This window comes from Myripristis murdjan, chromosome 12 (genome assembly GCF_902150065.1).
Source record: "Myripristis murdjan chromosome 12, fMyrMur1.1, whole genome shotgun sequence".
NCBI lineage: Eukaryota > Metazoa > Chordata > Actinopteri > Holocentriformes > Holocentridae > Myripristis > Myripristis murdjan.
Genome location: NC_043991.1, coordinates 27,477,081 through 27,621,259, shown reverse-complemented (window position 1 = coordinate 27,621,259; position 144,179 = coordinate 27,477,081). Strand labels below are relative to the sequence as shown.

Below are 144,179 nucleotides of genomic sequence, written 5' to 3'. Positions count from 1 at the left end.
ATAACAAATTTCAGTGTAGATGCAGCCCGGGGAAAGGAAAGCTTGCCATAACCATTAATCTCATGTCGTGCCAAATATTCTGGATGTTTTGCAGCGACAACCAAGCCAACCGCTTTCTTCTCTTATTGACACCGTGACTAACCTAATACTTCAGCAGAGCTGTTCGTGAGGTGAAGTTACTGTGAGACAGTGCATCTGTTACCTGAGTCACAAACCACAAGTCATCACAACGATACCCCGTCTGGATTCCAAGCCACAGAGTGTGTCTAAATGCATTTTTTTTTTTTATTTAATTAAAGATATTTTTTTAGAGAAAACAATTATCAAAGACTCACTTCCACTGACACAAGCCATTTAGCCTATTTAGTTTTGCTCTGTTTGCCTCATTACGTATTAGTTTTTGTAATCAAACTCTGGCTTGGTCCCTAATTCACATGACATAACCAATTACTGTACGGCTTAATTATGAAATTCCGCTGAATAAGCAAATGCTGGCTGGGTGTCTAATTTTTTTTTTTTTTTTTTAAGCAGCCTTTCCATTCCGCCTCTTACGCATTTTATCACCTAATAAAGTAAAAATAGAATACTTCTGACTGCCGTGGAGTTTCTGGTAAAACTACAAATCATTCTATTTCTCCTACCAGGAGAAAAATGCTTACAGTCAGTAATTCTACTGCCCAGGCTGTGGCTAGGCTGGGACTGGGGAAGGGGGACTGGGGTTGGAAAGGATGAGTCATACATTGCTTTCCATGCTCAATGATTATAATACCCCATTACAGAGAAACGTTCTGTTTCCCAGTTGAAGTGAATGCTCTTTCTTTGAGGCCTGACCAGAGATACTCTTCACCTTGCCATAGACCACATGCTGCAAAACCAGGGGCAAGAGTGAGAGTTACAGCATAAAATACCACATCTGTGGCCAAATCCAAGTTTTACATCACGGATGCATTCGTGCTGAAACTTCACCGCCTCCATTTTGTTCCCGTTTGTCTGGAAGTGAGCAAGGAACACACCATCCCACTCGCCTTGTAATTTGGGATTTAAATGATGTGGCTCGTATTTGTCCACTTCTTTTTCAACAGCAGACACTCGTCATAGCAACACAACAGTGTTCATATTCATGTACCTTTAGGGGAAGGTCCAACTGGCGTTGAGTCTAGCACACTGTGTCTTGAGCACAGAGCATCACATGTTAAAATCACCTTCACTGTATGACCCGTAATTTGTCTGGAGAGGAAAAAAACATTTTACTGTCCAGAGCATGGCAAGAAAATGCACTCTGTGTCTGAAACAAAGGCCCTCCTTAACTCTGACACAGGGTCAAAGCCCTGCCCTGCATATTTTTTTTTTTATCACTCATCTTGTTATCGGGCATTGGAGCTGATTTACAGAGTCCTTTCCACAATGCCTGCATTTACAGGCTCAAGTGGCACATGCAATTGCAGGGTCACTGCCTCTCTCCACAGTCCAGCTAGCTTAGATTCCTTCCTCGGCACCATGGCGATGGCCACACACAAGAAACCACTTTTTCACACCACTTATCTGATGGGTTTGAACCAAATTTCAGGATTCCCACTTTAAAGGAATAATTCACCGCTCGAGAGATGGACATTTCATACAACCAGGCTGTCTATGTGGCGGCAGGGCACATAGATTTTTGAAATCGGTGCTACATAATCAGAGAAAACAAAGAAAAGGGCTGCAGTATTTCCTTTGGCTCAAAAGGTTGGAAAACCTACAATAAGTAGAGTGCACTGTAGGAGATAGCATGGCCAGGTAACAAAGTGGAGCAGTGAATGTGCTAAGCTGGTCTTGAATGGGCCACTTAAAAAAGTGTGTTGTGTGTTTTCACACTGGAATGTTGCCGTGTTTGTAACAAAACACTGTCGCTATTGCAATGATCCGTTTCAATCTGCTGACAAAAAGTACAATCTGTAGTTCGGCAAAAGTCCACCAGATGACATCCAGCGGACTTTTGTCGGCCAATGAACAGGGAGCTCTGGGTGCAGGCAACATGGAGGGGAGGTGGACATTGTCCCTTTGCATATACTACTGACACTGTAGTGATGAAAAGCTGGTTGAAAATTGGTATTCCTTTATGGTGTGCAAGAAATAACCCTCTGAGAAAATATGGCTTCAGCTACACGCCTATATGCCCTTGGTGATGGGAGCAGAGTGACAGCCATCTCTCTTCTTTCAAGAGCTACATTATTGCTTTGTTGCTTGATTCTAATGCAGAGTCCTGCCCAGCGTCTGCCTCTCAGTCTGTACTAGCCAAGTCAGTCTGAGAAGTTGAGATTATTCCCAGAACTTGGAAGGCAGCCCTATGCTCAGAGAACATGGCTACAGCGTATTATTCCTGCCTTTTTACTCGATCACATCCACAGGTACAACATTAACATTAGACGCATGATTTTCTATCCTTTACTGTATGTATTCTACAACTCCAGCGGGATTTTTAATTGGCTTCCTGAGGAGCTTTTTAATTTGTGACAGAGGGCAAAATGTGGTATTGATCTATTTAAATATCATTTGAAGACGAGCTGCTTAGATATAAAGGGACCTGTAAATGAGAAACAGCTGTGGCCCAGCTGTATTCGACCTTTAACCCTGTCATAAAGTCGGTCCTCTTACACAAAAAGAACCATTTATGACCCTGGATGTGTATATGTGCAAACCTGTCTGAAATGCAAGGCATTACAATAACTTTTACAAAGCCAGCCTATGGGGGCATGGCTGAAAAGAGCTTTTTTCTCTGAAACTAGCATAGAATGGTGTATTTTTCTTTTGAAAAATGCAACAGTATTTTTTTCTTTTTTTTTTCATAGGTTCTTGTTCCACCAGGAATGGGATGAAAACATCTGGAACACATTTTTTCTGCCTTTTTTGGAGGGCTAAGCAGACAGCACAATGGAACTTATCGAATCCAGATGTGAATGAGTATAGTGAAACAGCAAGGGCCTTTTTCTTAGTCCCTCTTTTTAAAGAACACAAGGATAAAAACAAAAATCAATTCATAAAAATAACATGAATCGTGATTCATTAACAAAATTTCCTGATTCTTTACCGTATCTGTTGGTCCTTCAAGCATTGTAACTTTTTTTTTTTTTTTAACCATCAGTGGCTTTGGCCAAAATCCATCCTTGTTTTCATTTGCACAAGGTATTCAAAGAATGTTATTTCAGTATTTTTGATGAATAGAGCAGTTTAATAAGTAAGTTTTAGTCCTAGGGGAATGTTTCCTATTGACGTAGACCATCCAAAAACCTTTTTCCTAATTAATGATAACAAACCAGCACATAAAAAGGCAACACAGAATTTTGAAGTTCTGTGAAAAGGCTCCATTGACTGTAGAAGAAATGAAGTAGAAAAAAAAAGTCCTGAGTTCAAACACAAGGGAAAACATCTGAAGGAGCACTGAGCTGGTCCACACTAGGTATGTTAGTCATGTTCGACAACAGAGCACAAACCAGGGCCTTGCACAAAGAGGTCAGGGAAGTTATGTGCTCTTGTTGCTCTCTGGAAACCTGTGTGCCGCAAACTGGAAGACAAAAGTGACCCTCATTACCCCAATTCTCGCATTCAATTCTAATTCCTAATCAGCACTTTAACTAAGAATAAACTTCTCTGCACTGTGCTGCCACACTGTCCAATGTGAAACTCTGCAAAGACTTCACTCATACAAAGCCACACAGGCAAACCTGGCCAAAAAAAATTAAAAAAAAAAAAAAAAAATTCCCATGGTGCAGTTTTTTGCTCTCCCTGACCTCAACAAGCCAGAGGAGAGTTTAGTGAAGCAAGGAGCAGAGAGGGTTCAATGACTTTGATCCTGCAGCAAGAATTCCTTTCTTCAGGCAATGAAACTGTAAACCTGACAGCAGTGGCAATCTGAAAGTCGTGACCTTCACCCTTTGAACTCTGACCCCTCCTCCCATTCCTCACATCTAAGTCTCACTGGCTTTCTGTTGTTACCACCTTTCACCCATGTTAAAGGCAGGACACCCTCATTAATCCAAAAGGAAGATAACCAACGCTGAATAACAGAGTGGTGGGTTCTTCACTCTCTAATTAAGCTTGCCTTATCTTCAATATGCTGATCCTAATTAACCTCGAGTTGTTGTTCCTATGAAACATCGTGGTGATGTACAGACAACTGCACCGTTTCGTTCTAAAGTGCTACCCACTCATTTTCAAGAGAAAAAGCTGCCACCTTCAAGGCATGTTTTAATATTTCAGCATACACAAATGATGGCATCTTAGTGGCGTAATTGCTTTTCCACGATGACTGCTGCTTTGTGCAAACTGTGCAAATCCTTGTGCAATTAAAACATGTTTGTACTGCAGTAAACTGAGCATTTTCTAAACTCGTCGTGGAGACTGTTTACAGGCGAGGGAACTGAGATGTAGGCCTTGATCGCAAACATGTCTGCAAAAGAGGCATGTAAGAGCCATTAAATGATTGAAGGCAAAGGGCAAACAAATATTTAGGTCTTTGCTTTGACATCTTCAGTTCAAAGAAGGTGGAAAAAACATTCTTAGTGGTCTCCATTTCCATGAAATTACTGGGCAAACACCACATGATTCAAGAGCATATTCTTTGTTTATGAAGCTTTTATTCAACAAAATCTTAAGAGGTCTCTGAATATACAAAGTAAAGTAAATAGGTAACTACACCTGTTACCTGCAGGCCTACTGTTGTGTCAGCAGCACAATATGGTCCATAATATGCATGATAATCTTTTCATGTTTTTTCTCATGGTATATTTTTTAGTTCAGTTAAGAAACTAATTAAATGAATGCACCAGTAAAGTAAGAGCTAGAGGTCTGACTTGTTCTGTTGGTCCAGATTAGTCATGATGCTGTATGTAAGCAGGCCTCTGAGAGCCTTGAGATGAGTGTGCATGGTGGTGCGCTGTGGCCCTGGGGCCAAAAGGTCATCTGGTTTGGGTCAAGATGAATCTTTACTGCTGACAAACTGGCTAATTATATCTTATCACCACAAAATCTAATAGTTTGCTTGTCCTGAAGAAGTAGATCTTTCAGAAATTGTGTGAATATTTAAACCTTTTAAAATTTGACTTCTAAAATAGAAATCTGTCTCACTTCATAGTTGACTACTACTGTGGGAAAGGATTAATGACAGTATGTAAACATTAAAATCTGAAGTTTTAAAGTGTAAAAGTTGACAAAAAAAAAAAAAAAGTGTGTTAGCTGACATACAAACAAAAGCTGTGCTATGCAGGAAGCATGTTGCTAACATTTAAGTTGTGTTGTATTCTTATGCCGCATGTGTCTGGTGTCAGGTTTCAGGAAGTGCAGCCGTATCCTAGTGGATCAGTTACAAGACTTGGGTTGCTTTCTGTTGGTTTATAGAGCTGATTACATCCAGCGCGCAGCATCCAATTCAATCCCATGTTCTCACTAAAACTCCAGTCCAACTATTTTATCACCAGAAACAACCCAGATCTGGATCCAATCCCTGTGCGGTGACCTAAGCTGCATTCAATTAATAATCAAGGGTTTATACAACATGCAAATACACAATTACTTCACGTTTGGGATAGTACAGCCAATATGAGTCAGACAAACCACTTTGAAATTGTCTCTGATTTTTGCATACTATCTCATGAATCGTAAATCAGATTTGGGATTGAAATGAACATTTGGCCCAGGCAGACACCTCGGCTATCGCATATTCATCCAAATCTACGTTCCCATTCAATTCAAACCCTTTCGAACTGACCACAAAGGTATGCAGGCCGAGCAGGACCATCTGTTTACCTCCACAGCCTGTGACAGGGTATCCCAGCAAACAGCAGACCACCTACCATGCAAGGCATTCTCAAGGTGCTAATAATACATGCAGGCCAGACCCAAGCCGCACTACCTCAGCACTGTGTCTGCCCCCCCACCACCACCTCCCTCTTAAAGCCTCTATCTCTCCAAAGGACACAACAAACATGTAAAACAGCCGGGTGGAGTTTAAAGACAAAGAGGCACACAGAGAGAGAAAAAAAAACCCTTAAGTTTTTGATGATATTATCACATTATAATGCCAAAGTTTCAAACGGATATTTGAAACACATTCACTTCTGAGGGAGACTTCTGAGAAGCTTTGGGAAATGCAGATAAAGCTCTGTGGCTCTTTCAGCCTCAACACTGTGCATTGGGAACACTCTGACTTCTGATTCTCTTCAGCGGCTCCACCCTACCACTTCAGACGAGCTACATCCACGCCCTCTTATGAAACTCATGCTCATCCTTCTCATATACATACATACATATAAGATATAACTTTATTAATCCCAAATGGAGTTGGCATGCCAAAGACTGCTCGGTAATTACACTAAGTTAAACAAACAGGCCTAACATAACTCCTTTTTAAGGTGGTAAAGTAACTGCAAAAACCAGAGGCACCTTGATAAAACAATTTTAAAAATAGCATAGTAGTATTAAAAGTATTAAAAGCAATCAAAGCAGTTGCTCTGGATTCCCAGTGCCGGGACTCCACAACTTTGCTGTAGTGTTTTCTTTTTTTTCAGTCCTCTGTGTAATGGCTGTGTAGTGTAATGTACTGGCTTGGCCTCTTAAGTAATTGCACTTATCCGGGTAAAATATTGCACATCCTAAAGGCAAGGAGATATTGACACTGCACATGAATCACACATGAAAGAAACATGCATACAGGTGACTGGATCATGCGGCAGTGTGTGTGACATATCAATAAATAAATAAATAAATAAATAAGAAAGTATATATACCACACATACTGTTACATGATACCATCATCTGTGTGCACTTTTCGTTCATGTGTGAATCATGTGCCTTACAACATGTGCAAAGGCTAAAACAATGAACTAAGTCCCAAATTCAAAGTCCTGCAGTCGTTTTCATGTTATTATTGTGAATAACAGGCCTATCTGAGGATGTGAGCAAATATGCAGCCTGGCAAGCACAACATCCCTAACTGATGTTATATGCTGTCAGTTTAAGGACATTACCTGACATATGCTCTCAGTTAAACGCTGTCAGCCCTGCTCTCATGTAGGACTATGTCACCTAGGATTAGCCTTTTAGCCTGCATTGTGTTTGGTCCAGCATCTGCAATGCAAAATGGCTCACATTGCTCATAATCATCACATGAGCAGCACAAATTACCACTAGTTTCAACAGTGCAAACCTATGCCACCTCTTCCAGATTAATAAAGCTGACAGAATAAACTGCCAGAGCCAAGACATTAAGACTTAGATTGCATCTCCAAAGAAAGTAGGACCACCAGAGATTTAGTCTCTTCTGACATTTTTGAAGTTCCACAGTTTCGGTGGCTACACTGTTGCATGAGGCAGCTGAAAACCCTGAAGGCACCGCTGAGGGCACCGAGATGCGTCCAGGAGGAGGGGTGGACATCCCAGCAAAACAATACCGCAGCACAAAAGTTTGCAGCGTGCTCCAAGTGCGCTCGGCTGCACCAAAACCGCGTCCACAAAAGTCGGGATCTCAACTGCACCTTACCTGAACTTGCTTGTGATGTGACGAAAAGCAGAATCACCGCTATAGTGATTTGGGCGTCCCTTATCCTCCGTTTTACTTTCCATCTTATATGGGTATCCATGACCGCCAGAGACGTCCACGGAAAAAGTGGATTAACTTTTCAACTGAGGACAACTAATTAGACTCGCACCAACTTCTGATCAGGACAGAACTGAGAGCCAAAAAAAAAAAAAAAAAAAAAAAAGTCCCAGAGAGAAAGAGAGAGAGAGAGAGAGAGAAAGGGGGGTAGGGGGGTATCTTTATTTCTCAAGCAGCCATAAGTGTTTTTTAGTGTGGCTTCCTCCAGCTAGTTGACGGATGGGACGCCCTCTCTCCCGCACTCGTCTGCTCCTCTCTGCAGCTCCTCTCAACTATCCTGCGCCGCTGAGCCTCCGATCAGAAGTGTTCCCCCCTCTTCCAGTCGTCACGTAGAGCCCCTAGAAGTCCAATGGGGCAAGGAAAAAAACTCTTTCCCCCTGGCTGTCACTCACTCCGCGGACAGGAGGGCCAGGCAAATCAGCGCAGTCGATCTAATCCAGCCGGCCCTGTCATTGGCCGGGGGAGGGAGGAAAAGTTAAGGGAAAGTTTCACGCCTACCTCAGCTGCGGTCCAAGTTTTTTCCTCCCTCTAATACAAAATCCACTATTACTGAAAGAGAGTGCCAAAGCGGGAAAAGCAAACTTGTTATGAAGCAAATAGCATTGGTGTATAATTCCTGTAACATTTTAACACTTTAGGAGGCCATGAAATACACAATTGCAATAACACAATCCAGCCCAAGCACATTGTACACTGCTGTAGCCTTTATTTTGTGCACAGGGTGTTGCTGGATTTACTCCTGCAAAGGCCCAGACACAATGAGGCCTGCAGGCCTGTTATTAAAAGATAAGAGCATCCTGACACCTCTGATACATCAAATAATCCACTGGTCCAGCTTTTGTCTGGGAAGGGTGCACATTAACAAAATAATAACCATTAACGGCAAACATTAAATAACAGCCGCGGGGCATTTTGATCAACAGGGAGGGCCGCCTGATTCACAAAGCAAAGAGGAAAGTTAGGCAGACAGCTTCAAAGAATATCTTTTGTTATTTTATGAACAATCATCAGCTTGTATGAATGAATCATAGGCCAGGGCCTTCCAGCTTGGGGCCCACACTCTCTTTGTTTTGGCATGCCATGGCATTTTTGACAAGCTCATGTTTATTCTCCTCTTATTTTGAAAGCACTGTAAAATCCTAACCATAATGACTATGAAATGTACATTTTGTGCAGCTAAAAAGCAGATAATCTGAGTAGATGCTCTTAAGCTTATTAAATTTCATACATATTATCTAGAAATATTGATTTTCTCTCAAACATAATATATTTTAATGTTATGTCATTTCAAATAACATCAGCATTTTTTTTGGCCCACAACCATCCATCCTGATTAATTTTTTGCCCTTCATAGGGAGGGATTTTGGCATCTCTGATGTAGGCTATTCCTGAATTTAACATTCAGGTTTTGTTTTACAGATTCAAATCAGTCTCAATGAGTGATACCAAATATTATAATAATAATATGAGAATTATCTGGCTGACTTTCTGATCCTGCTTTGTGAAACGCTCTCTACTTCTGTCACTGGTTACGTTGATCAGGTGGCTTTATTATCCAGTTGCCCTGCTGTCATTGAGTGGATGGTTATTCATCCACGCAGACATTCGTCTAAAAAAACAATTTTAGCCTACAAAATGGCCTTCATCGCATTTCTGTGTTTTTGATTTGCTTAGCTGCTCAGTAGTCACAATGGTTGAAAGCAGCACAGAAGTGACTTGATCATGGAAATTAATTGCAATAGCTTGTTAAAGAGTGATTGTAATGTCCTAATTTGTTTCTGGTCACGCTGCACTTCAGACCCCTAGCTTCACCGCTGCTGGCAGTCTCCCCATAACGGCCAAAAATGAGCCTGCCTTTTGTAAGCTGTCATGTGGCCAGACCAGTGGGGGGCAGTCTTCCATTAAGTCCCCTGTAAAAGTTTGTTTAATACACAGTAAACAGAAAGCACAGTGGGGAGAAGGGGGACAGGGATCTCACCAGAAGCCAGAGCTGACACTTTGTCACATTTCGTAAGATATTAGAAGGCAAGAGAGAGGATGCTCACAGTATCACACTGAAACTGATAGAGAGACAAAGCCACACAATGTCAGTCACCTAAGATGTGCAAGTATTGTCTTAATTTGCACAACTGATAATAGCTGCCAACAAAAAATAACTTCACTTCTTTCCTGACTTGCACAAACTGTTATGAACACAGATCATGGAGGATAAAGACTGCTCACTCACAGCAAGAATTTGATTCTTACTTAATGGCTGGCATCTGGATCAAAGACTGTCTGTATCTGTGTCAAAAAGGGCCTTACATAACATCCAACCAGGCAGGGCTGGGAGGAGGGCTTCCTTCACTAGCAGATGAGCATATTCAGATGCAAACAAAGATATACACATATATTTTCAGCCAGTTCCCATCAGCGTACACACACAAAATAACTGTATGAACATATGAAAGAACCCTGGGGGTGCCATTAAGGCTTGGTCTTTGTCAGAGCAGCTTGGCTTTGATTTTGGCCTGGACCCTTTGCTGAATGTCATCCCCTCTCTCTCTGCCCGCTCTCTCCTGTATATCTATACTGCATCTGGCTGATAACACAGACATACCCCAAAATAATCTACCGAGAAATTAAAAAAAAAAACAAAAAAACAAAAAACAATCCCTACACACACACACACACACACACACAAACAAACACAAACACACAAATACATATCAAATGGCAGTGGAACAAGGGACATGTCCAAGCTGAATAAAAATAAACATCAACCTTTTCCTTTTTAGCCTTCCGCTCCCCGTCAGTGTCTTACCTCAACTCATCTGTGGCTCCGCATGCCTTCACTCTCCTGGTTAAAAGACTGCAAAGCATCTCACACACTCTGTGCCAAGCCTTAGATTCAGTGGTATCAAATGAATAACTTGTTCTCATTTGAGGAGAACTTGTTCACACCAAGAGCACACAAGCCTTTCCAAACGGCCTCAACATCTTACCATCAAGGCAAATTACGGCCTGAGCCCTGCATTTAAGGCAGCTTTACATTTACACCACGCTATTCTCAGGGTTGTGTAACTACTCCTGTTTAAGGCTTTCACTTGTGCCTTTAATATATCGTCTAACCAAAAACCTAATGATTGATCTCCATAAGTATATTGCCATATACAGAGGAGCACTTTGCCACCGCAGCTATGCTTCAAATGAGGACTTGCTGACAGAATAGGTCTCTCACCAGAGAAGCCCCTGTCAGACAAAAAGATGGGACATAGTCTGGAGCAGAGAGGGAAACTGTGATTTAGTGTCTCAGTGTTTCTTCTCAAAGCTCAAGCCCTCTCTTGAGTCGGCCTGATTTTCTTATTTTTCCCACCCGCTTTTACTTGGTGTCAGGCTGGGTAAGCAAGCCAGAGACAACCAAAGTCAATCCATCATTCTTATGGCTTTGCTTTATAAAGACAACACTTAGTGATGATGGAATACTTAGTGAGGCCAGAGTGGAGATACTCCAAGCCAATTAGATCAATGTGGTCACACCAGAGCAATTAATATGTTCGGAGTACAAAGATTGATGTAATCATGTAGGACTCAATAACTGACTTGTTTAAAGCTGGAATCTGGGATTTTCTTCCAGTAACACTTATTTTATTCATGTGGATCATGAAATTAGGTTGCACAATACTGAGTGGCGTTGTCACCATTGTTACAGATGGTTGCTAGACTGCCACTGAAATTAGCACAAGCATCAGCTGGGTAGCCCATACATTAGTTGGCAGAGTAGGCTGCCCAAAGAGATTATGCTGAAAATAACTTTGTTCCACAATGACTGATACTTTGCTAGTACTTTTGATATTATTGTATAATATCATTAAAAAGTTAGTGAGGCAAATATCTTTACTGACAAAGTTTCAAGCCCTTAAGGATTTTTGTGTGTTCAAAAATAAACAGTGCTACATATTCCATGATATAGTTCAAAGTCACCCAAAGTATGTAATATAAAATGTAACATAACAGATGTAACATAACATAACATAACATAACATAACATAACACAACATAACTTAACAGACGTAACATAGCATAACATAACGAAGCATAAAATGAACGTAACACAAAAAATGTAACATAACAAATGTAATATAACAACATAATAAAACATAACAAACATAACAATGTAACAAAGCATAATGTAATGTAATGTAACATAACGTAACACAAAAACATAAAATAACATAATGAACAAGTCATAACGTAACATAGCAAATGTAGCATAACAACATAATAAATCATAACAAATATAACATAGCATAACATAACATTACAAAATGTAACTTAATGTAACATAACAATTCATAACGTAACTTACTGTAACATATCACAAAAAAATTAACATAACAAATGTAACATAACATAATAACACACAACAAATATGACATATCACAACATAACATAACAAAATATAACTAATTATAATATAACAAAGCATTCCATAACATAATGTAACACACCACAAAAAAGTAACATAACAAATGTAACATAACAATAATAAATCATAGCAAACATAACATAACATAACAAGTGTAACAAAACATAACATAACATAACAAGTGTAACAAACCATAACATAAGAAAACAAACATAACATAACAAACATAACTTAACAAAACAAATATAACAAAACATAACATAACAAAACAAACATAACTTAACAAATGTAACAGTATCATTTTTTTCAACTGTTAATTGTCATTTTCATAATGACTGTTAAATATTTTTGTGTAATATATTCTGTTGTGTCCTGCATCTTGCCAACCACACAAAGGATGGGTCAATAACAAAAAAAAAAAAAAAAAAAAAAAAAAAAACCTGATATACACAAGGTTGTAATTTCACAGTAGCATCATGAAATGTATTTATTTATTTATTTATTGTCATCTTTATATGCAAGACTGCCATGAAGCACACAGGAACATCTGTACATCTTCCTCACGGTTTCTGAAAACCTTGGCATTTACAGTAATTTGTCAAGAAGTCATAAACTTTGTACAAGCTAAATTACATGTATTTAAGTCTGCCTTTTAGAGCTCCTCAATCATCTCCCAAACACCCAATCATTTTTCCCAGACCCTATGTCAAAACATTCCTAAGCAGCCGTGTGATGCAGGTGAATTACAGAATGGAACTGATGCTGTGGTTTCACTTTAATGATAGATCCTTAAAAAGCCAGAATGGGGAATTCAAATACAGCGCAGTGAAAGACCAGATAAATTGTGGATCCTGGCATGGACTAGTTTCTGGCAGTTCCAAAGACAGATTAGATTTTTACACAATGTAGGATGTTGTAGTGCAGATCACAAATCTTGGAGAGACAAAAGGAGTGTGAGCTTGAAATACACCTAAAGCCTGTGTGTGCACGTGTTTGTGTGTGTGTGTGTGTGTGTGTGTGGGTGGGTTGTGCTCTTTGTTTTGTGCACTTTCTGGCAGAGAGAAAGTCCTGGATAAAGAAGGCACATGCAGTGACAACTGAGGGGGAAACCCAAGAGCTGACTTTCTCTTTAAGAGAAATAAATAAATAAATAAAAAAGCATGAAAATATGACTCAGATCCCAGTTTAATACTTTCAAATCACATCACTGGATAATTAATTTAGACTACCATCTGAAGGACAAATGCGCATTGTCTCCAGATCAAAAATGGCAGATGTGTTTTGAGTTGCAAGATTTCATTTTCTACCAGATTGCTCATGTTTATCTGTAAAACCCGTTGGAAATGCTGTTAACAATCTTTGTTTTGGTATCACTGATTATAACTTTGATGGAATCAATTTAACTTTTTAGGAGCAATGAACCCGTCGCCTCCTGAGGCAGATGCACGTTGGTGTTGCTATGCATTGTTAAAGCCTGTTTGGCACGACACACTGTGGCAGGACACCATATTTTCCATTCCTCAATATGTGACTCTACTCTGTGCCAGATTTTTTTTTTTATGGCAAAGCACCATAAGCTGTGCTGTGAGGAAACTTCTGAGCGTGAAGGACTTGACTGCTAAGTCTAGAGAGAAGGAAAAATCTGAGAGCACTTATACTGTTGGGAGGATGACAAAACGGTGTCTGTCATCAGAGGAGAAAATCACAGTGGTGTTTAACGACTCAGCCTCACCTGTTTGCTCATGCTCCCGGCTACAGCTCATCTCTCCTTCGACATGTTGTATTGGAAAGACTGGCAAACACGGATTTTTTTTAAGATTCTGAGAAGCAGGCCAAACTGATTGATGCCAGTTATGAATCAATCAGTGAGCATTAAGTAAACTGAATATGAAAAGACAGCCATGCATGTGTGGCCTTGCACATCGCACATAAATATGCCAAAGAGCACAAAGCAGGTAGGATCAGAGGGCATTATCATATGCTCTGCAGTGAACTTTTGCTCAGAGCTTTACCCCACATGATACAAAAGGTTACTTCTATCAGTTTCATTCTCACAGAAGGTTGGGGTCCACAGGACTTTTGGAACGTACCTCATGGGGCATTGTGTTCCCCATGATTTTTACATTTGGTATCTTTTTCTGATGTTTAAGAGCACTGTGTCTGATCCAGCTCGTGCTGTTTAAGAAATGCAGGGCATCTGCTTTGCTTCTGTGAATTCATTGATGTTATCATCACCCATCATAACCATATGTCAATGTTAATGCTGTGTCTATTGCACATTTTTCATTTTAATGCTTGGCTTGACATCTCATTAAAATTTCCTGTGCTTCTGGCAGAGAAGATTAACTCTTTAGACAGGAGTCCTGTAATTTCTCATTTAAGTAGCTGCCAATTCCTTTCTTTTTCTGACCCACACTAACATTGAGAGATATAGTATGCTCTTCAAAATTTTGTAATTTCAATAAAATACTCCCCGGACATATCCTTGTCAATATATTGAAGTCACTTCAATATATATTTTCCATCACACAGACTAAATATTGTACGTTTTTCTGTACAACAAATGTGTGCACCATACTTTATATTCAGTTTCACTTCATTTCATGATGAACAGGAGAAGTAAGAGAGTAGCTTTAACACTGCAGGAACTTTTGGACCTTTACTTGTTAGGAAAGGTGTGCATTTCTTTCCTTGCAGTGGACAGCTAGGATGTGGCTATGTGCTGGCAACTTGTATGTGTTAACACCTGGTTATGTTGAGGAGGAAACAGATGCAGGACTGATTTTGTAAGTTAGTCCTACAGTGTCTGTATGTAAAAAGATATAGATGCACAAAGCCTGTGATTGTTCGCCCATGCATGCAGCAATACTCACAGCTTCCATGACACTGTAGCATTTTCCACCCATATTAAGAGTTTCATCGGGAAATGTGGGAATGCTGCCCAGATTTCCCATCTGGAGTTGGGGTGTACGCATAATAATCGGTTAATATGCACATCCACGCAGAGCTGCTGAATATGCAGATGTCCTGGGGAATGTGTACAATAATCACCACTGAGTTGGTTAATTTACAATTTTACTAGGAAATCTGTATAATCATTTTTTTCCTATTGCACAAGACACCATGAGTAATTTGTAGATCAAATATGAGCGTAGGAATATAATAGCTACCATATTTGCAAGTTCCAAACTGAACCTCAAATTGTAGCAACAAAAATCTGATTTAAAAAAAAAAAAAACAGCAACGCCAAGTGAAAAACAAAGATTGTCCCTTAAAAAATATTTTGCCCGCTACAGTTCATTTCAATAGTAGAGCTTTGTTTTATAGTGAGCGACTGTATCACATGCTGTCTGTCTGTGCTCGGGTTCACACACAGTGCTCCTGTTTCAGTGTGTAAGCTATTTAATGAACAGCGAGACGTAACACCCCCTTCATTTAAATCTGTAGAGCACAGCAACATAAATAATAGTGCCAAAGTTGTCGCCTGCCGTCTACGGCATTAACTAACCATGTCTCCTTCCCCACCCCTGTGAGCCCAACTCCACCCTGTCGGCTGTTTGTAGTGGTGGCTGTAATTACGGAAGACACTTTGTGCTCATGTACTTTTACAAGGCTGATTCGTTATGTTCGCCACTCATTGTTGGAGGAGCCTGATCGTCTTTTTGATCGCAGAGTTTTAAGCTGAGAGAAGTGTAGTGACAATATATGTAAACAAGCTGCAACTCTGTGCACATGTAATTACAAATTTTTCAAGGGGCCTGAACTGGATCAAGCCTTATTAGAGGTGCAAAAGTCTGGCTTTTATTAGACAGACAGTACAATTTGAGCAGTTTAATATAGTGATCATATTATAGGCAAATTAGAGTCTAAAGTACTTTAAGGTTCTAGAAAAAACACTTTTGCGTGAGTCAGATAAATTTGCATTAATAAATGTCTGTGTGAATGTATATAAGATTTGTCATGTTGGCCCGTTCACCCATCGCTCCAACTCTTAACTTCAAAGCAACATGTCTTGAAATCTGGATAAACCCTCTCAGTTTTCCCATGACCTTTCCTCCAGTACCTCAGACCAAAATGTGAGATTTGCACGCGAGGCATCACTAAATCTACTCACCAGATTGCCATGATGTTTGGTTGTTTGGTGGTTGCAGGCATACTCCTCAAAAGAATATTCCTCTTGATTTTGATGACCCCTTTTCCTTTCCTCTAGCGCCACCCCTAGGCCAAAATGTCAAATTTGATATCTCAGAATCTACTGAGTGGATTACCAGAATATTTGGAAAGCACATCCATGCTACCGAGCGGATGAATCCTGTCAACTTTGATGATCTTTTGATATTTCCTCTAGTGCCACCCTCAGGCCAAAATGTACAAACCCCACTCTCTCACTAGTTGTGTTCCCCTGAAAAGGAAGCAAGCCAGCATGGCACCAGCGGCAGAGGGTCCACACTTGTTTTTGGTTTCTTTCTTTGTTTTCAGTACTGTGGAAACTGATTTCGACACATTGTTTTTAACTGATCTGTGGGCATGCATGAATCTTAATCAGTGTGCATGCTCCTGCAGTGACCTGCCTGATTTAAGGAGAATGGAATAAAAAGACAGAGCCAAGGAGACTCTGGTAGTTTCCAGGAGCTAGGCAAACCAAACATCCAGAAGTCATCTTCAGTGGTTCAGGACCGGCTGCCATTAGCTGTCTTTCCACTACCAACACAAGCTTGTGCATGCAGTTGCTACTGGTCTTGAGCACGCCTCAGTGGGACTATGTCAGGGCCAGTTTCCAGTTGCTAATGGCCCACTGAATAGCCATGGGCCACACAGGGCTAATAGTGGCCTTAGGTGCTGTCAGGGGTCATAGGCAGGGCCTACCTGGCTCTGGGGGACGGGTGCAGCTGATAAGTGGAATTGTCAGCGCAGCAGCTCATTTCTCATGACGTCCCTTTAATCACAGACGAATGAGGAATAAATGAAAAATGGGCAACAGCTGTCAGTATTGGTCAAACAAGGACATTGTTGCAAATGTTTTTTTCTCCGAGCTTAAAATAATATGAACTCTAACATGTCTTCATTTCATATGAAGCAAAACACTGAAGCTGCTCCAAAAGAAAATTACAATATATTTGTTAGAGCTCTTTGTTAGAGAAAATTATGGTTATTTGAGACAATGTTTGAAACTGCACCTCTGAGCTGAGCGCTGTCCTTAAATACTCCTGTGTTGCACCCAGCAGGAGTAAGAGCTATATGATACAAGTGCACTTTGACCCTGTAAGGCTGGATGATTTTTTTATCGTTTAGCGCTGCAGAAATTCTACATGACATCTACAGCCATGTTCACACACACAGTATATTATTTCTCAGCCCGGCAGCAGCCTGGAGGAGATCTTGTAGTTGGTCATGTGTGTCCCTCTGTGTGTCCCTCTGTGTGTGTATCTGTCCACAGACAATCTCGTGTACTACCGGGCCTATCAGAATAATATTTTTGTGCACAGTTATGACTGTATGATCAAGGATCTCTTGTGGTTGCAGTGATTCAAAACTTTTGAAAAACCAGCACCGGAGCACCTTCTCTTCCCCTTCACCTGGTAGGTGAAAAAAGGTGTGTTTTTATTGTCTATACGTTCATGTATCTGTCCAAAGCTATTCCTAATATTTTTGTGCACAGAACCAATATTTATGAGGATTATGAAATGGTAACATGCACTGCAAAAACTCAAAATCTTACCAAGATTATTTGTCTTATTTCAAGTCAAAAATGTCTTATTTCTAGTCAAAATATCTCATTACACTTAAAATAAGACATGATCACCTCAGAAGTAACTTGTTTTTAGACAATTGTCTCTTGTTTCAACTGAAAATTTGCTTGGAACAAGTGAAAATTTGCTTGTTTCATTGGCAAAATATGTTTCTTGTTTCTAGCTAATTTTCACTTATTTCAAGTGAATTTTCACTTTTTCCACTGGCAAATTTTGCCAATGAAACAAGCAAATTTTCACTTGTTTCAAGTGAATTTTTACTTGAAACAAGTGAAAATTGTCTAAAAACAAGTTACTTCTGAGGTGATCATGTCTTATTTTAAGTGTAATGAGATATTTGACTTGAAATAAGACATTTTTGACTTGAAATAAGACAAATAATCTTGGTAAGATTTTGCGTTTTTGCAGTGTGTAACCTCCATAGAGTCAACCAAGTCAGCAAACTTATCCTGCATCCACCATTATGCCATGGCAGCACATTACAGCTCCACTACTTCCATTTTAACTTTCACAATAAAAGCCCTAGACATATAAACTGCATAACTGCTTTCAAGAGGGAACTTAAATTCACTAAAACACTTCATTAGAAGGCTATTTGTTCTTTCAAATTTATTAACATTTTAGCTATATTTTCTTGTTATTATCTGACCTTGGTCTTTGTTTTTATTGTTTCTGATGGCATGTTGACAAAAATATCATACGCATCAGTGTTGATGGAAAAATAGGAACGAAAAGAAGGAAAAGTGCACACTGCACAGAAAGTTTGGCTGCTCCTTTGCTGCTAGATGCTTTGAAATGCACAGACAAGACGGACTCAGTATACACGTTTGCTTCAGTGCAGTGTGAACGCTGTCATCTCACAAGGTGATGCTGATGTGATGCTTGCAGTCTGGGGTGAGACTGCAGCTAATGTTGCATACTGCTGGGCCTATCAGAGTAATATTTTTGTGCACAGATATGACTGTGTGATGAAGGAGCTCTTGTGGTTGCACTGATTCAAAACCTTTGAAAAAACTGTTTTATAAAGCAATTGAGCGCTAACTCCTCAGTTGTTTTTTGCCTAAGTCCAAGCACTGGAGAAGGGGAGATACACCTGGCAGAGATTTGTACTCCACTGAGGCCACTGTTGTAGTTTTTCCGTTGAAACAAGCTCAGTCTTTCTGGAAAGCGGCCTGTGACTTCACCTGCTTTTTATATCAGCTGACCAATCATGACAAGAAGATTAGAACTCCATTTCTCTTACAGTGTGTCAACAATCTCACCAGCTGTGTTTTTTTCTTGGTTTGTTTGTTATTTTGTTTGTTACCTTACGCATTGTTTCATTTTCTTTCAGTGAAGCAGTTAGCAACATACTATTACAGGTCAACCTCAACCCTTCAGATCAAAAAAATTCAGACCAATTTTCATTCCTTTCCTCACAAAAATACCAAAAAAGGTTGGGCCTGGCAGCTCACTCACATTCTCAATTCAAACAATATCTGTGGCCTCCTCCAATCTTATTGTGAGATTATTGTGAGTAACCAGGTTATGGCAGGAAATCAGGTAATGTGTTTTGTAAATGACCTAAACAATGATGTTTGTTCAGTTAATGCTTTCTTGGTGTTATGTTGAATTTTATTCCATTTGGTTAAATGATAAGAGCATGTGCTTTTATTTTTGAAGGTGCTTTTATTTTGAAGTAAAAGACGTGTGAAGGTAAAAGTTCACAGTGCTTCTTCCAGACTGAGGCAAATGTCATGCTTTTGTTTACTTAGCATCAGGATGAAGAGGGACACAAAGTTTGTGTTGTCAGTTGTGTGTAACATGAGTCACATGATATGATTTTCCTCTGGAGAATTTTCAGAGTTTTGCACTGACTGCAGTATATTTGAATGTGGGACAAAGGTTTTAAAACTGCATTTCATGTGTAATATGCACATTTTTCTATAATTTATGTTGCATAGAGTGTGAATAAATATTTCAGGTTAAATATGTTGCCTTACATTATAGCAGTCTATTGGAGATTGACACTAAATTAGTCATTTTGTGATTTATTTGAATGTCAAAGTGATTTCATTTTAGATTTAAGCTTTAAAATACAATACAAAGGGTATTTGAATTGTGGTTGAATATTATTAGAATATTGTAAGGCTTACCTAGGGTAGCATTAAGGTAATAATATTTTAAATTAGTATAGCTTTGACGGCATGTTCACAGCAATGTTTTGGAGCAACAACGTCATAAATAAATATTTGTGAACCATCAGTTGGAGAGTAAGACCATCATTCAGCCGGGCATGCTACACGTTTATATATGTTACCTTTTATTGAAAACCCCATAAACATGCACTCCTCCAATAACCCCCAGTAGCCCTCAGTTTCTCTAGAAATCTTTCTGTCTTCTCTTAATTCCTTACCACAATTATGGAAGCCAGTGCTTACAGGGTATTTGAGAAATCAACTGTCCATATGTGATTATACCCAGATAGCAAAATGTGATTAAAACAATGTTGAAATGTGGTCAGGCAGAAATATTGAATCCAAGTCCGACATTAAAATTATACAGAAAATGTCCCCTCGGTTTTACATTGAATCAATGTTGGATTTTCAACCACAGCTGACAATGAATCAGTGTTGCTTCAACCATCATCTAAATGGCAATCTACATTCAAATTTTAGTTGATTATACATTGAAACAATGTTACTGAATCAATATGGATTCGACTATCATCTGATAGTAATCTACGTGTACATTTAGCTGATCAAAATGTAAATGGACTGCATTTCTATAGTGCTTTTCTAGTCTACTGAACACTCAAAGCGCTTTACAATGTTTACCTCACATTCACACACTGATGGCAGAGGCTGCCATGCAAGGCACCTAGCTCTCCATCAGGAGCAGTGAGGGATTCAGTATCTTGCTCAAGGACACTTCGACACACTCTGGAGGAGCCAGGGATCGAACCAGGAACCCTGCGGTTACCAGATGACCGCTCTACCTCCTAAGCCATGCTCACCCAGAGCCTTCTGTATCACCCAGAGCCAGCCCGCTGGCTGATGCCCCTCCAAGACTATTTACAATATAGACTCAACATTGATTCAATGTTGGCCATTCAATCATTAAATTCAACCATAATACAATGTTGATTCAACAATATCTTTTCAATCTTTCATCTTTTCAGTGGTTGATCCACCATTGATCTTTAACCCTAACCAAAAGTCAACCAAAAATCAACATTTTCGACCATAAATCAATGTTGATTCAACAACTTTTGCTATCTGGGATAATAACCCGATCACCAAAGTGCATGTAAAGGCGGTGTCAAAGCCACAAACAAATGCTCCGTATCAGTCTTCACTGTTTGATTTAAGCACAATGTTCAGTGCTATGAATGGCATTTTTACTGGGTCATTCAGAAAACCTTGCTGATGTGAGCACTGTATTCTTATCAGACCAACAGTTCCCAATTTGTTATTTATTTTTGTTTGGTGCCACTGTGCTTTTACATTATGCTATAATGTAATTGAGTCAGTTTTAGTGTTGGTTATATTATCCAGAATTAAAAACACTCTGCTTCACACATATGTAGATGATACAATACTTTACACAGAAGTGAAATGTTACACCACAAGACATCTAGATAAATATTAATCCTGTATTTTAGAAAATGCACAATGGATAGCAACTTCCCTGTCCTTATAATACTAATAAATCATAATAGAAATTGGGAGAGCCTCATACCTCTCCCAGTTTCAGTTCTTGCTAATGCTGATATTAATACTTTTAATACTAAGTACTTCAGCTCCTTCTACTACTACTTCCACTACCACTGGTACTACTTCAAAATGTATAATACAGTTGTTATTACAACAGCAATAATTCAACTACCACTACCGCTACCATATATTACTATATAAAATAATTACTGCCCATTATCAGGGGATACACTGTTTCAAGACCACCATCCAGACCTAACACCCATTTATCTGGCAGTTAGAGCAACCTAACTCCCACCTTATCAGCCATTTCTCTATTCCTGTTGTCAGAAATTAATTCTCTTTGGAGGACAACAGCTATTGCACACATACAGATAGTGAGAGAGAGAGAGAGAGAGAGAGAGAGAGAGAGAGAGAGAGGTACAATCCTCATTTCTTGGAGCTTGTTTTGATGAAACAGATCATTAAGGACATAAGCCGTTCGGTTGTCTGGACCAAGGTGAGTGCATGGAACAAGGACAGTTTGGAGGGGATGTGCATTTTCCATTGGCCTATTCTGTTCATATAAATATTATCCCCACTGCATAATACTTAGGCACATATGAAAAGGTTCAGCAGCTGCTCGCCAAAGAGCAATGCATCACTCTAAACCAGAAAAGCATGGTTGTGCACAAACACTCACACACACACTCACATTTTCTCACACACATTGATGAACGCAAACACACACAGTTCCACACGCACATACACACTTGACACGTTGTCATGAACTCTCCAGCTGCCACTTATCAACTGAGTGCAAATCCCCCGTTGGCAGGTGTCCTGAGGCCTGCCTGTTTGTGCTCTGGAGGAATACCTCACCCTGCAGACTCCACTGTAATCCTGGTGGAGAAAAGTTCAGTGTAGAAAGCTTGTTGTGACCCCATTCAGACTGAAATCAGTAGTGTATGACATCACTTTCCACTGAATCCTTTATGCCGTCCTCGTGTGTATACACAGCGCTTGACTTTGATACTGGATCACTCTGAGGTATCTGTGATCCCACCATCTTTTTGTCATAAGTTGTTGGATAAACTAATTAATTCTATGAGTGAAACAATTCCTAAAAAGGAGCTTGCTTTTATGTGAACTGAAAACAACCCTGACCAAGGCATTGCTTGTCCATTACTAATATACAAAAGACAGGAAAACAATCTATGTCATACCACTGTGTACTGTGGTTTGGCATTTTAGCATACATTTAAAATGTCATCAAATGACCCCAGTGACTCTGTCACCAGCTGAGAAGCAGCTTGGGCTGAACCCACCCCTGGCCCGACTGTACACTCAACACCGCAGGCGACTCATTCAAGAACACTGGACCTATGCAGCTCCATCCAACCTTGGGCTCACATGTGGCATGCAGGCTGTGTTCTTGGCTCGATTCAGTCCCATTGCTCTCTGCCCCACTCCCCTCTGTTATTTTTTTCCACTTGTAACAGAGCTGATGTCATAAATTAAACCTAATATACAAGCTATAATAATAAAGGGCCAGTAGGATATGCTAATCAGAGACTCTGTTGTGGGAGCAGAGTGTAACGGTGGAGATACAGGCCAGGCCAACTGAGGACGGGGTGGGTGGGGCTCAGTTTGCAGCCCCATGCCCACATTACATGTCTGAAGTGGTGGAGTTGAAACACCAGTGATGTCACTGGTTGTCCACAAATCTGGATCAGATCCCTCTAAACTGTAAATTCTGCCGATGTTATATCAGATTTTTCAATTGTTTGTTGTAGTTTTGATGATTTTGGATGTTATGAGAAATTCTCTTCCCAATGGCCTGCCATAAAACAGAGCAGAAGCACTTTAGGAGGCACTTATGAATACGTACTTGAAGTGGGACCGTTGGTAACACTTTACAATAACAATTAACGTTAGTTAATGCTGTAATAGTTAATTAACAGTTAGTTAATGATTATTATGGCATTTACTAATGTTTATAATATCTACAATAACCCTTAAATAACATACAAATTAATACCTTAGCATGAACAGCATGAGTACATGATTCTTAGACACATTAGTTAACGGTTAGTTAACTGTTATTTAATGTTTATTACCTGTTACTTAATGTTTACTACGGCATTATCTAACATTAATTGTTGTACTCTTATTGTAAAGTGTTAATGGACCGTTTATGCACTGCTATATTAAAAGCTATCTAAAATGTACCACACTGTAGCTTTTGTTACACTGTAAACCAGAGTTTAACTTTGCCATTTTGTCAGATGCTCTATATGTGGAGTAATGTGAGCTATTCAGGAAGCTGCTGAACACTGAGATAATGCTGAGTCAGGCAGCCTGTGGTCATCTTTTTCCCCTTAACTGGTAATGATGCCACTGGCTCTGTTACGTCTCTGACGATGTCTGACCGGTTTGAGGTTTGGATTATGACTCTGGAGATACAACCCACACACCCCTCTGAAAGCATCTGGGGGTGTTTCATCTCTTTTTTTCTCTTTTTTTCCCCCCTTTATTCCAGCTCCTGCCCTTCAGCTCTGTCATAAATCTTCACCCATGTGTATCACCATGGAGAGACGGTGTTTTAAAGCCCCCGAGAAACAAAAAAAAAACGTTACATATCCTGTTTGTGCATGTAGTTACCACTGTCAACTACAAACTTTGCTCCAGCATGTAGGACTCTCCACTTGAGATTCCCAAAAATATCAAGTTAACAGACATAAAGGGCTGGTAGACGCTAGCCACCTTCTTATCTTCATCCCATCCAAGGTCTGCCAGGCAGATGTTCCCTCACACACACACAGACACACACAGACAGACAGGCAGACAGACACACACACACACACAACCCCACCCTGTGTAATACGGTTATGTCCCGCTGCAGTTAATGGACCTTTCTCCTCTGAATTCCAGGAGCACCCGTCTCAGCCATTCAAACTATTTCCCTGTGGTGCTGTGAGCCCGGGGCATGGATCTTTCTCACCTCAGTCCGCGTCTCTCCCGCCGGCTCACCAAATGCATCGCTTATAGTATGCATGGATGAGCTCGTTAAAGAGCAGCGCTGTTAAGGAACAGCCAGGTGAGGCTCAAAGCAAGCATCCCTACTCCAGCCATTTGATGTCAAACCCAATTCCCCCTTCATCTCCTCCCTGCTTGCTGCAAAGCGCCGCATAGAAAGAGTCAGGGATTTGTGGGATCATGCATGTTTATACTTAATACAGATGCTATTTTTATTTGCTGTAAGTTCTGGCAGACGTGTGCATGCACTTACAGACCCACACACACACACACAATGAGCGCACACATATAGGCGTACTATTGTACTGTAATCCCCCTGTTCAGCTCTGTTTAATAAACTTTCCATCTGATGTGTTGCATCACAAACATCTCAGCGTGGCTTGGCAGGGCTCTTGTGGAAAATCTTAACATCGCGAGCCAGGCCAGAATGTTGATCGGCCTTGATAAACAAAATGTCTGGAAACTCAATGCACAGGGCGAATTCAACACACTCGATTTCTTTCTTCCTTTTTTTTATTTTCTTCCTCTTATTATTATCATTACTGCATATTTATGTTTTACGTAATTGGAGTTTTGATGTATTTGTCAACGCTGCCAACAACTACATTAAAATTTATTTAAATCATGACACAATTTGACATTCACAGATACACCGCACATCCATTAATGCCACTACTTGGATTTCGGCATTTCTATGGTTGCTACTTGCTTCTTCTCTCCATAAGATCATAAAAGCTGGCTGACTCTGTCACCATGTAATGGTCTACAGTTGAAATCCAGATGTTGACTGGTGAATGCATAGTTCGAAAAAAAAAAAAAAAAAAAGGGGGGAGGGAGGTGGGTCTCTTTCCATGTGGCAGTATGTGCGTGAGAGAGAGAGAGAGGGAGAGAACGGAAGAGAGGGAAAAAGGAAGAGAGAGGGGGCATTGTAAGGAGAGAAATTTGGGAAGATGGACGTCATACAGTTGGAAAAAAAAAAAACTATATAGCATAAAGTTGTTCTGGCATCTTTGTTGAAACACAGATGAGGACAGCTACCGGCTCAAGTATGCAGCCGACCACAGGGCATGGGAGAAGGCTAAGGTGGTCTCAAGCTGAAGAAAGCAGCAGGAATGTTACCGGGGGGGTAAAACACGTCAGAAATCCCAGTATGATGTGTTCCTTGTGGCTGATGAGACACACAAGCCTTAACATTAAGCCTATGCACTTTAATCTTGGGACTGGAATGACATTACTGTTGCACCTTACTGTTGTTTTATGTATTGCACTTTGTTTTTCATTATTATGTTTTATTGATTGTTTTTATTGTCCTCTTGTACGGTGACCTTGAGTGTCCTGAAAGGCGCCTTTAAATAAAATGTATTATTATTATTATTATTATTATACACACACGCACACACACTGTACTCCCACACCGCAAAACTTTGAATGAACAAATAAAAAAATGGTAGTGCTTGTCGAGATTTTGTGCAAAGCGAGGTTGCAGAGGATTGGCTAAAGCACCGAGCACTGGATGAACGAGGCTGAAACAGTGACGGGAACAGAATGGAGAGCGGGCCGCCCTGTCCACTTTCTGTGGTATTCACTGGAAGCGTCTGCACGCTGTCTGCTCAGTTTCTAACCCTGATTCAGGCCACTGCTCCCATTCAGCCCCGGTGCCTGGGGACTGGAACTACTGGGGAGGGAGGGAGAGAGGAAGAGGTGAAGGAGAGGGAGAGGGAGGGGGGACTTTCCCACCACTCGCTGGGACTCAGGCTCTTCATCTGCTGTGTGTGTGTGTGTGTGTATGTGCACATGTGATGCAATGAGAACCAGAACATATGATCCCCATTTTAAATTTTTCATTCTTCTTCTCTACCTTTCTCCCTCAATCTGACTTCTTTTATCTGGACCCAACATTTTTTTTTTTTCTTGTCCTTTTTCCTTTTTTTTTTTTTTTTTTTTTGGTTTGGTGTGTGTCAGATGTGTGAGTGCATATGTTAGGTAAACGGGGGGAACATATAAAAACAGTCAGCGTCGTCTGGAAACGATGCCGCAGCCCGGTGCGGTGTCAGAAGGAGGGTAGGGGCACACCGAAGGAAAGAATGAACTCAATCCACGTGGAAAGAGGGCATGGGGAAGAGAGAGAGAGAGAGGGAGTGAACGGTGAGTGGTGTGATGGGAAGAGCGTGTCTAGACTGTTCCTGGCCTGCCTGAGCCCCGCTCTTTGAAGTGTGTGTTAGCGATGCGTGCTACACTCTCAGGGCATGTGTGCTGGGCTCCGAGGAGGCTTACTCCAGATCTCTGTTTTTAGTCTCCGTGCCCGTCCCTCCGCGCTGACTCTGTCACCGCTTAGCCAGCCAGTCTTCTCCCCTTCCCTTCATATTCCTCACTGATCCCCCCCACCCACCCCCCTCCTTTCGTGTCCCCCTCTCCTCTCCCTCTCTCACGTTCCCTCTCTCCATTTTCCATCCCCTTTTCACCACTGGCCCCGACCACATTCCAAGCAGATGTTAAATGTGTGTGTGTGTGTGTGTGTGTGTGTAAGAGAATGAGAGAGGCAAACAGAGAGAGAAAGAAAGACCAGAGAGAGAGAGATTGTATTCTTCGTCAGACACAAAGTGAGGGGATTCATACCTGGATGCTCTGGTTTATTTTCTGTCTGATCTCACTTGAGGCTCAGCCAACTTCCCCCTCAAAGTGAAACATGAAAAGCAGCAGCGACTTCACCCAAAGCAAAAGATAACGGGGGGGAAAAGTGACTTTTCACCACTCAGCTTTTTTTTACTACACGGACATAGTATTGTGCTTAGACAAACGGACAGGATCTTTAACATCCCAGTAAACACTCGCCGGGGTGGAAACGCTTCAGCGACTCATATAAAGGATTGCTGTTTAAAGGGGGGATTTATAGAAAGGGTGAGGTAGCACTTTCCAGAATCTTCAGAAAATTACTAGGAGGGTGGGCGGATGGAAGAAGGGAGGAGGGGAGAGAGGGCAGAGAGGTTTGTCTTCCAAACTGGGAGCTGCTGGCAGTTATTAAGCTATACAGCCCGCTGCAAATGTACACCAAGAAACCTGGTAAAACCTTCCATGGCAGGCAGCGTACGGCTGTTTTCAGAAAAAAAAAAAAAAAAAAAAAAAAAGGGGGAACAAATAATGACTTAAGTAAGTGAATTAAACAAGATGAGTTTTCTGTGGTGGGTTTGATGTAGTTTGGCGTCTGGCCTGTGCAGCTTCACCATTCAGTCACATACTTGGGGGATGTGATATGATGTCAGAGCTCAGAGCACACTGGGGAGAAGGGCTTTTAAGGAGAGAAGGGGACTTGCGGCCAGATTAACTATTTACATTATTGTTTACTCAAATGTAAAATAAGTAAGAGATAAAAATGCAAATCAAAAAGGAATGTCACTCAGCGAAACACCAACTTCTCCCATACAACGGACAGACTGAACCTACAGTACAGCAAAGGGAATGAGATTGAAATATATGTATCTAGCATGTCATGGTTAAATCATCCAGCACACATTTCCACTTATTAATCTAAGTTACCTTGTCGGCCTTGCCTTGATCCTCCCATTGAAGAACTTAAAAACGCTTTGGTTTTTAACCGCAACACAGGCCGTGAGCCTCGGGCCGTTGTATTAGTCGCATTCTTCGGAGCCCCAAGTTGGCAGGCTGCGCACATATGCGGAGCGTGTGAGCACTTTGATCCTGGGTTCATAATGGCAGCGTGAGAGGCCGGAGAGAGAGGCGAGAAGCTCCTATGCAACAACACACATGTGCACATATACACACACCCTATACACACACCCTCGCTGACGAAGATAACAATGGAAATAAACCTGCGGGCTTTATTGTGTAATTTAATCCACGCCAGTGTGCAAATGTATGTCACTGTAACTGTCTTTAGGGGAAAAGAAAACTCATTAATGCTCCTCTAATATGACTGAATAGATAGATAGATAGATAGATAGATAGATAGATAGATAATAATTGAGGCTTATGCTGTTGAGGGAGGAAGCATTGTGGAGCCGGATGGGAGTTGGCACAAATGAATGCCTGAAGCGCTCCTTGGCACACCTCAGTGGAATGAGCTGGTGACTGAATGTGCTTAATTGCACTGACAGCAGGATATGAGGGCTGGAGGTTACTGACTGTGGTGCCACTTGGTTTTTGTTAACATCTTCTTCTCCAGCACTTCTTACAGCCAGTGCAGGCTCAGGCCAGTAACACAAAGTAGGACCTGCAGCCATAATTTGATTATTATCCTATTATCCTCCCGAACACAGAAGCATAGAAAAAGATACAGGCGCTGATCTGACAGATTATATATCTGACAGAGCACACATTACAGTGTATCAAATAGGGGTGTCATGATTTTGATTCTAAATCGAAAAGCGATCAAAATGAGCATTCACTGGCTAAGCCTCCTTGATAACTCGCAGCATCAGCGTAGATTCACTGGCAGAAAACACAGTTTGTCCCAGGCTTGAGAGGCAAGACGTATCCCCACCACCAGCCATCATTTGCACGGTGCGACTCTCAACCACTTCTGATTAGGAATCATTTTGCTGCTATCTGGTCCTTCTGCCTGCTCAGAGCACTCCAAGCCAGGCATGCTGCTCATAGGAGACTCAGTTACCTTAAGGATCGGTTTAGCAGTGCCAGCGGCCGTCACCTGTCTCCCCAGAGAGAGCCTATCTGAGCTCCTGACATACAGGCTAATCCTAGGGTGCTGGCAAACAGGAACAGAGACTCTGCTTACAGCACAATCCAAACACACTTGCTATGACAGCTTCATTATACATGTTGGCACCAATGACTCTAGTATGAGGCAATCAAAAGTCCCAAAGAGTAACATAGAGCAGGACGCGTGACTTGGCCAGAAAGATGAGTTACATCACACTTGATTCCATGTAATATCTTTTTTAAGATGAATTTGACAATGTAAATGTATTTTTTTACTATATAATAAATACATAAGTCTGAGTTGAAGCTAACTTGAATACACAAGTGTGGCCATGCTGTTTAGAAAGGGAGCAGATAGTATAGGCAACACGAAAAGGAGAAGTGTGTTAATAAGACTGTGAGGAAACACGAGCTGCCAGAATGCACCCTGGCAATTACTCTGCAAGCATCTGGACCTCAACTGGAAGTATGCAATCCAACTCTTTCACAGGACATGGCATCATTTGGTGTCTTTTGATGGGAGCAGAGCTGTTGGCTCAGGAGCCACACGAGAAGCTCCTCTCAATAGAGCTGCACAAACATGTTAAAGTATATAGTTTCTTTCTACTTAATGTGAGAGTAAGAGTGAGACAAAACCAAATCTTTGCCCAAGAGAGATGAGAGCAGCAGAAGGCAGAGAGAGTCTATCTGAGAATCAGTAAAGGCAACAAAATATGTCTTTCAGATTTGCAAAAGAATTGCAATGGCATGGCCAGCTGGCTCATTCTCATACTTTTTCTTCTGGCTTATCACTTTTGAAGGAGGGCCAAATGTTTGGCACCCAGACCCCTCAGTTACTCAGTTTCAGACTTTTTTTTTTTTTTTTTTTTGTAACTGCATATCAGTGAGAAGGTTTACTCACATAAATCTGACTTTTGTCTCAGTATATCAACATAGGCTTTAAGTTGTGCCAGATTGCTTTGCTGTTACAAAGAATGGCCATATTTAAGCAGTGTGCATAAAGCGAGAAGATCCATGGTGCACAGAGCCTAAACCCATAATACCCCCGGTAACACTCAGTAATCATGTGGACCATGTACACATCATTTGTATGAGCTCACTAACTGCCAGCTGTGCCTGGTAGTTCTCTGATGAAAGAGAGGAAACTGAGAGAGAGAGTGCAAGAGAAAGAGAGAGCGAGGGTGTGTGTGTGTGTGTGTGTGTGTGTGTTCTTAGGATGACCTGTCTGCCTAAACAAAGGGCCAGTTATATTTAAATTCTGTAGACATGGGACACACATTGTCTCTCTCTCTTTTTTACTGTCCTTCTGTCACTTTAACCCCACCCTTTCCACACAGACACACACACACACACAAAGTGAGGACACCACACATAGAAATGCTTGGTATGTTTACACCTGATGACGTTTAAAAGAAAAGACACAAAGGGAAAGTGTTTTGTGTGCTTTTATGCCTCCACACAAGCATGTGCCTTTGTGTATTAATGCTCAAACTGTGTAAATATAAACTCATTACCACTGGAATTCCTCTTTTGCTTTCCCTCCTCCTCGTTTCTCTGTCTTCTCCCTCTCTTACATTCCCTGTCCCACACAGTTTGTTTGACAGGCCCGTCAGCTGTGAGTGGATGCGGCGAAATATTTCCTCCCACTTGCCTCTGGGGTGTTCAGACATAAGTGGATCTATAGATGATACATTCCCACTTTAAAGCTCAGCTGCTGTTAATGATTTAACTCATTCACATGTTAAGATAAGATAAGATAAGATAAGATAAGATAAGGATAAAACATCATTGATCCCAACGGGGAAATTGGGTTGAAAGAAAAATAAAATCGAAAAATAAAATAAAGTTAAAAAGCAATAACAAATAGGCATTATGCAAATATGCATATGTGACAGCACCATAACATGTTGGATACAATGTATGAATGAAAAGTATGGGGGATTGGGAGGAACTAGATATTACTGCACTATTGTACACACAAAAAACAGCAGCAGATTTTACAGAGACAACAAAAAGACTCACCATGTACAATATGAAAATACATCACAATATGAAATAGCCTATGTACAGTGTGATCAAGGTGAAAATGTTGAAGTAAATAGCATTATACAGTATATGTAGTATGTTAAAATGCTAGTGAGACTGTAATATGAAGAATACAATTCCCAGCAAATTCATTTATCAGTTGCTTTATTATCATCTTGAAAGTCATGAAGAAATATCGAAGAAGGGGATGGATCATAAATTCAAATGGGATAAAACTAATAAAACTGATATACTAATGCTAATATGATGCAGTGTACAGCTTGAACATGAACATGCCCAGTGGATAAGTGCTGTAGTCACTCAGCCCCTGCAGTCAACCTTGAAACTTGGTTCTGTGGTGACCACATACGATGACATCATCATCATCATCATCATCATCAGGCAGCACCTTGGTGAGCCCCTCTCTCTCTCTCCGTTACCACAACACACTGCCAAACACGGCTGTAACAGGGCCCTGCCAGACATCAGCAGAATGGGACTCACATGCAGCCACTGACATCACTGCACTGTCCTCACTTCTGAAGCACAGAGCGTTAATGTGGGAAGACGTCTTAAAAGAATACTCCAACTTTTGGGGCAAAATCCCGTTTTTTCTGACTTGCCCAGGCTGAGACAAGATGTTCGATACCTATCATGTGTATTTCAAAAACTTATCATATACTTATCATATAAAGAAGGCCACTTCAGAGTTGCTGTAAGGTTTATTTTTTCACTTTATTGGACCTAAGCCAACAACTCCTATAGACTTCATGTCTTTATGCTAAGCTAACACAAAATGTTACCCATAGGAGCTAAACCACTGGAGGTACAGATGTCTCGGTGTGGGTAAACTGGAAAAAGACTATTTTTCCCCAAAAGTTGGAGTATTCCTTTAATGGTGACAGATCCACAGTTCTACTGGCATCACAACGACATGTGAAGCTACCAGGTGCCAACAGCACTTGTCTTTTTGCACTCGTCACACATTTCGCCGTGCCCTCGTGGAGGTACATTTGCCAAAGTGTGAAGATGTTGTACGACGGTGAAACACCCCTTTAACTGATTTTCCTATTTTTGGACAGGCGGCGGTGCAGTGTCTTGATATGAAACAGCGAGGAAAAGACATAATACTGCTGATGTGTGTGGATCCTCGTCAGCTTATCTTGTCATTGCTTGGTAAGACAGAAAGCGAGGGAGGCAGAAACAGGGAGGGGGGGGGGGGCGTGTCCTCCTGGACGATTTCTTGAAGACTCAGGCGCGCAGACCCACTCGCTGAAGGTGGAGCTCATTGTTGGAAAGGCCTTTTTGTGGCTATTACTCCACCCCCTTCTCTCTTTCTGCCCCATCCCAGAGCACACACACACACACACACAGATACGGTTTTCCTATATTGCCTCCACAGCCTATCATGTAATAGTAGAAACATATGCGCGCTTGTGTGCTGACATGTGCGCAGGCCCTGGGTCCACAGGGAGGGTGGGGGATACACGGTGCACTGAAAAAACATTATTAATTCTTTCTCTTTCTTTCTTCTTTCCTTACTGTTTAGCTTTAGTTCATCATTCTTTTTCGCTGTTGACTTGGTGCAGTTCTCCCCACATTCCTCTCTCCTGCTGTAGCTGGTACAGTATTGAGCATAACGTGCTAATCTCCAGATTGCCTCTCTGTCACTTCACTCTCTCTCGGCCTGTGTTACTCCATTGTAGTCCTTAGTTTTTTTTTGTTTTGCTCTTAAACATTCTCCCCGGTGTTCCTTTGCACGCTCCCTCTCTCTCCGTCTATCTGTCTTTCTCTCTCACCTTCCCTTCTTTCCCTCGCTGAGTTGCACTGCCATTGCCTTGTATGTTGTAACAAGTTGTACAAAGACTGAGAGATGTTTTTAAAGGGAACAAAAGTCCTTGACAGCTGCACATTTGTCTTGGCGTCGACTTTTGAACAAATTCCATCCCACCCTTCTGCATCACTCACTACTCCTGCCTCGCATTCTCACAACTCCCCCTTTTCTCTTTTTGCACGTTTTTTTTTTTTTTTTCCTTCTCCTTCCTGTACTCTCCCCTTCCTTTCTCTTCCTTAGCTCTCCTCTCTCAATTTAGCCCCATTCACTGGCTTCTCTCAACACTCCCTGCCTTCCTTTCTACTACTTTATGACCCCTCTCTCCCAGATCCGTCCTCTGCCTCTCCCATTCTTTCACCTCTCTTTTGTACTCTCTGTCCTCCTGTTTTCCCTCCCTCCTATCACTCTCTCTCCCGTCCTGAAGGCGTTGGTTGGTTTTGCTTCCATTTCAATCTTGGATGGCAGAGATGTCATTTATGGCTGACCGTGTCCCAGTATCCTACTGTCAACAATGATTTAAAACCGATCAGGGTGAAGCACGACTTAACCCTTTTCAGACAGGATACATGGCAATGTCAGTAAAATAAGAATTATTGCAGAAGCTCTGTAGTGCATTTGGCCTATTCATGCAGGATAAAGCATCTCTGTTATAAGTCTTAAACAGAGATGAGAGTGCTACTTTACCCAAAATTTAAAGGTTTATCCAATGATTAATAATACAGTTACAATAATTAATACAGATTCAATCTTAGTCCTGCTGTAGCCAATTGTGCAGATAGTAAGCCTGCTGCCTACCTGAGGCAGATCTACGGGTGGGCCTGGATGGGCGTAGGCCCACCCAGATTGACAGCTTGCCCACCCTATCAGATTCAAGACCAAAAAATAACTAACTAAATAAATAAATGTTTTAATGTCCTTTTTCCAACGTTTATTTTATGCTTGTTTACAAATATGCAAACAGGTATATAGGCTAGACAGCAAAAACAAAAAAGGAAGACAAAAAAAACTTTCTTGCGTGACTGACGTACTATGTCGCGTTACACGCTGTCAAAAGGCGGTTCCAGTGGGTCCGAGAGGTTTTTTTTTCTTTCATCATATCATTTTATACATGTCTATCTAAAAAAATAAACAAAATGAAATAACAGGCCCATCCAGAATTTTTTAGGCACACCCATTAGCCATGTTCTGTATCCACCACTGCTGCCTACTACAGAAAATGATCTCACCTGGAGCTGCTGCAAGCATCACCTCTCTGACAAGCTGATCGACTTTTGAACATTTTTTAATGGCCTTGATTTTCTGTCTTCTGCATACAGTTGGATAGAAATTATGTTGCGTTCCATTTGAACTGGGAAGTCCAAATTTCTGAGTTCTTTCCCAGCTCCGACTTCCAGCTTCCAAGGAAAAATGACCAGAGCATTCTGCTGTGAACAAAAGACCCTAAACAAAGAATAAAAGCGGGAAAAGTTATTTGTGACAGAAAGAAACGCAATATTTGACGAGTATCTGAATTGGCATGGGATTTGTATTATCTCTCGAGTATTTCACATGAGGCAAAAGACGACGTTTTTGTACTGACACGGGAGTGTATGGTCTGTAAAAGTTACTGAGATGGCAAATTCGGATGGGACTAATGTAAATGGAGATGCCCCAGTGAAAACAACATGTCCAAATAGGGCTTTAGTAATGATCGGTCAGCTAAACATGTAACAGATAGACGGACTGACAGACAGACGGAAAGAAAGAGACAGAGCGATCTTAAATCAGCCAGTGGAATTCCTGTCACGACTATGGCCGACGCAGCTTGGAAACAGGCCTTCGGAGGCTCATTTTCTTTGAGGTTTGTCTCATGAGTGTAGTTTGGGTGGGTGGGGGAGGGGTGTACACCAGAGAGAGAGAGAGAGAGGGAGGAAGGAGGATGGCTCTGCTCTCTGGGATGAGAAGCAGACTTGTCCCCCGTTCGTTTGTGGGGGGTGAACGTAAACAGCAGTATTTTACAAGAGTATCTTGTATCGTTTTCTTGGGGGTTCCTCTTAATGAAGTTAAATGTGATGATAATTCAAGACACTTTGGCTGACCGAGTGACACCACGACAAAAAAAAAAAAAAAAAAATAAAAAATAAAAAATTCACAGGACCTTTTTCTACTGAATTTCACAATTTCAGTAGGTCCTCTAATCCATCATCACTTCAGGGAAGATGTTTTAACTGCTTAATGAGGAGAGTTATGGGAGATCAGAAAAAAAAAATGTCACAATAAAAAGCATGACGTTATAATCTGTCATCCTGTCAAGTGTCCTCTGCCTTTCTTCACAAACAAGAATTATCTCCCTCAACTCTCTTTAACCTCAGTTTTTCAGATTTAGCAGAGTGCAGGAGCACAGCGCAGCCATGTGTGGTTGAGGCTCCACTGCTCCAGCTACTTTTAGCTTCTGGAATCAAACAAAGCACTAAATCACGTTTTTGTGGACGCCGAGGTGCTCCGTTCCATCTTTAACACCGCTCTGAAGCCGCGGTCAGGGTGGATGTATGTGGCCAGGACTCTGCCTGTGTTGTTTTGAGCCTCCAGCTTTTGTTAGGTGACGTTCAATTTAGATGTCAGGTGACATGAAATTAAAACTGACTTATGGGAAGACTGAACGTGATATAGGCATTAAAAAAACAACAGAGAAAAAAAAACTGGGTGTGACCACGGCTTTAAAAAGCTAAGTGTGTATATGTTCTCTAACTTGTAGCAAAATGTATAAGAAGGGAATCTATAGTGTGTTAAGATCTGACGTGACAGATGGAGCTTTCCTGCACTCCGTCTTCTCCTCTCTGTCTCTGATGTTTAGATTCGTGATGCTCTCAGATGCACAGAGCACTTCCTGCCCCAGTCGTGCCTCGGGTCAACACTGAAGGGTCGGGTTTTCAAATTAGCCTTGCTTTATCTCCCTGCACCCTCCTGCCTGCTGCCAGAACCTGCAGATTCATGAGCCATGCACCACATCCAGATCCACACAAACTACCTTGACACACACACAAAATACACAGAAGTGCATAATAATCTCTGAATTTTCCTCCGATCATTAAAATTGCTGCATTTGTATGCCTGTTTAATTTTGCTTTATTTTATATCCATGCTGGAAACGCAATATAATAACAAAGTCATTTCTATCAGCTGGTGGTGGCTCGGTGGCGTAAGCTGCAATGCCTTGATTTTTAACAACTGCAAGTCATTTTAAAATCCTCTTTTCCATTTTGGTTCCTGGTTTACCATAAATACAAGCGCTGATGTAAGTCGATAGGCATTCTGTGGCTACATTTCCACCATATTTTCTGTTGTGTGATGTGGATTGTTGTTTTTTTTTCCTTTTCTCTGAAATTCTCCCAAGCTCCAGGACATGGTCTTTAGCACCAGCTAATGAGCCTCGACTTCAGCTGCCTTTTTACAACACGCTGTAAATCCAAACAATAGAACAATGTCATTATTTTTTTTTTTTTTTTTTTTCTCCCATGAAATACAAGGGCCTAGATGTTATTCATCATATACCAAGAGAAGGGAAGCCGGCATGTTTTACTCTGGAGCATGTTCGCATAATAATGGATTTCTGGTAGTATGCACATATTTAGTAGTCATGAGCAGATAGTCCAAGGGCAGTTCAAAAAGTAAAAAAAAAAAAAAAGTTTAGATAAACAGCATTTAAAAAGAACAAGAAAAAAAAAAAACACTATAACAGAAAGAGATGGGAATGAAAGCCAAAAGGCAAACAGGTGTGCATCTGTTCCCTATAAACTGCCTCTAACAGGGCCATAGACCCCCAAAGGAGGCCTGACACCTGCATGCAGGTATGCATGTTGATGTGCACTGATGTGCACAAAATCGTGCCCATATACACGCTAGAAACCGGAGGAGGACAGGAATGGAAGAAGTGGGGTGATGTGGAGGCTGGAGGCTGGAGGTGGGTGCAGGGCTGAGCGGGTCAGGGGGCTGGTCAGCCTGTTTACACAAGCCGCAGTCTGCTAAAGACATTACAGCTTTCTCCTCTCACTCATCAGCACTAAAAAAAAACAAAAAAAAAAAAACACATACACACACTATTAAGGCATAATCACATCCACAGTATTGCTCACAAACACAGACTTGAAGAAGAGACCCATTGCTATAGTGCAAATACCCATATAAGCATTTACAAATGTACAAGGGCATAAATACCAACCCAGCTCACATCAGAATATGTAATGCAAAATGTCTTAGTTTTACAATAACAGCTCGAAAATTTCTACATGCCGACTTTTTTTTTTGGCCTATCAGCCTGCATCATCCACATCACGCGATGTTACCTTTAGCCAAAACAACTTGGTTAAGGTTGGGGAAAGCACATGGTTGACATTTACAGGCTAATGTAAGCTAAGACTTAAGTCCTGTTGATTGAGCCATCCACCACCCAACCTGCTCGGCCTCCGAACGCAGAGTTTGTCGCTTTTTATGCGACGCCACGGCACTGCACCTCCACAAAAATGAGTACTTTTCATGTCTAAGTGAGGCCAAAAGTGAACCCTAACCCTAGGGATCTCTTCTGGTGGAACAGCGTAGCTATTGTCATAAGAGACTGGGCTGTAAGTACACACACACACACACACACACACACACACACACACAAAACTAAATACTATAAACCACAGGACAAATTATTAACGGTAACATTTCAGGATACGAATTGTACAAAATGAGTCTTGCAGATTAAGCAAGTCTGTCCAGACTGTAGTTAAAAGGCCCTATGGGCTGGTGGGAGAGTGCTGACGTGGATGTTTTGCCTGGAGAGAGATGCCTTGCGGTTGAGTCATCTCAGGCAGAGTGAGCCATATCCTGGGCAGACTGAGCCCCTCTGACACCTCCCCGGTCCTCGGCTGGGTGTCCTCCCCTCTGTCCGTGGGTTACATGGGGTTTCCTAGGGGGGGACATTTGGCCGATCCACTGGATGCCACGCCTCCTGGGGGGGTCATCCTGCATCGTGGCAGGGAGCTGGCCCCCCCAGCAGGATGTTGGCTCCGTGTGGAACATGAGAGTCTCTGGAAGGAGAGGTTGAGCCCTGGCTGATGGTTGATTCAGCAGACAGGCAAACAGGTGTGGGTCTGTTCCTTGTAAACTGCCTTTAACAGAGCCAGAGACCCCCAAAGGAGGCCCGACACCTACACGCATGCATGAGCTGATGTGTGCTCATGTGCACAAGACCCCACGTGCACACGCACACACACACACACGCCTACCAAAGACGGCTGGGTGGGCCCGCTGTTTACTGAAACAACAGGAAACATCATGGCTGTCAGCATTTGCGGCATTCGGATTGTTTGTTTCTTTGTGTTGCTGCCTCCACTTCTCACTGCTTTCAGTTCTTCTTTTCTGCGCTTGCCTCGCTGTTTGCGTTTGCCTCAGTGCTCCTGGACTTTATAGTATTGGCAGGCAGAGGGGTGAGCAGGAGTTTTTCCATCTCCACAAGGTCCCTGAAGTTCTCTGTGTTGAGAGTTGCGTACTTCCTCTGGCCTAGCCCACATTTCACTGTGATTTTAGCAATAAATCTGTGTGAGCTTTAAGTGTTATAATAGGTATCAGTGTAACAAATCTATCCATCTCTCTATCTATATCCATCTACTGTTCAATATTGCAGTAACATGCATGTCACACCCTAACCCTAACCCTAACCCTAACCCTCTCCTTCTCTTACCCACTTTCCTGCTCCCCTTTTTATCACTTTTCCACTTAATTCCTTCTCCATTTCTCTCCATTTCCCCCTACCTCAAAACACCCACCCACACACACACACTCCCATCCCCCCCTTCTCAGTCTGTTCCTCCCACTCTCCCTTCCTCCTTTCCCCCCATCTGTAAACGGTGGGTGAGGGGGTCTGGGACGGTGGGAAAGCAGTTGGGTGCTTGTAGGAAGTTTTTTCCCCCCTCCATGTTAACGTGTTCACCGGCTGGACAGCGCATTCTTTCCACCTCTGTCGGCCTCACGGGTCAAGCAGAACCATACCTCCTCTCCTCCTGCCTCCTCCTAGTTAAGGCGACGATCTGACTCTGCTGAGAGCCGCTCGAGTGGAGTGGGAGCGTCAGATGTGGCGGGGGTGGGCAGACATTTTCGGTTGAATCACACTTTCCAGCGCGTCCCCCCCCCCACCCAGTGTTTTTCAGGTGTTCTCTGTGACGGAGACCAAAAAAAAAAAAAAAAAAAGAAAGAAAAAAAAAACGAGGAAAAGGCTTTAAATATAAACATATGTGGCACTCCAGAAACGTGAGTGTTTCCATTTCAGACGCTTGATTTATGTGTGCCAGCTAAAACACAAGACGCAGTATGGAGAGGGGGGGGGACTGAGATAGATGTGGCCAGAACGGAGGGACTGGTGGAAAGACGGAAAGGTGGACGGGGTTGTCGGGGAATGCTCATCAGGATATAACGAATGCAGTTGCGCCTCAGACGTCTCCCTCGCTCTCTCTCCTTCACTCACACACACACACACAGAAATAACAACACATCTGTGGATACAAATCCACTCACAGCTGAGCAATCATTAAGACAAGATCTGGAGATTGTTCACCGGCCGCGCTGCTAACATCTTCAAACATCTGTCGAGTTTGTGGAGCACGTTTGTTTACTTTATTTGAAGTAGGATGTGTCTGTATCTTCTTCTCTCTCCCTCGCGCGCACACACACACACACACATACTACTGGAGCAACTGCAGAATTGGAGCCGTCATGGGACACAAAATAGAGACATAGTGAAGTAAAGTGCTACAGGAGTGAGTCACAGGGTACTCAGGGAGACATTTCCCTCGCTTGCTTTATACAGTCCATCACCCCCCGGTAAGCACGAATATGGACCCAGGCACACACAGACAGTGACTAAGCCTGGAGAGAGAGGCAATCCAACAGCTGCTGGGTAGGAGAAGGAGGCAAATCAGTGTAAATCTGGACACTAAACACTGACGGGGAGTAGAAAGAAACGGCCCCTTGTTCTACGGTCCACTCTACATTTTCCTGTAATGGTTTGGATTATGCTTTGGAGGGGCCAAACTGATCTTGAGTCTGTGATGTGGCAATACAGTGAGGTCATGACACCGCATGCAGGAACTGATACATCAATCTGGAGAAGCTCATTATTTCCAGGGAATTTGTGTGTGTATGTGTGTGTGTGTGTGTGAGTATCAACTGTAATTATTTGTGTTAAACCAGCGTGGGACAAGGGTTCCAAAGAGTGAAAAAATGCCAAAGATTTAACCAGACTATGAGAAGCCAAGAAGCACAGAAATCTCTGGTAGTAGGATGCTGAGGGGGGTGGGACCAGTGAGTTTCACTGGTAAATGTGGATGGCAGCCTGGGGATTTGAAGAGTAGCATGGTTCAGATCACCTGGCTGATATGTGCAGTAACTTAAACCCCTCCTCAAACAGCCTAAACCTGCGAGAGGGTGGGCAGAGGGTGAGCTCATTTGTTTTGTTTGCCTGAGGTCCTAGATGACAAGGGGTCAGGGGTCCATGGTGTCAAGTGGAACGGGGATAGCTGGAGTTGGGAGTGGAGGCTGGCGGGTGAAGGAAAGGAGGGAGGGGGCCGAGTAAATGACAGGCATTTACCAAGATCACCAGGTAATGAGAAGGATCAAGTTGCTTTCCCTGCTTTTACTCCCACTCCCAAGGAAGACAGTGCCCTCAGTTTGTTTGACATTTTCTCCTGCTCTTTTTGTCTTTTCTCCGCCTGCACTCACACACGCACCCACTCAAACAAACATCCACTTCATCATTTGCTGTAATGACACAAGGTGAATGACATGCATCTAACTGCCAGCCCCACTGTTTTGAGTGGACTGGTGACCGTGGGATAATTAGAAAACTAAAAACGGTGGCGCTCTACCTTTAAGAGTAGGTACCAGGGCCTTTGCTTATTTTCAAAAGTAATCACATCCAAAAGAAAACACTCTATCAAAGTGCTCCATGAAGGACCCAAAACACAGGCTCAGATATCTCCAAGCTGAGAGCTCCCACAGACGATGGGGGACTGGGTTTAAAAAGAAAAACAGAAGCCACTAACACAAAGAAGGGTAATTTCATAAAACTTGTGTTGCCTATAGGATTCTGTTCCCTCCACACATTTGTTGATTGCTAATTACTGCCATCTGTATTTCTATGGCAAAGAGCCCACTAAATTGGAGTGACTGAGAAACACATGTATCAAACAAATATTTGTTCATGCACAATCTTCCATACCAGGTCATGCCTCAAGGCCTTTTCACATTCATTCTGATATGAATAAATTACACTAATGTATCAAATATTTGCAAAGATTGTGCAAATTTGTCTTTTTTCCTGATGTTTGACATCCACGGAAAAAGTTCATATGCCTAAATGAAAGCACAGAATCAGCCTGTCCACCCCAAGTCAAACCTTGTCACTGTCATCTGTCTCTAAGGTTTCACCAAACTCCTCCATTACACAACAGACAAATGCTGAAGAAGATAAGTTAGCTCACTAGTAAATAAAAAAGTGTAGAGTATTGTAGCCCGACTCAGTGGAGTTTGAGGCGTCCAAAGGGAACCTGCAGAGCACCAAGTTTGAGTCAGAAATGGCACATGCTTTCGTTGGATGATGGTCAGTAAGACTGTGAGAAACTGTGGTTAGAAATGTCATGTCCATTAATCAAAATAATTAATTTAGTCAGTTTTTTTATAGTCAGATAGATTTTTATGTCATTTTACACAATCAAATGGCAAGTACTGGTCAGTGTGGGTAGGTTTCCTGTAAGCCTCGGTGTTCATGTTTCACCCTCTTTAATGTACACTACACAGTCCAAATGGCCATGGTATCTTGCTGATGTACAAGAATCATCCACATATTTGAACCAGTGGCTAGGAGCTGTTCCCTTAATATTGTCTCAAGATTTCCATTCCACTTCTTCCAATACCAGATACTGGTGAACCCACGGCACGGCTTGTTTCTGTCTGTGGTCAGCGTTGAGTGTTGTTGTGCTACACATGATTCTTTCTTGCTTTAGCTGTCTCCTCGCAATCTCATCTGCCTCGTTAGTTTGTATGCATGTAAATAGAGACGTGACCTCACAGGACACCACAGCCTCATCTGGCTCTTTAATTCTTGCATGTTGTTGACAAAGTCCTTGGAGTTTTGGATGTGGTACAGTGTGTTGCCAAACATAGGGGCTAGAATGGTGGCTGGGTTTTTTGCAATGTTGCAAGTCTGCTCACATCTGGTCTTAAAGGCACTGTTTTCTTGTGCACCTTTGGGAATCCATATAGGCATGGAGTAGATTCCCCCAGGGATAGAGATGGTGATACAAAGGCCCTGTACCTTGACGAAATGTACCTTTCCTGGTTTCAGAGGACCACCATCAGGCCATTGAAGAGGAGAGTTCACAAGCAGGATGACATGTCTCAGTTCTGTAATGACTTTTGCCATTAAAATGATATCATCATTCACTCAGACAATAGGACAGTACCCACACTCTGGCCAGTGCTTCGGAACATGTGTTAGCCTGACAACCAAGCAACTAAGAAGCACAGTTTCTGGGGTATTGCAACACAGAGAGCTCCTCAAGCCTTAGATGGAGGTGGCCCAGATGTTCCCAGGAGCAGAAATGAAGACCACGATATGTGCATTCTTGGGATTAGCATGGTGTTACCATTGTTTTGTCCTTCTCTTATCCTCAGTGGCTGACCTCTCAGACATGAGCATGAAGGAACAGCCTACACAGGTATGATGGACCAAGGGGGCTGCAGAATTGTTCCAACATCTGAAAGCCTAACTAATCTCAGAGCTTGTGAAGCTCGAACTTCATCATCCAGACAGAGGCTTTGGAAACAAGGCCTGCAGGGCAGTCCAACAAATATGACAGTGGTAAGTATCTAATCTTATCTATCAGCTGGACGGCTAAATCCGGCTGAGGACAGGCCCTGTCCATCAAGTGAATCTGGGAGAATTCTGGTTGACTAATGAACACTCTCACTGATTATGAGAATGGGCACTCACTCACTGCATATTTAGATGACATCATTGTTTACAATGACACCTGGCAGGAGCACCTCTGCTATCTCAAAGCCCTCTTTGACCATCTATGTACTGCCAGACTGGTAGTCAACCTAGCAAAGAGTGAAATTACCAGAGCTGAGGTAACGTACTCAGGTCATGTAAGTATTACATTACACTACATTACATTAAATTAAATTACATTAGCCAGCGTCATTTAGTACATTGTGTCAACAGCTGTCAAACCAACTGTATCACAGTCTTCATCAGCCATGCCTTTAGGTAGGTATAAGTAGCACTCATTGAGTTTTTGAATGTTTGTTTGTTTTAGTTGTGATATATACAGGTATATATAATTTGTTAGTATGGAATAGGGTCTGGTATGATTAATACAAGTGGTAAACACAAGTGGGGTGCAGTAGGGTGTGTCCTGAAGAGATGAGTCTCCAGCAAAAGATGGGTAGTGACTCAACCGTTCTGACAAACAGGATAAGCCCATTCCACCATTGGGGTGCAAAGGGTGATGAGTTGCAAAAACCACAGGTAAAAACTGGGCTTCAGTAATGGCAAGGGGACACCACGTGAATGGTACCCAAGGTATGTACCATGACAGTGATGTTTTTAGATCCAAGTCAGGTTGGACAAGTACCTGAAAGTACCAAGAAACATCCAGAAGTGCTCAGTTACTACAAAGAACCCCAAAGTGCTACAACAATTGCACACAGTAGGCAGGACACAGACAGTAGGATCTGAGAGAGAGAGAGACTTGAGACTCTCTCTCTCTCTCAGAGAGTTTTTGACGTGTTGACAGGTCTTGTGTCAATGTTTAACAGAGATGTCAGAGATGAGCCAGTGGCCAATGCAGCCTCCAAAATTTTTGTGAAATGAGCACAAACTCTAAAAGGCAGGTGGCATTGTTGTAGACAAGAATGTGGAAATAATGTTCTTCTACCATTGAATTATACGATACAACACAGTCTCATAAAATTTTGTTAAGGTAGCACAAAGTATGAAATGAAGACTACAGGTTGTCAACATGAAGTATATGAAGATTACGAACTTTCACCACAGATTGGACTGGATTGCTACAAACAGCTGTGATAGCCTTGGCTTGTCCACCCTTGGCTTGTCCAACTGTTTTGTGTATAAGAAACAACGCCAAATAGAAAAGCTTCAATACTGTTGTTTGTGCAAGGTCTAGTAACTTTGCAGTACATATGAGATGCATAAAAAATAGCATTACACATCATACAGTCAATTGCATAATAGCATATTTTGACCAAACAACACTACTATATGTATCTCGAGTGTCTTCAAGAAGTGCAGTGATACTGAAGCAGGCCTTTGGGTACAAGTCTGCATTAAGGGGTAAATAAACTGCTCCTCAAAGACTTGCAACAGAGAAATACGGCAATTACAGAGTCCAGGCAGCACAATAATTTTGTCCCCCTGTCATCTTGTTAGGTGGGAGAGACAAGTATATGTAACCATGATCATACTAGATAGATATTACAAGACAAGAAAAGCACGATCCAGTGTTCCATACACAATTGCAACCATCAGTCAGGAGAGTTCAGTCTCAGCTGAGGAAGAAGTGGTGCATCTGACTCATTAGGTGAGCACCAGGGAGCTTGAAGGTTTGCTTACATTATATGGAAATTGTCCATACATTCTATAATTCTATGCTATGTGCTTAGCACTACGAAATCAGCATTGATGCCCACCATGCCAGGTTGTTGTGCTATCACCTTAGTAATGCCTTAAAGGTCATGGATATTGTTGTGTTTGGTGCAATCTTAAACGTGAAAGGACAGAAAAAACACAGTTTTGTACTAACAATTTTGAAACATTTGTAACAGAGGATAATTACAAAAAACCCCAAAACATCATTATTGTTTTCCTATTGTCATCTTGGGTTCTCTAATATGCAATGCACCAGCAGTCACTAATATAACTTTCAATTCCAGTGTCAAATAAAATTATTTGGTGCCTAACCAATCCGTGAATTTAAGCCAATCCACTGTGGGCATAGAACAGGTATCAAATATGAACATTGCATTCGCAATTGCAAGGCGCTACACACAACCTTATGTTGCCATCACACTTCAGCACAACCATCCAGGGCTGACTTTAAGCCATCTTGTACAACATTATTTTCAGACGATCCATAGGGTTGGCTGCACACCAGTATCCTTTGGCAAGTGTCATGGCTGCCCTCTGGTCCAGTGAAAGACTGTCATCACAGAGGATGAGCCACAATTGGAAGATTGTGGAACTTGGCTCACAGGTTGCCCATTTAGTACTTATGTGGTGAAATGTATGATGTGATGTAACATGTCATTTCAAGACTGCTGGAAAATCCTACACAGAGAAGGTAAGGTGGGACACAGAACATCTCCCTCATTCCCAACTACTGTCAGGAACAGACAGCAAATGCTAACACTCTGTAATTGACAGACCGTAGTGCACTTAATTATCAGAGGATAAAAACGGTGAGAGACTGCACCCATGACACTGTCCTTTGAACCTAATTTCCACAAACAACACAAAGTATTTTGGAATGCCCACACACATCCATTATCACCAGTGTCCCAGGTCCAAGCATGCTGTTGTGAATAATATTCTGTAAGGAGCCTGAGTCTTCTAGGTTTCAATACCAGTTAGTATACAAACTGGTATTAAGCTGCCAGTCTGTACAATTTGTCCAGTCTCATCCAGTCTCCATAACAGGACTCTCGAAATGTCTGGATTGCCTATAGAGAGATTATGATTATGATTATGATTATGATTATTTTTAGTAGTAGTAGTAGTAGTAGTAGTAGTAGTAGTAGTAGTTATAGTAGCAGTAGTAGTACTAGTTGTTGTTGTAGCAGTAGTATTCATTGCTGTTGTTGTTTGTGGTGGTCGTAGTAGTGGTAGTATTTTTATTGCCTTTACATAACACATAGCACATTTTAATAACTACCACATTTTAATAACTTGCTCTATGAACTGGTTTGATCTTTCTGGGATAGTTCTGAGCTGGTTTCATTCTAACATCCCTGGAAGAACCTTTTTTTTTTTTTTTTTTTGTACAACTGATAACACATCTCAAAAACAGCTACCACTGATTATGAGGTAGTCCAAGGCAGTGTACTGGGGCCATTATGGTTTACTTTATGCTACTTTATTATCTTAGACCCTATTTTTATATTTTTTCCTGCTCAGTTCAAGTTGTAATAAAAAAAAAATCCCCATTTATGTAACATTGCTAAATTGAATCACAAGACTAAAAACCATATAATGCTACTGCCAAGGTCCTAAGACAAAATTTAATGAACACGTAAGACCTGTCCATGGCCAAATTCACAGCCACTGAAACTGGTATAGGGCATATGCCATGTGGAGTTTCCTTAAGGCGATTGACTAACCAGCTACTGTACTGATTTTGGCCCAGTCAGACTATTGCAAGTATATTTTTTTGTCACTTTGGTGAGCTCTATAAATTTTGCAGGGCACGCTTCCTCAACAAAATTCAACTTCTGTGCACATGCTCAAATAAAATGACAAATCTTGGCTCTGTTTATGCCTACTTGCAATGTATATATCCATTTTGCTACATTCAATTTAAGTATACTTCCAAGGAATACTGGGTGAATCCACATGGTGGTGTCCTGCTAGTAACTAGATGGTGTTTTAATAAATCCTTGTTCAAAGGTGACAAGTTTGACAGCTTTATTAAGACTTAGTGTATCTTTCTATGGAAACAAATGATTATCAAAAAATCTCTTGAACCAAGGCGTGAATGTCAACACAGAGATCCTTTGTCAACCACCTCGCAACACATCTTCCCACTTCACAATGTAAAGCTGAAGGGGATGCCAGCCAATGAATCTGGGTGATTTACAATGGCAGCCCTCTTTCTGTAACTGCCAATAACTAGATGGTGTCTTAACACATCCCAGCTCAAAGATGGCAGCTTTGACAGCCTCATTAAGAGAAAGTGGGGGGGGGGGCACGGGTGGCTCACCTAGTAGAGAATATACCAGATATCAAAGCCTTTATTACAGTGACCTGGGTTCAAACAACAAAACCCCCCACACACCGCACATATACCAAAATTATCACTAGAGCCTTAGCCACTAGGATTAACTTGTTAACTTGTACAAATTTAATCTGGATCAATCTGAGTTCATCAAAAACAGAAACACATCCAGTAATATTTATAGACTCTTCAATACAATGTAAACAAGAATGGCCAGTCTCTCCTTAACTTCCACATGTTGGCAGGCTCTCCACTTGGAAGGAACTGTCTTTGTTCAGTTAGGCCTCTTCATGGGGCAACCAAGCCAGTCACTATGTCACGTTATTATGCAACAGATTATATCACATCTGAGTAATACACCAAACGTCTTTGCTGAAAAGGCCAAGGCAGTCAAATCAAACAGTCCTCTCCTATCTGACAACAGACCACTGAGTCTTTTCAGGGTTTCCGGTTCCATACCTTTGCCAATTGGAATGATGTATTAATGCACAGGCTTACTGGGGCTTAAGCTCAGGGCCCCTGAACTGGCGGGAGCCCCTTAGTGTAGGGAGAAAAAATTAAGTAGCGACATTTTAGAAATTTTTGAGTGACCACAGCATCCTTTTGCTCTGCTGTGCTGTTTCTCAAAAAGCGTAAGCGCCCTGCACAAGTGGAAGAGGGCCAGGTGGAGGGTCAGTGTTCCTCCGCATGCTTACTTCAGTATTGCACTTGTGGTCTTTAAAGCCTTTACCTGCAATTTGTGCCACACCCCAGCCATCACAAGGTGGCTGAGTTAACATGGTCTGCATTCCACAGATCCATTGTAGCTGAGTCTACATGGTCCACACATGGTCTTGCAAACCAGGTGGGCTTAAAACTACAGTTGTCAATAGAGATTATTTAAAGGCACAACAAGTAGGATTTTCCTGAACAATGTTTAAACTCATACAAAAAATAACGCCCTTCAATCATGACTAGAAGTGTGTGGTGGTGTGTGTTTCTGCAGAGACCCTGCCCTCTGCCCTTTTCGGGAGATTTCTTCATGGGCATCAGCGTTTGGGCAGTAGGTGTGTAGCTCCTAGCCAGTCACAGCGCACAGTGCCAGATCAGTAGCACAGCATCTAATTGGAACCTACAAAAATAATGGACTTGGACTGCAGAATAAGGGAAATATAGCGAGGAAAACGCCAAGCCGACAAAGCTCAAATGTTTCAAATGAATTACATATCATACACCACACTACATCATTATATGTGCACCTTACATATAGACCACGATATACCAAACCACATCATATAGATATATTCTACATCATATACCATACTGCATCAAATACACTCATGTTCATATATATACCAAGGCCAGTGTAGTATCTCCAGTTCAGCTGACCTGCATGTCCTTGGTCTTAGAATTTTTTATCCATCCCCATGCATCATATGCATTTTGGATTTTCATGCGGGTAAGTGTGAAATGGTTTCTATGGTTTCTTGAGATGCATTATAATGGCAGGTGTAAATGAGGACACTTGTGCCTGAACATGAAAAGGTCATACTCTGGGCTGGTTGGCAGCTCCATCATGCAGAGAGCAGAGGAAGAATACAATGCACTCCATCATCTTGGATCTGCAGCTACATTCAACACTTTGACCGGAACCCCTGTGTTTAGGCCCAGAATGACTGCTAGCAGACGCCCACCACCAAGTCTGGGATTTGAGGCAGAAAGAGGCATTAAAAAACATCAGAGGTCATGCCAGGATTGCCAGCTGTGGAGAGTTAAACATGAATTTTGAAAGATGCTTGATATTCAGTCTGTCTGTCTGTGCCTCCACAAACTTTTTTGTTTTTTGTTTTTTTTTTTCTTCTTAATGGGTGTGGACTATTTCAGTCGATCCAAATCTAGACACTGCAACGAAATGAGACAGGGAATGGTCCAGGAAATCTGCACAGTCTCTACAGTGTCTGTAAACTGACTGTTGTCCAAGTAAAATGCGTGAGCCTCTGCCAGACAATTGCACCAACTTCGATGGAGGGAACTATGGGTCACCAGTGCTTTCATTGCTCTTTAAAAAACATATATTTAAGGTATGGAAATGGCTTCTGACTGGATTAAAGACACGTTATCTTAAAAGGGTGACAGGCAACTTGACCACTAGTCTACTAGAAGCTGTAAGAGTCTCTGAACTTTTTTGTCAGTAAGATATCCGCAATCCAAGCTCATGCATGTCCTAGTGGTGCTCATGTAGCAGCTTTTCCAGTGCACACAGCTACCTTAAATAATTTTTACCCTTTTGCCCTCTCCCACCTAGGCAAATTTACCCTCTTACCCATTTGACTTTATTCCATCTCGGATTCTGAAGGAGGGATTTGTCCCTCTGTTCTGTCAATTATTAATTGCTGCCTTATTTCTGGCCAAGTACCAGCATTTTTTAAACATGCGATCATGCAGCCAGTTATTAAAAACCCCAACTCGAGCACACAGATCCAAATAATTATAGGCCATCTTTAAAAACTTCCATTCCTCTCCAAAAATATTTGAGGAGGTTGTGTCCCAGCAACTTCAGTCATTTTTAACCAAAAATGACATTTTTTATATTTTTTTCAACCTGATTTCCATGCACACCACCTGACCACAGCACTGAGTCTGCACCAGTCAAAGTCACAAATGACTCACTGCTGTCTGTGGATGTTAAGGACTGTGTGATATTAACGTTGTTAGATCTCAGTGCCGCCTTTCGACACTGTAGACCACCACATTCCTCTGGAGCGCCGGGAACAGTGGGCGGGCATTTCAGCCATTACGCTCAAATGATTTGCCTCTTTTCAAGAAGAAGGACCTTCTCCACCTCAGTTGATGGATTCTCACTGTCTGCACCCCATCTCCTGTACGGTGTACCTCAAGGATTGGCGTTCAGCTGTATTTTATTTTCGTTGTAGATGCATGGAGTATTATGCTATGCAGATGATACACAGTTGTGCCTCCCATTAAGACCTGGTGGCCTTGATAAGTTGAATGGCTGTTCGTTTGCCCAATGTCATCAAGCACGGGAAGGTTAGAAATTTCCTAAAACAAAACAAGAGTAAGACAGATTTTTTTTGTTTGTTTGTTTGTTTACATCTATGGATCTCCTGCTGTTACCAAAAATGTGGCTTATGATTTAGGATCACTCTCTGGTCATGTCAAACCCCAAGCACAGAATCTTGGCATTGTGTTTGACCCCGATTTCAAATTTGACAAACAAATAAAAGCTGTAGTCAAGTCGCCTTTTGATCATCTAAGAGTTTTAAGGAAGGTCAACACATGTTTTCTTTTAAAGATTTTGAGACAATAATCCATGCTTTTCTTTCCTCACGCGTGGATTACTGCAACACACTATATTTCAGAGTCAGTCAGTCCACGCTGTCATGCCTTCAGCTGTTGTAAAATGCAACTTCACACTGATTAACAAAATTGTATTGCATTGTAGGGGCTTTTTAGTATGTCAGCATATGTTTTGTTAATTTATGTCTTTATAGTGAATTTCTATATTTTTTTGTGTGTATTTCTATATTTTTCTGTCTCGGTGTTGTTGTTCTTTTGTGTTCTTTTGTTACAGTGTAAATCACTTCAGTTGTTTTTAAACTGTGCTATAGAAATAAAGGGACTTGACTTGAGTGAATGTGCATGACTGTACACACACACATACTAAATGGCTGGATTTCTTTGTAGGGTTTTGTGCAACTGTTAAAATAATGTTGTGTTTTTCCAAATTGTGTGAAAATGCGCATGTCATCCCCTCTCTCTCCTCTGCCTGTCCTGTCTATCTCCACTGTGACTCAAATAAAGCAGAAATGCCAAAAAAAAAAAAAAAAAAAAAAATCTTAAAATAAAGAGGTTTTGCAATACAGTAGTTTTTACTTTTTTACATAAAAAGACTGATAAGAATAAGAAAATAGGGGCATATTGTACAATATGGCATACAGTAGCCATAAAAAAAGACTTTTTTTCATTTGTTTGTCTTTTGATTCACCAAATGTAACATATTCATAAAAAGGGATATTTTACCTTTAATGGAAACGAAAGGAAGAACTGTTAGAGCTTTATTAAGGATTTTATAGACACCATGGGAGGACTCTCAAATAGAAGCCATGCCAACATTTCAACATTTCATAATGTTTTTATTGAGGCTCATAGTGCACAACCCACGGCACACACAAAGACGAGAGCATGTCAAACAGGCATTAGACCTCTTTTCTGATTTTAGAGTTCAGTTTCAGTTTTAGAGTTTCAGTTCCAGCATTGTTGGGCAGAGCAACAAAACCTTCCTTCATTACAACTCACATTCCCTCATCTTAGTGGAAGAGTGGAAAATAGCAGAGGATGGAAGGAAAGGCAGCAGGAAAGTTAAGATTGTGTTGTTTGATTGAAAACAGCTTGTTGGTCTTCGTTACCACGATGTTTTGAGGATACAAGGAGGGAAGGCTGACTTATGACTGCAGCTGGGAGTTATTTTGTTCCTCGGCCTTTGCTAATATTCAGAGAGATGATTCATAAACTCACAGCTGTGTGAATAACTTGCTCATCATGGAGCTTGTTTCTGTTTCAGAGACACAAAGGTACTCCTATGCTCAGGATATTCATTGTTGAATTAGTGACATAAGCAAAAACAAAAGACTCATTTGCTATGCTTTAATTGCTGTGATTTATACAAAATGCTCATATGAATGCCAACAAGTTACCGTGAACAATATATATACTTCAATTGTGAGTGAAAGCCAAGGAACATGAAGCACCTAAGATCTGATCCAGGAGTAGAATGACACAACTGTGTATCGGCTGCACAGAAGCCAAACTCTGACACAATAGCCTACAACAGTAACAGAGACACACTGAACAGTAATAACTCGCCAGGAAGGAAGAAAAAAATAACAATTACATGGAAAATATGAGGCGGGCTTAATATCTGAAGCAGGAGATCGAAAGAAATAGATGATTCCAGATCGGTTTTAGCGCCAGATCAAACAGTATTGTATATCATGTGACGCAGCGCCGATGTCCTGTCTGATTTGCTAGAGCAGAGAAAAATGTGATAAAACTGGTAATGCATTCAAAAACGCTTGTGTAATCATTTATTTCCTGATTAGTTTTTTTTTTTTTTTTTTTTTTTATTATAACAAGAAAAAAACAACAACAGATGTGCAGTTCATCATTTATGGCCACTTGTGGTAACTCATGCTACTAACAGTTTCCTTGGGGAATCCTTCAACATAGGAAAGGAATTCATCACCCTGTGAGTCAGGCCTTTTTCCACTTTTTCACACTGAATGCAGGGCAGCCCCATGGGGGTTCAGTAGGCCTGGCTGTGAGTGGTGGAGGAGACACACACACACACACGCACACACACACACACACACACACACACACACACACACACACACCATCACCACCACTCCCACTAGTCTCCTTCCTTTCCTCAGGAGACACTTATGACAAAGACACAGACTTTGGTAATGGAAAAAAAGGGATGTCTGACTATCAAGAGAGGGGTACACATGGATTATGAATTACTCCTGTTGTCTTTGGAGTCATTTTGACCTCATTCCGTGTTGAATGTCTCTAACCACATGATTAACATCATTTTTTTCAGATTTCATGACTTTTCCTAATTTAATGGGAGCAAGTGGGTAAACATGAAATCAACACAATGGTATGTTATCAATGTCCTGGACACATGTGCTACCCATAGGTGTTTCATTTGGGTCTGTTTGACCCCAGGCTTTTTAAGCTATATTAAACACATAAAAAAATACACACATTTGTTTTTTTTCTTTTTCTTTTGGATGACATTGTGGAAATATAAGATGCCATTTAACATCTTTCCTCTGCTTTCGGGCCCATAACTGAACACAGTAGTAGTGTGAGAACCATAGTTCATGTGACATTTGGAAGAGGAAAACATGATTCCCACAAGAACTTTGATGTATAAGGTACCTGACACATAACCCCGGATAACAATTTTTTTTATTAAAATCATTTCCTGGAGGTTTAAATTACTGGGGTCAACCTGACCCCAGTTGATAAATAAAAAGTTAGTAAGTTTGAAGTCAACAGGAGGATTAAAGACATACTTTGCTAGAACATTCTTCAAGAAAAACATGGGATAGGGGACAAGCATGTCATGATGGTCAGTTAGTGATTTGATCCAGAAGAGGAGGAAGAGGAGGAGGAGGGGACAAAGGAGAGAGAGAGAGAGAGAGAGAGAGAGAGAGAGAGAGAGAGAGAGAGAGAGAGGGCAATAGACATTCAGACATATTGGTTGTGCAGCGAGCCAGTGTCTGTGGCTCTGGTGGTTTTGCATCCCAGCTCATTAGAGTTCAGGATCGGGGTTGTGGAGAGCAGTGCTCCGCTGTGGTCCGCTGTGCTCCACAGGCCCTGCTGGAGACTCCAGCGTTGCAGGGTGTTGTTGCTCCAGCAGCGGGGCACGGTGCAGAGAGAGTCAGGCAGAGAGAGCCTCCACTCGACAACGTAACCTTACGTGTGTGTGTGTGCTCTCCCTCCCTCCTTTTCTCTCTCTTTCTCCTATTCTCCCTTACTGTCCCACCATTTCACTTTCTATTGCATAATATTTTTTGGACCTCCTCCTTCTGCAACATGTTTCCTTTTTCAACTTTTTTTTACCACCCTCTCTCTCATCAATCTCTATTTTTTCACTAACTGTAACTATAAATGTTTTCACTCTCATTCTCTTTCTTTCTTTCTTTCTTTCTTTCTTTTTCTCTTTCTTTCTGTTTTGCGTCTTCCATGTCTGTCATTAAAGTGTTGCAGAAAACCAGAGATGAGCAGGGGTAAGAAGCAGAGAAAAAAATAAGAAATGAGGTGTTTGACAGGAGATAATACGATTGGAAAATGTCAAGATAATTGAAGTGATTAGAGAAGGAAAAGAAAAGCAGAATGGAGGGCGAGTGGCAGTAAATGAGAAGTTATTCTCACATTTTCTTTGACAGAACACATTGCTTCAGTATCGGCGCAGACATCTGGCAAACAGCTTTGTCTTTGTCCCCTCCTCCATCAGCCTCTCCATCTGCCCCTCCTCCTGTCTCATCCCTCTATCATGTGTAATTTCCCATTCCTACAGGTTTGCCTGAATGTGACTGTGAAAGATGAGATGCTGTTTCACTTTTCTGGTTTGTCTTTCTCCGCCATCCAGGATTTGTGTGATCTAATTAAGGACAGCATCATCAAGCACAGCATCACATAAGCCGGCGTCTGGAAGCATGAGCGCGTTCATGTGAGACGCCTCTCTGCTCTCTGGTAGTTTTGTAAGTGGAGTCGTAAACGATTGCATTGCTCATGATTTTACAAGCAGGCATTTACATGCACATCACTAGCGGGACTCCACAATCAGTAAAATGTCCCCCCCTAGTGGCGAGAATGAAAAACAACCCATGATTGTGCCAGATTCCCTCTCGCTCTCTCTGCCTCTCACTTACAGAATTTCCAGAGGCAACAATTTTTATCATGTGAACAAAAAAACAAACCAAACGCCAAAACTTTAGTAAACAGGGAATTAGACCCACTGAGAGGAAAAAACTAAAACTTATTGAAAAAACAATGGATTGTAATTTGGTTACAGCAAGTATTTTATTTAGGAAGGGTAATACCCTGTGTCAGGACCATAAAACATCTTAGGAATATACGGGATGTCTTGACTTCCTAGAGTCTCTCCCTGAAAAACATCAAATGTGCTTTTTTTTTCCCACAAAGACCAAGCAGCAGTGTTTGGCTCTGAGTTATTGTACACTGGCTGTGGTTTCAGATTCATTAGTGTCCTGGCAGAAAATAATATGTTTACACAAAACGGTTATACATCTCATCTCTCTCTGTGTTCTCAGATAAACAGTCTCTTTCCTCTTCTTTCTCTTTTTTTTTCTCCCCCCCTTTCTCTCCATACTGCTGATGTGTCACCAGCCCCCCTATTCTTCTGCAAACTCCCCTCTCCCAATCTCTCCCTCTCTCTCTCTCTTTCTCTGTCTCTCTCTGTCTCTCTCTCACACACACACACACACACTCACACACAAGCTCTAGCGGTTCCAGATGTGTGCGGGGATGATGTCATGGCAGACCGGAGGCAACGGACTCCGATCCCTCGCTTTTTCTCCAGAAAATATTCATGGCAGACGAGGGAGGAGGAAGAGCGAAGAGTTGATAAGTTCCCAGAGTCAAATGAACGCCGTCGAACGCAGGGCTAATCTCACGCAGATGACTTTTAGTGGACAGGGTTTTTCTGAGTCACAGAGCCCCCACCACATGAGCTGCGTGGGGTTACCAGCCGTCTCACCAGACCACCTCCCTGGAAGAGATGAAAACAAGTTCCCACCATGATTGTGTGGCTCGTGTGTGTGCATGCATGTGTTTTTTCCTCTCTCTGTACGCCAGAATGGGCCTGTGCATGTGTGTTTCAGTGTGTCGACGCATTTTGTTCGCCGGTGACACCTTCAAGTGCGGCTTGTAGGCGTCTATTCCTGAGTAGATCACACCCCCCGGACAACCAGCGGTACCTGAACATCCCAAAAAGTATGTATCTCTGTGTGTAGCCGCCGTGGATGTGGCCAAGTGGGTTAACTAACGGCACATTTATTACTGAGGAAGCGGACAGGGGGAGACAGAGGTACTGAGAAAGACCCAGAGAGGCGCAGAGGGAAACATAGGAGAGGGAGGAGACGGTGAGTGTTGTGGCGGTTGCTAAACAACCGCGGTGTAAATAAAATGTCGGGGAGAAACAGCGGGCCTGTGAGTGGAGGCCCGCAGCGTGTGGCCTGTCTGAGCTCTCCGGGGGAATGTGAGAGGGAGGTGACTGGTGAGGGGTAACGTGGGCTGTCCCCAAACCTGATAAATACCTCAGCTGGACTGGAACTTAAGCCTCAGACACCAGCTGGCATGAACTCACCTACCACACCGTCATACTCTGGCAAGGGCTCCGGCGAAGGAAACCGATTTCACCTGCTGTGATAACTCAAACAGAACAGCGCAGGGGAAAAAAAAAACAAAAAAAACTCTTGGACAAAACATGGAAAACAAATTTTGACGTGAGCGCCGATCTGAGTCCAGATTGAACAGCCCAGACGTCTTAAAAGCTGGGAAGACGTTGGATTTTGGTTTTGACGTTAGGCTTACAGAGTGTCCGCGGTGAAGAGCGGCATTGGCACGTGAGCCCATTCTGCATCGGCCAATTGTGTTTTCTAACAAGTGAGCAGATCCATTTAGCAGCTTATCGCTAAGCTTAATCAGATTACCTCACTTTAGCCATGAAGCCGAGGTCTGCGGCCCACCCACACACAACACCATCTCAGTCTGTTACTGACCCTCCTCAGCCTTCCTATCAAAAACTAGCAGGGGGCGGGAGGCATGAAACCAAAAGTAAATGATCCATCCATCCGATAGACAAGCGCTTTTCATTCTCCCCTGTGATAATAAGTCAACAGTAATGAGTCAAGAGCTTGGCTGTCTTTCCCCTGCTTAAATCTCCCCTCTGTTTTTGTCTGCAGGATGGTTTCACTACAAAGCCCAGAGCGCCCAGCTGAGGGTAATCCGTCCCGGTCTGCGGGGCACCTCTGGGTGCTCTTTTATACTCAGTTACAGCTCATAATCAAATAATCTTTTGGAAATTAATTGATTTCAGACCTAATCTCGGAATCGCTCAGACATTAGGCCGCTTTATTGTCCAAAGCTGTAAAGGGGAGATCAGGTCCCGCACCTGGCTTTAGTTTCCTGTGATAGTCCGAAAAGAATACAAGGCCTGGGCCAAATCCTCCTTTGAAGTCCAGACCTAATGCAGTCAGGCTGAGAAATCACACTGTTCCTCTGGTGACTGCGGCGGCCCAGCGCTGGGGACTCAGCAGGGCACCTCAGCGCCGCTTCCACGAAGTGAGCCGAGTCCCAGCAAGCTCCACACTACTGAGAAATTATTAAGAGGCTGTTTGAGATCTTTCCAAGCTTTCTTAAGTAGCAGGTCTTGCTCCATTTACCCCATGTAATAACACTTGACTGTATTTTCAGAGGGAAGAAGGGAAGAAAAAAACTGTTTATAAAATAAGAAGCCAATCATTTTGGTCTGACAGTTTCCACACATGGGCCAATATCAATAGCTAATATATGTGCTTTTTTTTCCCCCAAAAAGCTTGGAATAAACTTGCTGGAACATTCTTCTCGACTTCTTGAAAAAACTTGCAGTCAATTACATTTGCTTTAATCGTGTTGTGCTTTTACATTGTTGTTGAGTTTTGAACTGAATAACATGCAGTATACTTTGTGCTTCTGGACGAGGTGTTTGTGATAAAGTGTGAAGTATTCATCCGAGGCCATGAAAACGTCTCTGAGACAAAGAGATGTGGGATAATTGTGTGTGTAATTCTCCTTCAAGGAAAGTAAACAGAAGCTCCTGTGACTTGTGAGCTGAATGAAGGCATTTTTATTATATTTTATCTTATTATTCCTTTCTGCCTTTTATTTATGAAAAACAAAGGAAACAAATGCAGAAAAAAAACTACAACAGCAACAAAAAGGGGAGTTATGCAGATTTTCTCGAGGCCGAGCTGCTCTGCAGAAATAATCTCATCGCTATATTTCAGTGGATGAAGTAACTTTTTTTTTTTTTTCTCCTGACAGAAGTTAGAAAAAAGCGAGGCCTCAGTGGGGCGGCCATGAGGCCTCGTCCTCTTGATACCTGAGGAAGGAAGTTCAAATTAGTCCATGAGCTACTTAGCCAGCTTGCTAACATTCCAAGATCGTGAATGTCATGGTCAAAAACGAACAATATCTGAAGAAATGGCCAATTTTTTTTTTTTTTTTTGTACTTTGTCCAGAGTTCCGTCTTTGCCATTTATGTTTGCCAGCAATCTTGAGCTCATAAAACTGTGGTTCCTGTGGCTCGGTCCACCGAGGTCGAACTTAACCAGCACGATGAAGCTTTCTGCCTCCACATACATTTCTGCAGCAAAAAAGTCCAATTCACTAATAAGAATAAAACAACACATAAACGGAGCAAAAGAGAGAACAAGAACATCACACCACACCCAAAATGAGAACAGTGTGTGTTTGTGTGTGTGCATGTGTGCAGAGACACTAAACCCACGGATAATACCATAACTGTCCATATGGGATGAAGAAGTGAGGAAGAGGCAGCGGGGAACTGTAATGGCGATGAGGTGAGTTGTTGGTTGTTCTGAGAAAATCCGGTCTTCAGACGAGACATAAGATGAAAAGTTATGTTGATGTTATTTTTGGTTTGGTTTGAGTCTTCACACTACTAAGTTTGAAGATGATGGATATTCCTGAATCAGACTGCAGCTCAGCCAGAGTCTCCTGAATTACAGTAGATTGTTCTGGGAGAAAAAAAAAAAAAAAAAAAAAAAAAAAAAACATTAATCAAGTTTTCTTGGTAAGTCAGGAAGAAGAATGTCTAATCCTGGAGATCCTTCCAAAGTAAAAGAAAAAAAAAAAAAGGCTGTTTTGGATGTTGCCTGGTGATTGACTGTCAAAGGACAAGTCTAAATGAAACACAATACCAAGAATTGTGACCTGCATTAAAAAGGAAAAGGGAGCAAGTTATTTTTGTATTTCAGTGCATAAAATCCAAGATTCCAGTTTTTTTCACTGGCTCTATTACCAAGTTTTTTTTTTTTTTTTTTTTTTTTTTTTTTTTTGTTTATTATGTGCACAGGAGTGGTAGAGAGCACCACGTTTCTAGATCACACTGCTAAGATGGAGCATGTTGAGTGCGCACAAGACCTGAACTCAAACCTCAGGACACCTAAACTGACAGACATTTTTTTTCCATAATCAGAACAAAAATTTAGATGAATTATAGGGACAGTGTGTGTGTGTGTGTGTGTGTGCGCCATCAGTTAAGAGCAATCACTCCAGAGGCCAGAGAGATTTTCTAAACAGCTGTGGAGAATGCTATGGCCAACCAAATTGAGGGCTGAATCTAATTAGAGGAGAACATGAGCTGATCTATGGCAAACAGCAGGTCACTACGTGTCCACTCTGCCTCGGCCACGAACCGAGGCCCAGGCCATCTCCCCACCGGTCAAGACAAAAACAAACAAAAAAGGAGGATGTCACAATTTCGCATAATTCTGTATGACACAGATCAGCTTCTCCTCCATTTGCAGTATAGACAAAAATGCCGATTTGGAAAATATGAGTGAAATGAAAACTAGCAGAAATAAGAGCTTTGCTGAACAGATGTCCATGAGATATAGTCTAATTCTGGTTTTTAGTTACTTTTAATATGAATTTCTGAAGGAGTCCTGAGCTGAACTGCTTGTCCCAGTCGGCTGAGACGCGTGTCCATCTGATGTGTCTTTTATTTCACGCAGACATGGCAGGAATGCCTCAGGCAAACGAGAGAGGTAGATAAACTTTGGCGCAACTCGAAACCGTTTGACGGGAAAGGCGGGCTTTAATTATGAAGAGGTGACTCAACACTTTCTGATTAGTATTGGCAGGGAGAAACAACATGGTGGTCCACATTATTTATTGGTGGTTCAGCTGTTGGCCATTAGCAGCAGGATTGATTAAGCTGCAGAATTCTCCAGCAGCGTCATAGTCCAGCTGATATTCTGCTGGTTTTTCTGAGAGAAGTGACAGACTGTGTTATATAAAGGGAAAAAAGAGAAAACAGTGAGGTTAGATGAGGCTAGATATTTAATACACTGCAAAAACGCAAAATCTTACCAAGATTATTTGTCTTATTTCAAGTCAAAAATGTCTTATTTCAAGTCAAAATATCTCATTATGCTTAAAATAAGACATGATCACCTCAGAAGTAAATTGTTTTTAGACAATTTTCACTTCTTTCAAGTGAAAATTCACTTGAAACAAGTGAAAATTTGCTTGTTTCATTGGCAAAATTTGCCAGTGGAAAAAGTGAAAATTCACTTGAAATAAGTGAAAATTAGCTAGAAACAAGAAACAAATTTTGCCAATGAAACAAGCAAATTTTCACTTGTTTCAAGCAAATTTTCACTTGAAACAAGAGACAACTGTCTAAAAACAAGTTACTTCTGAGGTGATCATGTCTTATTTTAAGTGTAATGAGATATTTTGACCAGGAATAAGACATTTTGACTTGAAATAAGACAAATATTCTTGGTAAGATTTTGCGTTTTTGCAGTGTAGAAATGGATTTGTGTTGAAATGGTGACCAAAATGGTCTCAGAATTCCACAATGTAAAACACCTCAGAGACAAAACAGAGGAAAATCTGAGGCACTTATAACTGAAAGGTCAAACCTGGCTTTTTTTTGGATGTTGAGCGTTTTTAAAAAATTAAATAAAATCAGTGAAATGTGGGAAAATAAAGTTGACATCAGTGTTTTCAGGTTGTAACAGAGCGCTGGCTGTTCACCAGCAGCGTGTGTTACCTGCCTCTTCAGACTCTTCCATGAGCAGTGTGTTCCTGTCTGGCCTGGTGTGAGAGCGGCGAGCCTGATGAGGAAAGCACACCTCAGGAGATCAGCCCAGACTGGCCAGCCGCTGACGACTGGTGGGGGCTGCCGTCTGTCTGTGAAAGCCATCAGGGCCATCACCTCATGCCTGTGTGTGTGTGTGTGTGTGTGTGTGTGTGTTAAGAGAACAGTGGTATGGTCGCCGCACACCTTGTTTTTCCTGGACTGTAATGCCATTTCATTTCATGCGGTCCTTCAGAGAGGCCAGACTTGCGGAGGCTAGTCGTAGCTGTTTGTTGGATCATCTGACTCAAATAAGTCACCTCCTGGAATTACCTGCTGATGGTGCTAATTTTCAGTTCATAACTGTGCACATTAATGCAAATGAATGCAAGCGCTTGGTAGCCAGAAGGCCTTTGGGGCCAAGTGGACCTCCATTGCCGTTTCTTAATTCAAGTCAAGTTACCTTATTTTTTAAAAGGAAATACAGATGCAGAAAGTATTTTTTTGTGTGTGTGAGATTTCTGGTCTGGCACTTGGCTAGCTAATTCACTTTTTACTGCAGCAGCTAACACAACAACTGATTGATTATTGGAAGTGCGGCACGAAAAAAAGTTCAGTCTCCGCATTCCAGAATAAGATGGATGGCAAATGTACAGGTGTGGCTGTGAACTAGCTGGGTTATTAAAAGTCTGGGTCGTGGTGAATTTGAACTCTGCCAGAGGGGCCAACCAGCCTCCAGCACTGAGAGACACTCAGCTGCGGCTATGCTGCTCATTCCTTTGCCAGTCATCTTCAAGTTTGGGCATTTTAAAAGCCAAAATATGTCGAATCGTTTCCAAATGCATGATAACTATCATAAGATATGAAAAACCAGCGGTCAACAAAGAGAGAGCCAGTGAGTTATGCTCTATATGTTTCCAGCAAACACACTCACAGCCTGGTCAGTGTCATGTCACGTGCACAAAGACATGAATTATTATTATTCGGCTGGGTCAGAATTTTCTTTAGTTTTTGCACCAGGCACAGTATCCATAATGGCATTAGTGAAAATAAAAACACAGAACCTTTGCCAGTGGAAGAAAAAAAAAAAACAGTTTTTTTTTTTTTCAAAAGCAAGAAGAGTGAACGATGTGAAAAGTAGGTCAGAGAAGCTGGTTCGTCCATCTGGAAGAGATGTGCTGTCAGCGAGCCGGGCCCGGCTGAGCTGGGCTGAGCTGGGCTGACACAACGCTTGGAGTGTGGCTTCTTCTTCTTTTTTTTTTTCTCCTTCTTTTTTTTTTTTTTTTTTTTTTTTTTTTTTTTAGAATATTCTCTACATAAATGACAACTCACCAACGTCTGATCTCCTTACACGCTGTGACCATGTTGGGCTCCATCTGGCAGCAAGTCCTCAACATTGTCAACAAAAGTCTTTCATAAAAGCATGAGCGATTGCAAATCCAGCCCGGCGAGTAAACACACGCCGAGCAAAAATAAGCCGCGTTCACCGAATTTATCCACGTGATTCACTGCACAATCGCGTTTGAACAATTACAGCGTCCATCAATGGGCCTTGTAATCCTTTTAACTTTCTCAGAGCCGTAATAGCAGGTGGTTGTTAAGGCGCTATTGTACGCTGTTGCCAGAGGGCGATGTCCTGTGTTTCCACCAGGCCTGGGGAGGGGGGGGGGGGTGTGTCATGTCAGCAGATACTTTTCACTTTCCCCGCAGCCGGCTGGGCTCGAGCCACTCTGTCTTTTCTCCTCTTTAATTAGCCGCTGCTAATTAGAGATGGAGGCTGACAAGCGTGGGCCAGAGACCATAATACTGCATATCTCATCTCACAATCTAGCATCGCTCTCTCTCTCTCTCTCTCTGTCTCCCTATCTCTCTCTCTGTCTGTCTCTGTGCAATGATGGATCCCATTTATTCTGTGGGTCAATAGTGGAAAATATGCTGCCTCTCGTTAAGGGAAAACTTGAGCTGAAAAAACACGAGCCTCTACTGAAAAGGCAAGCTCAGCACATCGCTGACGTTGCGTCGAGTTCGGTCCCGACCGGTTGCAACGGGCAGAGGCGCCGTGCAGGTAGGAACGAATCGAATCGAACTGAAGTCAGAGGAACGCGAAGGAAACTAGGCCTCGGACGCGGCCATTGCTGTTCCAAAAGCGACTAGGGGCCAGAATCCTCCTGGTTTCGATTGAGAGGTGCAGAAATGCTTATAACACGGTCATTTATGGGATCGGCTAACTCATGATCTTCATATTTCCACTCACAGCTCACTGGATGTTTAGGTCTCTCTTTGTGCGGTTTGGGAATCCCTGTGAGCCTAAGTGTGTGTGTGTAAGACGGGAAACACACAAACACACACACACACACACCCACCCACCCATAAAAAACAAGACCGGCCGGCAATGAAATTCCTGCAGCGACCTCTTCACCTCGGGTTGTAATTTGGCTCGGAGCCACACGTTCAGATTGCACGGTGACATTTTCACCAGAGGGAGAGCTGATACGGAGCCCTCCCAGTGTCATCATCTGCTTTTAGAACCCGCAATAACTCAGCCAGACACACACACACACACACACACACACACAAACACACAAGCACACATACCACTATGGAAAATGACATTTGGAAAGGAGTGCGTATTCACAGCGAATACCAGAGTGTGTGAGTGAAAGGGATGTGTTCACCGCAGGACAAAGGAGCGTCTGTTGCCCCAGCCGCTCTTTGTAATCTTTGGACTATTTTATAAGGTTTTTTTTTTTTTTTTTTTTTTTTTCTCTTTTCTGCCCTGTGTGACTGCAGCTGCGGCAAACGGCCAGACCATTCGACCACCTCTGACTCCACGCGGCCGTACCACAGGGAGCTCGCCTCAGAGTGAGGGATGGTCCGGCCAGCGCTGAGGCCATGATAACATGGTTGCACAGATCCTGCAAAACCCAGCGAATTGATCCACACAGAGAGGCAGAAACCTCGTGCACACACCAGTTCTGTTTCTCGTCTCTCTCTCTCTCTCTCTCTTTCTTTCTTTCTTTCTCTTTGTCCCTTACTTCAAACAAATATATTGTTTCCTGTTGTCGTAAGCTTTCCTTCCTTAGCACATGACTCTTTTAATTCTCCATTATTTCACTCGATCATATCCCTCTGGCCTCCCGGGCTTAGGTTTTTATTATTTCCACATCTCTCTGCGCCCCATTATGATAAACTATGTATTACTGTGTGAATAATGCATGCGAGCGTTTCCAAAATGTGTGGATGAGAGGAAAAATCCCTTGTTTCGTTTTCGTCTCTTTCATCTCTCTCTCTCTTTCACACACACACACACTCATTTCTCCATCACCAAATGGCTTCTGTTGCACACTCTTGTTATTTTTCTTTCCTATTCCCAACTACTCACGCATGTGCTGTTTGTTAATGCGAGCCCGGTGAACGTTTGCTCGGGATGTGTGCTCCAACAGTGAGTCTGACCGTCCTCCCCGAGAGCGCAGCCATTACAAACCCTGGAAACCCTGAACTTCACTGGTCAGCGCCCAAATGAGGTTTCTACAATGGCTAGGACAATATATATCAAATGAGAGCTTTGAGTTGGCGTACAAATTGTGGATTTAAGACTAGATTACAGGGACTATTGAGAGTTCATTGTGAACACCTAACCCGGGGTTCTGGACACATGTGTTGCAGATGTTATCCTGTCACCGAAAACAGGCTTCAACTGTATTCCATTCTTATTCTGTCCCGTCACAGGAGAGTATTCGGCCGGTCTGTTGGACATGTCTGTAAGGCCAAAGGGTGGATGCTGGTCTACATTCGGGGATCCTATGGGAAATTAAATGGTGACACATTACACCAAATAGGTCAGCAGGATCACCGAATGAGGCCAAATAAGGAGATGGCTTACAGTCGGTGTCGTTATTAGTCACGCCTGTGCCCTCAAACCTGGCCGAGCGCCACTCCGTTTGTGCTTCCAGATTCATCAACCGCTGGTCCAGTTTCTGTGGCAGACTGTTAGTGAGAGATGGCCTCCACCCTTCTGTAGCTGGCTGGGAGCAGATCTTCTCACAAAATGAAAAAAAGACAGAATGAAGGAAAGAAAGAAGAAGAAGACAGTTTGTTTCTCCCCCCAGACTGCACAATGGGCACCCTTGGATACATGTTGTTGAGATGTCACACTGCAAAAAGTCAAAATCTTACCAAGAGTATTTGTCTTATTTCAAGTAAAAATGTCTTATTTCTAGTCAAAATATCTCATTACACTTAAAATAAGACATGATCACCTCAGAAATAACTTGTCTTTAGACAATTTCCACTTGTTTCAAGTGAAAATTTACTTGAAACAAGTTAAAATTTGCTAGAATCAAGAAACATATTCTGCCAATGGAACAAGCAAATTTTTACTTGTGACACAAGTGAACAAGTAAAAATTTGCTTGTTCCATTGGCTAATTTTCACTTGTTTCAAGTAAATTTTCACTTGAAACAGGTGAAAATTGTCTAAAGACAAGTAATTTCTGAGCTGATCATGTCTTATTTTAAGTGTAATGAGATATTTTGACTAGAAATAAGACAAATAATCTTGGTAAGATTTGACTTTTTGCAGTGCACATTGTGCCTGACTCCTGGGTTCAGGTTTTCTAAATGTGTCTGTGCTATTTGCATGGTGCGTGACACGTGCCACGAACCCCTCAGATCACGGCTCTCTCTGCAAAATATGCTCGGCTTTCAAGCTGCAGCGCGGAAGGCCAGGAAGGCTACTAGGTGGCAGAGCCCTAACCCGATTATTATTAGACATCCTGGAGTTTGAAATATCCGTTGAAAAGAATTCCCGTGACAAAGGGAAAAAGGGCTCAGACAGCTGTGGCATTGCAAAAAGCACAGAGGGAAAGAAATATGACGTCCCACTCGCCTGTCTATGCCTGATTCCAACAAGTTTGTTTATTTATTTGTTCAGTTTTGAAATAATATCAGTGAAATTGGTGTTTCCTCTCATCTTTGTGTGCATATCCTCACATGATGTAAGAGAAGAGAAAAAGAAAAAGAAAAAAATGGATTAAGGTGTACTTGAGAGCCTCTCTCTCTCTCCAGTGGGACTCAGCGTGGGCACCGACAGGACAGCAGATCTCATTTAGTTCCACTTCAGATAATTCATGAGATTATTCTTATCTCAAGATTGTCTCATTGCTGAACTGGTCACCCATTGCAAATTGGATCCTCTTGTACTCATCAAAACCTGGCCGCAACCTAATCCGCCCATGCCTCTGTGAGAGAGACTCAGCAGCCTGCAGACCTCGGCCAGCGCTACGCACCTCTCTCTGGCACACCGTTGACCAAACTGAACTTTTGCGACCTCTTACTTTTCACGCTTTTTAAAATTGAGGGTAAAGTGAGAATCCATTTGGAGGTTATGCACCTTGTTGCGATAGGCCACACCCACTGTCAGCTCTGATTACAGCCAATCAGAGCTCTTTTTTTGCCGCAAAATTACTTCCCACAAATTAATTCCATGTTAAGGGAAGTTATATGTCATTTTATGAGTGGTGACAGCCACAGTCACACACCCTTTTGACAAATCAGTATGAAAAGCTAATCAGCTCTTTTTTGGCCCATGACTAACCTTTCCACAAAGTTTAGGAGTAAATCCATGAATAGCTTTTTGAGATATCCTATAAACAAACAGATGGAAAGGGGGCAAAAAAATGAAACATCACATTTTAGAAAATATGATGTAAACTTAACCCTTTATTACACCCAATACCCTCTGGCTCTCGGATCAAACCCATCATCTCGAGCATTAATTAACAAGCTCGGGTCACACAGCTATAAACTGGTGCGGAGAGCATGAGGATGACAAAGTAGAGAGTGAGACTTCATTTTATACCATCAGGTGACTTTGGTTATCCTAAACACATGTGAAAGCCGTTAACCGTCCCCTATGCAGAGAGATCATATGCAGATCATATGTAACATGTTTGCCAGACTTGCTGGCACCAGACGAGTTGGGGTAAGCATATTTTTAAACATAGGAACATCATGACTCCATAACGTCTGGATACTACGTGGATATAGAGACAGTATGAACATCTTACTATCACAAGTAAAGACTTTGGCCTTTTCCCAGTCTCTGCTTGGTGTCGGCTTTTGAGTCCACTGGGTATCTCAGCCCACCATGGACCAAACAGACATCCAGCGTCTGTGTTTTATGACTCAAAAGCAAGGACTAAAGATTAAAAAGAGATGATTATCATTTATCAGCACCTCCTTGTGCTACCTGGAGAAGTTTTTTCAACTTCAACAACGGCTCCGTACACCTCCATAGCAAACAGCTGGTTTCCTCTCAGCCAGCTAACCCTCCATCTCCCATTCACCCTGTGCGGGAACCATGACAACATCCTCCAAGCAGCCGCAGGAATTTGCAGTTTCACCACCCTTCCCGTTTCCATGCAGCTCTCCAATTGTGACAGAGGCCCACAGTGTACCTCATTTTGCAAACTCATCGGAGCCTCTGTCAGTCTCTCCTGGAGTCTTTCCCGAACCGAGGGCCAAATCGAGAAAGCCAATCAACACCTGGACACCGCCCTCCACCCCATGGTTGCCAAGCATCCCGCCACATGGAGCCAACAGGTGACATGGGCTGAATGTGCTCACAACTCTCTGCCTGTCTCCTCCGCAGGGTTGTGGCCCTGTCAGCGTTGTTTGGAATACCAACCTCCTGCGCTCCCAGCCCAAGAGGGAGGAGGTTAATGTGCCATCTGCCCGGGCGTGTTTCCCGACGATGTCACCAGACGTAGAGGAAGGCCTGTGCCCACACTGTTACGCTGCTCCGCTCCCTACAAGCGGCAGGTTTGGCCGACACTGATCATCGGCTCCCGGCTTCCATTTACAGCGCAGGGTCTGGCTCTTCAACTTGTAGGTGACGTCCCGCACGTTTGCACCATTTGTTGGGCCTGTCCCCTTTTCCACAGTCGTCAAGCCTCCCACTATTCGGTTACACTGCAAAAACACAAAATCTTACCAAGATTATTTGTCGTATTTCAAGTCAAAAATGTCTTATTTCTAGTCAAAATATCTCATTACACTTAAAATAAGACATGATCACCTCAGAAGTAAATTGTTTTTAGACAATTTTCAACTTGAAACAAGTGAAAATTCACTTGAAACAAGTGAAAATTTGCTTGTTTCATTGGCAAAATTTGCCAGTGGAAAAAGTGAAAATTCACTTGAAATAAGTGAAAATTAGCTGGAAACAAGAAACAAATTTTGCCAATGAAACAAGCAAATTTTCACTTGGAAAGCAAATTTTCACTTGAAACAAGAGACAATTGTCTGAAAACAAGTTACTTCTGAGGTGATCATGTCTTATTTTAAGTGTAATGAGATATTTTGACTAGTAATAAGACATTTTTGACTTGAAATAAGACAAATAATCTTGGTAAGATTTTGAGTTTTTGCAGTGTACAGCTATGCCGCACCTTCAGAAGACTGCATAGTCCTCAGTTCTTGTGTATTAATTTCTCACTTTACCTCTTATTTGTCATTTTAGTCTCCTTTTTGTGGAGCGGCAGTGCCAAAAAACATTATCTGTTGCTGTGGCCAAGTTCAAAGCCACAGTTAATCCCAGAAAAAGCCGGTCTTTGATGCTGCTTGACATCCCACCAGTGCAGTCCAAAGAAATATGTGAATTGTTTGATTCAAGTTGTTTTTTTTTTAATCCTAGTGCTTGAATTGAAAATGTTGTCAAAAGATTTACATAAGGGATTCATCCTCGTGCCCAAAGCCCCTCTCACCAAAATAAAACTCAAACTCACAGATGCCTTTCCTCCGTCTCTGGGCTAATTATTTTTTATAGACTACCAGCCCACACACCACTTTCTCGCATGACTTTACTGACTGGTGACACATGTTGTTAGAATATACTTAAGGAAGAATAAACTTTAAAATTTGGATGTACGTACTGTTTTTATGAGCCCAACATCCCCAGAGGCCATGTGTTTCATTTACTGACACACACACACACACCCTACAGTTATGAACAGGTTGCTGAAATGAACCATGGAGTGGGAGTTACTTTTTTTTTTTTTTTTTTTTTGACAAATTTATTTAATTATATTCTGAGTCATATGTGGATGTGCCGTGTAAGCCAGGACACTGTCTTTGAGGGACTACACATGCTTGATCTAACATAAATAAATGCTGTCATTGGCTCTGGAACACACACACATGTGACTGCAGCACAGGTGCATATCTCTGCGGTTCCAGGAGATCTTGATCGATCGATGCACGCGTTCTCTTTTGCATGCTCTTATGGAGATCCTTGGCAGGCTGAACATTTTAGAAGTTGATCTCAAACGTGTGCTAAAAGTTGTTCTTCCTTTTCTCTTTCAAATGTGCGCAGGTGCACAGAGGTACGTTGCCACAGCAGATTTAATTAATCTAGAGCACAAACAACATGCCCTTAACAACTGAAAGCCTGTCACTGCCAATTGGAGAATAAGACCATCTGCTGAATTCCCTCCCAGTAGGCAGAGGCAAGTCTCAAGAACTCAAGGATTAAAAAAACTTGTTTTCACTTGCATCCAGTGAGCTGGCCTTCCCAGCCTCCACAGTTTAGCAAAGAAGAGAGAGTGCAGCTGTGAGAGCGTCAAAGACAAACCAAAGGTGGCGAATACGTTATGGTAATCTCAGCAAAGCAGTGATTTCACTTCACGGCTGCGACTGAAAGCTTATGCTGAGATATAGAATTTATGCTATCTCTATGATGTGACACTGACACTGAGATTACTTTCATCTGAATAAAGCAGAGTCATTGCACTGATTTGTCTTTGAATTATTACCCTCTCCTCACTGACGCATCTGAACGGTGTCTGCTGAGAAATTCCATACATTATTTGGGAGCAAAGTCTTCCCACAGTGTTTCCATCTGAATGTCATTTTAAGATCCCAAGATTCCGACAAAGGATCCAAGACGAGTCTCTCTTCTGGTGAAACTTGAAGAGCCACAGGGCTGCATTAGAAATTTCAAAGCTGCACCGATGCATCGTGGCAGAGCCGGCCTTCGTGTGGGCGCAGCCTCGTCACCAGCCGCCCCCCACGCCCCGTCCTCCTCCTGCCTGTCACGGGTGAGTGACAGCTGGACGTCATGGCGACTGAAAATCAGACGTTTGTGTAAAATGGAAATGCTCAGCAGGAATTGGTCCACCTGTTTTCATGACAGAAAAACAGCCAGGCCTATTTAGCTGTAATAAACCTCACCCAGGGCTACATTATGAAATTAGAATTAGTGTGATGTGTTTACTTTCATCTAATCTTTTAATTGAACAAAACCAATTTAGGATTTTTTTTTTTTCATTCCATCGCCATCCTAGGGAATGAAAACTGGCTGCTGGCGGGTAGCTTAGCCAGAGAGGAGGGGCCCACAAACCCACAAATCCTACTCATTCTGCCTTTTTTATGTACCACAGAGTCACTTGATGCATCAGGTGTAAAGGCACAACATCACTGGTGTGATGCAGTGACTCAAGCAAGATAATTAATCATGAGGGGGGAAAAAAAAACAATTTCTTCATCATGTTTCTACAGGTCTAAATGTGATGCATCAGTGGCAGCATGGTATTTCGTTCTCGGTCTGTACAGATTGGCATATCTGGCCCCATAAGTCACAACGAGGATTTCTTTGAGGCAGCTTCATCAGTCCTTGAAGTGAAGTTGCAAGCCGTGCCTGCTCTCCGAGCTGAGCGAGGGGCACGTCCTGTGGGCTCGTTGTGTTTATCTTCACGGAAAACAAAGAACATTGGTACACAGAATACGGGGACTTCGCCGCATGCTTAGCACATGGGAAGCGCTGAAGAATAGCCAAGGATGAAAAGGGCGAACTCGCTCGCACCGAAATATCAAAAACGTGTCCTTGGTGTGCTGTTGGTCAGCAGGACTGTTTCTTTTTGCTTTTGCCTCTTGCCTCTTGCTTTTGAGAGAAAAGGGGTAATTAGTGTATGTTCCAAAGAGGTGAAGGCGGCATCTGTTTGGTACACAGTGTGTGGAAAGCGTGCTCTGCGGGTGACTGGGACTGATCATGGCTGCAGCGAGGTGGGCCAGAGCCGACGGAGAATCCCATTCGTCCGTGAGCCACATCAAAATATGTCACCCGCTAACATGGCCTTTGATGGTGTATGAAATATCCATAACAAGAAATGTGAGCGAGAATGATGAATATGTGTATTAGGGAGTCATGTTGGAATCTGCCTGTCTTCGCCGTGCAGAAACACTGGGATGAGGAGAGGCTTTCATCTCGCCTGGCAGAGACAATCCAGTGCCAAAAGGAAGTCAGAAAGTTAAAGTTAAAGTTGAGTAGTAGTTCTTACCCCGCGCTGGGAGCTGCCTTTAGAGCAACAATCTGGCAAAACATCCCAAGAAGGTGTGTGCTTAATAACCCCCGTGTCGTGCTCCTCCTCCCCCGTCCCTCCCCGCAGGCAGGTTTACCACTTGGTGCTCAACCTCATTTAACCTCCACGGGCGCACTGCAAGGCAGCGTTTGGAGGGATGCCCGAGCTGGAGAGATTACAGTGACATTGAGGGTTGTTCACGTCTTGTGTGCACCTTTAGAGGCATCGGCCCGGGCCTCCTCCGCTCCCGGGCAGCTGATGGAACTGCAAATTTCATTAATTAGACGAGAAAACAGCTTGTAACTGCCTCTGCCCTTAAAAAGGACTGCCACTGAGAGAGAGGGAGTGCAGAAATTAAATAAAGAAATGGGTTTGTGTGCAGTCGAGTTGTTCCTGTTGGTAGAACAAGAGTGCCCTCTTGTGGCCGAAGAGTGCATCTACCATAAAAGGTGTTTTTTTTTTTTTTTTTTTTTTCCTGTGCTGTTTGAATTCTGCTGCAGCTCAAGTTTGTCTGTGCACTTTGCAGGGTCTCCAACTCCAAGGACACAGACAGACACCTCTGAGGTGTGATGGCAGAAATATTGCATTTCTAAAGGTTTAACAGGCACTACACTTACACTATACAAACTTCCACATAAATATTAGGCTTCCACCATCTATATTACTTTCTACTCCTTGTTTTTCTCTTTCATTTAATGTAAATCTAAAGCAAAATGTTCCCAGGTGAATGTGTCCCCGGTGGTGTTTTTTTTTTTTTTTTAAATTATTATTGTTATTTTTATCACAAGCATGTCCAAGTTCTTCATTATTGATACAAAGGAGCATAACCATTATGACAAATTGATGCTTTACTCAAGACAAGATCATCTTTTGCTAAATTCTAACCTATAATAAAAGGTCTGACTCATTTTTGAAAGATGTTCTGCTACTCTGTCATCTAATTAAATGACATAGCGCAGTCATCAGACGTGACATGTCTGATAAGCCTGTAAAACCCCTCTGTGTTGATTCTGCATGACTTTATTAAATAATAAGCCGGCTGTTTTGTGTTTGTTTGATACGGTGCGGCTCTTAATAGACCGACTTTGTGTGCCTGGCAGCCTCAATTAACATTAACATTAACATACAAGGAAGACATAATGCGTGAATATTTGCTTTCCAGATATATTTAATTGGCACATTAAACACAATACAAAGTATTCAGTGCTCCAAAACACAAGCATAGGCTACCCAATGGAACACAAACAAAAAAAAAAAGTGCAAAACACACCATTTGGTAGACCTTACAAAGGAAAAGTCTTACTTTGCAAAGCAGAAAAAGTAATGGTAAGACCTTCAATTGTTAAAATAGACGTTTTCCTTTTTTCTTAGTTTAAACTTTATTTATATATTCATATATACTCTCTCTAATTCCAACACGCCATTTCTTCTGTACAGGCAGCCTACTCTGGGGCATTGACTAAAGGTTTGTTGTGGTCTCAGTGCAGAGCGCTGGAGATGGACAAACAGCAGGCAGATGGCCACTATAAAGCTACTGCTGCCCTCTAAGTGGTTTTGTGTGTCTCCCATAAATGTGCCGTTGACCTCAGCAAATCTTATTTTTTTTATTTATCAGTAATAAACAACTCAACAAACAAAAGTGGCTTGTTTGATATCTGGACAGATCAAGCAATGGGTGGCAAAAAGCAAATGTGTTACTTCTAAAACTTTATTCGGTGCCACGGTACAGATTTGCTTCATTCCTCGCATTAATTCATCACTGTTTATTTGTTGTTGGACATTGCGTCCATCACTTCTCCGTTTAAAAAGTGTTCCTAACATTATATTGACTCCGATGACGTATCAACGATGGCTTCACTGAAAACACAAAAATGTCACTGTTATTTATATTTGCAGCAAAGGGGTTTCAGCCCCATAATTAGACAGAACAAGTGGCTGGTAAAGCAGTTGCAACATGAATTTCCAGCTTAAAAACAAAACGTAACAAAACAAAACAAAAAAAAAACATTAAAATACAAAGCAAAATCTTCAACTTCAATCTTTAAAATAAAAAAAAAGTTAAAATCACGTATGTGCCTTTGAGAGAAGAATATCAGTGATTATCATTTCTCTAGTCTGACAGTATTATGATCAGAAAAACTCTCAATTTGCCCCCAAACTTTTGCAAAATCACATCTTGCTCCTTCCACTACACCACAGATAACATCAGCATCATTCACTCAGGTTTCAAAGTCACTGGATAAAAGCAGAGTTAAGGCCCCCCCTCAAAAAAAAAGAAAAGTTAATTCTGCCTTGTCTCATATTTCAGTCACAGCCTCACAGTATTTGTGGGGAAGTGGATCACAGTATATTTTCATATACAGTAGATGGTAAACGGACCATGCTGAAACAACTGGACATAAATCATGTGTTCATAGATTTTATTTTGGGGTAAGCTCTGTTGCTTGGACCATGTGGAGACATTTGAAAGACCTGTGTCCACACGGCGATCACTGTAACAACCACTTGCATTAGACACTCTGATCAAAACATGTACAAGGCTAATATTATGACATACATACTGTATATTTACAGTATAACAAACGCGCAACACATTCATAACCTACTTATGCATAAAATTCATTCAGAAATGACACTGTTGGGTCCCTAACATCCTTTGCTGACAGTAATGAGATTCAACTGGGCAACACTGGGAGGAGATCAATAACTCGCTGTTAAAAACACAGGTAAACATGCTTCTCTGAGACAAAAGAACATATCGGTCAGTGACAAACAGAAAAGAGCGATAAAAACAAAATAAAACACAGGCACAGAACCCAAAAGGTGGCATACAGGTTAATTAAAATACATGACCAGGCAATGGGGGTTAACTGAACAGGAAGGCCAGCAGCGAGGCTGTATGCCAACCCGCCTGGGCTGTCAGCAGAGGGGCGAGGAGGAGACAGGGCAAGCATGCAGCACACCACAACGCTGAGAGGCCCTGCCCCGAGCAGCTGCACAGTGCTCAAACCTAAGGAAAGCCGCTGCCGCCTAAGGAGGGAGGGGTTGTGCAGGTGAGGGGGTGTGGTCAGAGACAGGAACAGACACCAGTGACAAGACACAAACGGTTGGATGACAATGTTGAGAAGTGAAGTGGATCCATGCCCCTTTTTGTTCCAACCCGCTCCTGGATACCTGCCCCGGTGTGGACCCTTTGACGAGTTATGGGACATGTACTCACCATGGCTCTCAAACCACACAACACCCTCACATACTCATACACACACACACGCTCAGGTCAAACAACCACACAACATAAACACCAAGCACCTATGATACACATGATTAGCACCCCATTCAACCCCTCCTTTTCCATGTGCCTCAAACCTGCAAATATGGAGCTGACTTTTCAAGGAGTGGAATGAATGTGACGTTTTCTTAGCCCCGTTTGTGGATGGCTCCAGGATGCTGGATGATTCTCTCAGCGATGCTGTTGAGTCAATGAGTGAGTGAGGAGTCTGACGGACTCACACACATACACAAGGTTGGATGGAGGTGTTTGACAAGGAGCGTGGCTTCCTGCCCCGCTCATCTGAAGTGGATTCAGTAGCATGCGGCGCCAAGTGTTCAACTCATCTCCAGCTGGTCTCCATCCTGTTTCTGACCACACCCTGCCAAGTGTGTGTGTGTGTGTGTGTGTGTGTGTGTGTGTGTGCGTGCATGTGTGCTTGCATTGGGGCGAAGGGAAATAGAGGAGTGGCAGGGCCAGGGGGCGTTCAGAGCGAGGAAGCCAACAGCCGCTGTCGTGGCCACATGAGGTGCAAGCGGAGTTAGTTACATTTAGAAGCAAAGCTTTGCTGAAAACAAAAACAAAGTTCATATTGTTGTTATGTGATTGTTGTATGGGTGTTAAGAATGGAAAGGTTATGGGCGCTAAAATTTGGATGGACTTCTCTTATCGGCACTTCATGCCAAACAGTTTTGCAGAAGAAGCATAACACTGCCAACGTAATTTTGTAATGGTTTGGAAATCGAGATGCGTTATAATCAGCCTCCTCTTTTAGATTCAGGTCATCTTTCACTTTCTCTCTCTGACTCTATGAGCATTTGAGGAACATGGTGGTTTCTCCAAGGCTGCTTGCCCTGCCATTCCTCAGCCAGCCTCACACTTTTAGGAATCTGCAATTCAAAAGAAGGAAATACAAACAGACAAATAATGACAAAAAAAGTTAGATCACTCTCATGGAAAAACAAGTAAAAGACAGTAACTCAGTTATGCAGATGAAGAAAAAGTGAAGAAGGCCATATATCAACTTATCTGTACAGTATGTATATGCATATATCAACCTACTGCATTTTCAGATGACAAATACGGTGGTGTTAGCATAGTTTTGCATGTATCCTGTGCATACCTGTGAAATGAGTTACAGCTGCATCTGTTTGATTAGTATGTTCAGTTACGAACCTTTCAGCTTATTCCACTTTGGTTTCTTCTGACAAGAATGCATGTTTAAAAACAGCCACTTTCTTTTGTCACAACATGCTGAAATCACATGTCATGAAGTATGGAGAAAAATCCCACAAATGCTGCAGCATGCACCACATTTCAAGTGCACCTCCACAAAATTCACAGGAGGTACGAAATGTGTATTTAGCGCACTGATGAAAATGATTACCAGCACAACAAAAAAATGCATGCTGCGCCAGTTACACGCTACCAAAACTTGCAAAAAAAAAACTTGAAAAAAAGAAGTTCAGCAGGAACGGAGATTTGCGCAGTGAGAAACTGTCATAAAAAGGATATTTAGAGTCAAGCTCAACTTCAAAATGAAGATCAGTGATAGTATTAGCAGACATTTAAAATTGCATGTGATATCTTATTCCAGCACTGAACTCATTAATAACACAGAGGCCAGATCATGCTTTAAAATGCACCTTACGCAGAGGTGGTGCTCAGACTCATGCAAGAAACCACAAAGCTTTAATATCGTGATCAGCCCCACGTCTCAGGCCATTCTCACCATATAGCAAAGTACAGCTAATTCTCAGTCCTTTATTCCTTTACCACTGGCCTGGAAAAAAGGACCAGAACAGCCCAACACTATCATTATCAAAAGATAGATTACAAAAGAGGAAAAGACATTTTAAGGGGGGGCATTATTTGCTAATTTGGGTTTCAACAGATTAAGATTAATCCTCACCAGGGGACAGAATAAGTATTTCTACAACTTAACGTTTTCATTATAGCACTACAAATAAGCTACAGCATGCAACACTTAAGACTGGGCACAGTGTTTTTTCATCTTTTTTCTTATTGTTGCCTACAAAAATATTTTTTGTCCATATATGTATATTTTTTACAGCAGATTTAAATTACATTTTGCCATTTGAATGATTGCACATACAGCATGCTTTCTCATTAGGTACAGCAAGTGACCAAAAACAGAATCATTTGGGGGATGATTTGAGAGTCTTGCTCCCAGTTTAAACTCTTTACTATAACGTCAAATGTATATACATTCAAGCTGACTTAAGTGACTGATTACAACACTGACTCATTAGGAGGCTGAGGCTGTGGTTCAGACTCAGCTATATGTCTGAGTGGTGTTGATTTATAACATGTAAGGACTGGAGTGGACAGCGAAACAAGGTCATCTAAACTTTCAAGTCTTAACAGAAAAAAGAGAAAAAAGTCAAGTACTGTGTGTGTGTGATTCATCCCATGATGTTGAGGTTTGACCGGGGATGTTATGTTTTCTCTAACCACTAGGTGGCACTGTAGTAAACATGAGGTGAGGATTGCACTCTGATGCTCCTTTTCAGTTCATTTAAAACCAACACTTAGGCTACACAACTTCTGCCTGGCAGCTACGTTACTTGCTTTCAGTGTTTTTTTCTTAGACATTGATATTGTAATAGGAGCTGAAATTCAGTGTATATTGGCACCTCAACCTACTGTCCCAACTGTCATGAGGCACAATGGACAAATCTGATTGGTCCTTCCATCTGGGAGGAAGAGGAAGTGGGGATATTCTCTGATCTGATCTTGCCCCATTCCCTCAGCAGGTGAATGGAAATTTCCTGACCCACAGTGACAAAAAAAAAAAAAAAAAAAAAAAAAAACACTTGCTGAGTTAAATGTATGTCATAGCACCTTTGGCGTTTGTTTCCAATAAGACCTCAACGTAGGATGTTGGTACATATCCTTCCTCATCCTCATTTCTGCGCACTCGTGTCCAGCCATCGCCTTTGTCTTCCTCTATGACGTACAACAGTTCCCCCTCTGCCACTGAGATGGTGCCCTCATTATGACCTGGAGAAAGAGGGAGACATAGGAGAAACAGTATGGATTAGTGAATAAAGCATTCATGTACCAGGCAATGAAATATTAAAAAGACTACTATTGTACACATGGGTGGGATAGGTACATAGATTCATAGAACTATAATAACGCGTGGGTGTATCATTTTGACATTTTGGTCTCTCTATGTTTAGCTACTTTCATGCGCACCAAGTATTTAAATTGTAGAAAGATGACATATTTTAATTTTAGAACTGACATCTGAATTCACTATTGGTGTTAGTCCTTTGAAACCAAGGAGCCCAAGAGTGGACTGTTATTTTGAATGGTTTTATTTCACCTTCTTAATGAAATTCACTGTATTTCTGTTTTCTTTTTTTTTTTTGGTAATGTTTGGTCATTTTCTGGTCGTTTTCTTGAAATTGTTTTACTAATACTAATGTCTTGATGACGATGTCTTTCAGGTCTTTTCTTGCAAATTTGGTCATCACCTTTTTCACCTGCTTTTGAAAGAAATCAAGTGCCTTTACTGTTGGACCTGCAGTACAGAATGTTCCAGTTCTGTGCAGTTTGTCTCCCTCTTGTGGCAGTAAATTAAATGTAGCTTGAAAAATACCAAAGAAAAACAGGAGGAAGGGAAAAAAATCTTTGAAAGAGACATGGAAACAGAGAAAGTAATTAGCTGTGCTATAATTTCTAGTATAGAATTCCAGTGAGGTGTGGTTGACATCGTCCCTCAAGGTCAACCAGTGTGGGAAAATCAACATGGACGTCAGTTGTGCCATGTCCATAATAATGCACAATGCTGAATGTCTGAATTTACCTGGCATTAGACTGAACATTACACATATTTACTTACATATAATAGTTCTGTTTTAATAAAAGTGCCATGCAAATATTTCCCCTTGTAACTGTATACAGATGAATACATGTATAAGAGCACGTTTGACTCCTGTCATTTCCAGTATTTGGGGTGGCAGCTACCTTCAAAGGGATACAGGGCTTTGCAGGTGCCGATGGTGGGAAGGGCCTCTTCATCATCAAACTCATCATCGAACTCTGGCGTGCTGGAGGTGGGGTTGGGGTTGATGTTGGCTTTGACATGAGTCTCTGAGTTCTGCTCCTCTGTATAACTGCCATCCGGGCTGCTCAAGGGCCAACACACAGACACAGAGACAAAAACTATGTAGTAAAAACAGACACATTCTTGTTGGCCAAAAAAGTGTAACTGATGTTTGGTATAACTATGTGTCTGTGTTTGAGTTTGTGTGTGTGTGTGTGTGTGCATGTGTGTGTTCGGGGGTCTTGTGAGAGTGTACCATACCTCTCTCTGTCCTGGGCACAATTATTGCCCATTGATGTGTTGTTCTGGGTCTCATAGAGTCCACTTTGTCTCCGCTGTGTGTCACTCTTGGATGGCATCCTTCCCTCCACCTCTGCTAACCAGGCCTGAAACACACACCATCATCATGTCAGTGTTGGCTGTGGCTCAACCTATTTTTTTCTGCAATACTAAATCCTTTAAGCTTTACAAATTTATTTCCAGTGGTGGGAAATTCTTTTGTCCATGAATCAGATGGCCTTTACATGTGGAACGAACCTTTTCAGGAGGAACCTTTGCCTTGCTGTGCAATTTGTTTGGTATTTTTTTTTTTTTTTTTTACAGGGTTAACCCAGGTCATTGCTCTGGTTCTCCTGTCTCCCAGCACAGGGCTGGATCGTAAAGCCGGCTGCCCAGCAGCAGCACATCCTCTCCTAATAAGGAAGAGCAGCAGGCTTCATTGGAACTCCCCCAGCAGAGGACGTGTGTTTGAATTTCACATTATTTAGTGTCTTAGATAAACCAAACAAGATTGCTTTGCCAACACTAACACATTCAGAAATGAGAGTGAAGACTGGCAGAAAACTAACCTCAAATTTCTGCACTTCATGCTGGAGCTTCTCGATATTCTGTCCTATTTCTGTTAGCCTGGGGTCTACGCTGGTGGGGTCTCCCATCTGAGGGTTCTTCGCGTAAACATCTTTCATCTTAGTGAGAGCATCCCTATAAAAGTAACATATTAACACAAATACTGTCAAGACAAAATATAAGGCCTTTGTTGTACTGTAATATAAAGGGATGAACACAAAACAAAACGTTCCATATAATCTAGGGAAAAGCTACTGAGACACAGCTCCAGATACCTCTGGTCCATCTCCTTCTGAATGTCCTTGCTCAGTTCATCTATCTTGCCCTGCAGCTTCTTCCTCCTCTGCTCCGGTGGCAGGTGGCTGAAGTCCTCTGGTCCGGAGCCCTGACACAGAAAAGGGAGGAAGAGGAGAAAAAAGCAGAAAGGAGAACCAAAAAAATAATAAGATACAGAAGACAAGGCTTATGATCATTCATTACATTTTGTGTTGTGTTTAACAGGGATATAGTCTAGCATCAGGTACCAGCAAACAAATGTATTCAGACTTTGTTGAAGTTAGATGCAGTATCCCATTTTTGGTAAAACCCTGTGAACCACAATGCAGGGATAAATCAATAAAAATTAGCTTAATGGAGCTTTTCCTCTAACCTCATAATTCAAATGAGCAAGATACTGCAGCCACTCTCTAATACACACTCATTGAGGATTTCTGTTCATACATGAGACCTTTTACCTATTCAGTCCCAAGCCAAAGTAGTGCTCTCTGTGACTCGACAGAAAATTCATCTTATTACATCTACAGCTACATCTTGTTAGTACTCATACAGCATTTCAAAATGTGCTGGCTACTGGGGGAGAAACTGTCTTGATTTTTCTGTAACAGGACTGTGTGTTCTTAAAAGGAGGCTTGTGTGAATGAGACATCCTGGCAGGGTAGAGACTATCATATTTCCTGATGATAAAATTTCCAGTCTGTTACACCAAACTGATGAGTCACATTTCTCGGCAGTCCCTCAAAACTTGTGTGCACATAACTCCATTAGTATCGGAGCTTTGCTACTACATAGTGCTGCTGAAGTTTGAGCTTTTGAGAAAAAAAAGTGTGATTGCATTTTTGTGTCATTACCAACAATGAAGATTTAAAAAAATATATATATATACATCATTCTGTATTGGCTGTGCACTACATGACTCTTGGACTGAACAGGTCAGGATTGTAATCCGGTCTCAGTGGCACCAAAGGACACACTGCAGGTGCTATAGGCTTGAGGTCAGGGTTCACTGCACATAAGCCAGGTCAAACACACCAGCTGGTTACCATGGCAAACCTTACCCCTTCTCCCTGAACCACCATGCAACACTTACCGGGCATGCAACATAACAAAGAGCTGTCAATCATCATGCACTGACACATGCTGTCCTAGTAATGACAAGTTCCGTTACAGTCAAGTATTAAGTGATCACATTCTCTATGTACCTCACAACAGATTAAAACAGTAAACTCTAGTTACAGTGTACGACTGACACTCATATAATTCAGCTCTACATGAGACATAATCAAAGAGAACTAAAATTCTAGTGACTAAAATCATTTACTCTTTGTATTGTGATTAAATTAGAAATTAATTTGAATTCTGCTGTTATTGTGCTATATATAATGAAATACTATTTATTAAAGCCAAATGATTATGCACAGGCTACTGTTGATATGTTAATAAGTTCATACTAAAAGTGTGAAAACCTCCACATATTATTATCTGTGTGTTCTGGGGAAAATGTTAAGGATAATTTGATATTCCTCCGCAGAGCCTTGCCATTTTACAATTTTCTGCTAATAAAAGGAGCTAGAGTATTTCAACCTTGCATTTAGAGGCCTTCACAGTGATATCTAGATGAGTGATTAAACATCTACACAGATTGGCATGCAGTGAGAAGAAATGTGTTAACGACAACTACAAAAGATTAGAATCGGTCACATTTATCAATCAAACAACATATCAAACAAGGAGGACTACCAGACAGACTAGCAGACAGACAGGTATAACATAGAGTAAATCTGATCACCTCAATGAGATTCCGGACGTGGGAATTGAGTGTGATCTGCACCACAGAGACCACAGACACAGTTGGGAGAGACGTGACACAACACAACCACAACATAAACACAAACAATAAAAAAAAAAAAAGCCATACAAATAAGACACCGTTTAGTCTGAAGTCCATTGTTGTGTGTCACAGCAAAATAAATTAGGCTAATTAATTACTTTGGGGGAAAAAAAGCAAATCAAAAACAAAACGGCGCACAAAATGTCATTAATAACGTGTTACTGGGAGGACGTGACATGCGTGCTATGGTCATGCCGCTAAAATCGTGCGGTTATACGGTCATGCTTACCAGCTTGAGAGAAAGCTTCTCGTGGGGAGAGAAGAGAGAAATGGCGAAGAGCAGGAGAAAGAAAGAGACAACAGACAAAAGTCAACATCAGAAGAGGAACAAAGAGCATTTGGTCATTTTCTAGTACTCAGAAATTGTTCACATGTATTTTGATTGATGCTTTCTTTTGCCAAACTTCACCAGTTAAAGAAACACTGGGCACAGTGTATTATTGAACTGCATGGAAAAACATTTGGCTTTACACGCTATATTGTTGAAGTCAGTAAAAACCCAATACAAAACAGAATTTAAAGTACTGACCAATGTCAGTGACAAAATTCCACTATTCTTTAACTTGGTGAAGTCTAACATTTCAGGTATGATGAATTAATCAAAATGAGGGATGACAAATTGGCAAAAAGGCCAGTTTACTAGTCTACAGCACAAGCATGAAGTAAAAATTAGGGAAGGACAGCCAAAAGAAATGTAAGGAAAGAAGTAGAGGGATAGTGACATGACAGGGATGGCGATACCCTTTACTTCCTGATCCCTCTCTCCTGCCAGTACAATGACAGGCAAAAGACAGCAGAGGGCACCAAAAGCATGTATCACAATGAGCAGATAACGTTCCACAAGTTGACACAGAGGCTGATGCGTAGACAGGTTGGAGAGACGTTGTCCCCAGGTTCACACTCTTAGAAAGGTCTACACACGTCTGGGCCTACAATGCACTCCAAATCAAAGTGGTTGAATGGTAGAACTTGCAAAGGAACAATGATCAGTTGCTGAATAAAAAGCGATTATGGAAAACTAGAGCAGAGAAATAAAAACATAGACATTGCTGAGAATGCTTTGATTTAAATATTTATTTAGGTAAGCTGTTAGGGTGCTTCTTGGGTGGACATATTAGTGTTTTGAATCCAAAGGGGGGAAAAAAAACAACTTCCATAACCATTTATTGGCACGTTGAGCTGGATCAGATGACCTGTAATCCTGTTAGAGGCTCACAGGCTGGTACATTCAGGAGCTCTACTCACTTAAGTCCACTAATCATGTCATCCACCTGGAATGGCCTGCTATGGACCTCCCCCTGGCACCTTATGACACCCTCACTCACCCAACCCCTAACCTGACATTGCTCCCACCGCCTTCCTATGAGAAGCACTGAGTTATGCATATTAACATATATATGATATATTTATCTCACACTTATGTTGTGATAATAATGTGATATTTTCAATAGTTTATGGGAATGTTTCTGCAACTGAAACTGGTTTGGGATCCAATTTAGTTTCTACTGAGCCAAAGATGAGAACTGTATTTTTATAAGCCTGGATCGGCTATGCTAAATTTACCCAAAATAGGTCTTGGCATGAAAAATAAAAACAACAACACACTGGTTCACAGCATAAGCCTTTAAGCTAGACGGTTTCCCTCAGACAGACAGAGATATACAAGTATATGGTCCTTACAGACAGGTAACGTAGCTATGGTACACCAGCACAGAGAAAGCCCTGGAGGGGTGAATTCTGGGCACGCTGAACCCAAATCCAAAGTGTTACCAACACCTCACCTAATGGTAAACACACCTTACAATCAGATTTAAATAGCGAGGCAGGGTGATTGCTGGGTAGGATGGACAGCATCCTGACAGCCGCAATCCCTGCATCTTCAGGTGCTTGTGACACTTTGCGAATTGACCCCTAAAAGATGCTCAGCGGAGAGGGTCAGAAACGGCTGCAGCTCTGGGAGGACACAATGGGCAACAAGAGACCTCAGGCTGATATGTGGGATGTGGAATGAAGTCATCAACTTCTCTGATCATCTGACTCATTTCTTCACGTGTCAGAGCCATGTGATCAATACTGAGCCAAGCACAGACACTAGCCTCCTTTGCAAAGAAATTAAACCACCTCGATAATTTGAGGTACAAACTCCACATAGAGCCTGAATGTGTCCGATGATAAATTGGTTTGTGCATGTCGACATTATAATTACTGAGACTACTGTCTGTGTTGCACATGGCTTTTACCAATCACACACATACACCCACACCAACACACGCTCGGGATTCGCTGATGTCCATGCGCCTGCAAATGCTCACATGAACACACACGCACACATGCACCGACACATACACACACGCACGCACACATGTGCACACACACACACACACACACACACACACACACACACTCACACACAGCCACACACTTACAACATATTGCCTGGCCTCGAAAGCATATGTGGGCCGACCCAGAGTCCTCTTCATAAGCTCTTTGTGATAAACGAGCGAGCGTGGGGATTGCTGCTGCGGTGGTTGTCGGAGAAAACACAGCTCTGTCAATTAGTGCTCATGGAAACTAATGAGAAAACTGCATCGCTGTCTCATGCTCTTATACTCTTGCACTTTTACCATTCTCAATTTCACTCGCAAAGCACACTTTTACCTCCCCTTTCACCTTACTGTATGTTTTTACGCAGACACACACACACACACACACACACACACACACACACACACACACACACACACAGTGACTGGATTACAGGACTAACGTCCTGCTGGGCGAGACATCCCCCTCCACTGTGCAGGCTCACAGAGGGACAACACCCTACCTGTAGTGGCACGACTACCCTAATCCCTGCTCTGGTGCTATTCCCACTGCAGGAGGTGGGGGAGGAACAGCAGGTTGTCTTTTATTCTTACAAAAGATAACAGAAAATAAGCTTTATCTGTTGCCAAAGACATGCATCATACTACACGTAATTAAATCTTTAAAAATAAGTCTTGGCCTACAGAAAGCACAGCACATGTGCTGCTATATAAGTAGGGTTGACCATATGGATGCAGGCTTGTTTATAAAAGGCCTGGGGAATTGCTCTGGCTCTCTACCAGCGGCTGCTCAGAGTTATGCACCCATACTGTCTGTGCCAGTGAGGCAAGGTGGCTAGTGTCTCTACAGGACTTGCTATTATTTTACTGGATTAAATCATCTAGGTCCTCTTTTCTTTTTTGGCCTATGTATGCCGCAGATTAATTCCTAAAAGAAAGCAGAAACATTGTAAAATTTTAAACTGAGTCAAAACAACATCTATATACATGGAAAAAACATAAAACAGGTTATTACATGGGATATGAAAAGGACTGCAAACTAATTTAAATGAAGTATTTTACTGTCCAGCGTGTTTAGCTGTCAGCACAAGATAGGATGATATGAATAAGCCTTAACAGACACATAACAGAAGGATAAATAAATGAAGAAAAAGCTTTCATTCAACCTTTGATTTTTCTTTTTTTTTTTTCTCTTGCCATGAAATGTTACGGTAAGGTCAAACTGAAATCTTATAATCTGCAAATGCAAAAAACAATGCATCTGCTTTAACTCTGCACGTTTTTTTTAATCTATCTTTTGGAAGTGCTGTTTCAGCACTTCCGCTTTCAGAAACGTGCACTTCCTGCTTACATCCCTCCAGCTTTGGAAAAAAATACACTTCCTCCTTCTGCTGACCTTCAATCATTTCCTCTCTGATATGCTCACTCCACTGTTGCACTGTATTGTTCTTTTGCTTTTTCAGACGTCATGTTAACACAAATCTATAGAAATGTGTTACTTTGAGTAACTGTTGCCCTTTAAAAATATTAGCATAAACAATATTTCTGGCCTCCGGAAGGAACAAGTTAGCAGCCGCCTATTCCTGAGGTCAGGGAGAACTGGAGGGTGAACTGCATATCATGGACAGGCATGCAGTGACCTGGCCTGGCCAGGCAATTCCCCTAACAACAGGGGTTGGATTTTAGCAAATGAACTAGTGATGACACCCAACAGGACACTAGGGTGGTGCTGATAAATTGGTTGTTTTGAGCCACCCTCCGCCAAGCCTTCTAAAATGACTCCACTGGCCATCTCAGTCGACACAGGGTGACTCAATCGGTCTCCATCACGCTGCTGACATATCCGCTGCGTATTACTTGACGCATGTTGTGGTTTTTGCCAGATTTTACATTCTTTTCCTGTCATGTGCAAGAAAAGTAATCTGTCTCCAACAGAGAAGTGCACTGAGAGCAATTGCTATCTCCATACCGCAGCCAAGACTGCTCAGGCATCTTGCTAATTTCCGTCAAAGGGCGGCAAGATTTATGAGAGGGACTGTCGATGTGAGCACAGTGTTAATATGAAGGGTGAATGGACAAGATGGACAGAGTGTTGGTGAGACAGAGAGGTATCATGGATTCACAGTGTTAAGCACTACAGAAGCATGCTAGGAAGCAGACAGAGGCTGAGCACTGTATGAGTTGAGGTGAGAGACCTTTTCATAATGATTTATCTGGACTGAATTAAATCTGGTGGTGTTCACTCAAGATGCCATCTTAGGCCTATGTAATACGACTATCTATTTAAAAAAAAAAAAGAAAGAAAGAAAGAAAGAAAGAAACAGAATAGGATATTGAAACTACAAGCTGTTATTGTGCATAGGCCTCAGCACTATTTTTTGTACTTGTGGTCATATTACCTACATATAGATCCATTCAGTTACTGGTAATGGAGGAAATGTTACTGTAATCACTTGCTGTGCCAAAACATGTAGGCATTATGACCTTCAAAATACACTAAGGGCCAAGCAGAGTGTGAGTGTGACACAGCTTTTCCCTTTTTTTATTACCTCACTCATACAGTGGTGCAGGTACAGAGCTCAGAAATACAGGTGCAAAAACAAAACACACACACACACACACACACGCACACACAAACACACACTTACCCCTCGCCTCAGGCTCCGGAGGCAATGCATTTTGGGTTTGGAGGTCATGAAGTCATTGAGGCGGTGGGAGATGGGCTCCTTATGCTGCTTGGGAGACTGGGGGTCGTTGGGAACAGCAGAGGGTGAGGGCAGGGATGAGGCTGGGGGGGCTGGGGGGGGCTGGTGGGGGGACGTTAACAGGGACATAAGCTACCAGTAAGAGAGGGAGCCGTGACGGAGAGAGGAGGAGGAAAAATATGGAAGAAGGGGGGGCAAGAATCAAACAAAAAAGACAAAGAAGAAAAGGAGGAGGGAACACAAAACGAAATAAATAAGCCTCCTACAAATATTAAAAATAAACAGATAACAGAAAACCCAAACAGAAGACAAAAGACAACCGAAAGGACGTCGCACCTAGTGTCTCAGTTGTTATGTTGTTGTGGAAAACTATTAAACACAGAAAACACAAACAAAAACAATAATTGTCAAAAGAAGAAAAACAGAGTGAGTAGGAAGCTTGAGAGGCATTAAAGGCAAGCAGCTGCAACAAAGCAGAGTTTCACTCAAAGCACATGCAGGCTTCCACTTCAGAGTCGGTTTCTTTTTCTTTCTTTTTTTTTCAGCCTCATCACATGCAAGCTGGAGCTAGAAATTCACCACATCCCCCAGGATGTCAGCTGCTGAATTTGAGGTCATCATCACAGAAATCTAATTGAGCTAACACTGTCCTAAACCAGTGGTTTGGGAGTTACAATACACTTCTAACATACCACCCAACGAGCATGCCAGGGAAAATGTTTCAGAAACCATTCGTTTGAGCCAAAAAAGACATGAGATAGATAAACCAAGTGGTGGCTCCAGTGAATACTATCTGGACTCACTTAGCAAATTTGTTTGGACTTGGAAAAGCACTGCATAAATTCAACTTTATAGCAACTGATAAAACTTACACAATTTCTGAAATATAAGTCCTTTTATGGCCATACTGAAGACACAGAAAAATTGTTTGTGTGAGCGCGTGTGTTTGTTTTCATACGAGTGTGCGTGTATGTGTGTGGGTAGGTGAGTGTGTCACGATGTAAATATCTCTGTGTATGGCTGTCTTGTGTTCCTAACACCCACTACAGCTAATTTGTCCTGAGCAAGCTACTGTGCGAAATAAAAAGGAACTGTGTGACCTACGCCCTCTGCTGGTCGCATTCACAATATTTTAATTGACCGTTCATTACACTATAGACGTTTTTTTCGCTACGTGACTGAAAAAAACCCTCAAGGCTCGAACTTTCATGAAGCACAGTTTTGCCACCTAAGTTATGGATACAATAGGTTTCAGAATATGCTGTTGAAAAAGATGGAAATGATTAGCACTGAGCTACATTGTGTTATTACACCACTGGCTAAAACGAAATGGCGCAGTATTTTGCTCTGATGTGTGTGCACACCTTTGATGAAAACCAGATCCACTCCAAAGTATCTGACAAGCCAACTAACGGAGGGCTCTTAAATACCTCTTGTGACTTTTAGCATTAGGTGTTTCAGCTTGGCACGTGTTTGCACCAAAGACGCTTGTACCCGCTACTTTATAGGATGTGTCATAGTGACGTCATATTCACAACACACTTTGTGATTCATTTGAGGAAAATGCTTGCATAAACTGAATTCTTTTAACTGAAATGAAGTAATAATTTGAAACTTTGACTTAGTGACCAATATTACTGAAAATGAGGGCAACATGGCACGTTTTGTTGTCAAACCTGGACACTACATCTAATTAACCGTTGCCCAATGTTTTAAACACAACCAGCAGGGGGCGAACTGTCAACTTTGCCTCCTTACATCTATACCTTTTTGGGAGAATTCACTCAAGTGGACAGGATAAGTTGAGACATCATACGCACAAGTATTCTGTAGTTTCTTTCCATCACTGCACACTCTCAGCGTTTCTCTCACACACATCCAATCACTCACTCACCCACTGATCTAATTCAGTACAAACAGTGCCACCCTCCCTCCTCAGCTTGTATCAAAGTCAGAGACCAGCTTTGCTGTTTAGAAGCAGGAGACTGAAGGAGGCCATTCCAGGCTGATCACCAGTCAGTCAGTCAGTCAAGGGAAGATGGCTGGGGGAGACTGTTATTCTAGGTCTGACAGCCTGTTAATATCTGACAGTTGAGTACATCCACAGAGTAAAGGTAGAAATGCATTAGTGTGTTAACATTACAGAAGGGAGGCTCCACATAGGTGAGGGTGACTGCCAGTGAATGACTAGCGAGGGGAAAAGGAAATGGGTCGCAAATAATAACAACAAAACTGGCGATGCTAACAGTAAACTAGCAACAAATTTCTTGAACTGAACTGAATTCAGCAAAAGTTCTCAGCAAACACAAAATTAAATGAAATACATGTTCAATACCAGCAATGCAACAATGGCTAAAAATGAAACACTGAAGACGTTTCATGTAGTTTCTGTATTACGAGACAGCGACACTACCAACACAAAACATTACACCCTACAAAATCCCCCAGGCCCTCCACCCAAAGCTCAAAGCCCAAAGCCCAAAGCCCAACCCCACCCCCAAAAAGTCCTTCAAGCACAAGTTAACCTCCAAATGAGGAAACTCTCTTAGAATGAAAATGAAATGAAAAATTTCTATGCTAAAACCAGTGAGGCATCGCTTTGAATATGACTGCGCGTGTGTGATAAGTGTGCATTCATGTGTTACCTTGTTCTTGTTCTTAATGAAAGGCCATAGTTTGCCCTTGCTCTTCCCACCGGGCCTCTCCTTGCCGTCTTTCGAGTTGGACAGGCTGGTTTCAGACGCTGTTCTCTTCATGGCCTGGCCATAATCCTCAAACTCTACATCTCCTGGGGGCTCGAACCCCGACTTATAGGACTCCACCACCTGTTTGGAATCCTAATGGGGTACAAAGGTCACAACGATCAATAACAGCCTTGTGTTTGCTATGCACCTTACTCACCACATGTAATTTCAATAGTTTGTTTCTTTTCTTCGTCAAAAAGGGCGGCTTTGCCATGTCTATTCCAGTGAATTATCTGTCACACTGAAAAAGTGATAAAGTGAACAAAGATGGCTCCTCCCCTGTCATGGAAAATGAATGTCCTTGATACATTTTCACCTACATCTTAATTTCAATGTAAATAAAAGAATGTGAAATGCAAAGTAATGAGTGACAGAGGATCTCTTGACACATTGCAGTTCTCCTGTTTGTTGAGCTTGTCCTGCTATTGAGCATGTCTGCAGATAACATGCCAAAGACAATAGTGGCTTGGTGACTCAGTTGTTTATATTAGGTTTTTCTGTTAGCAGTTCATCAGTGTATCACAAAGTGCTGGAGGAGAGGAGGACAGGCTGCCTTTATTACGTTTGTGGACCACAGAGGAGAGAGGGGAAGACCTAAATCTGTCACGCAGCTATGATGAAAACACTAAGGTCAGGACACAGCCGGGTTCATAAGATGCAGGAAAAAGCACATTAATCAAGTGCAGTGTGCATCTGCCTATCTGAACTGATATAGGCTGACGGTCTGTTTAAAGGGGTTTGGATCAGGGGTCACAGGTCTGTTATTGTGTACTGTACACCAGCCAGAAGAGTAAGAAGAGAGGGAGAAGTATGTGATCTGTTCTTCCTTGCCATTGTTTAGTGCAAAAGGCCGGCGTCATTTCCTTGGAGCTATTCCATGTGCACAGCTAGACCTACACATACAAACACACATGCACAATCCCAGAGGATATGGCAGATAAGGCAGGCAGCCAATTTGATAGTCCAATATATCAAATTGCTCATTTTCTCTTGCAAGTACTACGCTAATGTGGCCCTCCATTTCAGTATGCATACACTATAAAGCATGGCTCAACCCTGCCTGAAACCTACAAATGAATACTGGCTTTGGAAACATGGATTGCTAACCTGAAAATATAAAGGCTGTCAGTGGACCTCTGCTTCACACAAGATTTAGAAGAAATGATGCTCATTGGTTGATTTTGCTGAGTTCCTATAGCAGGTGGGTAAATACCTCATGTTTCACTGATCCATGTGCAGGGTGACTAGCTATTATTGCTTTAGTGAAAGACTGATTGATATAGCAATAGGGTTGAGCAAGTGACTGACTGATCGATCAAAGATGAATGTGTCCCATGTGGTGTGCTTGCACATGCATGCACATCTTTGTACTCACAGTCTTGGGCTCAATGGACTCAGCAGCTTTCGTCATGCCATCTAGACATTTCCCCACAATGGGCAGCACTTGACGGTCCACCTCCGCAAAGGTCTTCATGCACACTCCTAACCTCTCAATTCTTCTTTCCTCCATCTCTTGGAGTTTCTTTAAGTACAGACATATTCACAAGTGAAAACAGACTTCACTAACAGGTGTTACAGTGTGACTTGTGGATTTATGCTAGTGTTGTAAATGATATTTATATTGTGCTATACTGTAGTGTTTGGTACTATACTGCAATAACAACTCAAGGATGGATGGACACCTGTCTATTAAAATACTATATTTTCTATAATTTGACAGCTTTTTTAGCTCTGTGTAACAAGTATCTCTGTGGGGTGCTGTTATATTTACCTGGAATATGTTGGGGATGACTGTATAGTAATGTTCATTCTGCTCCTGGTTGAACTTCTGCAGGTAGGCTGAGTAATCACTCTTACTGTCTGAAGCCATCTGGTGCCTCATCTGAGCTTGTTGGCGTGCCTGGAAATAGAAACACACAAATGTGCATGTCGCACACATGCTCTCCTTACAAAACCTCAGTGGTACCTGATTAAAACAGACATATGGGCAACACACAGGCGCACAGATAAAAAAAAAAAAAAAGCACACACACACGAGTGGACACATTTGCACAAACGAGCACACACACAATATGGGTGCAAATCCAAGTGAGGTAGCAGCAACGGCCATTGGTGTTAGAATGTATGTTGCCCAGAACAAACATAAATAGGGACAAACACTCTGAACTGGGATTTGGAGTTGAATGCTCGCCCAGTCTGGCCTATCTCTGCTGTCGATGATGTTGATTATTTTAAGATATTTCAGTCCCAGGAAGAAAAGGCAAGCAGTCAAGGAAACAGCAGGACCAGCCTACTATGGATCCATGGTAAACAGATGGGAGATGAGATAATCTGAGCGAGACAGCATGTGGTGTTTGCGTGGCTGTGTGTGTTTGCATGTGTGCACGTATCCAGCTACTCATGTCTGTCTCCTCTCTCCATGAGTTGTCAACGTGCTCTGGCAGATCTGAGGCCTGTACGCCCACAGTGGAAAACACTGGCTTCACTGGGTCATTTCTAAAGTGTCACCTTACTTGTGCTCAGTGTCAAGTGATGTAGCCTATTGTTTGCCACCAAAATTCACCATGTCTGCTTGCAGCTATTGGCTGTAATTTCAACATATCTTAAGCTAAGAGTGGATGTATCCACTGCTCTTCTACCTCAACTGGCATTATATACAGAAGGAAAAGCAAAAAAAAAAAAAAAAAGTGTAAAGAAGGAACAAGAACATGAGCTACTACACCATCCTAAAGGGAGCACTTAAAGGACTGAGGCAGATTTAGGCTTGAGATGGGGCTATATATATATATATATATATATATATATATTTCTCCTCAGTTCTGACACCACTCCTTTTCTTTACCTCAATACACACACATATAGACACACACACACACACACACACACACACACACACACACACACACACACACAAACAGAGTGATAGATGAGATAGTAGATGAAAAAGGAGGACATCCTACAGCAGGGAGACTCATCAGACACAGAGATGCATTATTTCCAGTGCAGGAGGTACAACAGATAATACCTCAGTGGAAAATGATATTCACAGCCTACAAAAAGAATGTGAAATCCAAAAAAAGACAGACAAGCTAAAAAGCACATGCGAAAGTTCAGCTGCTTCAAACCATGTGTAAGCCTATACTATTGCACTAAGTGTGCAAGCTTGTGTGCATGCATTTCAGTGCATGTGCTGTGCCTGTGTGGATGCACGCAAAAGCACTGTCTCAAAAGCATGCTGAGTGTGTTGAGCAGGGATGAGGAGATACAAAACATCACCGTGGCAACCTGGCAGATAACTAAACCTCTAAACAAGCTGCTGTCTCCGTAGCCACATCACATCCTGTTGACATTTCTTGGAACTCTGCAGTAGCAAACCAGTCCTCTCGTCACTCAAACGTTTGCCTGTCTGTCTGTCTGTCTGTCTGTCTGTATGTCTGTCTGTCTGTCTATGTAAAAACTTGTTTTCATGTTTCGTGTGACAACTGAAACGCTAAAAGCTGTGACAGAGTTAGAGACTGAAACCTCCTTATGAAAATCTCCTGCAATAAAAGATCTAGCTGCATACCTATATAGCAAACATGCCAAAGGAAGTCTTTTGGGTAAACAACTGCATGCAGTAAAATACAAATTGTACATTATAGAAATAAATGACTTCATACAGACAGAGACATAGACTAGTTATAGACTAGTGAACAGTTTAGCCATTAACAGGGATTAAAAAGGAGAAACAGGGTACAATGAGAATTAAAGTGAAAATGGGAGCTGTTGCCTAACACAAAATGTGCAACATTTGTCTCAGCTTAAAGCGTAAATGACAGGAAGGTAAGCCACTGAATGGGTAGCAGGAACAAGGTCGGACAGGACAGGTGTGTTAAAGTGACCTGGTTGTGGCTGTGTATCAGACACTACACGAGTGTGTGTCAGGACACAAGTTGAGACAGTGTGTTCCCACAGATATAACAGATTCTCTGTCCACTGGACCTACCTTGTGGGAACTTCGCTTCAAGGCATGGCAAAAAATAAATATACAAACACACACACACAAACAAAAAGGATTGTTAGCCGTTTCCAGCTAAACAAGAGGCTGCCACAGATACACTTCCTGGACCACCAGGCGTGACATCGCTCAGATGGGGAAGTTGGTATCAGGGTAAACACACACTCTACACAGGCAACTAAAACTCAGTCATCACCACTTATTTTGGTAAACCACTGCCTTAAACTGTTGGGGAGTGTACATAGGGACTTTGTGTGGTACTTTACATTTCTCCCTTGCTTTATGACTGGGGATCTCCAGCACAATAGAAAGTCAGCGAGTGTTTGTGAAGGCTGGGGTCCCTCAACGCACTGAAACAGGCCTTGTGGATATCTGGGCTGTGAATCCAAACCCCAAATTGTGGGATTTCCCTGCCAGTGGAGGGACCAGTTAAGAGGTTTGCACCAGCTGCACAGCAAACCACAAGACCTCAGACAAACGGCAGTCCCTTTGCATGACCGGTGACTGGGAGACACACATCAGACATCAAGCAACTCCTGAAATTCCTTCCTCCAATCATATGAGGAATATTGTCAGCGTTCTTCTGTAATGTTAGTAACAATTTAACTTTGCATGCAAATTTAAATTCAGTTCAAATTCAAATCCTAAAAGAGGTGACCCTTTAGCCAAAAAACACACAGAAACAAGTACACGGACACATGTGCCTACACACATGCACACAAACATTTTCTAGATCTTTTATTTGTTTCCTTTCTCTTTCCCTCACTACGTGCCTCTGTCCATGTCACATGTACTCACACTCAAGGGTACAACCATGACTAAAACCCAAATCAACACTAGGTTGAAAGAGACATGTCATTTCCTCTGGTGATGTAATACTCAGAGGGAAAATGCCCCCGCAAAGGAAAAAAAAAAGCACATGGAGATGTGGTGTGTGCTTTTGTGGCCTAGTTCTATGTTTGAGTCTGGCAAATTACATATAAATATATCATTCTTTTACTGATGAATTAATTTTGTTTTAGACATGACATTATGTAACAGTATTTGTAATGATGATGGTGTGGTAAAGCATGCACTATCAACTATAGGCCAGTGTGCTAAAGAAATTTTAATAACCAGCACATGGCAAAGTTATGAGGCATCTTTGCTCATATGAGCTTCACTGACCAAACACACCCACAGACAAAACCAAATAGACAGAGAGAAAAAATCCCCCTCTCCCTCTCTCTCTCACACACACACTCACACAACTGACTCAATAACAGAAAATTGACCATAAAGGCGTACCTGTTATTGAAACAAATATAAGAGAAGAAAAGAAATCACAATGAAAATGACAAAAACAGGGCTCAGAAAAAATCCAATTATCTCCCACAGTCACCAGAGACTTGAAAATGAGGAAATTTGGTCATTTCTATTTTACCCTCCTTATTTCTGAACAACAGGAATGTGAGTAGGTGATAGGAGAGTGTGAGGTCAATCAAAACACCCACACAGAAAGGAATAACAGTTGAGAATGCTAATTCTGTTGCAGAGCTATGTGGCAAACAGGACTAGATACTGAAAAGCATGCAAATACATTATCAATATCCACTTGAGGAATATCACATGAGGATGGATGTGCATGAGTTTAAACAATGGTAGCTGCCTATTTGTATCTGCATCAGAGTCGAATGAGACAAAATTATGTAGGAAGCATCTACCATATTTGTCATTTGTCAGCTGTTTAACTCCACTATCAATGATAAAGCTCAAGCAAAAGCAAGCAAAATTCACATAAAGGTTTCATTTCCTGATATTGAGGTCTACGTATACGTATATATATAGAGAGAGAGTGCATTCAGAAAGTATTGAGACCCCCTTCACTTTTCCACTTTTATGTTGCAGCCTTATGCTACAATTGTTTAAATTCATTTTTTCTCATTAATCTACACTCAGTAACCCATAATAACAAAGTGAAAACAGAATTGTAGAAATTTTTGCAAATTCATTAAAAAGGAAAAACTGAAATATCACATTGACATAAGTATTCAGACCCTTTGCCTCCCATTTCTCTTGATGGTTGCTGAGATGTTTCTACACCTTGATTAGAGTCCACCTGTGCTAAATTAAATTGATTGGACATGATTGGGAAAGGCTCACGCCTCTCTACAGGAGGCCTCACAGCTGACAATGCAAATCAGAGCAAAAACCAAGCCATGAGGTCAAAAGAACTGCCTGCAGAGCTCAGAGACAGGACCGTTGTAGGGCACAGATCTGGGAAAGGCTACAAAAAAACAAAACTTGCCCAGTCAAACTGAACACTCATGGGAGAAGGGCCTTAGTAAGAAAGGACACCAAGAACCCGATGGTCACTCTGACTGAGCTCCAGAGATCCTGTGTGGAGACGGGACAAAGCTCAAGAAGGACAACCATCACGGCGACCCTCCACCGATCTGGTCTTTATGGCAGAGTGGCTGGACGGAAGTCTCTCCTCAGTGCAAAACACATGAAAGCCCGCTTGGAGTGTGTAAAAAAGCACCTGAAGGAGTCTTAGACTGAGAAACAAGATTCTCTGGTCTGATGAAACCAAGACTGTACTGTTTGGCCTCAATTCCAAATGTTATGTCTGGAGGAAACCAGGCATCGCTCATCACCTGCACAACACCATCCCAAAAGTGAAGCATGGTGGTGGCAGCATTTCTGAATGCACCATATATATATATATATATATATATATATATATATATATAAATTATTGGTCTTCAATAAATGGAATAATGGTTTTCAAGGGAAACACTACTTCTGTTTCCAGACTTGTTTCTTGTATCTGTGTGTGTAGTGTGTGGCTGAAATGCCCAGTCCTACCAGCTGAGTTCAGTGTTAGCCTGAGCCCATTGTGGCTCTTTGGCTGTATGTCCAGGGCAGTAGAAAGGCTCCTTATTCAGGCCTATATTTGCATAATAATCGGGTCTGAACCGTGTCAACTCTGAGCCTGAGCTCTGCTCCAACTGCTGATGAAGCAGCAGCACGCGCTGATGACCCATGATGCCTTGCGGGCGTGGGAGCTGTGTGGGGTAAAGGCTGTAATGTCAAAGGCTATCCTAATTGGTCATGACAACAGGAAATGACATCAGCGAAAGGCCCAGAGGGCTATTGTCTGCAACTCCTGAAAATCTCGTGATCACAGCATGTGTGGACTTACTGATCAGGATGGATGAGCCTAAGAATATTCCAAAACACAGAGACACAAACACTCACACATTTAGATTCTTCAAAGCATGGACAACCCAATATGAAAACACAAAACCAACATGTATGTTTAAGACAACACACTTAAGCACTGCCATAAACACACAGTTCTCTGTGTTGCCAACTCCCATACAGTAGAGAGGCATGGTCGGTGGCTGCTCTACAGTGATAATGAGGACTCAGTGCAACTATCAGCCTTGTTAAGCAGCAGATCACTGTTCTGCAGAGACAATGCCAGCCTTATACACACAGCCATGGCATCAAACACACTCTCGCTGACTGTCGTCATTTGGGCAGGGCGGAATGAGGAGTCAGAGTTGGGGGGATGGAGAGAAAAAAAGAAAGTGGCCAGAGAAAGGGGAGGGTGCTAGGTGGGAGGGTGAAGAGGGCCAGGCAAGAGACGGCAGCAGTGTGCAGCTGTGCACTGAGTATGTAGGGTATGGGGACAAGCTTGCATGACTGGTGGGTGCTGTACAGGAGTGTGATGACACATACCTTTTCCACATCGGCTTTAGTCACGTTAATATCAGCGTCCATCTTTTCAAAGTATTGCTGTGCTCTGTCTGCCTCTTTACAGTCCCTCTCAAACTTTCTTTTACACTGGGAAGAGACAAAAGACAGAAAAATCCAAATACGATCACAGACATTACATCACTGACATACCTTGGCAAGCAATAGCATAGAAAGTATTTTAGATTATCATCTGGAGTCTGTGGAACTTGACCTTTAAATAAGCATAGTAATGGACGTCACAACATGTTATGTATGTTCGTCATATACATTTCAGACCAAGCATTGTGTGTGACAGAGATCAGTTTGTGTGTGACACAGCAAAGGGTTCTGTCAAAGTCTGCAGCCTGAAGATTAAACAAATGTTCATAGTGGCCATTTGTATACAGAAAAACAACCATTCATCAGACCCTCTTTTGACCCCTCTAACTGAACAATCAGTGTTTGTTGTGCGAGTGTGCACTCTGAACTATGCCTAGCTGCCTCATACACAATGGCATCATTGAACACAGAGAGGAGTTGAAGAAGACAAGGCAGTTATGTATCTCTCTCACGCAAACTCTCTTTCTCTACCCTGTCCAAGGGGCCAGGCAGAGATAAGGAGTGGTGTTCTGCCCAATCTCTCTTTTACACACATCACTAAAACAAATAAACTGACCCTCCTGGATCAGCCCTTATCTACTTTTCTTTCAGCTCCAGCCTTAGTATATACAACTACAATCTGAAATTCTCTGATTACTGTGGCCCAGTGGTTACTAAAAACACACAATTGATTTGATATTCAAGTTACACTTCAGAGATTCCCGTTCTGAGGCCATGGTGTCGCTTTTCTGAATCTACTTTAATATTATGTGTTAACTGTTAATTAACACTAATTAACACTCGTCTTTAAGGGTTTTAATCTGATTTCATGCCTGCTACTCTGGTGAAAGAGTAATACTAATAATATCATAACCCTTTTATTAAATGTTAGTCATCAAAAGACAAGCCTAGCCAACATAATTTATCTCAATTTTATTCATCCAATACTTTCAAGCCTTATCCTGTCTCTACTCCAAGCATTGTTTGAGGTTTCTTGAGAAGGCAGAGTCAATTCAGAAGGAACCTGTATGAGTGAAATTGAATTTAATGGTCTTAGTTTAAAGAGATGTGTAAACTAAAATGTGAAATTTTTCATTATTATTTTTTTTTTCATCACTCAGTGTAGCCATCATCATCAAACTATGAGACTCTGAAGTCACTTCTACGCAGAGAGGCCTATTGGTTGGCCTCGCTTGAGAATGGAGGAAGTCCAAACAGACCCCGGCCTCAGTTTTAATTCCTCACATCCCTGTTTGAATGACTCTTCACTTACATCTGAGGGCTAGCAAAGGCTTGCATCTAAATACAGAGTTTTACTGAGTGATGGTGTCAGTCATGGACTTCCTCACTTTAACTCTGCAACGACAAGCCTCCAAAATGTAAAATTTTTAGCAAGTGAGCTCTATAGCAATGTTAGCTATTAAAACATTTGCTACCATATTGTTGCAGTGCTAATTCCAACAGCAAGATTATATTCATAATAATGATGGTTGATCTTTATGAGGGTTTACTTGGTCCATACTTCTGCTTTAGCACAAAATGTGGTGGAAGTCAGTGTCAACAGTCACAGAATTGTTGTATAAACATCTGACTGCATTTCTTTCTTACTTTCTTTTTTTTTCTTTTTAATTATGATCTAGTGTGTCCAAATATTCAAATAGTTCAATATATTATAATATATTTACATAACCTTTTGTTACTTTTATATTTTACTTTGTTTATTCACTGTTTGTTCTCTCTTTTCTTTCTCTTGATCTTTAGAACCACTGGTCACACTGACCAGTGGCTAAAATACTGGACTAAAGTAGTACTGCACATTGATGTGGTTACTCACTGATTCCAGCTGCTTCCATGAACTCTCAATGTGCTGCTGTGCCTTACGACCATCATGAAAGTGCTGTGAGAGGAGAAGAGGAAGAGAAAGCAGAAAAGAGAAACGTTATCGTGCAATTCAAAACACTTAAATCCAGGGATTGCAGGTGACCCTGACCTTTATAGAGTGGTGATAATAAATTAGAAGAAGCAGGAATAAGTTTCTCCTCCAGAGAGAGAAAATACTGTCAGCCAACTATAACATCAAAATTAGGAATGATTATTATTCACATTGTGACAATAAATATTGATGCACAAAAAGAATGTAGACCAAGCATAAATTGAGACTACAGCAACATTAAAATTATGACCAAAGACCCAAAGTCTTAAAGGCTTAAAATGTTCAACCACTTGCAGATGATTAGAATTCTATTTGATTAAAGAACAAGTATATTATATCACACAAGCTTCACCTGGTCACCGGAGCCCTACCATGTGTTGAAGCTCTTGAGTGATGGTGGTGCAACAGCAACACACTTATCAAGGCATCAATTTGTGTTAAAATTAAATTTCATGAAATAAATAATAAATTCAGTTCCTCAAAAGATAAACAAGGTCATAAACAAATTAAGTAACAATGACCCTCAAGAGATGAATATCAAGGTGTTAGACTAGCTGATTATTAGGAAGCTGCAAAGTCATATGCCGTAGTCAGTACATGGCACCAGTGGCAAGGTTTGTGTTATTACAGTGCTCCTGGACTGCAAACACATCTTCATTTGACCTATTCTATTGCTGCCCAGAGGGACAGAAAAAAACTTGACAGTAGGGTGAAAGAGCAAGAGGGTAGACAAAGAGAGATGGACACAGAGAAACTAATGGCTAACTAAGAATAGAATATAAAACTTAATTGTTCCCATTGGGCATCCATTTATACATGTACGCAGCGCAGACAACCGACATACATAACTGCCCATAGGCCTGCGTTACATACATACATATATTCCATAAGTACAGTGTTTCCCCTATCATTCTATTCGCGGGGCACAGCACCACGCTAACGGAGCCTCCCGCCTCGCCTGAAAGTCACGCTAAGTTAATTTAATTTAACTTCATTAATTTTCAAATTTAAAAAATGAATAAAATAACAACAGAAATAATTTAACGTCAAGTTTCTATAGGATATGTCTATACTGTGTTTTCATCAAATAAACTAAAAACGCTCAGGCTGGTTATTAACCTCATTTATATAATTTCAGTATAGGGCCTATCTGGTTGGAATGCACTCTGCTGTCTTTTGAGAAGGCAGGGCGGGGCTCCGCTCTAATCACACGATAGTCACACACCTGTGCACCCATCCACAAGCAGACAGAGAGAGGAGGAGAACAGAGGAGAATCACACTTGTACCGCTGTAGTGAAATAATTCATGTGACGTCGGCTCCAGCTGCCTGTAAAACAGGCGAAAATATGAGCATTTTTTAAACGCACGGTACGACAGCCTGAGTCGACCACCAGTGGCGAAGATGAGTGTGTTTGCACTCCTCTGGTCCCCGGTCCAAGTCAAATGAACACCCACACGGGCGTTCCAAGCACTACAGCTGCGGGCACGAGTTCTGACCAGAGCAGTAAGCCCCCTGGTTGAAACGGCCTCCCCTCCCCCTGACAGGCCGCTCAAGTCACTCATCACCACGGAGACGAGTGTGTTCCCGGTACAAGTCAAATGGAAAGCGAGCACCCCAAAACTTTGTGCGTGCACATCCCCCCTCACCAAAGCCAGAATCCTTGGGGAGACACTGTTAAGTGCATAAACATATATACATACATATGTGCAAACATATGTACAAACCTACATAAAATTCATATAAATTACTCAAGTTATCAAGTCCATGGTGGTACAGAGCATGAAAAGCCTATACTATGTATGCTATAAGATGAAGCATACAAGCGCCATAGGAGGAAGACAGTGTGAACTAAGGAGTGACAGAGGCCAAGATGGCTGCTGGCCCTGCCAAGTAAGACATATTGCACAAGGCTAGGTGGCAGTTGCTGGTCTACACACACACAGTAAATATGTGGTGTGTTTTTCTAAAAGGCCTAACTTGGCCCAGAGGCAGTGAAAATCTCTCCATTGCTCTCCGTATAGATCACAGCCAGATCCTCTGGAACAAGAAACAAACCAGTTCCAAACCTTTGTTGTTTTTAAATTAGTAACAAAGTCTTTGATCACTTTGTCAGTCATGACATATATAGAGTCAACTATCAAACTAATATATGACTGCCAACTAAACCTCTATAAAGAATCTGTCTAGAATGACAATAACAGAGGGGATACACCACTGATGAGGTATCCCTGGTTTCCCAGACTGCCAGAGCTAGTGTCAGTAACTGAGCTGAATACTGATATCCTCTGCTGCCATTCAGTAACAGATCCGGGCCATTACGATGAACAAAAAAGCATTGCTTGTATTTCATAGGAATGTCAGTTCTTTGACTTGTACAAGGAAGTCCTCACTTACTCGCATACTTACACACATGGGCAAGAGATATCAAATTAACATTGGTGCAGGAAGCTCAAGGGGTAATCTCACCTGAATAACACTGGGCATGAGACTTGTAAGTGAGAATGCGTAACTAAACTCTGGCTTACCTCAGGTGGTCTCACTTCTTACTTCCCCAAAAGTTCTAGGGAAGCTAAGTAAAATAAGGAAGCGCTCCACTGTTTCAGAGGAAGTACTTCAGCTTTTACAGAAAGCAGGCCATTGTGGAGCTGGTGAATTCCTACCCAGCCGAGGTACAGCGTCAAGCATGTTTATCTTTCCGATGGTGATTAGGCCCAAAAGGAACAGAACAAGAAAACTTTGATCTTCACAAACTCCCCTTACATCAAAAACAATTCTCAATTTAACCGGCAGGCTAAATGTTTATGGCAACACAACCACAACTGCTACAGATGATAAGGTAAAGTCATTTCACAACCAAAATGGATGACATCATTGTTAATATGGTACGACCAAATATTTGTTTCCATAACAACATCTCCAAAGACAGTTTCTGTGAAAAATTAAGAAAATGTGCTGGGGAAAAATCCAACATCCCATGCAGTCTCAATCAATGCATCCTCCATCACTCTTAAAATAAACAAATTACACTAACTGTCCAAAAAAGCTCCAGAGAATACGTAAGATCCTGTTAGAGAATGATGGGGAATGTCTGCTGGTCAGATCATGCTGGACCCAACCTAAGCGAGCCATGTAAGTTCACTCATTTCCAAAGTTGAAAGCACTGCTCATCACTGCTTGTGACAAAGAGCTGTGTGGGTTAAGGACACAGGTACAGATGGTGTGGCCCTGTAGACAGATGCTGTTGTGGTATTCTCCAGTCGATCTGCTGGTGTATAAATTCAGACTGCAGAGACACACTTGGCCCGCATTCATCAAGACCTTCTGGTCAGCACAGGAGAGGGGAGACACACCCTGTCTTTTCACCAACACCCTTCTCAGTGGCAACATGTGACTGCTGGCACTGCCAGGGACCTCTTGGGTATTTCAACAGGTCAGTGACCTGAAGCTGCCAATCTCAGTTGCCCTGGTGACTTGAAAAGACAGAGAAAAAAGGGAATACTCACTAGTTGGAATTAAACCTGTAACTATTTCTAAATTCTGACTCCAAACAATGACTACCCAAAAATATATTCAGTAAATAGTGTAACTGGAAGATGTGATTGTTATTATTCAGTGATATTAGGTTTGTGATAGCAGATTTAACATTCACTTTATTATGCCAAGTGGGGCTGCTCACTTTCCTTAGACAGTTTTTTCCCCCCAGACAAAGAAATTCTTGCTGTCTGCCCGTGCTGTTATGCACCTCCTGGCACAACTCAGGGCAGCATCCACTGCCTCTGGATACCATAAACCCTAATGAAGCAGAACCAAGGCATGTGAGCATGAAAAGACTTTCTTCAATATTTCTGAAAGCTGTAAAGTAGTGTAATAGATGACTTCGATTTAATGGATTGTGAAACGACTCTACTTTTTCACAGATTTCAGACAATAAAATTCCAATATATACAAATTAAAATGTTGCCCTTCCTCTCCCTCATCTATTCTTCCACTCTCCCATGTCATCTTTGTGCTGGATTGAGTTGAGTTAAGAAAGACATGTTCTGGAGAAGGTGTGTGTGTAATGATAATGTGCAACTCTTGTGCAACTCACAAACTGTCCCCTCAAACTCTGGAGCCAGCTGTCTGCCGGATTGCAAATGTGTATTTATACACATTTGCAAGTAATGCGTGTAACATGCTTAAAGCAAAATAAGACGTGACATGTGGAGGGAAAATCAGCAAACAGCTTCTGTGCTCTGGGAAACGGAAGAGGAACAAAAACCTTGTTCCAACGCATCATGTGCACTTTGGACACGTGGGTGTATGAAGAGGTGTGTACGTCTCTATGCATCTCTGCATGTGTAAGCTCAGCCCAAGTCTCTTAATCATTCATTTCCAAGAAATAATACATAGGAATGTGCACCTGCAGTCCTGTACACTTATCAACACACAAATAACAGAAGTGAAGTAGCCACAAGTCATCCACAATATACAGAGACCGACGATTAAACCCTACAAAAACACCTGTGAGACAGTTCTCCTCATGTTTAGGCCATTAGGCGGCCATTCAAACAGTGTAAAGTTACACAGAACATTTACACTGGAGTCATTTTGGATTGAGGTGTGCATGAAGAGACCATGGAAGGATCAAGGTCCAGAGATCAGTCCTCCCTCTCAGCTTCTTATTTGTCTTTCCACCTAAAAAGAAGAGGAATGTGAGGCCACTCCAGACAGACACAGACTTCGTTTAGGATGTTTTCTTCTGTCTGCCAGACCTACCTTTACATTGTATTATTGTTTTCGACTGACTTGTAGGTAAATGCGATGCTTTTTCCTGGAATTGCCAGCTGACTAAGATATGTTTCTCTTTTATCTTATTTTTTCCAAATGGGTGAACAAAAGTTATCACAATGCAGCAAGAAAAATGTACATAGATTTCTGTGGTCACTCCCCCAACACTAAAAGATATGAGCTCAGCTTTGTGTTCTGGTGGCTCTGTATGAGAATATACTGCACTAACTGTCAAGTACACCCTTTTTTTGGCGACCCATGTCTATACATAAACCAACAGGAAAGCAATAACTCAATATAGTGCTAAGACAGTTACAAAAGATGCAACTGTCTTAGCACAAGACCTACTGTCTAAGGTCTTGTGGTGTGTTTAAGGGTCTTTATCGGCCCTCATTATAGAGGACACCTAAGCCCTGTGATCAGAGACTCCTGGGTCAGTCAGTACTATGCTGACTGAACATCTTAATATGATCCCTCAGCACGAACACAGACCAGTGAGACTTAGGCTCTTCATCCCATATTACCGTAACCCTGCCTGCTCCATGCCTGTTATACTACTGGACCATAAACAAACACAACATGATAAATAAAAAGATATCCATGATGTTTTATCATATTCATTGCTGTGCCTTTGTGATTTAGTTTTTAGTTAGTTTTTTAACACTTTCAGTAAGTTTAATGGATACATTGAATTATGTTTGCATATCTGCTTGCAATACATCTCAGGATCTAGACAATGAAAGTAGGCATACTTCAGTAAAAGCAATTTTATTTGCTTTCATCCAAGGGGATATTCCTGTGTAAGGCTGGACTGACCCTGCTCTCACCTCCTGTGCCCCCAAGAGCTGAGCTTAGTATGAGATTCATTCAGGAAGACAGAAAAGGGAGGTGGACAAGTTACAAAACAACTTAAAAATTAGAAACCAGTGAGATATTATTTTACTTTAATTTTCCCCCTGGGTTGTAGTGTACCTGTCCCACACAATGTCTAATAAGCTCCCACAGCCCGGACGGACAGGCCTCTAATCCCCCTGTCTCTGTCTGTCTGCACAGCTCTGTCTAATATACAGTACATAGAAACAAATCAAAACATACTGAGTAGTGCCTGAATACCGATGTGGATGAAAATAGCAAAAAGAATGCCAGTACACCATGGACATAACCATGATTGACTGCTTACTCACCAACCAGAAGATATCAAAAACTGTTTCAACACCCTGACTGTACAGAGACTTTTCTGTATCAGGCCATTTTTGAGGAAACCCTAAATTTGGAGCCTGCATTTGCAGTTACTTTAAATGGCCTTTATAACGTCAAAGAGTGTCTGTATCATTCATGAGCGTGTGTGTTGTATGAGTGAATGAGAGTATGAGTGACTGAGTATGTACATGAATAAAATGAAAAAAAAAAAAGTCGTATCTGTGTGTATCAATAAAATTGAAAGCTTTGTAGATACCTGAAGAGGAAGTTGTTCTGAATAAACTGAGAATTTATTTATCCCATGCTTTCAGATGAAATGATCCACTGGCCACAAAACTTTACAAGAAAATTAGACACATAAGATAAATGCTGTTAAAGGAAACAGACCTGCACTGGCTAACTGAGGAAACGCTGTTGTGGATTTCTGAGGCTACTGAGAAGACTGACACAAGACAAGCTGTCCTCAAACTGAAAACCAAAATGTACAGTGAACTGAGAAAGCACAGAGTGTAAAAGGTTATGAAAGAGATTTTAGGAAGAGGTACTAAGAATTACAGAATGGAAGGAGAGAGAACCAAATAGAGAGAATATAGACCGAATAAAACAAGGAAACAGGGAGAGTCTGCCTGGGAAAAGTGCAGTGTAGAGGAAGTGTAGAGGAAGGAGGAGGGGGTTAGAGTGGCATCCTGCAGCCTGAGGGCATGGGCCTGACAGCAGGGGCCTGCTTGCCCAAAGACCCTTTAGGACAAGGGCCAAATGCTAGACACTAGACAGAGACCCTAGCTACGCCAAGTCAAACCAAGCTTGGCTAACCCAAAGCCAAAAGAGCAAAGCAGGCCCTGAGGGGGCGGAAGACTCTTTTTCAAACAAACAAGAAGACAGTAAAGCGCTGGAAATCCCCAAACTCTCAGTCTGTATGTACTCAGGAGTCGTCTTCTACTCACATCAAGTTTCAAAAATGAAATAGCTGATCAATAACAATCTTTCCTAGGGCCTCTTCTATCATGAAATGTAGGCCGAGGAAGTATGGTACAGAAGCCAACAGCACTAGAGTCACCAGTTGTGCACATGCACATTTTCGCTAAAAAAGGTCACTCTGCCTTTGAGCAGCCTGCTGATTTTGGTTTTCCACTCCACTTCCCTCAGCTGGACTTCGTGACAAAAGAGCCCATGACACATTTTTAAGAAAGTGCTTTTTTCCAGTTGAGTAGCTTCCAATTTACTCCTCCAGAACTTTTTAGATTCGATGGGCTCCACACTGCTATCTATGAATCATGCACTGCTCTACCAAATGACTTTATAATAGTGAGGAGGAAAGTGACTTCAGTATTTAAGAATAGTATGTGGTACATCATTCTTAGTAAGTTGGTTTATAAGAAAGAAATAAGTCTGTAATGATAGAGAGACCATGATTTTGTTCCATATAAAGGACCCAGCCAGTCACGTGCTGCACTTCTGGAAAGCCTTTGGGTGCATCTATATTTACTCAGCAATGACCTTAGCTTGAGAGGGATATGCACTGGGAATGGTCTACTCACTTTCCTGTAGGCCAGTGTGCCTGCATGTTTTCCCTTACAGGATCCATGTACTAGCGTCTAAAGTAAATGTTTGACTTAAAGCATAGGCAGGGGAAAGAGGACTATTGTGCATATGGGTCAAAAGACAGATACCGTGCTGGAAATAATACATCAGGAACAGAAGTAGCACAACTCAGCGTGACCATGAAGATACGACTCACCGATTTTCTCTCAGTCTTGAGCTCCTGCAGGTAGCGTGACAGCTCACTGATGATTTGAGAAGTCAAATTCTCCGCAATAACCTCGTGTTGACCCGCATAGTCATTCAGCTCATTGAGGGTTGTCAGGAAGGCTACACAGGAAGTGTACCTATTCAGAAACAGAGAGCAATGTCAGACACCAAGATGACAAACCAATTTAGAATCAGGATATTGGGAAAAGCACCACTTTGGAAAGAGGAAACTATAATTGATTTTTTTTTTTTTTTTTGAAAAGGATAATATCAACAAGTTTTGTTGTGCTTTATGTCCTTAAACCTACTTGCTCTCTTCCTCCTCTCGTGAGTTCTTCTTGGGTTGATACTTCTTTGATAAATTCCTGTGAAGGGAAAGAGGCAAGTGTTTGTCACACGTTATTTACTATGTCTTATTCTTGTTGTATTTCCCTGCTGCTGTACCTGCCAGTGCCAACGTTATCCACTACAGCACTCAATCCAGCAGAGTGCTTTCCGCTCTTGCTACTCCATCACCATCCCTCTCTTCCAGTAATAAATCATTGCCCCAGGAGCATGCATGCAGAATCAGTCACCAGAAACAAGCATGCTTTTTTATGCTGCGTTTGCCCCTGTTTTGACAGTGATTGCATGGCACTGGCACATGAGAGTGGAACACTGGCATGTTGAGAATGCTACAGGCAAGGCAAGGATGAAGAGAAGTATAATGGACAGAGTCATGAAGGGATTGCCGTGAGTGCTGTGAGTGAAGGGTTAATGTTGGGCAATATGCTGCAACAACAACACTGTCATGCCGTACTGCCCCCCGACCACTTTGTGGTTTAGTCTGTGTCTCCCATTGTCCCTTGCTCTTCCTGGATAATTTTATTATTGTTTAGAAGGCTGCAGTATATCATACTATGTTTGTTTTTGCATGATTGTGACTGTGTTCACCACCTAATTGTATTGGTGTTCTCTTTTTCAGCTTTTCTGTCAACACAACATAATAAACAAACTATGCTCTGTGGGTGTTTAGTGTACATAGTGTACTTATGTATTAACAATCCTTTGTCTACTAAAAATAGCATGATGAACTGTTGTCAAGTAGCAATAAAAATGAACAACAAAGTGGTTTACCGCATCAGCAAGCATTCACTCATTCATACAAACAGCTACATGTGCACACACATATGAACATACACATATGTGCATGCATGTGCATACACGTATGATCACACACACCACACACACACACACACACACACGTGCGCGCGCTAACACACACACACACACACACACACACTCACAGAAATACATGCATAATGCTGTGATGTACAGCCAAATTTTTTATAGTTCACCAACAGAATGGCACAGACAATTACATCTTAACAGAGACAAACCAAATCATTATATAATAATGTACACCAAAGCACGGAATCATTTTGTTCATTTTCCTCCTGCAGTAATGGTGCTTTTGATGTAATAACACCTCTCACTGCCATTTCACTTCTCAATAGGAATAGTTGCCACACCAAGTTCTCAACAAAATGTGAGAAATGTTTGATGGAAACTTTTCTAATAGGAAGACATTACAAGCACAATACTCCTGTCCAGTGTTCATATTAATATCAAAATTGTTTATTGTCTTTAAAGCACTGTCAATGTCAATTGGTTTTACAGATGTAATAGCAGAGAAACAGAAGGCATTGCACTTGTAAGCCTATAGCACATCACTCAATGATGGAATCTAAATGCCTCAGCTTGTAAATGATGTAAAAGTGCATGCTTAATTGCTATTGAAATAAATAATGCATGTGTTAAAATCAGTAATGTGTGCCTGCACTCCATCCAGCTTGCTCTGCCCACATCCCCCATGCTTCTCCTCCCTGGTGGTGTTTGCACTGTTGCTAGGCAGATCTTTGTGACTCTTTTCCTTTTCCTGTCCTTCTCACCATATCTCTAATATTAGTCCTAGTTTCCTCACATTCAGTCACCAGCAGCCAGATGTCATGCCAGAACCTATTTGCCCATCCACTTCATAACATACTTAACCAGGACTTAATGACGAGTATTAAATCTCTGTTGTTGCGTGTGTGTGTGTGGATGTTGCCTGTGCATATTGGCAAATATTATAAATACAGCAAAGGCAGACTCTTTGTTTGCAAGACTTTACTTCACACTGCTCTACTATGGATTATACCAGACTGGAATTTGGGGGAGGAGGGGGCATTAATGCATTGCACCGTACTGGGCTAGACTGCACCATTGTGCATGTTTACACCAGTGCAGTGGAAAAGGATTAATCATGGATTAGCGATGAGCGTGATTGGTGTGGTGACAGCAACGGTGCAAAGGACTGTAGTAACCATGTGTGATTAATATTTGTGAAGGTTTGTAGGCTGTATTCCATGTCATCTAAAAAAAATGTAAGCTTGTCAGTTGTGTTGCTTTTGTGTGAGAAATGTGAGACCTCTTAAACTGTAGGTGGTCAGTAAATACCCTCCCTTGATGGTCCAGTCTTTGATAGAGGTTACAATACTAAGGAATGTATCTGTAGATACAGAAGAAAGGTGAAGGAACAAACAGAAAGAGGAATCCCCCTATATCACAGATGAGTGAAAAGGAGGGCAGATCAAAGGGCCAATACCATTAGAGTTTATTAAAACTAACAGCCCGACGTTTGTTTTGGGCTGAGAGTGCCTGCTAGATTAAAGCTGATTTAATGAGCTAAGTTGATTAGAAAGGATAATTGGCCCAGAGGTTTAGCCAAGTGCAACAAAGATGCCAATTGTGTTGAAAACATAAGAGGAGTTAATATCCACTCTGTGAAAATCCCAATTTCCTCATGTCATCTTCATCTGACAAGTGAGGATGTGTCTGACAAGTACATCACACTATGATAATAAGAATTACAGTGTGAATGAGCCTTTTTATTAAACCTTGAAAGTTCAATAAAAGCCATCTTAACTTGGCTATGAGACTACCCCCAGTCTTTTGTCCAATATACTGTAGGCAGATGCTAACTAATTAGATTATGTGGTATCTGTATATGATTTGGTCTACAATATTTTGTAAAAAAAAAAAAAAAAAAAAAGAAAAAGAAAAGAAAAAGAAAAGAAAAGAAATGGAATCTGGCTTTTAAAAATGCTAGTTAGATATTTTAAAAAGCAGAATAATCAAAAACTAAGAAGAAGCCATGAAAAATACTGAACATTTGGTAGTATATGATAACAAAAAATGGTTTGGGGTATGCACAGTTATTTGCATATATGCATATAAATGTGAACATCTCACATGTGCTTGTAATTAATTTGAATGCTGTTTCTCTCAATCCTGATGTCTGGTTTGCACCGAGCAACACAAAGATCATGCCAACTACAACTGAGAAGTAATAAAACAAATATAAATGCAATCTTTATCCTCAAAAAGAGGAGTGCTTTAGGCTGTTCGGGGGGGGGGGGGGGGGGGGGGGGGGGTTAAGGTCAATACAGCCATAATGCTAGCCCTCTTTAAGTAAGGGGATTGTGGATTTGGTGGGTGTCTGTTGTTGGGATGCACAAGACATTAAGAGATGTCTCGTTCTCTGTCTGTCTCTCTGTCTATCAGACTGCACTGAAACAGAGATGTATGTGTGGAGCAAATGGAAGGGGGAAGGCCAACTCTTGTGGTTGGCTGAGAGAAAATGTGGGTCAGACCTTTGGTTGATATTGCTGATACCTAATCTCTATGGCAACAGAAGCTCCACCCCATCCCCCTACAACCTGACTTCCTCTTGCCTGGAGCAGAAACCAGCAACAAAAACAGACAGCTATGCATGAGAGAGAGGTAGACAGAAACAATGTGGGAGACTCTTCATTGACCAAAAAATAGAGAAAAATGGAGGACGAAATAAAATCCTGCTTCAGGCTGAATCAGCCTGTTAATCTAGCTCTATACTAGAACAGTAAACTGTCCCCTAAAGGTAGAGCAGGTCCACCATGAAAATGGAAAAGATTTGTTGACTTTTTCATTATAGATGAGTGGTTTACATGCACCCAAGAAACCAGATTACTTTGAGTACTCAGGTTAAGGCAGGAAATTGGGTAACACGTTTGCATTTCTCAAAAACCCCAGTGTTTTTTTCTACCACAGAGTTGGAGAAGGAGGCAGCGGATATGTTTTTTGTTTTATTATGTTTTCATCATTGGTAGAACATGCACAAAATGGTGCAAGTATTTATGTTAAGTATTTTTAATGGTCATGTAGAGCAGAGCTGTACAGTGTGTGTACTGTGTTAATTTCCTTACCCCGCACAGGTGTGCACGTAAAACGTCTTTCAGAAATCTGACTAAGAGTTTACATGGCCAAGTAATTGCATTTCTCCAGCAGAAATCTACCTGTATTAACTGTGTTTCTCTTAATCCCTTAACCTGGTTATGGACAATGGGATTCTCATTTACATGGCATTTCAGACATCAGATAACTTTAGTAAGTGGGGAGTAACCAGCTTCTTAAAGTGCATCTGAGTGCACTGACTGTCTTGTTCAAGGACACTTGAACCTAAGTCGTCTGGATGAAAGACTAGCTCCATAATCACAGACCTGCACACTTAAGTATGGGCCATGGGTCAGCTTAGCTACTCACCTAATTTGTTTTGCATAGTTGGTTTCAATCTCCGATCTCTCCTTGACAAATTTGGTGTACCTCTCGACAAATTCAATTCCCCACTGTGTATGCTTCTCCAAGTTGTCGAACTGATCCTGCAAACAAAAAGCAAAAAGAAGAAGCCATAATCATTATCATTCAAAGACAGGTCATTAGTAATCATTCAGTCAGTCATTATCTAGGCCTACAATAACAAACCAAGCACAATGAAATGTAATACTGTGTGAAACAGAAGAGAAGTTCTGGTTATGTCTCCTGGCATCATAGCAAACTTGACTGGATGAGAATGTGTGAATTATCTATCTATCTATCTATCTATAGATAGATAGATCTATCTATATATATCTATATATCTATATATAGATAGATATAGATATATGAATGACAGAAATGACAGAAATAAAGCTTATGCACTATGAACAATGAAAAAAGTAAAAAACAGTGTAGCAAGTCTTCACGTGAACTGACAATTTGTCTGCTACCAACATACACGAAACAGCGAGAGGTCAAGTAGTGCCAAATATCTATTATGATGTTTCAACATTCCAAGAAATGTTGAAATTGTTTAGGTGAAAATAAATGGCATAGGAATGTTAAGATACCAGGATTTTGATAGTTGACACCAATATCACTGCAATTCTGCAATTCTCGATACCTGATTTGATACCACAGCAAAAACAGAAATCCCATTCCATACACACTCCTTTATTTAAAAATAAAGTACACAGGAACTTTTTATTTGAAGTATTTAAATGTATAGGTTACATCAGAATAAGAACACTAAATTACAAGTGCAACATCGGTCTGTAACCTTCAAGTTGAAAACAAAGCAGCCCAATAAAATATTAATTTCAAATCAAAAATGTTTGAAATGTATGAAATGTCCTGCTGTAACAAACACAATGGTGTGATTGTGTGTGTTTATTTTGATGTAGAGCCCTGTAAGGATGATTGCAACTTTAAATGCTTGAGAATTTAAAAATGCAGGCTAAGGCTACATTAGAGTAAAAACACTAAGTTACAGAGTGAGTTATCAAGTAGTATGAATAAAACGATATTAAAAACATTCGCATTGGAATTGTTTTCAAAAATTTGGCATTGACTTGGTCGATTCTTGTGACACCCCTAGTTGTAACTGTAACTCTTACAGTTTCTTGCATAGTTCCTAAAGCCACCAATCTTGTGTTCAACCTATCCTTTATGGATTGATGGCTGTAATTCATAATAAAACATGTTTACTGTTTGTGGGTTGCCTGTGAGTGCTGTATGTGGACAGATACTGTCCATACAAGATGCCTTGTTTTTGCAGCAGTCTACTCTAATATTAAAAACACACACAGTATCATCTTCACGTGGATTTGTTTTACTGTGGCTTGGTGAAGACCATTCTAAAAACAGGAATTAACACTTTTGGTTACAGATAACCAAATATAGCCCAGCTGTTCAAGCTAAACTCACTGAAGACTTATCTTGTAAAGTATTTTGGACAGTTTCATCAGAAACTATTCACTGTTCATTTTAAGAGACACACACACACACACACACACACACACACACACACACACACACACACACACACAAACATAAAATGAAACATAAAACGTATGAAACATAAAATGACCTTGGTGTAGCTCCAACAGTCCCCCATCCTCTCCTCTACCATTTCTGGAATCTTCCTGAAGCTTAAACACCGCTTGTCTGGTACAACAGAGTAACACTATGAAGTGTCAGTGAGATCTGACTCTTCTGACTGTCTAAATCGAGGTTACACTGCATACTACAACTGCTCTGTGCATCTCGGTGCTGAGCCCATTTTGGTAAAGACATTAGGCTAAGAGAAACAGGAAGCGGTTGTGGCAAAAAAAAAAGGTTCAAGACTTGTACACTCGCTCGTCACCTTGAGGTGATTTTTTTTTTTTTTTTTTACACCGGGTAGGCCTTCATTGTAGCTACATCAACAAAAAGAAACATACATTTAATGTGCTGTAGCCTGGCCCAACATTATATTGCATGAAGAAGTATGATAAAAGCTCTGACAGACCTTTTGAAAACGGGCTATTGTATTTACACTCTGTGATTACTAATTGAGCTATTCAAGAAAAACAATGGAGTGTGCTTTCAGTGAGAGGGACTTTCCGGTCTACATTGTTATTCAGTTTCAATGAGCAATCGTTCATCAGTGATCCACTCATCAGGACAATGGCAAGATGAAACAAAAATAAAGAGACTCACTGCTTAGCCTTTTCACTCTCCTTTGTTTTTCTCTCTCTCTTGTCCACTTTTGGACTTGTTTCTATACAACACCTTCTCGATTCTCTTGACCCCCAAGAACATGCTCTTCCAAGAAGATGCTCTTTGTCAGGCTAATGTGCCAGTTATTGCAATCAAATTTATTCACAGCATTTACCTCATTAACACGGGGCAGCGCTCATTCTTGAGGGCTTCAAAATTAGTTACTGGACCAAAACAGACTACAATCAGCACACGTCACTGCACCCAGAGACAGTACACAGTACATAATACACAGTACACAGGCACAAAAAGCCCTCCTCTCTCTAGCATACATTACTTCACAAAGACAAATCAAATTACCCTTTTTTGCAGGGGCACCATCTTAGTCCATATGTCTTGACGTGGAACATGCAGCCCTTTTCAATGGCCAAATCCAAACAATGTCCATCCAAACCCTTTCCTCTATTAAGTCGTATGGCAGGCGCACTGTGGTTAGGTTTGAAAAAGCATCTACTTCCCAGGTCCCCGATCAGAGCAAGGACTGAAGATTTTGGTCACCCTTTCTAGAGTGTGTTTGGGAGAGGGACTATGTCCACTGACCCACTCCAACACAGAGAAACCGGACAGCAGAGCAATTAGAGAAAGCAATTCTGATTGTCTGGAAGCAGTGAGAATCCCAGAGAGCAGGGGAAGATGCAATGCAGCACTGACACACTCGCACACCCATACACACTGTGCATCTGAGGGCACGGCTGCCTCCCAGCATTCAAGCTGAATGCTCCATCAGGCGTAAGGTGAAATAAGTGGGATGGAAAAGGAGGATACTGATGAAGGGGGGAAAAAACGGAGGGAGGGGGCTTGAAAGAGAAGAGGCGGGATTACATGAGAGGAGATTAAATTGAGGGGGCACTGAAGGGGTGAAGCACTAGTCTATTGTTGGCCAAATATATTCTACCAACCCTGCAACTGGAACTTAAAGCAAATCCAGAATATCTCTACATAAAGGCATAGCATGAAGGCTATAGGCTACATGATGTGATGACTCATTATGAACTCATGCATCTTTGTGAGGGATGGCTGTAACACTAAAGGGGAAAATTCATCAACAAGGCAATTCTGCAGCTACAAGAGAAAGCGGAAATTAATAAATTATGACCTATTGTGAGGAAAACATCAAAGAAACAACAGAGTATGAGAAGCTGTTTACTACTACAGGTCTATTTATTGAAAGATGGTCGCCCTAACTCCCCACACCACCCTGCACGACTCTAAATTATAAAATACTGCATATTTTATAAATTTATAAATAATTCTCTACCAACCACTTCATGTTGCCTTATTTGTGGGCAGCCTTAAAAAAGAAAGTAAGAATCTCAGATTTAATATATCAGAATTAATTGAGGCAAACTGTTTGTACACGGCCCAATGGTAAATTCAAAATGGATCTATACATGAATGATCATTTGATGATACAAGCAACTTTTACTTATCTTTTGCTATAATTACATATGAACCCACTCCCACAAGGACATGCAGCTGTAGAACATGTATTTTTGGTTTGTTTCTCTCACATTAAATTCACCGCAGCTTTGTTTGCCACCTATCTTGACACAAGATCATAAATATTGTTAGACATCATAGACACTGTTTGAAAGACAGAGGACAAAGCTTTACAACTGGTAACCATGTGTACATGACCCATCTGGTCAACTGGCTTCACATGGGTTAAGTTCCAAGGGTTGTTTTGCAGAAAGTCAACTGTCCATTGATACAGGGTCAGTTATTCTTTCACATATAGCCAAATAGCTCAACAGACCATATTCATGTTCAAAACACAAATGCAATCATTGTAAGACCTCCCTCCTAGAGGCCCCTTTGCCAAATACTAAATCCAGCTCCTCCTGTGGAGCTGAGCTCACTTCCATTCTATCAAGTGTGACCTTTGACACCTGACCTCATTCCTGCAGAAGGGAGTAAGGGGGGCATCCCTCCAGGAGAGGAACCAGCTCTGCTCTGCTTGCTATTTCTGGAAACATCCCATTCACTGTGGCACATGTACTATTGTAATACTGCATGAAGTAAAATAAATAGGGCAGTGTTTCTGAGCCCTTTTTGTATCCAGGACATAAGAAAAGGCTTCAAATGGAGAACAAAGCAGACATTTAATAGGTACTAAACACATGTAGGCTGCCCATTTACTGTAAGAAAACAAATATAAGCTTGTTTGATGATCAGCCCCCAAACCTCCCACTGTTTCCAACTGGTGATGGAGATTACGGTGCATTTTTAATGCGCTGGAGTGCCAGTTAATCTCAACTAATGCACATTATTTAGCTAGAATTGCGGATCAGATCCCTTGATCATCCCCATTCTAGCTGCCTATGGATCTGCATCTCTCCAACACAGACAGATCCTCTTTTCTGCCTGTACAATACTATCAGGGCAGCAGCACGGTAGGCGTGTCATCTTGTTCATCAGAGGCCAAGCTTGTGAGAGAGATGAGCCTGATGCGGACATGAGCACTATGATATTAATCCCATGGCCTGGTCATCTCTGAGCTACAGCAATCATATTTAATGATCTGGCCAATGGTTCTCCTCTGCCTGACCTCCGAGATACACCAAGATGATTGTTTCTGCTCTCCAATTAAACAGGTTGAATACTGGCCAGGCTCTGAAATCACACTTGCCATCAGAAAACTGCTGTGTATGGCACTTCCAAAGACTCTGCAGTGAGAATATAAAATGAACGTGAGATATGATCATATTTATAATGATATTAATATTCAGTTATTATTTTGGACATTTGCATATATAAGAGTTTAAGAGTTGCTGGCTGTTTCAAACGTAAATTCCAAACCATCCTCACCATTGCAGACATGGGGCTCTAGTTTCCCGGCGCAGCGCAGGGTGGCACAGTGAGGCGAACCCCATGCAGAGCTAGTTTCGACCAGCGAAACGCGAGAGGCGGACGGTTTGCAAGTTTCGCAGATCGAGGTGCGCCAAGTTGGGAGTGGCGGCGCAGCGGGGCGAGGTGTCGACAGATTCTGCTTGGCGCAGTGACAGTTTCGTGCCAAAAGGCTTCGCTGTGGTGCGCCAAAAGCTCGCCATCTGAAACCACGTCTACTTTCAGCGCAAGGTGGAGCGGAGCCAGCGCAGTGGAAGTTTAGCTGACAGGCGGGCAGTGCGCACACGTCACCACAACCTCACAGGCAGGTTTCCGGAATGTCAGGCACATTAACAATGCAATAAATACCCACAAAACCACTATTCAATGCTACTATCTCAGTCAGCACATAAATATATCTCCATATTGACTGTCCCGTCACAACTGATGTCAGATCAAAGGAGATTGGCACCGTTTGGCATGCATAAAGAAAACCCAATCTGATCACCTGTCAGTCAAACAATGTGTCCAGTACGGTGTTGTCTGGTGCCTGGCGCTGCTCGTGTTAACTACACAGTTCTTCTTCCATATATATAAATATTCCACTCTGGGTTTCCGTTATCCGGTAATCACCGGACTATGACTGGTAAAATCTGCCAAAGTCCGGAAATTTTTAAATGTCCGGTGAAAATATTCCCTCTAAGCACAATTTGAATTTTATTAAAACAGTCAATTTCCATGTAATTTTATGTATTTATTTATTTTTTTTTTTAAATAGCCTGCATCATCCCTGTCTCCAGTGTACCAGAGAGGGAGACAGAGAGGTTTTTCTCTGCAGAACTGGATCAAAACAGCGCAGCGAAGTCGTCTGGGGGAGAACAAGGTCACAAGACTGACGCGCATTGCAAGTTGCGGAGAGACACTTGAGACTTTCGATTTTAATTCAGCTGCTGAATTAAATTTTTATTGCATCTATTTGATTTCAAGTTGGCAGCATGCCACGTTATTAAAATGGTATGAGCCAGTTTTTTGTTTTTTTTTTTGCAAATTGTAGTTGCAATTGTTTGCAACTGTATGCAATGTTCATGTTAAAAGAGCACAGGCTTGTGCAATATTTAATTATTTTAGAAGTTACACACGTGATTCAATGGACGGCACTCATTTTATTTGATATAACCTACTTTTCAATAAAAAGATTACGCTATAAATTGACATGCCTTGATATCATTCTTAGCCTGCATATAATTTCAAGCTCAATAAATTCAGAAAGTTTGACCGGAATTTCAAACATTTGTCTGGTAAATTGAAAACCTGCCGGTCACATTGTCCGGAGCCAATTTTTTCTAACGGAAACCCTGATTCCACACAAATCGAAAATGTAAAATGCATCAGTTCCTTGCCAGACACTGGGCGTTTAGAACAGCAAATGTAAAAGTTTTCATGAACCAGGTTTTGTTTTAATCTCTAGTGTGTTGTTGCATCAGTAAGTGATGGAGTTGAAAGTTGTAAAAAATGTATTTATATGAATATGGCAAGGATTATCCTTTGAGGTAAAAACATTGATTAAAAATGGGGGCTTCACAGTTAAATTTATATTTGCCCGTAAAAATCAATAACTTTAACAGACGGTGACAGAGCTGGAAAAAAAGAGATGCGAGGCAGGTAGGTAATGGAAAGATAGGGGACTGAGGAAGACGAATGTAAGGATAGATGCATGGATGGATGGATGGGTGGATAGATGGATGGCAGGTGGCTCCAGCAACATTCCAGCAGCCAAGACTGGCCTCATTGTCCTCAGTGTGTGTTGCGGCTGCTCTCTTCCTCCATGTCAATTGTGTAAACGTTCATTACACCTTCGCACAGCGCAAGGCGAGGACAGGGGCTCATTTGATTGGTTTAAAGTGAATCGGCTGTGTGAAACCCACTCCACGCCTTCTCTCCTCCCTTCCGCTGGTAGGAGGGACGGTAGAGTACTTGCGCCACCGAGCACGGCGTGCCAAACTTGCAAAATCCGCCTGGCCACACCCAGTTGGCGAAGCGCATCTGCGCTACGCCCCCGCCTCGCCAGGTCTGTGAAACTATACTCAAAATATGCTGCTACGGAATTTACATACTGTTTAAGCCAATGTAAGACAAGACATCTTACATTGGCTTACACAGTCTGTATAAGATTCCATAAAACTCTGTTTGTAGGGGGATACTTGTGATCACTATATGAGGATTATGATCATTTTCATGCATATCAAAAGTTTATCCAGTACATCAGCAGCTGAAAAGTGTTGGCTACAACTATCCTGAACAGTTTTTCAATGGTTCACTGAGAAAAAATGTCATGCTGCCTTGATATGCACATCAAATGCACATCAAGTATCACATTTAAAGCAGGCAAAGAATCAACTGACTCCCAGTCCTTCTCTTTTGTATGATAGTGGGCGGTAGAGAGCAATTGTACTACCATTATTTCCTACAGAAGCAGAAAGGTGAATATGATCTTGAGAAAATGAATTTCTTTAAGTAAAGGACAACCCGAACAACTTCATGAAAAAAGGGATAAAACCTCCGGCATATCATCTCATGGGACTGCTAGTGATGTTATTTTCATTTTTTCATCTAGTTCAGAATTCTGCAGACCCACAAATTTAGTAGGAAGACAATACACCTGTAAGCCTAATAACATGTTGATTTATAATGAAGGGCACAAGACTAACACAGAAAGAGTTCCCATTAGGTTGCTACACTCAAATAATCTGAGGCAAGTGGCAGCTATTTAAAGTAACTGGTTTCAAAAAAGTGAAGAGGCACACTACAGAGAAACCCTGGTGACGGGCCGTGGAGGTAGGTATTTTCCCCCTCCATAGATGGGGATTACCAGCTTGAAATTTCTTTGACACAACCACCCCCTCTGATCATTTGCATGTTCCCTATGATTTATGCAAGCATGCTGCTGCACAAAAAATAATACTTGCTCTGTGAAGGTGGTACAGTGCCAACTTAATTACATTCACAAAGTCTAATTAATAAATAAAAGTATATCAGGTGTTCATAGTTAATATATTCAGCAATTAGTGCTACATTTTAAAATGGGAACTATGGCTAATATACTATAAGGTCCAGCCTTTATATAATTTCCTTTGACTCACAAAAAAACATTAGGGTATAGGCTTGCACTGTATGACGCAACCTCTTCTCTCAAATGTTCAGCTGGTAAAAGTTTGTTTTTCTTCCTTTCTGACACATAGTAGTTTGCTATTCATTCTGTCTGACATGGGTTTGGATGTTAACAAGAATGGGAAATATGCAATGCCTCATTTATATATTGATTTTTATTGACTTTCACCTGAGCCACTGCAGACATTAATGCCATAGTTAAATTACATTTACAAATCACCTCAAACTACAGCGCTGCATTTTTTTCGTGCTACACAACACTGTTACCACTGAGTTTCCTCAATAGGAGCCTTCTTGTTTTATTATGGGTCTGCCACCTCTGCAGAGATCAGTTTGCTGCTCTGAAGATTACAGCAAGAAATCAATATGCCATTAAATGAACAAGAGAACAGGAAGAAGAAAGCTGTTTCACAGGGTGACTGAGGGGAACGAACAGGAAATAGATAGTAATAGCAATAGTAATAGTAATAACACTTACTAACTTGTTGAACAGTTGTCAGAGGGAGTAGCATTTATATTCTATTGAGTCATACTACAACTAACCACATGCCCAATCATATGTGCCAAACATACATGCGCGCACGCACACCACACACACACACACACACACACCACACACACACACACACACCACACACACACACACACACACACACGTGTATTTAGTTTAGAGGCCAGTTTCTCTCTCTGAGCCTTTGAAACAATAATCAGTACTTCTGTTTTGTCCTGGTTGAGCTGTAAAAAATTCTGTGACATCCAGGCCTTAATATCTAAAATGCAGTTAAAAAGTGAGTCAAGTGGTCTAGTGTCATCAGGAGACACGGCCACATAGATCTGGGTGTCATCAGCATAACTATGGAAAGAGATGCCGTGTCTCCTGATGACACTGCCCAGGGGTAACATGTATAAATTAAAAAGTAACGGTCCTAAAATTGATCCTTGTGGTATTCCACAGGTGACCTCATATTGTTTGAAAACTGATTGTCTATAGAAATGAAGAATTTTCTTCCAGAAAGATATGAGGTGAACCACTTTAAAACCATTCCAGACAGGCCAACACACTCATCTAATCTATCTAAAAGAATTTGGTGGTCCACAGTATCAAAAGCAGCACTCAGGTCAAGCAGCACCAGAACTGAAGGTTTGTTCTTGTCAAGGTTTGTTCTGATATCATTTACTACTTTTAGCAGGGCCGTCTCTGTGCTGTGATTTGTCCTAAAACCAGATTGAACATTTCCAATTTGGTGTATGAATTTAAAAAGCTACTTAACTGAATAAAACTATGGGAGGTTTGAAATTGGTCTATAACTGCTGGGAGATAGAATGTCCAGGTTCCCTTTCTTTAAAAGAGATTTAACTAAAGCAATTTTAAAATCAGTAGGGAAGACACCTAGCTGTAGGGAATAGTGTACAATGGATAGTATGTCTTCAGATACTGAACTAAAAAGTTTTAAAAAGGGAAGCAAGGGAACATGTGGAAGGTTTCAGTTCTGTTACTACTTTCCTCAGAGATATCCTGATGAAGTGAGATAACACAGACAGAAACCTCTGGGACTCAGCTCTGAAATGAAGCACTGGAACTACGTGAAGAGTGTGCTGTAGATTTGACATGCATACATTTTGTCAATTTCATTACTAATAGGTTCTTACAAAGATTCAAAAGCTTCCAAATTTTTGCTTCAAGATTTCAAATGCAAGTTTAAGCAACTCAAATTTTACCTTTAAGCTTTGAAAAAATGAGTTTCAACTTTTTAAAAACATAGCTTAAAGCTTTCAGATTGTGTGAGAAGGTTTTTCTCCACAGAGTGTAGCCTCTGATGGGACACCTGTTGAGAAAGAGACAAGCAGATGTCTCACCAGAGGAGGGTGAAGTATCCACTGCGACTGAGGGGGACAGATGTTCTGCTAGAAAAGAGGACAATGGGACTAGAGCACTAAAGATGCTTTTGTCCAAGCCAAGCATTCTTTTTTATCAGTGGTTCAATGTGCTGACCAAAGAGTAAGGATACTTGGTTAGGTTGGGGGTGTAGGCCTGTGCTGAAAATATCTGTGCCCTGAGATTACACTGGGCTGTGGGACATGTTTGTTAGACTAGACTAAGCCCCCACACATACCAATGTCCCATGGAGAGCATGCAAAATTGACTTTATAGTCTGTTGCCTAACTTATTAATTGTCCAAAAAAAAAAAAGTGCTCTGTCTGAAAAACTATCATGGAAGAAAGTAAATGACATACTTTCATTTAAATCTATATGGTTCAGTAGGTAAAATGTGGTCTTTATATTGTTCTCTATGAGAATTTCTTTTCTACAAAAGATGGAAACTGTATTGGGAGTCTCATTAATTAACAAACTCAAAACTGCTGGGAGAATGAGAGGAGAGGGAAAGAAACTGTATTCATCCTGAACTGTTCATTAGGAGTCTGAGGGTATTGCCAGTGCCAATAATAAACAGCTAGCCCCAATTGTTCTAGCAAAAGCAGTCTTGCTTGTTCCAATAAAGCAGAGTGGCTGAAAATATCTATCTGCGATTAGTCTTTTAATGATTATCCAAAGCCTCTCCCTTACTGTCTCACCATGGCCTATTGGTCATAACGAAGAGGACATACCAGAGCGAGGCCTCAGAGGAACAGTGTATTCAGTAAACTACTACAAGACATTGAAATTTGGTTTCATCTATGAGTCGGTCAATGCTTGTCTTCACCATGTCTTACGACAGTAGGCGTCAGCCGCAAGAACAAATATTTGGGGAGATTCCAAACCTTCTTTTGAACACACACGAGGCTTTGTCCAACAAAGTGGGGAGGAACAATCCCTCAATAGCCCTCTGTAACCTCTGTGTCAGCGAGTAGTCAGAGGAAGAGGGACAGTAGCTGTGCACACAAACACAAAGACAGAAGCTCATCATCATGTGCTGGGCCAGTGAATCTCAACCATATCATAAAAGGCTGAGAGTGGATCGAATGCCCCCTGCCCACCCCTCTAAACAACTTTATAATGAAATTAAAATAAAACTCTTTCTTCATGAACCAGGAAAATCAAGCCAATGAAAAAAATAAGTCTATCTTAATTCACTGATGCACAAGATTTATGAGTTGTAAAAGTTTTGTAACAGTTTTGGGCTTCAGTTTTTGTTTGCTAATGGCTGCTGTTTTGCTAAATATGACACAGACTTGGATAACCCAACTACATCGACATTGTAGGTTCATGTTCACCTGTACAATTTGTTACCTATGCAAAACAGCACTCTGAATGAACACAGAGGGCTGACTGATACACTGACACACACACACACACACACACACACACACACACACACTTTGCAAAATATGAACAGCTGTTGGAGGCAGTGTGTGCCTTATGTGTGTTAGAGCTCTTGTTTGCATGCCATGCAGATATTTATAGAAACAACGCCCCAGCTGGGGTTTTAAAGTTTAGAGTGCATGTTACTGTAAGCACACGTGTATCATTCTTCTACGCTAATATATTTCCTCTGTGTGTGTGTTTGTGAATGACCCTGACTGTCTATTTGAATACTGAAGACTGTAGTCACTCCATCTCTGTCCCTGTCAGTAAATAGGGATGATAAACTTTAAGACAGAGCTGTCAGTTCACTTGACTAGAAACATTAACCTCTGACTGTGGCAGTGAGAGGTAGTTGAGGCAGGAAATTGCTGCCTCTCGGTTGTGACTCATAGTAACTGGAAGGGTGGTCGAGTCATTCATGGAAGTCAAAAAGAAACACTTACAACACCATTCTTTTGGGCATGGCCCTTGTGACATACCAACAAGCTGATTTCAATTTACTATGCAAAAACAGCTTTGTAGCTATATTGTGCAATAGTATGTACTTAGTTCTTGCTGATAGCACTGAACAGCAGCTTCAACAATGCATAGCCTAATGGGCTGCAGATATTTTATAGTTGGCCTGCACATTAAGCTTTACTGTAGTATCTAGCCTTTGTTGCACTACCTTGACCTAGTGCTAAATGGCATTTTTCAACCCAATGAATAATGCTTTAGAACACAGTATGCAGTCATTCTCATAGTTTTTTAGGGTCACATGAGGGCTGCTATCCTTCTGTGATCACTTACAGCACTGGTCATCTTCATCTGCAGTAGCACCTGCAGGTACTCTTCAAATGGGCTGAGCTGAGGCTCATCGTTCTCCTCGGGATCTGATTTTACAGCACGAACGCTGTCCCAAGAAAACAAAAAACTCACCTTCGTCTGCGCAACATGGTTACAGTCGTTATGTGGCAACACAACAGTAAAAGGAAGCCATGCAGTTAGTTATTCCATTTCAAAAAATGAGAAATAAGTCCTGATCTTGAAGCCAAGCAAGGTCCGTAGAGTTTTGATTTCCTTCATGAAATAATGTATTCCAAGTATGGATCCAAACACATCATACAGAAAGGCCTAATCCAGGAGCATACACAACCTACGAGGGCTAGTCAAAGTGCAAGAAATGCAGACAACCAAAAGTCCAAAGACCTGCAATGTCAGAAAGGTTGTAACCAGCATAGAGCTCACCAGCAATAAGTTTGCATGCCCATGGACTGTATGATTAAATGACTAAGTTTGACGCTGTTATTAATCTGATTACTACATCATCCTTGTAACTACCTTAGCCACCCAATAGGATGCCGCTGTTCAGTGGATTACTCCTGCCGGCCCAACAAACACACACTCGCCATTGTTCTGGTGAGCTGTTTTTGTGCTTTTCGGGAAACAAAGCTCTTTATTCTTACATAACAAATTCTCTGGAATTACAGAGAACAGTTGGGAACTTGAAAGTGTGCCCGCTAGGAAAGAACTGCAATGATATGAGGACATTTTGGAAACCTGCTAAAGCTACTGGTATAGGTATTGCTTACAGAGGTTCAGCCAATGTCGTCACTGACCCATTCAATAAAGAAGTTGCAATCAATCTAGCTTTTTCCTGTAGTTCTGTCCTGTCCTGTAATCTTGATTACATTATATGGACATGGTGGCTAAAGCTAAAGAAGTAGCAATGGTGGTGGACACAGAAATTAATCCACATCAGTCCAGTGGCACCAGCTGGGCTGATTAGCACTTGCATAATTACTTTGTAAGTGGCTCCACCGTTAACTGAAGGCAGTGACTGTCTCCACTGTAAGTCAACCAGTTACTTGGCAAACCCATGTTACATCTCAACTGTAGGTTAACATTCTCACTGTGCATGATGGATGTTAGCATTGACTTTAATGTCAAATGCATCCCTGCACAGAGTGCAAAAACTCCACACATAGCGTAGATACTATACATATAATCAGGTGAGAGGTATTCAAGCGATGTGCAGCGACGAGGTGTCTCCTGCAGTTTGCATTTTGTTGACCGCCTAGCCATGATTCAAACACAACACTACATGCTCCAATAGTTAAAATAGTACCTTATCATGTGATTACCACAGTTCATCTTGTGACAGCCACAACTCACTGTCACTGTATATCAATTACTAAACTGAGCTGCAGTTTCTGTGAACATACATAGCAACTAGTATATGCTAAAAATCTTATGGCAAACATTAATGTTGTAATTGACATACTTGGATAAAGATTTTTTTGCATTTGGTGTGTTCCCTAAGCAAAAAAAAAAAAAAAAAAAAAAAAAAAAAAAAACACATCCAGTGTTTTTTTCCTGCGTAAGGTTTCAGTTCAGAAATAGAACTGAGTGTCGAGCGAGGCTTCTCTTCTTACAATGACACTTTGCTAACTGGAGCTACAGCTTGATAACTTAGCTTCAGATGGCAAGAGTCAAATCACCCCCTTGGCAATCAAATCATGGTCCAGCAGGATTTCACCCTGCTATGTGTAACCCACATACTCCATTATATTTTCTCCTATCAGACCACTTGTCTTTCACGCAGTTACCATCTCTAGGTAAGCAAGAGTGTGTGGTCCCATTTGTTTAAGCTGGTAATACAACAGTGCATACCTTCTTAACATTGTGTGCAACTCATTTAGTCTACATATTACAGATATGCACAATAAGCTGTGTGTTGGTTGGGCTGGCTGGTGAGTAGGGTCGCTATTTGAAACCAGTACAATGTATTTAGCCTGCATGATCTGGTGACGTGGTCCATTGCATCATTTTCCTGCAACTGGTCTTGAGATTTAATGGTATATTAGGCGACTTTATTGAAAGCTTATGCTCACTTAATGTTTCTCCGCAGAAAAAATTTGATCTAAGTGCATTTGCAAACATAATGATGTAGAGAAATAAGACTTTACATAGGGTAATAATGTCACATTGAGTCTTTAAGTGAATATCCTTCTCTTACACCTCCTCTTACACCATGGAGTTAAGCTTCTCAGATGCTTTTCTTCTGCTGGAGTACAGGGCTGGTAAGCCACACCAGAACACAGAACAAAGACGACAGTAAACTTCTCTTTGTTTTATATGTAGTAATAAAAGTTTACATCTACTTTCCTATGAGAAATGCCTCAAACAACACTGTAGTAGTAGTAGTACTGATTGAACACTACAGATGGATGATATGGACAAAATCAAATATCACGGTCTCTTTGACCAAAATACCTGAAACCAGGAGACAGCACTTATGCCATATCACGATATTACAATATCTGAAATCCCAGATGATGTTTCATATGATGATATCAACAAGATACCAATATATCGCCCGGGTCCTATCCATCTATCTATCTATCTATCTATCTATCATCTATAAGTAATCAGAAATTACACATACTGCAACATTTCAAAATGACTAAACTGGGACAGGTATTTCTTGTTGACAACATCGTCTGAATAGATTGTAGGGCTACAATTCAGTAGGACTATATATATATAAAAAATTTTTAAAGGTCCCTTATCCATTGGGAGATGAGCAGTAGCCTAAAAGCTGCCAGAAAAACACCACTTTGATTGCACAAGATTTGTTTTGAAGTAATTCATATAATTAATCAATTTAATGCCAGTCTCAGAGAGACAGTTAAGTTCGAGGAGCAATGAGTCAGAGTGGGTACAACTAAGTGAGAACAAAAGAGAGGTGGAGTAGAGCAGTGGAAACTGATTTTTGATGATGAACTGTCATTATTGCCTTGAATCATTTCATATTAGTTAGTCATAATGTCACTGAAAAGAGGGTTTACATGGCACCCTTTTTCCGGCAGATATCTGGAATCTCTTAAGAATGAAGAGATCTCAGGGAAAGAAAAAAACACCTTGACTGTGACCATGACACAAGTGGCATGGCCCCTTTTGAGGGGCTCATGACTAATTTGTTGGCAAAGTTTGGTCAGAAACTTTCTGACTTCACTATCACACAAGAAAGCAGATGGTTCACCTTTCGAGTCATTTTCTATGGGAGATTCTGTGAGATTCCTGTGAGATTCCTCTAATAATGAGTCAATGCAACAACTTCCTACATACATTTCCTTTCTGGCTTAACATGAGTGACTTGCCTCCAAGCAAACTACAATGAAGAAACAACTATATTTCTCTCCAGAGACCAATCATGAGCTGCTTTAACTCGAAAAGTAAACATTCAAACTAATGTCACAGTGCACTAACTGCTGAATATGGCGAGTGGAAGGCTTGATGGTGGACACAGCTGAATATTAACCATAAACTATTTCATGGCAACTGCTCCATATATTGTATTAGGAGTTACTGCAAAAAGATGCTAATGAACAGATGAGATTGCTTCTTTCAGTAGCTGGCCAAAACGATCCTTCTTTCTTTAATAAGAACCTCATTTGTAACCAGGGTGGAAAATCTAGACTTTTGAGATCTTGATCTTGATATTGATTGTCAAGAGATATGCATACATCTCTTGTCATAAGAGAGATTGTCATACCTGACAAAATTAGGATAAATAGTTTGACCTTAGGGTATTTCTGTGTGCCACAAGTTTTTTAATAATTTCCTTATGCAAATTGGATTGTTTGCTTTGTTGCTGGCTGTTTTCTACATGCAGGGATGAGTTCATCTCAGACCAAATAAATATTTCCTGTTGCCTGTTTAGGTTGCCTAGCAACCTAAACAATGATGTGAGCATGTGTGAACATCAAGCGCTCTGGTACAATTTCTTCAGAATTCAACACCTTTTTTTAACAATCAAGCCCAAGTGCAGACAACATCACATTAGGATAATTCATTTGATTAGACAGAAGTCCAGATAGAACTCCAGTTTATCAGGTTTATTGTTCTACCATCTGACACGCTCCGTAGACTGGGATATCAACAAGTTTGCTGCATCCCTCTGTCATACTTTGGGCTATCTGAGCTAGATGCTGCTCTCTTGGGATTGAATACATATGACAAATAATTTCAAATGTAAAGAGGCTGTAGCTCTACATGCGTAATAACATTACTAACATGGTGGTGCCAACCCTGAAAAGCAGTAAAACAGCAAACTGCATGGCAACACCAGAATCTGTATATCTGTGTGACTTTACTCAGGTGACAGAAATGCTATGGTGTCATAGGCTCAGGAGACAAATGACAATTATGTACAATGTAATTAGACGTGCAGGTAAGGTTATAAGGTTCAGGTGACTCTTGCACTACAGCTCATGTGACTGAGGCTCAAAAGCAGTATATTTTCTTATGTCACAGCAGTGATGAGGGGTTGCCCTTACAAATAACGGAAGAGACAGCGTCCTAAGATTAGAGGCCTGAACAGTCTGTGAGGGGAAGTGTTGAGTCACTCGCTGACGGACAGAGCATGAATTTTAAAAGAGGCCTTCTGAATCAGTCGTAGAGAAGCCAAAGCACTACACTCAATCTATTAGGATCACAGTAGGCCATTCCACACCAAGTATAAACCTACTGAAAAAAATATTTGAAAATACAATAACAGCAATACAGCAACAGGCATTTATTTATATGAAACAATTAGGCCATGAATTCAAATTTTTAAATTGCACACAATAATTCAACAAACTCTTCCTCAAGTTTTTTCATGTCCACCTGCAGATAATCTCTAATTTAATCTGATTCAATTCAGTTAAACAAATAGATGTGAGTTAGTGTTTTAAAATTTAAATGTATTAATCCATAAATTTGAAAACTAAAACTGCTAAATTGTAATAGTTTGTTGTGTGTTTGTTTTTTCCTGCTGTACCAAGACATACTGAATTGTGGCCTGAAAAGCCAAGTGCATTCCAACATGAGATTTATGAACAGCACTACCCCTAGTTTAAAGATTAGCTTTCAGTAACCCCTGTTCAATACGAGGTCTTTGAAGCGAAAAACAGAGGGAGGTTTGCAGAGGCAGGCTCACAGAGTAACACACAAAATTGTCTATATCCTACCTAAAATCTGTGTGTCCTACATCAGTCACTGTGAACCTAGATTTCTTCTTTGTGGGTTTACTGTTTTGTTTGTCTATTACAGATAAACTGTTTCAATGAACTCTCATTCAACTCCACACTCCTATTGCTCTCCTCTCCTCTTCACTCCCTGTGGTGCAGTGTGAGACCTTCAGAGCAGAGGCGGATCTATTCATCACTGCTTACCCCCCTAGAGGGTCAGAGAAAGAAGTAAAGTGTATCACTGAGTCGGCAGGTGGGCAGCAATGAGCATGAGTGTGGCAGTAGATGGAGAAGCGGGGATCCCCATTTCACTGTAGCCTGCCAGAGGTCCCAGTAAGTGACCCCTCTGTCTCAGACACACTGATAGAAGGAAACAAGCTGGCTCAGGTTTCAGCCCTGGAAGTGCCCTGAATGTCAAGTGAGCAGCAGGGGAGGAGGCTAGACCCTGGGGGCCTCTGGGCCAAGACGGAGTACAACAGCAGAAACTCCTGAGGAAATCTGTGTCTAACACCGGGGCATTTATGGCTCAGACTATGGGTACATGATATTGAAAAAACTAACACTGCAGTATCTATTTTTTCTGCAATATATGTATACTGTGATATGAAAAAACAGGAAATTTTACCAGATACATGCAGTGTGTTATTCATGTACAGATATATAATTAACAGTCATAATGTTCATCACACGGTACTTTAAAAGTCTATCCTCTTCTAAAAAAAACCCCAAAAAACCTACTTCTGCCATACTTGGTTCAGCCCTCTGCCACCCCAGAAATCAGATTTGACCTCTCCACTTCAGATTCACGTATGCAACTCTGACACTGGCATGGACAAGCGCACAGAGAATAGGTGGAGAGGTATTTGGGAAAAACAAACATATGTTTCCTAGTCTCAGTTGTGTTATTTACATGTAATCTACCATTTCTAACAATGTTCAAATGCATGCTTATTGTGCATGGTGGAAAATAAACAGACTTGCCAGCGTGGCTGAGGATGGCGTGCGTGTGTGTGTGTATGTGTGTGTGTGTGAGTGCGTGTGTGTGTGTTAAACATTTCTTACAGTAGAGTATGGACCAGCACTGCAACAGTATTTGTCAACTTTTAACCAGCAAGGACGAGGTGCTGCTGATAAAGGGAATACACACTCAAAAGCCGCCTCACATCACTGAACGCCTGCCTGTAGCATCGAGTCGACATTACAGTATCTATGTATCTGTGGCAGTAGCCATGTCACATGCATGTTTACAGGCAGGCAACCACAGACAGTGCTCAATTTCAGGTTGTGGTTGCTGACTAGTGGGGCTTTGGTTGATAAAGTGATCAAGTACACCTCTTCACCAGAGCACATAGTGAACTGATCACTGTGCATGCAGAGCCTGTGTGTCACAAACTAGTATCAAACTCTGTATCCAAGAATCCTTAAATTGGACAAAATTATGTTCTATCAGACAGACTTGTCTTGTTGATTAGTGATGGAAAATGACAACCTTGCGAGTTTTATTTTTGTACAAAGCAGCAAAAACATTGTAGCAATTTTTTGACAATTTTGACTTTATTTGTCTTTCTTGTCATCATATGTCCTGCATTGAGACCACTGTTAACTTGAGCACATCTCAAATGTTAGTCATGTAGCCCTAGCTCAAACTAACCTATCAGGAAATCAGGCCTGACATATCCACTGTGAGTGAATGAATGCCCTTCACAAAAACAGCCCCATGAGGGGTTTGATTGAAGCCGTCTGTCTACGGCTGAGGTCTGAAGCGCCACTTCAACAGTGTGAGTGAAGTGAGTTTTCGTTCATATCTCTTGCTATACAAATGCACATATAACTATTTTCAGGCTCTGAGGGACAGAAAAACAAAGTACCGGATCATTTGAACCACATAACTGTCTGAGCACAGTTCAGCCAATGATCAACCATGGGCTAAATATCTGAATATTATGCAGTAAATAAGATGACCTCTGCAGTACCAACTCACCCTAAGCTGTTGTTCTCTGAGTAGAGTTTCAGTCTTGTCCATGTTGCCTAATCACTACGGTGCAAGTCAGGAAAAGATCTTTATCATCTATACATACAGTATGTATCAATTGTATATATCATCTACAATATCCAAACTTAGTGGCCTCCCAGTCAACTGGAAATGAAATAGCTAACAATCAGTACACACATCTCAATACACACCACATGAGAGAAGTGAAACACCCAAGGTGTTCCAGAGTAAAAGGGTGTGCTGTCCACATTATTTGATGTAAAAAAAAAAAAAAAAAAAGGGAAAAGCTCAAGTCCTGTTTCTGTTTTAGCTATAAAGCTGTAATGTACAGTGTTGAGAGTGGCTATATGCCCTCTTTCTTCTTGACAACAACAAAAAAAGTGATCTTGAATATTGACTAAGTATGCATCTTATGTACAGCAATATATTGTGACAATTAAGTCTCAATATGCACTGTGGAACCAAGACATGCATTGTAATGTGACTGATCCTGTGCACAATGCAAACTGAGTATAAATGTACAGTCAACACTTAAGTGTTGCAATTTCATGTCAGAGTAGCAGGATGTATCATGTATCAAATGTTTTTTTCATTTGAAGGAAGAAAAAAGCAGCTTCAGGCAAACTTACTCCATCATAGACAATGTTTTAACATAATTTCTGATGTCATCACAATATCAACTTGTCAGTCTTGTATCATGTATCAAGGAACATGGCACACTGAGCATATTGTGGCACCCTTAATAGTGACACCTCTGACCTCAGACTGCCAGTTCCAGCTGACACCTAAGCCCTCCAGGAAACCTCATCTCAGAGACATGTTGCTGCCTGCTTTTAAGGATCCAAACTTTCACTAACTATTCAAGCACAGGTAATTTTGTCTGGCATGTTTCCATTATTTAGAGTCTAATGCTTCAATAGTTATGAAATTGTCTTTTTCTTTTCTTTTTTTTTTTTTTTTTTTTACCTTTGTTCCACTGAAAAACAGTCACATGTTTCACCACATTACACTTCCTTCTTCAATGGCGGTATTTGTACATAGAGCATCTGTAGGAAAAGGGAGGTTCAGGGTCCTCAGTGTGCATGTACAAGACGCTGGTCTGCTTACATAACAGTTTTCTTGCACAAAGAGAAAACAATTGACATTTCTCATGCTGATGAAATAGGGCCAAAGAGAACTTACAGCAGGCTGGACTCCAATCTGTGCGCTCACAAAGACACAGTGTTTAACACTGGCAGAGAAATAACACAAAAAAGTAAAGCCTAACAGGCACTACGAGTAACTTTCCTGTATGCAAACTCATCTGTATACAAACCTAGCCGTGCTGATTGACAGATATTTCCTTCCATTATGCTTGTATTGAAGAAATCTCAAACTTACTAGGTGAGTCAATCATAATTGCTTGCTTAGTGTGATTTGTTGTGTGCTCAGTATGATAAGAATGTAACATCTAACAGTAAAGGTGTACGTGTAGCTTACTTAAGTATAGTGATGGAATGGGAATACCTGCAGAGACACACGATTCCTCTGTTAAGAAATTTAGCAATCTGTCTAACCAAAACAGTGATGACCATCTGCATTGTGCATTGTGTGAATTTAAAACAATAGCAAAATGCCAATAAATGACACAATTACTATTGCTGCTTGATTGTTGTGGGGCCAACATGATTTGGGTTCTCTCTCGGTTCAAATGCATCAGGCTATTTTCTCTGCAGCAGCAGCAGCCTCCCAGAGAAGACATCCAGATTTTAATACAAAAGTGCTACTTTTGTTTGGGCTTTCACAGTGAACACAGTGATGATCATAATTTCCATGGAAGCATACATTCCTGAGACCTGACAGCCAAAAAGAGCAGGGTGAAAGCTGTAATCAGTGTTGTGATGTCGCACCAAAGGCATTCAACATTTCTGAGCCTATCAATTGACGGTGATCTGTTGTGGTGCATTACTCATGGTGACTCGCAGAGCTATGCCAGTGGAGTCCCACCGGTAAACACACACAGTAAACTACGTGGTCAATACAATGCAATTCAGCATTGTTTAGATTCAGTCTCTCTCTCCTTCTTTTCTGGCTCTCACTCTCTTTTCTGTCTTCTTCATTTTGTCAATGAAAATAACCCAGTATGGCATATTTGCAGTAAATCAACTCAGCATGTTCATGAGAGATTTAGAAACCCTGCTCGACTGAACTATGACCTCACTTCATGAAATATAATTTGCTTTCCTCTTCACAGCAAAGAATACAACAGGAAGAGCTTGATAAAATCCACATGGTGTCATCCTTTATCTGCATGCCACACCACTCTACAGCTGTAGCTAATTGAAAAGATGGTAATCATAACAGTGTGTATATATAGAGATTGAATCTATTCAATCTCTATCTCCCAATGCATTATATCTTGCCATTCAAAAACAGTATCAAAGGAAATGTGCATGGCCTCTGGTAAGCGGCATATTCCCCTGATTAATCAGATATGCTTAGCTATTACAGTTTCAAGACTCCTATTAATGACTACAAGGTAGGCTCCTGGTGCTGACCTGCTCTTGTCTGTGTAAGAGTGTGGATGCTGCCACAATCACAGAAATGATATTATGTTTTGTTGTTTGATACTGTCTCAGGACAGTGAGCAAGCAACTGTGTCCGTTCTCCAGTGGCAACCGTAAATTGCCACCTGTGGAGTCATGCTGTGCTTTATCTGGTGTCTATTTGTAAGGGCTAAGATTAAAGAAACAAGTGTCTGCATTCCATACAGCCTGCTTAGGAAAAAAAAACAGAGCATCTGGTTGTAATACATTATTCTCTGCAAAAGCTCAGTCCCTGTTTGAAAAAAACTGCAAATGCTTTCCAGAAGCAAGGCAAACATGAAAGCCTCTAAAATAACCTCTGGCAGTGTTCACTTTGTACAACTACCTGGGCAGCTGTGCATCTTGGTCAGACCGTGTAATAGTAAAGACAAATACTCTGACATCATAAGTAAAACACTAAAAATCTGGAGCACCGGTGATTTTCTCTGTGAACTTTGGGCCAGGTAAATTACTGGAGAATTCAAGAAAGTACCTCCCCTCTTCTTTTTTTTATGAAGGAAAACACATCACTGATTTAACTATCTCAAACCCTGCTTTTTGTCTGCTTGGTAAAGAAAAAAGACTCATAATATTTAGGCTACTTTGGCAATTACCAAATAGCAAGAGGCTGCAATTTTTATCACAGCAAAAGTGGTCCCACAAAGAGTACTACACAGGGTATTCCAGTGTTCTGCTGACTGTGTGGCCTGCAAATCAAGTTACAACTCAGGGAAAAACTTATATAAACTCATTACACTGAATTCATCATGTATATAAAGTCAAGTCGTTTGTGCTACATTTACAGCACCACGGATCCAGCATAAGTTTTAGTCAATACCATGGAGCCCTGCTGACAGGTTCAATATGTCAATGCCAGTAGAAACTTGCATGGGTGCATGGATGCATATATGCACAGACAAGCACAGACAGACACATGCCATACACATGCACATGCACAAACTGCACCCACTGACCCACTACACACACACACACACACACACACACACAAAACACTGTTCATCCAAAATTCAATGTGCAGCCAATACTGCAACAACAAACCAGTCAGTAGGTACTGCCAGTCAGTACGTCAACATTCAGACAATAGACTGTTTGCTTATCTGGCAGATCGTGTCCACATACAAAACAACATGGGCTGAAACAAAACCCAGACAAGAGGAATTCCACTGGCCCTGACCGCTTATTAGCATGTTGTAAAAAATAGCTTGACAGAGTCCTGTAATCTTCCTTATTACTGGTTTAAAACAGAGCCGTAAATTGGTTGCTCTTCATGCGTGTTTAAATATAGGGAAATAATTAACATGCCATTATATTCACCTAAACTGACACAACAGACATGTAGTCACAGTGGCTGGCTTGATATGGGCTAATATCTGGTTGAAAAAAGTTCAGCAGTCCTTATATTTGAGGTTAGAGTGGGTGGAAGAAATGTGACATCATAGTACTGGAATGTATTGCAGTAAGGTGGGCTTTTATTTGAACAGGCCTAAACTGAATCCCCAACTGATAGGTTTTGGCTGAATCATTAATCAAACTGTTAAATGCAAGGAATCACCCTTATGAATCCCTTATAAAGTTGATAATTATTAACAATTATTAGGCCTATTATTATAATTGTTGTTGTGGTAGTTGTTGTTGGTGGTGGTGGTGGTATTATTAGTAGTAGTAGCAGCAGCAGCATCAGTACAAGGCTTACAGTGGTAGTAGTAGTATGGGTGTTGATATTGTTGTTTAAGAAGCAGGGTTATCCCAGGTACTCCTCTAGGAGGCCCTGTGTTGAGATTTCACTACTGCCTTACTGTAATTCAAATAAAAGTTTGGCTTCCACAGTTAAATGCGAGTAATGTGATCAAATCTGCAACCACATCTTTCCCTTCATTTGATTTCCTGTTCTAGCATAAACTGCAAATCATTTGTTATTCATAAACTCCGGGTTTGGGGAATAGTTCATTTTTGAGCGAATGTAACAAAGTTAAAAATCCGGTTTTTTTTTTCCAGACCACACTGTAATAGCCTAAAAATGTTAAAAAAAAAAAAAAAAAAAAAATCATGTAAGCCGTTCTGAAAATCTCAAGCTGTATAGTGCTCCTTACAACATCACTTTGTTTGCAGGTGGGTGAGAGAGCCTAATCCTTACCTCTATCCACAACTGACACCGATTATCCAGACAGTGGGGAAGTGGAGGCTAAACGGGGGTATACATACCCACATCTGTTTCTGGCAGTTTATTATAATATTATTATGCCGACCCATCAGTCAAAAAGCTATTTAAATGGACATAAGAGGAACGTTATACCGACTTCCTCTTCAGTAATCTGCCCATCTTCTAGATAGTATATCCACCTCATCAACTACCACTCCCCTGTTGTATATATAGTCTACATGATGAAATTTATTCAGACATTTGTCTGCTAGTGAAAAGATTATGCTAACGGCCACTGCAACATGAAAAGCTATTGCCTTGAGTCTTGCCATTAGAGATAGCGTTATATTTGAGGGGGTGTGTGCTAAGCGTGATTTCAAATGCTCAATTGGAAAACGAAATGGACCTGTTTTCGCCAGTAACCAACAAGTCTGGTACTTAACAGTACGTTAGACGTCCTGCGAAATATAGAAAACATAGCTTAACGTCACATTTGAGCATATAACGTTACAAATGCGCTACAATAATTGCCGCTACAAATTAGCAGTTCGGCTAACGTCACAGAAGCAGAACACTGAAACACTAGCATTTAACGTGGTTTTCGCGGTTATTTTTGGGCCTTTGCACCTAGCCAGTAGCCCCAGTTTAAATCTGTGAACCGTTACATTTACACGGGGCTGAATAAAGCGCATGGACAATACAAGTGCACTGAGCCTTACCCATAGCTCTGACCCCCAGCTCATGGTTTCAGTACGATGTCCTCGTAATAATCCACAGCTCAGATGAGGTGTTTTCAATAACCACCGCAGCAGATGTTGTGGGCTTTATTTGGACGCCCGCCTTGCAGTTATCCGCCTCTGTGCGATCGTATTCTGGAAAAAAAGGTCCTGTGCCCGTAATTTTCAGCTCCTCATCCTGTCTGATACAAGATGGCCAGGAGCTGCAGCAGCATAATCTTCAAACAGGGTAGTCTGGCTATATGCAGCGCACGGGCACCCGCTTCGACTCAATGACAGCTGCTCTTGCGCGCACACAGGCACGCTACACACACAAAAAAAGAAAAGAAAAAAAAAAACTAGTGTAGTGGGTGGGGGTGTCACTGCGGGGATGTCCGACAAAGCTGCCATCCATAAATGTGATCTGAAATAATTACCACTTGTGCTGCTGAACTAAGATGCGTGAAATCTGGCTTGAATGATTTCAGAGAGGGGGAGGGGGAGAGAGGTCACCACCAGTGACAGATGTTGCATTGAAGACCTCCCGAAGGTTCAATAGTAAGATCTAGCCGATCATGCACTGCCATCTCTCTCTCTCTCTCTCTCTCTCTCTCTCACACACACTCACACACACAGACACACACACACACACACACACACACACACACACACACACACACACACACACACACACACACACAGGTAAAGTCACTGTACTACACTGGTAATACGCCTACACACTCAGGCTTACACCTAACCCACTATATCTCAGCACAATCGGTCTCAACAACCACAGGATAACAGGGCAAAGCAGATCACGCTGCCTTCAAAGCACCCCATTATCACTTCAAAAACCACAGTGTACCAATAATAATATCAGCGAGGGACTAGTAAACCCTTTAGACTGACACTGTCCACATTATATCAGACTAATTTCTGAGTAGTGAGCTGTGACTTGACATCTGTCACCATGCCCTCATATGATGGACACATGTTAGCAATGGGATCAATTTGGGCTGCATCTTCTCACACTGAGCCACTGACTGCTCTTCAGCTGCCTCTTAAACAGTAAGTTGTGACCAGATGTCCCTAATCAGCAAACTGATTGTGGATAAGGCTATAAATCCATGGCAGCTTTATACTTGGCTTTCCAATCTTGCCTACCATCCATGCATTTATGTTTCCTTCTTACACCTGCACTTTCAAATGGCACAGTAATCTCAGGCCCTGAACTAGTTCTATCTCTAGCACTGCATCTTCCTGGCATGCTTCTGCTCACATTATCATAATTTCATGCCACCCAGAATGGCCCTACCTTGTGCCCAGTAAGAAATAATTATTTCCTGAACACAACCTCTGGTGAGGGCTTATTAACCAGTGTCAGTTACAGATTTGGCACTGCAACATGTCCATCAGATTCCTTGGCTGCTGACTGTACACATTATATGGACTTAAAAGTTTGTGAGTCATTATATTAGTAATCATCAAGGCCTAAAGGCATCCATTAGGTGGACTTTAAGTTTGTGAATCATTATACTGCCTTAATTTTTGATTGTGATAATTCCTGTTTTATGTTTGTTCTATGTAACTATGTAATCATCAGTGCAACACTACCGCCTTGTGGTTTGAAAGAGACAGTAGAGAGAGACAGGAAAGCATGCTCTAGACCACTGGGGAACCATAGAATGTTTTGCTTTTTTAAAAGATTATTTTTTTTCTGCTTTATTTGACAGTCACAATGGAGATAAACAGGAAAGGCAGGAGAGAGAAAGGGGATGACATGCAGCAAAGGACCTGAGGTCGGATTCAAACCCCGGTCGCTGCGATTGGGACTAAACCCTGGTACATGGTATGCGCTCTTTACTGGTGAGCCACCGGTGCACCCCAGAAAGTTTTGCTTTTAACTGGGAACACAAAATACATATTGAAGAAATGAAGGATGTGCAGACATCTCAGCCCTTAGTAGTGGCCGGTAATCCTATGACTAATGCAACACTGCCTCCTAGTGGTTTGAATTTTATAATGCAAGAATAATCACAAGGGCTGTCCCTCACTGTAAGTCACTTTGGAGAAAAGCCTTTGCTAAATGACATATGTACTGTAATGTAATGCAATTCCTTGCAGAAAGCAATTCCCCATTTTATGGGAGCACAAAGCAAGGGAAAACATGCAGGATGTGCAACAATATCAGTGTGTCTTGCCAAGAATAGTGGGATCATGACACAAAACAAAAATGGAATTACGAATTGACTGACAAAATATCTGCAATGTACTTTTTGTAGTACCAAATAGGAGAAGGGAGGTAAAAAGATCATCTGCCGGACATGAGCCTGCCAGGGGCCCAAGAAAATGCAATAGATGCTATAAAATACACCAAGCGTCAAATTTGCCAACTGTGGTGATGGCAAGTGAGATACTACTGAAGTGTGCTTTCCCACTCTTTACTTACCTTTATGTGATGATAGTAGTACCCTGTAGTGCTAGATTTGCATGGAGTGTGTGAGGGTGACAGAAGAAAAAAGAAAAGAAAAGAAAAGAAATGGAAAGGAAAGAAAAGAAAAGAAAAAGCTCAATTAGAGGGCATATATAGTAGAGCACATACCAGATATAAAGGCTCACCCCTTGCTGCCTTTCCTGTCTCTGTCTGCTGTCACTATCAAATAAAGCAAAAAACGTCAAAAAGAACATTTTTAAAATAAGCTGAATTATAAATATAGGAGCATGGTTTGGCCTGGTGGTTCACTTTGTAGAGCATGTAACACAGCTACTACTGAGACCAAGCCATAATGGCCTGGGCTCAACTTCAGCCCACATCCTTTGCTGCATGTCTTCCTGTCTCTCTCCGCTGTGCCTGTCTAATGAAGCAGAAATGCCAAAAAAAGGGAAGTATAGCAGGAAATGGCAATTTTAGGCATCCAAGCACCATCGGCTACTAATTCAGATGACAATGAGTTAAAGGAAAAAAATCAGAAATCTTGTTTGGATGGAAGGACAAGCAGCTATTATATACAGAAATTGTGTTAAAATTGTTAGACCACTGTTTATAGTAAGAAAGTTAGATAACCAACATTGCAGTCTAATAATAAAGTTAGAGGAGGCCATTGATGAAGAGAGCAACTCAGGCCTAATGTTTGAAAATGGGACAATGTGAAATTTGAACCAACCATCTAACTGTGCCACTAAGCTAACGCTGCCTTTCTCCGACTCTTCCGGAGTTATAGTCAGAACATCTGTTGAGATGGGATTTATAGCATCTAAAGAATTTGGTAGCACTTCAATGAAGGCAGTCCAATAATGAAGTCAGAGGAGGCCACTGATCAAAAGACTACAATAAATCATATCCACAACATTTTGAAAATGGCATATGACAAGCTTTGAACCATGACCTCTCAGCCTTCTTTGCAGTTGGGTCAACAAAATGACTTGGACCAAACTGGAGCATTTTTGTCAGAATGGTGTTTCATCTGTATGTGATGTCAGGTTATTAACACAATGGAAGTGAAAGATGCTCCAAAAACATCTCAATGGATTCCATAAGTGAGAAATAATACATCAGATTTAGATTATATGGTTAATCAGTAGGCCATTCAGAATGTTTCCAAGTTGGAATGGAGCATGTATTGTTCACAGAGACTGAGCTAGATATTCAATAACTGTCCATGGCTATTTGAGGTTACTAGGTCACTACAGCATCCCCTAGTGGTTGCATTGCATCACATTTTGCATGCAACTGAGCAGTTTAATCACAAATATTAAGAATGTGGCAATAAGATTCTGGGGGGGGGGGGGGGGGGGGGGGGGAATCACACATCATTCCTAACAGATAGGATTTCAAGACAGAATCAGGGATCAGAGGGTGTCCAGTATGGTGGCCTGAGGATTGTATATCTACTTTCTGGAAATAATGTGCTCTAATATGCATTGGGACAGATTGGGAGTGTGGTTGGGGTCAGCATCAGCATCTCCAAGTCTAAGGCCGTGGTGCTCTGTATGAAAAAGGTGGTTTGTCCACCTCTGAGTTTGAAGTGATTTACCGCCCCAAATCATGGAGTTTTTATTATTTCAGTGTCTTGTTCATGAGTGAGGATAAAATGGGGTGGGAGATTAACAGATGGATTGCAGCGGTGACAGTATTCATGCAGTCATTGTACCAAACTGCAGTGGGGAAGAAGGAGCTGAGCCAGAAAGCAATGCTCTTGACTATACAGCAGACTAACCCCAGAAATACCAGTTTGGAATCTTCCAGAACATTATGGTGTTAGTTTAACAGTCTGAGTCTGTGTAAGCATACGCATACACCATGAACTCACGCCCCTCAACATAAAGATGTCAAGGAAAATCAAGAAGAGAACCAAGAACCAACCCCTCCCATCAGCCACGGAGGAGAATGGACAGGTTGGAATTGATGATTGTGTTTTCTTCCAGAGACTGCGCAATCCGGAGGAGTCTCCATAGATGAACTAATGCACACACACATACACACCGATGACTTTAATGCACATGAATGTCATCAAGATATAATGATTTTAAATTCCACAGGAATATTACCAGGGATAGTATCAGTTTTATAGACTAAGAACCATAAAACTCATCTTCCCTTCATTTGCATTCGTTTACTATCTCCCTCATACATCTTTCTTAGAGCGTCAGCTAAGTGCACACCTTATCTCAGGCCATAAATTCGTTTGGGATTCTGGGTGACCTCACTGTTACTTTCTTTATTGTTGTACTTGTCTTAAGTAAGGTTAATTAAATGTTTAACCATCTAGAAGTCCACTTATCATTACTCAGCAAACAATTTCATGAAAAATGCTACTAATCTTGACTGCGTACTGTTGAGTAAAACGACTGAGTTGCAGAAATTCAAATGCAATGTATTGTTTTACATGGAGACAGTCTGCCATCTATTGACTATTTTTGGCAGAACAGATCTGAGTTTTAAAATACCATTACTATAATAATTTAATGTAGTATTTAACCATTAAGTGTTTTACTTAGCCATGGTTTGATTGTTAGAATCATTTGGGAGTTGAATGTATTTCATTTTCAACTTCTTGGTTCTTGGTTACAGCTTCTAAAGTTAAGGTTTTATTGATTTCATTCTGTACTTTGTTCTGTGATCAATACTGTATTCACTATGCTGGCTGTACAATTACTGTGTACAGCCTCTAAATGTTGTCCCACTGTTGTCATTGCATGTCATCACTGATAATAGGAATGAGTGAACATCCAAGGAGGAGGTGGAGATGTGAAGCACTAAAATAATCCCCCTTTAGGAAGGATAAGTATAACATTAGTCTCCCTCCTTTGAAGGCAAGACAAAGGAATTAAGTTGTGAATGCTGGCATTTGTTACAACAATTAACAATTCATCTTATACAATGAATCTTTAAAAAGAGTAAAATTAATACCAAAGTGCAGTTTTATCACTACAATTTACTGGTCAATTTTTGTTCCAACCCTCACCTGTGCAAGTGGCTGAGATGAACTTTGCAGGATGGCTAGGCTCTCCATTAGGGATAAGGTGAGAGCTTGGGCATCCAGGAAGAGTTGTGAATAGAGCTGCTTCTCCTCCACATTGAAAGGAGCCAGGTGAGGTGGTTCAAGCATCTTCCCTGAGGAGGCGCTCCTTGCATGTCCAACTGGGAGGAGACCCAGAACATACTGGGTGGGACTACACATCCCAGCTGGCCTGGGAATGCCTTGGGATCCCCCAGGAGGAAATAGCAGATGTGGCCCCCCACAGCCTGCTACCACTGAGGCTCGATCCTAGTTAAGCAGCAGAAAATGGATGGACGGATATAGATGGATATGCTCTTCTTACTGATGTTACAAAGTGCTTAAGAGGAATATAATAGCTGAATAAAATCAGCAAGAATAAAGTAAACACAAAAGAAATCAAATGTTTAAAAGGAACAGCACAAGATGTAGACAAGGCAAGGTACAGAATAACAAAAAAAAAAAAAAAAAAAAAACAAACAAACAATGAAATAGGTACAAGACTAAAAGGGCAAAACAAGTACAGCTTGACACGTGCTAAAGGCATATCTAGAAAGGTCCCACCTGAGGACCTGAGGCCATGTGCAAGCACCTATGAACATAGATCAGTGATGCATATAATGAGGTGCAAATCCATGTTGTGATTTAAAAATAATTAGAACAAATTTTAAATCTATCCTAACTTTCACCAATATAGAGAGCCCAAAACTGAAATAATTTGGCCCCATTTCCTCGAGTTTGTCAGACAACTGGCCACAACATTTTGTACAACCCACAGGTGGGAATGATTACACAAGATGTCTGATTCAAACAGGAGTAAAGAGCATTAAATTAATCAAAACAATCCACAATAATAGCACGGATAACTCTTGACTTGATTAAAATGGAGATTTGAGTCAAAGTAAACACCCAAATATCTTGCAGCTGGTTTAAAATTGACCGATAGACTGCCCAGTTCATCATGACCCTTGTGTCCCGTTTTTGTATATTTTAATGGTTCTTTAACATCATGCCGGAGGACTGCGGTTGTAAACTAGCCTCTGGCTAACACTGGCGCATTTACAGTAATGTTAATCAATGTGCATTGTCCTCTCTAAATAAATAAATAAAATAAATAAATAAATTTATCAATGAGGTGGGATATGGAGGACCAATCAGGGCAGGCAATCTCGGTTTCATCGGCATTCAGATGGAGGACATTTTGGGATATCAAAGATTTGATGTCAGCAAAGCAGAATTTTAGTTTATCTCACCGACTTGGTTGATAGATAAGTAGAGTTAAAGATCATCTACAAAGCAATGGAAGCGGACAGTGTGATTACGATGACACTGGCTAAGGTGAGCATGTAAACTGAGAACAGTAGGAGGCCAGATTTGACCTCTGGGTAACAACACAAGTAAAAGGAGCCTGAGAGAAGGAGGCATTATCAACAACAACAGAGTCACATAAAAAGGCCCAGCCAATTCTGGTTTATTAGAATGCAATGCATTTCTTTCTTTCTTTCTTTCTTTCTTTCTTTCTGCCAAGGGGGGTCTTTAAACTGACTGGAAATACTGAAAGACACAATTACTTTTTAAAGTTATCAAGTGTGAGGAAATTACTTTCTCTCATGTTGTGGACAAGAATATAATTCAAAGTGGACCTGTAGTTATTATGGAAAGACCAGTCGTGGTTAGATTTCCTCAACAGTATCTTAATGGCAAGCTTAAAAACAAAGGGAAAAGAACCGGTGCCTAAGCATCCTAACACAGCTTTATTTAGGATTCATTGCTGTTGCTCTTTTTCCACCCCCCTTGCTTGCTAACTGTAAACTACTTTCTCTATACTGTGGACAAAGTAGATGCGCACAGCCTTTGCAACACCTGGGGCCTGTTGTTGTGGTGGCAGTTCATGCAGTCCATGGGGAACAATGTCCACATTTGCCAGCCATAATCACACAGTGGCACAGGAAGAAGAGGAGTCTTAGACCTTTATCCAGGTTGTTTCCATAGATCCATGTCATCCTGCACCTGTAGTAGAGAAGGGCTGTGCTTAGTGGAGGACCCATGCCAGGGAACTGTAGTATCTAGTTTGACTTCTTGATACAGTTACACCGTGATGGAGTTGATTCTGTGCTCAAGTCCTGCAACTTTAAACTGATGCATACTGCTACAGTCAGTCATTCAAGTGTATTGGACACAGCAGATGGGCAGTTGTGTAAGCAACACAACAGTCAATCTATACAGCAAGTTAAAACCAGTAAAAACAACAACAACAACAACAACAACAACAAAAACATTAACACAGCTATCATATTAAAATCTAGATGACTGGTTAAATAAAAAGTAAAACTGCTTTTATTCGAAAAGGGCAGGTATGGTGGTCAAATTAACAAACATATAAAACATCTAAATCAAAACAGAATTGTTGTGTGAACACAAAATCATCATTTGCAATGTTTGGCCATCTTAGGCTCCATACTTGAACCCCTCTGAAAAGCTGTGGTCTGAATGGAACACATGAACCACAGAATAGCAGAGCTCTAGTAAGTTTCTACAAGGAGTTTTGGTCCAATTGTCCTAGACATTAGAGGCACAGTGCTGTTATGCTTTCCAGGGAAGACTTTG

The 144,179-nt window shown here is 41.4% G+C and overlaps 2 protein-coding genes across 11 annotated transcripts in view; both read right to left on the bottom strand.

Annotated features, from left to right (window-relative positions):
* col5a1 (procollagen, type V, alpha 1) overlaps positions 1 to 7,948 on the bottom strand; it is an 83,557-nt gene extending 75,609 nt beyond the window's left edge. For all 3 annotated transcript variants that reach the window (XM_030065401.1, XM_030065403.1, XM_030065404.1), the window contains exon 1: positions 7,514 to 7,948. In XM_030065401.1, coding sequence (XP_029921261.1) covers positions 7,514 to 7,613 — 100 coding nt within the window. In that variant the 5' untranslated portion in view covers positions 7,614 to 7,948. The remainder of the gene's footprint in view (positions 1 to 7,513) is intronic.
* A 64,029-nt stretch (positions 7,949 to 71,977) lies between these two features.
* On the bottom strand, positions 71,978 to 136,332 carry fnbp1b (formin binding protein 1b). Of its 8 annotated transcripts, XM_030065967.1 has the most exons (18): positions 112,676 to 112,845; positions 111,034 to 111,149; positions 106,740 to 106,796; positions 106,421 to 106,568; positions 98,612 to 98,674; positions 96,682 to 96,786; positions 90,730 to 90,858; positions 90,334 to 90,480; positions 88,860 to 89,051; positions 86,158 to 86,346; positions 81,415 to 81,429; positions 81,084 to 81,119; positions 79,294 to 79,403; positions 79,021 to 79,153; positions 78,434 to 78,558; positions 78,094 to 78,254; positions 76,963 to 77,121; positions 71,978 to 74,987 (listed from the first exon to the last, which is right to left on the bottom strand). In XM_030065967.1, exons 1-18 carry the CDS (start codon positions 112,715 to 112,717, stop codon positions 74,980 to 74,982), a joined length of 1,935 nt encoding a protein of 644 aa, XP_029921827.1. In that variant the 5' UTR covers positions 112,718 to 112,845; the 3' UTR covers positions 71,978 to 74,979. The 8 variants fall into 8 exon arrangements, with proteins under 8 accessions (XP_029921827.1, XP_029921829.1, XP_029921830.1 ...); XM_030065969.1 differs by lacking the exons at positions 71,978 to 74,987; positions 112,676 to 112,845 and adding an exon at positions 136,078 to 136,332 and having other exon boundaries at positions 74,995 to 77,121; XM_030065970.1 differs by lacking the exons at positions 71,978 to 74,987; positions 112,676 to 112,845 and adding an exon at positions 113,647 to 114,031 and having other exon boundaries at positions 74,995 to 77,121.
* Positions 136,333 to 144,179: the final 7,847 nt, after the last annotated feature.

What these genes read in the sequence shown, in the direction of transcription:
- fnbp1b (XM_030065966.1), bottom strand. Translation starts at nt 112,717, where the DNA reads ATGGTAGAGGAGAGGATGGGGGACTGTTGGAGCTACACCAAG. An exon ending in TCATCCCCAACATATTCCAG is followed by an intron (nt 90,481 to 90,729) that starts GTAAATATAACA and finishes CTGTACTTAAAG; the next exon opens with AAACTCCAAGAGATGGAGGA. An exon ending in AGCCCTGTATCCCTTTGAAG is followed by an intron (nt 77,122 to 78,093) that starts GTAGCTGCCACC and finishes CTCTTTCTCCAG; the next exon opens with GTCATAATGAGGGCACCATC.